Source organism: Lepidochelys olivacea, assembly GCF_965140295.1.
Source record: "Lepidochelys olivacea isolate rLepOli2 genome assembly, chromosome: 25".
Classification (NCBI taxonomy): Eukaryota; Metazoa; Chordata; order Testudines; family Cheloniidae; genus Lepidochelys; species Lepidochelys olivacea.
In genome coordinates, this window is record NC_140435.1 from 4,530,687 (window position 1) to 4,653,468 (window position 122,782).

General features: G+C 47.1%; 1 protein-coding gene across 2 annotated transcripts; it reads right to left on the reverse strand.

Annotated features, from left to right (window-relative positions):
• Window positions 1-7,197: 7,197 nt before the first annotated feature.
• Window positions 7,198-101,347, reverse strand: LOC311512911 (zinc finger RNA-binding protein-like). Of its 2 annotated transcripts, none has more exons than XM_084614340.1 (19): window positions 100,901-101,347; window positions 67,327-67,546; window positions 66,477-66,591; window positions 55,041-55,259; window positions 54,652-54,944; window positions 52,099-52,281; window positions 46,955-47,186; window positions 45,739-45,899; window positions 43,306-43,425; window positions 37,196-37,341; window positions 35,176-35,314; window positions 26,764-26,954; window positions 25,735-25,906; window positions 23,652-23,793; window positions 22,974-23,071; window positions 21,605-21,700; window positions 13,501-13,612; window positions 12,719-12,816; window positions 7,198-7,515 (listed from the first exon to the last, which is right to left on the reverse strand). In XM_084614340.1, exons 1-19 carry the CDS (start codon window positions 100,963-100,965, stop codon window positions 7,213-7,215), a joined length of 3,105 nt encoding a protein of 1,034 aa, XP_084470466.1. In that variant the 5' UTR covers window positions 100,966-101,347; the 3' UTR covers window positions 7,198-7,212. The 2 variants fall into 2 exon arrangements, with proteins under 2 accessions (XP_084470466.1, XP_084470467.1); XM_084614341.1 differs by lacking the exon at window positions 7,198-7,515 and adding an exon at window positions 7,523-10,960 and having other exon boundaries at window positions 100,901-101,342.
• Between the last annotated feature and the right edge of the window lie 21,435 nt (window positions 101,348-122,782).

Sequence of the window (122,782 nt, forward strand, 5' to 3'; positions counted from 1 at the left end):
CCACTGCGTGAGAAAGCGTAGGGCAGGTTTTTAGCAGCCTTTTCATTACAAGACAGTTGCAGTGAAGAAAAGGGGTAAGGAAGCAGTTTCCCAGATCTCAGAAGAAGCAAAACACTCCAGTTAATAGGCCAACGCCACATACATCCAAACCCTCGGATTTAGTTAGGGCTTGGACACCACCATGCCAATGCTCTTCAGACCCCTGCCACCCCACTCTCGTTCATCACGGGATTCATTACTCGGGAGCTTTAATGACTTTAGCACTTATCTGTGGTTGCAACAGCATCAGGAAATTGCAATTGAGCTCAGGGCTCCACTGCACCGGGCATTGTGTTAAGGCAGCAAGAGATAGTCCTTGCTCTGAGTAGACAAAAGGTGGGGGAGAAAGGCAGAGCTATTATCCTCCTTTCACGGGTGGGAAACTGAGGCAGAGAAAGACTAAGCAACTTGCCCAATGCTGCCCAGAAAGTCAGTCGAGGTGCTGGGAATGGAACCCAGAGCTCCTGTCCAGCATCTGAACCAGGAGCTTTGCCTGGTATGCCCTCATCAGTAGGTGAACAGCTGCTTCAAAGTCTGTGCAGGAGGGGATTTATGAGAAAGGTGACCAAGGTCATGGAGAAGAGAACCAGAGCATTCCCCAGTGCGTATTTTGTGGGAGTGAATTTTTAAAAATTCTCCAAGCCTCACAGAATGGAGAAAGCTTGAAAATGTTGACATGCCCAAGCCAGTCTGTACATGCAGTTATGGCCCAAAGGAGCCAATGAAAAGGACGTATCAGAGAAAGAGTTGTGCAGCCCTACTCTGTGACCTTACCTATCTCCCACTACAGCCAGTGAAAAGCCTCCCATTGGCTTCAATGAGATTTTGGCTCCTGAGTGACTAAATTACATTTGTAAATGAAATTTAATCTCCTAAATCAGTGAGGGTGAGCACTGCAATGTCTAACTATCTTTAAAAAGCTGGCCCTAAGGATTTATTTGCACACAAAAATTAATCTGGAATAAGGTAGGCTGTGAATTTAAAGTGGATTAGCTATGCCTGATTAACTCCATATGTGGTCACACTTATTCTGGAATAAGTGTGCCTTATTCTGAATTATTTTAATCCACTTTCAAAGGTGATAAGCAATTTAAACAGACACTAAAGATAGATACTTACAGAGTCAACATGAGGCCACAAGGAGTGGATGTCTGTATTAATCACTCTGCAATGCACTGATGAAGGTGTGGTTCAATGGGAGAAGTGGGAACAGTTATGTCTACACTACAAAGTTAAATTGACCTTCATCCACTGCTGCAATTAAACCTTGTGTCAGCAGAGCATGTCCACAGTAGGTGTTCTTGCATCAACAGAGAGACCAGTGAACTGTGGGTAGCAATCCCAATGTGCAACTCATGGCCATCTGCCACTGGGTGTTCTGGGAAGGATTTGCAATGCCTCCTATGGGCAGGCTGAGCATCCCATGATGCAGTTTTCTCTGTCCCATCATTCCATGGGCTTCCTAGTACATTTCGTGCTGCTTTTCAACGGACCCTGTAAACTGTGCACCTGCCATCTCTATCAGAAAGCATGGATCTGCCTGCTCTCCAGTCCTCTGATTAGCGCTCTGAACACAATATGCAGTATTTCATGAGTTGGGAATCTGACGATGACCCAGTGGTGTCTGCCCTGCTGTGTGCCATGGACAGAAACAATTCAAGGTTGATTTTTGCATTCACAGAGCAACTGCACCAGGACTGTTGGTTCTGGGTGCGAGAAACTAGCATTGAGTGATGACAGGTTTCAGAGGAGCAGCCGTGTTAGTCTGTATTCGCAAAAAGAAAAGGAGTACTTGTGGCACCTTAGAGACTAACCAATTTATTTGAGCATAAGCTTTCGTGAACTACAGCTCACTTCATCGGATGCATAAAGTGGAAAATACAGTGGGGAGATTTTATAAATACACACAGACCATGAAAAAATATACATTGTAAGGAGAGTGATCACTTAAGATGAGCTATTACCAGCAGGAGAGTGGGGTGGGGGGAGAGAAAACCTTTTGAAGTGATAATCAAGGTGGGCCATTTCCAGCACATTTCCAGGAGTTAACAAGAACGTCTGGGGGGGGGGGGGGAGGAATAAACAAGGGGAAATAGTTTCACTTAGTATAATGACTCAACCACTCCCAGTCTCTATTCAAGCCTAAGTTAATTGTATCCAATTTGCAAATTAATTCCAATTCAGCAGTCTCTCGTTGGTGTCTGTTTTCAAAGTTTTTTTGTTGAAGGATACTCACTTTGAGATCAGAAATCGAGTGACCAGAGAGATTGAAGTGTTCTCCGACTGGTTTATGAATGTTATAATTCTTGACGTCTGATTTGTGTCCATTTATTCTTTTACGTAGAGACTGTCCAGTTTGCCCAATGTAAATGGCAGAGGACATTGCTGGCACCTGGTGGCATGTATCACATTGGTAGATGTGCAGGTGAATGAGCCTCTGATAGTGTGGCTGATGTTATTAGGACCTGTGATGGTGTCCCCTGAATAGATATATGGGCACAGTTGGCAACGGGCTTTGTTGCAAGGATAAGTTCCTGGGTTAGTGGTTCTGCTGTGTGGTGTGTGGTTGCTGGTGAGTATTTGCTTCAGGTTGGGGGGCTGTCTGTAGGCAAGGACTGGCCTGTCTCCCAAGATTTGTAAGAGTGTTGGGTCATCCTTCAGGATAGGTTGTAGATCCTTGATGATGCGTTGGAGAGGTTTTAGTTGGGGGCTGAAGGTGACGGTTAGTGGCATTCTGTTATTTTCTTTGTTGGGTCTGTCCTGTAGTAGGTGACTTCTGGGAACTCTTCTGGCTCTATCAATCTGTTTCTTCACTTCAGCAGGTGGGTATTGTAGTTGTAAGAAAGCTTGACAGAGATCTTGTAGGTGTTTGTCTCTGTCTGAGGGGTTGGAGCAAATGCGGTTGTATCGCAGAGCTTGGCCGTAGACGATGGACCGTGTGGCGTGGTCAGGGTGAAAGCTGGAGGCATGCAGGTAGGAATAGCGGTCAGTAGGTTTCCGGTATTGAGTGGTGGGATCACATCGTGATGCAGGTCTGGGATGACGAGCAGTGACTGCAGAACTTTCGGATCTGCAAAGCCACCTTCCTGGAACTGTGTGTGGCGCTTGCCCCGCCCTCTGGTGCAAGGACGCTAAAATAAGAGCTGCCCTAGTTGTGGAGAAGCGAGTGGTGATCACTGGGTAGAAGTGGACAATGCCAGCCTGCTACCGATCAGTTGTGAATCAGTTTGGAGTGGGGATGTCCACCATGAGGGTTGCAGTTATGCAAGTGTGCAGGGGCATTAATCGCCTTCTGCTAGGAAGGCCTGTGACGGCAGGCAATGTGCTTGAAATAGTGGATGGTTTTGTGGCAGTGGGATTCCCTAACTGCAGCAGGGCGATAGATGGCACACATATCCCCATTTTGGCCCCAGACCATCTTGTGAAGGAGTACATCAGCAGAAAGGGCTACTTTTCCATGGTATTGCACACACTGGTAGATCACTGGGGTCATTTCATGGACATCAACACAGGCTGGTCAGAGAAGGTGCAGGACACTCTCATCTTGAGGAACACTGGCCTGTACAGAAAGCTGCAAACAGGGACTTTTTTTCCTGACCAGAAAATTTCCATGGGGATGTAGAAATGCAGTAGTGACCTTGGAAGACCCAGCCTATCCCTTGCTCCCTTGGCTCATGAAGTCATACACTGGCAACCTTGAATGCAGTAAGGAGCACGTCAACAACAGGCTCAACAGGTGCAGAATGACTGTTGAAGCTGCCTTTGGCTTCTTAAAGGGGACATTTGTGCTGCCTCTTTGGCAGATTAGACCTCAGTGAGGAAAATATTCCCATGGTCATAGCAGCCTGCTGTGCTCTGCATAACATTTGTGATGCTAAATGGGAGAAGTTTCCCAGGGGTGGAGCATTGAGGTGGATTGACTGGCTGCTGCTTTTGAACAGCTAGATACTAGGGCTGTTGGAGGAGCTCAACAGGAGCTATTCAGATCAGGGAGGCTTTAAAGGAGAATTTTGACAATGAGCCACAGTAATGTGTGTTTCTGTAATGTATTGAACCAGGCACTGTTTTCTTGCACCGTAGTATGGGGGAGGGGGGTGGGTCGGGTTCAGTGGGGTATCACTGCAAACATGTAGGGCTACTGTTCTGAATACTGGCACCGTTTTCACAGGTGGGGGGTAATAACAGCTGATATCTCACTCCTGAGGGTAACTGAGGATGCAAGGGTGTGGCTCCTGCAGGCGTATGGCTGCAGACTGGGTCCCCTATATGCTGCTATGGTGCCTGCAGAAGTAATTGCCAATTTGTGCAGGAAAGTTTCTTACCACGGTGGAAGAAACAGGGCAGCCCTCCCAAGAAACCTTGGGCAGAGGATTGCTGATTACCTCCAGGGAAGTTTCCTAGAGATCTCTATGGAGGATTCCCGGGATATCCCAGTGTGCATAAACAAACTTTTTCCACAGGGACTCCTCTGCGTCTAGATGCAGAGAGGAATGAGAAACATATAAACTGTACCGGTTTTTTCAATCCCTCTTCTACCCCAATTAAAAAGCAGAACATTGCCACGTCTCCCTGCAATATTGAAGCACGAGAAGTAATTTCTGGAGTTTCTCTCTCCTACATCAGGCATGTCAGAACTGGAGTGCTGGGACTGGCTAGACCCCTCTGGAGTTAAAAAAAAAAAAAAAAAAAGGCCCGACTTGCCACACTGCTGGATGTCCCTGTCCCCTATCTTCCTCTGACTCCACTCCTCATGCACTACGCTGTCCTTGAGGTTCACAGCACCGGCCACTGTCTCAAGCCCTCCAAAGTATCCACAGGGCTCTTGGCAGTGGAGGTGGGGCTGCCCCCACGGATGACACGCATCTCCTTGTAGAAACTGCATACGTTTGGTGCTGCATCAGAGCAACTATTGGCCTCCCTTGCCTTCTGGGATGCCTGCCTCAGCTCCTTGATTTTTTGCCCAGCACTACTGCGTGTCCCTATTTTATCCCTTCTCCTCCATGCCACTATCAAATTTCCCCATAGGCATCCAAGTTCCTGCGGCTAGAGCGGAGTGGTGACTGCACAGCCTCCTCTCCCCACAGACCAGCAGATCCACCCTGTCCTGTGTACTCCAGGCAGGGGAGTGTTTGCTGCGGGAAGCCAGCATGGTCAGTTTGACAGGTTCTATGTGAGCTCTCCATGCCGAGCAAACTGGAAGATCAATTTCAAAAACTTCCAGGGCTTTAAAAGGGAAGGGGCACATGCCTGTGTACGTGGCTGCAGGGCAGCAGAGTTCAAACCGGTGACCAGAGCAGTCATGCTGGGCATTGTGGGACACCTCCTGGAGACCACTTAGGACAACATAAGCAATGCCATGTTTACATCAACACTGCATTACTCTATGTCACCCTAACAGCTATGCCTCTCATTGAGGTGGTTTTCATATGTCGGTGTGGCAGGAGAGTTAAACTGGCGGGAGGAACATTGCAGCGTGTACACCTCTACTGGTAGGTCGACGTAAGCTGCCTTATGTCTACTTAACTCGTAGCGTAGACAAGCCCTTAGAGCAGAAGAGGAGATTCTGGCAGCAGCAGAGCATTCATGAATAAGGAATTCTCAGTGGGACCACAGAAGGAGAGCTACAATGGGAAGCAAAGACTCAGAGCCCTGCAAGGAACTGTGGAAGGAAAATGTGATGACGGGTGGAGTGCGGCAAGACATGCCCAAAGGATGTCTCAACCTGATTATATTGTTAAATACCCATAAGGTTTCTGTACCAAGGAGATGCTCTCGTTCCAAAACGGTGACTTGGCTCTCAGCCATTTGACTTTTGATCAACATCAGCCAAGTCCACACAGTCCCTCTGCCCACGCACCTGACTTAAACTGTACTCAAAACGTCAGAACTCCTGAAACCAGATAGGAATCCAAGCCCACAACTTGACAACAGTCACAAAGACTTTAAACATGGGGCACTTCCTCAGGAGACTCTGCAAGTTTGTGTGTTCTCAAGTAGCAACGGGGCCAGGTCAGTTAGGCAGGTGACTACGATCCCCCCTATCCCCTCTAGAGGAGCAGATTCCTTGTTTCACAAGCTGTAATCATTTCTCTTTTGGAACTAACTAGACCCAAACGTTGGACAAAAATCAAATTGAGGGACACAATGAAAAAACCCCAGGAAACTTAAAATAAGGTATCTAAACTTGAGGGGGGGGGGGTTTGTTTTGTTTTTTAAACTAAAAATTTCCTACCAATGTTGCCACCAATTCGGCTTCAGTGACGTTTGTAGCTACACAAACATTAGCATGGACAAGTCTCCAGGCAGCGGCTGGAGTTTTATGGACCACACTCCCTCAACTCTTCACTCAGAGCAGATCTGAGAGACACGGGGCTTAAAATGCTGGTATGCATCGGAGCTATGCGAGTGTCCCACACGTGTTAGCACTGGAGAAGTGAAATATCATCGCAACGGAAGGAAATTTTTGAGAGAAATAAGCCTATTGTAGATGTCTTAAAGCACATATTTTCAGGTGAATTTATACTCCAATGAAAAAGTGAGGCTTGCATGGGATCGCGGAAACCTCCCCACACTCAAGTGACAACTGCGAGAGAGGTTTGGAAGGCTGCCAGGCAGTTTATCATCTCCAGGAGCAGTTTGTTTGGCAGCTGTTAGCTTTAGGTACATATCTTGCCTTCACCACCATAATATTGAGTTTGCATGTGTTGTGATCGCTTCGCCTTACCCCCCGAATCCAAAAGCACTTTCACGAGGATGTGCTGGAACTGGTATTTGCCTTTTCAGGTTCTGCTGCTAGCTCCGTACTTGTTCCCCGCCTTCCTTGTCGCCATGTGAGCTCACTACCTCAAATTGTGATGGGATCACTGCAGTTATGCTCCTTTCTGCTTTATGGCTCCGGCAACTTGATTTTCAAGTTTGGGATCGCTGTATCCACACTCGTGGCTTTTACTTCCTATTCTCTTTTATTATTATTTCAAACTGGATGATAAACTGTCATGTCCTCTTTTAGGGGCTGATCCAGACAAGGGGTCATGCACACCCTCAACTCCCACTGATGGCAGTAGGAACAGACAGTGCTCACAACATGATGGAAGACAACACACGGCGGAATCAGGGTTTTACTGACAAGTTACGGAGATTCTGCAGTACAAATGAGCGAGTGCACATTAGTTGCTACCCACACTGCAAATCTGAGGCAAGCAGCACAGCTTTGGTTAAAAAAACAATGCATTTATTTAGCAACCTGCACAAAAAGTTCTTATCTGTCCTTTTAAATATATTTATTTTGAAAAGATCAAAAAGATAAAACTCAGAAAAGGACGTATCACTGTACCCAAAAATGGTTCTGTGCAGCACCCATTTACAGAACAGCATTACATTCTTATTTGAAACTTTGGAGAGTTTCAAGCTTTTATTTTTCCATTTTCCAAGGCAGGGGTGCACGGGAGAATCTTCAGAACACAGGATCAGCATCATCTATGGAAAAAACAACAGCCAATTTATGGGAAATAAGGAATAACTTAAAAACAAAACCCACATTATTGTACATTAATCATTCTGGAATATTCTGCTACCTGGCACAACTCTCAGGATTGTACATAGAACGCAAAGAAGTTCATTTAATGCAATCTAAATAATAACCTAATGTGGATTTCAACAGTGCCAGTGAAATCTTCTTCCGTAAACTGAGAAGGCCTTGAATCAAATATAAGCTAAAAATGGCATATATAAGCTCTAAATTAGCAAGGGCTAGTTTCTCAGGACACACTAGTTTTAGGGTGTGGTGCTGTCTCAGACGATGTGTCATACCTGCTGACCATCTTGGATCACATTGATCTGCTTTCAGTGTTTAGAATTTGAAGCTCTTCTCCTGCTTCTCCCTACACTCTTATCTTAAGCCAGCATATAAACACGAACTAATTTGCAAAATATCATTTCCTCACTAACACCATGCCCTGAGCTAGGAGGTTACCAAAGGAAACCTTCAGCTTTCATAGGATATGCCAATCCGCTAGCAAAACAACGCTGATGGGTCACAACTGCCTGAAGAGGAGAATGCAAATGTAACTCAAAGAGCCCCAACCAGGCCACAGAACGTCTATGCACAGAGAGAAATTTTTCTATATTCGTTACTGTTCCCTGAACTGCCTTATAACCTCCATAGAGCATTTCTGTAGCACCTTGGCATGCAATGCAATAATTCTAGTCCTCTCAAGACTCTCAGCTCACCATACTGTCTTGTTTGTGATTTCTTGGTGCTCAGGACCTGAGCTGAGAATTGCTGTCCTAAAGAATTCATCCTCAACTGCAGCCAATCCATCCATTTTCACAAATATAAACCTAAATCTTTGTTTACAGTTCCAATTGACCCCTTTTCTTGGGAAGAAATTCACTCCAATTTGAGATACAGATACAAAAGGGTTTTGGTCTTCTCCCCAGGGGTTCAAGGAGAAAAGCAATTTAATGTGCTCGGAACGGGAAGCACGGCTGAGTTCTATTTAATGGTGAATAGAACAAGTATTTTTCGTTAAAAAGATAATCCAAGAATTTGCTGTTGAGATTAAAAATGCTGAATAACGTTAGAAAACCCAAACCAAAGTATTAATGGAGTTTATAAAAAAAGGTTTAAATGAGGATCTGGGTGTGAAGTTGAAGTGCTGAGAGTTTAGGATAATCACCATCCATTCAATCAGCTACCTGACTTGTGATCACTTGCTAGTCCAGAGTCCCCCAAATTGTGGGGGGCGCTGGAACATTTTGGGAGGCTGCGGCGGGGCCTGGGCCAGCCTCCCTAGGGAGGGAGTGCGTGCCACCCGGCTCAACCCCACCCCCAGTTGCTGGCCCCCACCGCAGCTCTGCTCCCGACCCAGGGCCAAGTTTGGGGACAAGAGTGGAACTGCATGGGGCCGTGGGCTCAGCTGCAGGCCCCCACCATGGCCTAGGCTGTGGCTTCACCCCTGCCCTCAGCCTCGGCCCCTCGCCATGGCTCTGTTCCTGGCCCCACTCCCTGCCTAGATATACCCCTACCTGTGGCCCCTTTATCTGTCCTTCCCACCCCCACGCTGGGAGCTATGGAAGGTTGATGGGGTAAGGGGGGTGCCACCCTGAAAAGTTTGGGGACCACTGTGCTAGTGGGATTCATTGGTTAAATACTAGACATTAGATAGTAAATGGAAGCATAACTCCTTTATTTTATTTTTTTCATTTTTCTCCTTTTTTCCAGGTAGCACTACAAAGACATTCAAATATTAAAGCCACGTTACAGGCCGTCCTTTAAACACACATAAAATAACCAAATGAACTGTGTCAAGTGACCCTAGAACACAACGTTGTCAAAATAAAAGTTCTTTAAAAGAAAAAAAATGCCATTGGGCAACCAATTGAGAAACCCTCCACATAGAAACAGGTTGATCCAATCACTACTGGCTGCCCAATGCTAGGCTATCAGCTTTCCCAGATGGGCTTGCTGGCTATACACTAAGTGCTGAGATCAAGCCCTTCACCCCCGTTTCTGTCAGTGCAGCTAGGACACCCTTCCTTTGCTCAGCATCAGAAGATTTTACGGAATGGTAATCCAAACAAACAGGGCTATCAAAGCCTGAAATTTTCTATTTCCGAGAGGTGCTGCTGAGAAATGCCTGGCTTTAAAAATGGACTAAATGTTAAACTGTGCAGATTAAAAAAAAAAAAAAAGGCAGCAGCTTTTCCCTGTGTGGGTCCTGGCCACCTCTCTTTGGAAGGCACTCATTGGTATGCAGAGAATCTCTGTGGTTAGTGAGTATACTGTCATGTAACAGGTATTAGAAAGTTAGCACGCTGGCCCTATTCTTAGCACCACCACTTCAGACTGTTCAGAGTAGCACTTACCCCCTACTCATAGTGTCACCTCGACGGGCACATATTTTTTGCTTTCCCGGAAGAGAAAAACTATGCAAAGTTGCAAACTACAATACCAAACAGGAGAAACCGTTCCAGTTTTTCCCCCTCTTTTTTAGACAGCATGTTTTACAGGGGTGTTTTTAACTACACTGTGAGGTGTCTAATGGAGAACTATAAATCCAAGGGAATTAAACATTGCAGACTCTGTCATTTCTACTGCCAACTGTCATTTATAAGTTGGCTGATTTGCCAAAAATGGCTCTGAGCAAGCAGCTTATGTACCTCTTTACAATGCAGCACCCACTTCACTGCCCCAAAGTGGGAGCGCACAAAGTGCAAGATCCCCTTCCAAAAGAAAAAAAAAAAAAATCAAATCAAACTGGTCAATTTCAGACAGACACTCCAGATCCAGCTAGAAACTGCCTCCCATTTCAGGCTGGACAGCTAAAGTGAACACGGACACACTTTTTAAAGATACAAACCCAATAAATGTGTGTTTTCCTTTACATGTCATGGGACATATTTAAAGCTTAAGAGAAATACCAGAGTTTAAAAAAAGTGCCTGCCTCAATCTATCTATGTTGCTGTGGGGAGGGTTTCTTCTGGGGGGAGGACGGGGGGATGGGCGCACAGGAAGGGGACGTAATAGAGGGAGAGGGACTGTTGCCATAATCAACTTTACTCTTACGGAATGATGCAATTTATGTAATGATTTAAGCACAATTTAAAACAAATCTACAGTACGTTATTTCAAGGGAAAAAACACTAAAATTGCCAAATGTCAGACTAAACAGCAACTCATATTTATATATAAAAAATTAAAGTCATGTGAACATTATCTCAGCAAATGCTACAACAGTGGTTAGGCATCATCATCTTCCTCTTTTTTGTGCTTCTTCCCGTCGCCCTCGCCCTCAGCTGTCTCACTGGTGTCTCGTCTCCTTTTTCTGTTGCGTGCATTAAGTCTATTTTTAGGAGGTGGCAAAGGGTCCATTCCAAGTACTTTGTGTATCTGCCTGAAAGCTAGCATCCTTAAAGCATGCTAGAGGAGGAAGCAGAAGAAACATTAAGGATGGTACCATTGACAGGACAGTAGTAGGCATGACACAGCTGATACCACATAGCCTATGGTATCTTCTGCGTACAGCAGCCTTTATAGTCACACACTGCAGGCTGGAGTTTAAAGCTAACAACAACAACAACATGTTCTAAATACCAAGTACAGATACAAAGTACAAAGGACCTTACTGCACAGCTGCTGAGAGCTCATACGTTCAATTAAAATCCGGGAAAGCTGAGCTAGTCAGTTCCTCTGAAAAATCTGGCCTCACATTTTTTGTCCTGATCCAAAACCTGCTGAAGTCAATGGCAATCTTTACAATAGTTTCTAGCTCTTAAAAAGACTGTTCCCAAAGCCCCACAAAGAGCTAGAAACCACTGTTCTTTGTTTGGCAGAAGAAACAGAGTACAAATAGTAGCAGTCTTCTCACATCCCACATTGATCCATCCTAGAATGATCTCCTGCCTGCTATACCAACAGAAGTGATTCTAACTCCCTCGACCCTTTAGTCTAACTCCCTCCCTAGACATCTCTGTTAGGTACTCTCATTATTCACTGGGGTCTAAGTAGAAAATGCTATACAGAGGCCACATAGTAATATCTAATCTAAAGTCTTGAGTTTAATACAAGCCAGAAAGGTGAAAATTCAATATTTAACTGGTAAGCCTACCAGGGTTGTTCTACACACAGGCAATACTTAGCTCAGAAGCAGAGATCAGTGTGAATTCCTAAGCCAAATATCTGACTTCAGCCTACTGCTCTGGAGATGTCAGGCAAGATTACATACACTAAAAGCATTTTTAATTTTTTCTACCATGTAGTGGCTGGCTTGCAAGATGATTTTTTTAATTTTAAAATTGCATTACATTGCCTGCCAACATCCTAACAATTTTTGACTGATACTCATACCATTGCTGACGTGGCCAACAGGAGCAGATTTTAGATATTGAGAGCAGAAAATGCAGCCCACAGCTTGCCTCTTCACATAAAATCTGATTAAACTGGCAGCTTTTGAGGCTGGTGGATGTAAAGAACTATCACCACACTGTTCATTAAGAAAATTAATAGTATTATAAAGAAATATGGTTGTGCACATTTTTAAAGCATTAACTTAAGGAACACATGGACTTACATTTGATGTTTTTTTACTTCACCTGTTACCATTACACTAACCATAAAGATGGCTAACAAGATTAGAGAAAAATTGTAATTTTTTCATTACGTTTACTTTTTGACAATTCTGTATTTTCTAGTCCATTTCACTGGTTTTCCCTATAGTCAGTTTCCCCTTGTTTTTTTTATGTATTTACCCCTTAATCCCTCCAAGCCACACAGGAGAGAAAACCGTTTTGAAAATAGGAAAATACAACTAAAAAATGGGTAGGGAGACTTGGAGGCAAATGCAATACTGAAACTGACTTAACTCTCTTTAAAGGCAAGTTTACTCTTCAATATGAAGTATTTTTCACATTGATCTATTTCTTTATTTTTAAAGAAGCGTGTAAATTAGGTGCAGCTTTCAGAGTCACAGAGTTGTTAACATGGCTTTTGGGGTCACAAACACATAAAATTGCAAACCAGAGGTTGTCCCTTACCATGGGAGCTGTAGCTGTTTTCAAAACCTTAACTGGAAAGGATACAGTAACCTCAAATACCAATGTATACCAGATGCTTCTCTTTACAGAATGCTTCTACTGAAGTTTCCTTCTCAGTGCTATTAGAAATAACTGTCTTATCTACCTGTGCACTGGCTGTAATATCCTCTCGTTCCTGACTGGTCATAGTCTCTAGAGCATCCATTTCATCTTTCTCACAGGGATCTTGTAGCCCAGGTCCATCTGAATGCAAGGGGAAGAAGAAACCACAACTCTAAAACTCACTATGATCAGGGTTTAAGAAAAAGATGTTTTTAAAAAAATCACATGTAAATAATTTCCAAACGTACAGTGTTAGTTACAAAAAGAAAAGGAGTTCTTGTGGTACCTTAGAGACTAACAAATTTATTTGAGCATAAGCTTTCATGAGCTACAGCTCACTTCATCATAGTTACAGTATCACTGACATTGCTTTTCACTAGTTATGATGATGGGTTACTTTTTTTGCACTTCACTCAACTTGAACAAGGAAACCTCACTAGTCAGTTTCATTTCTGCATTCTCAGGGACTGACACAGAATGCTAAAGTGCTTGGGGTTTATATTTTGTAAAATCTTGCTTAAAAGTTTTAATGAGAGCAATATTATTAATGCACACACAAGTGTTCGGCCTAAACTATCCGAATCTCTTTAAGCACTTCAAAATAAAAAATAATCAACTCCTTCCCATCAATCAAAAAGGCACATACAACTGAGTCCCAGAATCAGTGCTGTGGACAGTTTATTCCAACAGTCATACTTTATCATCTGTTCAGTGGGAAACGATCACAAAATGCAGCATGTACTGCGGGATGACAATACAGATGGCCCAATCCACTGTTTCAAAGATTTTGTGGAGTGACATTACAGATATAAGTTTACAACTGACCCATCAAGAGTGTTCCCGTGGCTACACATTCAAGAACTCGGCGCATGGCATCTCCAGGACTTAGCGGACTTGTTGCACTACTTAAAGCCTTTTCTACAAGAAGTTCCATTGCCTGCAGGAAAGACAAAATCAGGGTTGACTTTTTAAATGAGGAAATGAAGCTAAAATACAATTTCTTAAAAATATAAGCAATGGTGTGTCCTCCACAAAAGGCTGGCAGCTTCTGCGAAGGAAAGAATCCTTTCCTTAGGACTGTGTCTTGCTTTTTAGCTCTTTAAAACGAGACTCAAGATACTGCTAAGGAAGCCTTGTAAAACCATCACGAACATCTAAGCTCCTGCAAAAAACCCTTCTTGTCTACTTGTGCTATGACAATAATAATGAAAACATTTTACTTGCTTGTCAACAAAAATTATTTGGGTGAGAGAATGGACAAATAGAACTTTGCAAGGCTGAGCTTAAGAGAATTCACAACTCAGTTCAGAGTTGGCTACTAACTTCTTTCTAAAAAAACTCTCTTTAGCAAGTCACATGATAGAATTCTGCACCTACAGGACTTACGGAAGTCTGGTCACTTTCTTAGCAAAATTAGGACTGACCAAAGGATTTGGACCACTGTATGCTACATGGGACCATTTAGACCAGCTCCTCTATGGTTTCTTTGGGCATTTATTAGTTGATAATAGCCCTGTTATTTATTGGCTCTTTTCTAAAAATGTTCAAGTTTATCATCACTTGTTTATTAAATTATTTTGTAAACCTACAGGCATCTACCAGTGAAACCCTTGTCACCTTTTATCCAGCTTTCCTATGATGTTTATATGATTCTATTACTACTGTATTAGAAAGTTTTGTCCAATCACCATCAGTAGCATTACAGTTGCACTATAAGTTCCCAATCAAGATCCCATTGTACTAGTGTGACGATGTGACTCAGCAGGGAGGGGGGAGTGTTGACCTGGGAATGTGCCCTGGGGATGGGAGACCTGAGAGCCTGTCACCTGAGCCAGGAGGGGGAGGGGGAGGGGGAGGTAACACCTCTGCCCAGGAATGTGGACGGAGACTGCAGCAGGGAACCTGCTGGGTGGGTTTAGTTTGCAGTTTGGGGCTGGGGAGAGGAACACAGAGAACCCCAGGGCTGGGGTCTAAGCTCCCTGCTCCCCCAGAAGGACATGATTGAGGGGTCCTGGTTGTACCCACAAGCTCTGTTGTGGACTGTGTTCCTGTTGTCCAATAAACCTTCTGTTTTACTGGCTGGCTGAGAGTCTCAGTGGATCCCAGGAAGAGGGGTGCAGGGCCTGGACTCCCCCACACTCCGTGACAACTGGTGGTAACGGTGGGATCTACTGCACCCCGTGAACGGCGCTTCCTGCAGTAAGTGACTGGGGAACAGTAAAACGAAGGGGAATTGACGGGGACCAGGCGTGCTGAAGATTCAGAGAGAGACGGTTTCGGGGGGCGGTTAACCCCTGGGAATGTGTGACCAGAGAGAAGGACTTTTGCAGTAACAGGGTCCCCCGGGGGATTGCAGCGAGCGGTCCCAGGGGCGGAGGAGTCCGCAGCTCGACCCTGGCAAAGAGGTGGTGACCTCAAGAAGGACTGGCACACTAAGGGTTTTTCCTGGAAACCGTGGGAAGCTGCCCGGCCTGCGAGTGGCCAGCAGGGAGATGTACGCTAAACGCCTTAAGAGCGACCTGGTGGAGCTGTGCAGGCAGAGGGGGCTGCGCATCGGGAGGTCCACCAAGGAACAGCTGATTGCCCAGTTGGAGGAGAGGGATCGCTTGGATGACCCGATCCCTGTCTCTGAGGGAAGCCGCCCGGCGGACGCAGCGTGGGCCCTGGGGCCTGACCGGGCTGGGAGGGGTCAGACTGCTGCCCAGTACATCCCGAGACCCTTCCTACCTATGTCTGGGGGAGGGGTTGGGGGAAGCCCAGCGAATACCGAGGGCACCCTGACCCCAGCAGCCAGCAGGGGATCCTCCCGGCGGAGCTCCCCATCCCTGGAGCGGAGGCGGCTGGAATGGGAGAGGGAGAATGAAAATGAGGGAGCTGGAGGATCATGAAAAACAACGTCAACATGAGGAGAAACAACGTCAACATGAGCAGGAGGAGAAGGAGAGGGAACGTCAGGAGAAGGAGAAACAAAGACAGCACGAACTGGAGCTGGCCAGGCTGAGGAGCAGTGGGGCCCCGGCTGTGGTGGGTGAGGGGGGACCCAAGACTGCAAGGAACTTTGATAAGTGCTTCCTGGCCCAGCGTAAGGAAGGGGAAGACATAGATAGCTTCCTGACGGCCTTTGAGAATGCCTGTGAGCTGCACAGGGTTGACCCTGCAGACAGGCTCCAGTTTCTCACCCCCTTACTGGACCCCAAAGCCGTGGAGGTGTACAGCCGGATGACAGGGCCGGAGGCAGGGGACTATGAACTGTTCAAACAGGCCCTGCTCCGTGAGTTTGGGCTGACCCCCGAGATGTACCGGAGAAGGTTCCGGAGTCAGCGTAAAACGCCTGAGGTCACCTACCTACAACTGGTCAACCGGATGCAGGGGTATGCCCGCAAGTGGACAGCTGGGGCCCAAGCTAAAGAGGACCTGCTTGACCTAATCGTACTGGAGCAACTGTATGATCAGTGCCCTTCCGACCTGAGGCTGTGGTTGGTGGACAAAAAGCTCGAGAACCCCCAGCACGCAGGGCAGCTGGCCGACGAGTTTGTGAACAGTCGGTCAGGGGGTAGCAGGGAGGAGTCCCAAAAGAACAGGCCCCCCCCCCGATGCAGAGAGAGAGTCACCAGGGGGCCTCCCAGCGGGGAAATAGGGAGAACCCCCTTGAAAGGGGAACGCCTGGCGTCGGGCCCCTCCGACCTGCTCGAGGGGACCAACGTGACCTGAGCTGCTATCACTGTGGCAAGAGAGGCCACGTACGGTCCCAGTGCCCCGGGCTCAGGGACAAACTGAGCAGACCCAACCTACCCAGGGTTAACTGGGTAGGGACCCAGCTGGACGAGGGGCAGACGACCCAGGAAAGGGGGCCTACCAGTTTACTACCTGCTCAGGAGGGAAGAGTACCCCAGGCCAGCTCCGCCAGAGGGCTGGAGGCTCTGGACTCAGGGTGCTCGGTTTACAGGGTGGGCGCGGGGCTGTCCCTCCGGAGAAAGTGCCTTGTTCCCCTGGAGGTGGATGGGAGGAAGGTCAATGGATACTGGGATACGGGCGCGGAGGTGACGCTGACCCGGCCTGAGGTGGTGGCCCCAGATCGGGTGGTGCCCAACACCTACCTGACCCTGACAGGGGTGGGCGGGACCCCATTTAAGGTGCCCGTGGCAAGGGTACACCTGAAATGGGGGGCCAAGGAGGGCCCCAAGGATGTGGGGGTACACCACCATTTGCCCACTGAAGTTTTGATGGGGGGAGACCTAGAGGACTGGCCAAGCAAGCCCCAGACCGCCCTGGTAGTGACCCGTAGCCAGAGCCGGCGAGGGGCACTGCGTCCTGACCTCGGGGAGGGTACCACACCAGAGGCGCAGGACCCTACCCTGGTGGGGAGGGAGCGCCGAGGGGCACGGCTCAGAGAGGCTGAGGCCTGAGACCTGACCACTGAGGGGGAACCGGGCCCCATCCCTTCCCCAGCCGCTGAGTTCCAGGCCGAGTTGAGGAAAGATCCCTCCTTGCGGAAGCTCAGGGACCTGGCCGACCTTGGTGTGGTACGGACCATGAGGAGAGGCTGCCAGGAGAGGTTCCTGTGGGAGAAGGGGTTCCTGTACCGAGAATGGGCTCCCCCAGGGGAAGTGGAGTCCTGTGGGATCAGGAGGCAGCTGGTGGTCCCCCAGAAGTATCGGCGCAAGCTCCTGTACCTGGCCCATGACATCCCCCTCGCAGGGCACCAGGGAATCTGGCGCACCCGGCAGAGGTTGCTACAGAACTTTTACTGGCCCGGGGTCTTTACCACGGTCCGGCAGTATTGCCGATCCTGTGACCCCTGTCAGAGGGTGGGGACGGCCTGGGACAAGGGGAAAGCGGCTTTGAGACCTTTGCCCATCATAGAGGAGCCTTTCCAGAAGGTGGCCATGGACATCGTGGGGCCTCTCAGCAAGACGACCCGGTCGGGGAAGAAATACATTCTGGTGGTGGTAGATTTTGCCACCCGCTACCCCGAGGCAGTGCCCTTAGCTTCCATTGAAGCCGACACCGTGGCCGATGCGCTCCTGACCATTTTCAGCCGAGTGGGGTTCCCCAAGGAAGTCTTGACAGACCAAGGCTCCAACTTCATGTCGGCCCTGCTCCAGTGCTTGTGGGAGAAATGTGGGGTCCGGCACAACTGGGCCTCAGCTTATCACCCCCAGTCCAATGGGCTGGTGGAGAGGTTTAACGGGACGCTAAAGATGATGCTGAAAACCTTTATGAATCAGCACCCGCAGGATTGGGACAAGTACTTACCTCACCTGCTGTTCGCGTACAGGGAGGTGCCCCAGGAGTCTACCGGATTTTCGCCTTTCGAACTGTTATATGGAAGGAGGGTGAGGGGCCCCCTGGACGTGATGAGAGACGAGTGGGAGGGGAAGGCCACTCCCGATGGAGAGTCAGTGGTGGAGTATGTCCTGATCTTCCGAGAGAGACTGGCTGAACTCATGGGCCTGGCCAGGGAGAATCTGGCCAGAGCCCAGAGGAAGCAGAAGGTCTGGTATGACCGCACAGCGCGGGCCCGTGCCTACGCCACCGGGGATCAGGTGATGGTTCTCATCCCAGTGAGAAAGAACAAACTACAGGCCGCCTGGGAGGGCCCTTTCAAGGTCGTCAAGCAGCTCAATGAGGTAAACTATGTGGTGGAGCTGTCGAACCGGGCGCACCACCGCCGGGTGTACCATGTGAATATGATGAAGCCATATTATGCCAGGGGGAAGGTGGTGTTGGCCGTGTGTGGACAGTGGGAAGAGCAGGGAGATGACCCTTTAGTAGATCTATTCCCTGGGACCAGAGCTGGTTCCCCCCCGGAAGCAATTCCCCTCTCGGATCAGCTAACCCCTGCCCAGCAAGCTGAGGTCAGGGGGGTGCTGCATCCGTACCGACAGCTGTTTTCCAACCAGCCTGGATGCACTAATCTGACTGTCCACCGGGTGCAGACCGGGTCGCACCCACCGATAAGATGCTTCCCCTTCCGAGTCACAGGGAAAACTGCTCAGGACCTGGAAAGAGAGGTCCGGGACATGCTGGCTTTGGGGGTGATCCAGCCATCTGCCAGCCCTTGGGCCTCGCCGGTGGTGCTGGTCCCCAAAAAGGACGGGTCGGTCCGGTTCTGTGTGGACTATCGGAAGCTCGATGCCATCACTGTATCTGATGCCTACCCCATGCCCAGGCCGGACGAGCTCCTAGACAAGCTGGGAGGAGCTCAGTACCTTACCACCATGGACCTTACAAAGGGCTACTGGCAAGTGCCACTGGATGCAGATGCCTGACTGAAATCGGCCTTTATCACCCCTCTGGGGCTCTATGAGTTCCTGACCCTGCCTTTCGGCCTCAAGGGAGCGCCGGCCACCTTCCAGCGCCTGGTGGACCAGCTCCTGAGGCGGATGGAGAGTTTTGCCGTGGCGTATATTGATGACATCTGTGTCTTTAGCCAGACCTGGGAGGACCACGTGTCCCAGGTTAGACAAGTGCTGGACCGACTCCAGGGGGCTGGGCTGACTGTAAAAGCGGAGAAGTGCAAGGTGGGGATGGCGGAAGTATCTTACCTGGGCCATCGGGTGGGGAGCGGCCGCCTAAAGCCGGAACCAGCCAAGGTGGAGGTGATCAGAGACTGGCCCGCTCCCCACACCAAAAAGCAGGTCCAAGCCTTTATTGGGATGGCAGGATACTACCGAAGATTTGTGCCCCACTTTAGCGCCATAGCCACCCCCATCACTGAGCTATGCAAGAAGGGGAAGCCAGACAAGGTGGTCTGGACCGAGCAGTGCCAGGAGGCTTTCCGGGCGCTGAAGGAGGCTCTGGTCAGTGGCCCAGTCCTGGCAAACCGAGACTTTGACAAGCCCTTTGTGGTGTTCACCGACGCCTCCGACACGGGACTGGGGGCAGTGTTAATGCAGGAGGATGAAAAGGGGGAGAGACACCCCATCGTGTACCTGAGCAAGAAGTTGCTACCCCGGGAGCAACACTACGCGGCCATCGAGAAGGAGTGCCTGGCCATGGTGTGGGCCCTCAAGAAACTAGAGCCCTATCTCTTCGGGCGACACTTCACCGTCTACATCGACCACTCTCCCCTGACCTGGCTGCACCAGATGAAAGGAGCCAATGCCAAGCTCCTGAGATGGAGCCTGCTCCTGCAGGATTACGACATGGACGTGGTCCACATGAAGGGAAGTGCCAACCTGATAGCGGATGCGCTGTCCCGGAGAGGGGGCCCCGAACTTCCCCAGGTCACTGGTCTCAGTGACCCCGCTCAGTTCAGTCTCGAAGGGGGGAGAGATGTGACTATGTGACTCAGCAGGGAGGGGGGAGTGTTGACCTGGGAATGTGCCCTGGGGATGGGAGACCTGAGAGCCTGTCACCTGAGCCAGGAGGGGGAGGGGGAGGTAACACCTCTGCCCAGGAATGTGGACGGAGACTGCAGCAGGGAACCTGCTGGGTGGGTTTAGTTTGCAGTTTGGGGCTGGGGAGAGGAACACAGGGAACCCCAGGGCTGGGGTCTAAGCTCCCTGCTCCCCCAGAAGGACGTGATTGAGGGGTCCTGGTTGTACCCACAAGCTCTGTTATGGACTGTGTTCCTGTTGTCCAATAAACCTTCTGTTTTACTGGCTGGCTGAGAGTCTCAGTGGATCCCAGGAAGAGGGGTGCAGGGCCTGGACTCCCCCACACTCCGTGACAACTAGACATTGAATACACACACAGTAAGACAGTTCTGGGCCCATGGTACTTACAATCCTCCAGCCGCGGTAAGAGCTGGAAAAGAAGGGGTAGCAATGTGAAGAAAGCAAATGTGCTTCCCTCTCAAGAAGCCAATTCATCCCCCTACCACAGGTTAACAGAACATGTGCAGAAAGAGGAGGGGGTAGAAAGAGGGGACTATTGTACAAGCAAGTACCAGTGGGGACTCTCTCCAAAGGTTAGGTTCATTTCTTCAGCCAAATATAATGAGAGCAAGTCCCTCAACTGCTCCTAAACCAGCAGCACAAAGGCAACAAAGACCGATGAACAAGACCAAAACAATAACTGACACCAGGGTTCAATTACACCGGAGGGATAAAATGTGTTCCTACATTATATTTTTAGTATTTATTGAGGCAATCCACAAGTTAGACTAATGCAGTAGCTAGTATGGCAGAAGGTTTCCTAAGTAGAACTGTATGGTTTACAATAAATAAAATCCAACTAGCTTCCCCAGTTGTTTAAGACTTTCTGAAATAGACATACTCTCTGCAGAGTCTTGATATGCGTAATATGAATAGGACTCCTGGAAGCCTTGTGAGAGAAGAGAGTTCCAGGTCTGCATGGAGCATGTAAACCCACGTAACAGCACAGTGGATTTAGAGCTCAGCTGTGTTAGGAGTTTGTATGTTATACACATATCTGACTCTGTATAGAGTGTCTACAGTCATGCTGATGTTGCTGTTCACATTCTGAGGAAAGGGACCTCTTCTCACAGTGCTCTAGCTAAATCATACTGCTTATGTGGCCTGCAGACATGGGCTGAGGCACCATACTTGTTATAGCCAAGTATGAAGTTGAAAATCTGAGATGACTGCAGATATGCACTAATTATTTTAAACTGTCACAGTCTCCACCCCCGTAAGAGGATCTGGAATTGAATAACTACATACATTTGCTTTGGTGAAGAGGCTATGGAGGATGGATTCCCTATTGCTGAGCAACAGTCTTCTTGTTAGTCTATAGAAAAGGGAGGGTAAATGTAGACCATATTCTGGGACCTACTGAGGTCAGCAGGCTTTACCACTGACGTCAACAGATTCAGCCCTATGTATCCACTGTACTTGTGTGCTTAGCTTATCTTTTACATCATTTCAATATCCCTGATAATCATCACTGTTGCTAAAAAGAAGCGTCTTACATGATAGCAATCAAAGGAAGGATGTCACAGAAAAGGCTTCGGTCTTCTTACCCAATCTGGAAGTGCCCCCCATGTTGGTACACGTTGGCAAAGATCTCGCAGAACCCTGATGATAATCACACATGACTGCAGACCGTTAGCTCTAGCCTTTATGGAAAGAAACAAGACTGCTAACAGAAAATACCTAAGACAATAAAAACCTAAGGTCATACAAGCAACAAAACAAAACTCATTAAAAATATCTTAGAGTCTGAGGAAAATATTCTCCTTATCTGAATATTAAACCATTTGACTTCACATGGAGCAAAGTGTGCACTGTGTAATACGCCATGTAAAAATGCAATGGGGCACTGGCATGCCAAAAAAAGGGTGAGGTAGAACAAAACCAAAAGAGATAAAGAAACTAACCTATCTAGTTAAGAGAAGGGTACACCAATTGTGTTCAAGATTTTGAGCACTCTCAGGGTAAGCAACATTATTTGTGGATTCAGGGCTAGCAAAAGATGTTAGATTGGCAGCTCTGAATACTCAAATCCTCTACTTATCCACAAAGCAGGTAAAGAATGATCAGGACAGGGCAGGCTTCAGTTCTCCACTAGCCAATGCATCGCAAGTGTCCTGGAGAGACCAATGGGGATGTTATCTCTCAGGAGCTATTCAGCTCCTGATTTTCTGTTGGGGTTGTGCACAGTGCTAATTATGGTGGTGGATTTTATAAGTATTTCTTAAACAACTAGAGAGACATGGTGGGGTAATATCTTTTATTGGACCAACTTCCACTGATGAAAGAGACAAGCTTGAAAGCTGACACAGAGCTCTTCTTCAGATCTGGGAAAGGTAGACAAGAGTGTCACAGCTAAAAACAAGGTTTGTTTAGCATAAGGAATTAATATGTTGTAAGAAACCACTCAAGATGAATTGGAAAGTTAACACCTCTGCCGTCAAAGGACAAAGGAAGGTCAGTGGCTCTTATACAATTGTCAGTTGTACTTGAAAGTTTAGGCTCTAAAAGGGCATTTCTAAGCTAGGTGGTGAAGGTGACATATAAAACGATCCTCTCAGATCCATTTACTGACAGGAGCTGACATACGCAGACTTCTTTAGCCTGCCAGAATAAAGATAAAATATTTTGCTTCAGCAGGATTTATTTTCACTAAAACCCTATGAAAAACATAACGGGCTCATTTATATTCTAGAAATATTCCTATTTTAAGTTACTGTACTGTGGAGAGGATGAGTTGGAATGCGTACACGAGAATGTTGGGGTCACTATACAGAAGATGCCCCCAATAGCATCAGTTACACTTTGAATAAACATGGTCAGCTCTGCAGCACAAAACTGTGCCTCCTTCCTTGTACTAGGTTAGTAAATCAATGGGAAATGGCACAACACATCTCAGTGCTTGGAAAAGCTCTTTACCTGGAACCATTTAGCATGACGAAGGGCAGCCAATGACTCTAGGCATTTCTGTTGACTCAAAATATCACAGGGGTCAGGCTGAGATTCTGCTGCTGCTTCTAAGAGGAAAGAAATATATGAATTTTTCTTTGCACCACTTACTTACAAAGCTTTTGCGACCAAGAGTTGTTGTAAAAGACCATAACAGAAGCATAACTTTTTGTTACTAATAGCTATCAAACTAGCATACTGTAGTTTCTAAATCATATCCACAGATAGAAGCCTGACTGCACTGCGATTAGAGATCATTGTCTCCTCCATGAAAAGCAAGCAGGCTTTTTCAAATGAGAATGTGTTTCTGAAAGCATTGAGAGCAGCACAAAAATCTCCATTAGCAGATTACAACAATTAAGTCTGCAGATTCATAAAGTTAAGTCTCGAACACAGCTATCTCCATCCATCTTCTGTTCCCCCCCATTCCGGAAGGTGAAGGGAAAAAGCAGCACAGGAGTTTGAGGAGGATTTCAGCCTCCTGATTTTGTCACTTTGGAAGTATTCCGACAGTAGTAACCAAATCAACAAGAGGTATCAAAATGTCTGCTCAGTCACCATGGTTATTTCATTTGGAAATTATTACGTATTTAGTACATCAAAACTTTCACACATGAAGTAATTTTAAACCATCAATGATTTACTCACCTTCGTCAGTGGAAGCATCCTCTCTCATGAGAGGAGATGTGACTGAAATTGTGACCTGCATTTTTGGTTCCTTGCATGAACAGATGAGTATATTTGCTTCCTCAGCATCAGATGAAACTTCATACTCATCTTCAGTTAATGTCTAGAAAGTTAAAAGAACAAAAACTCCACTTGTTTCACCTTCAAGTTCATGTGCCAGCATTACCTCTACACCCCACTATTAAAAAAAAACTTATTTGGTGAATTTTTTGTTCAAGAAAGAAATTGACTAATATAGTTTAAAAGCTAGGAATGATGTAGCATCAGTTTCAAGTACATTAGTAGAAAAAATGGGTGAGGGAATATCTTTTATTGGACCAACTCCTGGTGAAGGAAGGGACAAGCTTTTGAGCTATACAGAGCTCTTCCTCCGGTCTGGAGAAGGTAGACAGAGTGTCTGAGCTAAATACAAGGTGGGACAGGTTGTTAAGCATAAGAAGTTCACACATGCAGTATAAGACCACTTTAAATGAAGTGGGCAATTCAAGGTTAGGAGGCAATAGGGCGTGCTACAAATTGTTGTAATACACCATAAAACCAGTGTGTGTGTGTTAAGTCTATAATTTTTGGTGTCCAGTAGAGTTATGAATTTAAGTTCCCAAGCTTATCTTTTGAAGGTATTATGCAGGTTTCCTTTGAGGATGAGGACTGAGAGGTCAGACATGGAGACATCTGTATCCTGAAAGAAATCTTTCCCAAACTCCCTCTTCTGGCTTTCAAACAACACCCCAACCTCACCACGTGTGTCTTCAGAAGCAAGCTCCAACCAGACCAGGACACACCAACTCAAGCCAGAACAGGTGCAAAACATGCAGATCTATCTCCACTAATTTAATGATCAGTACCTCCCACATACAACTTTCAAGATCTATGGATCCTACACATGCCAATCACAACATGTGGTGTACCTCATCCAGTGCATCAAATGGTCCAACAACAACTATGTGGGTGAAACCAATCACTAAGCTCTTAAATGAAACCATGCAGAAAAATGATAGCGACAGACCACCACATCATCCATTGGCGAACGCTTTTCACAAAGTGATCATTCCATGTCTGACCTCTCAGTCCTTGTCCTCAAAGGAATCCCACAATACGCCTTCAAGCAACAAGCCCGGGAGCTTAAATTCATAACTCTGCTGGACACTAAAAACCATGATATTAACAAAGACACTGGTTTTATGGCTTATTATAGTAATTTGCAATACACTCTGCTGCCTGCTAACCTTTAATTGCCCAATTCCTTAAATTGCTGTCTCCTACAGCATATGTGAACCTCTTACACTTAATAATCTCTCTCATCTTGTATTTATTTCAGACACACTGTCTACCTTCTCCAGACCTGAGGAAGAGCTGTGTGTAGCTTGAAATCTAGCCCCTTCCACCAACAGAAGTCAGTCCAATAAAAAAAAATCACCTACCTTGTCTCTCTCATATTCTGGGACCAGGACCCCAGCTACAACAACACTACAAACATATAGAATAAGCAACATACTGTTTTGTTTTTTTTTTGCAGTAGGTCCTTACTGGCCGTGCTTTCTCACAGCTCTACCAGTGTACCTCAAGCTTGACATGCAACTCTGTCATTCTAGTCTTGAGACTTTCCTGAGCAGACTGTCCCATCATGCAAATTATGCCAAACTGTAGTAGCTTTGTGATATAAGAGCCTTAAAAGGACTGAACTAAGACACCCAAAAATCATTTCTTGTGTGCAAAGAGGGGGTGGGGGGGAGAGAAGAAAAAAAACAAAAAAACCCCAAGCAAACAAGTGCAGCAAGCCACTAAGCTACCTACTACTATAATGGAAATTGACATTTTGAGATGGAATGCAGAAAAAACCCAGTACATGTTCCCTTTTACAATGCCTATTTCTAAGGGCAGGAACTGTATTTTCCATTTTGTTTTGTACATAGCCTAGGATATTGTTAATCTTCAATAAGCAGTACTGGATTATTCTATGCTCTAGGTATCCTTTTTCCTGACAACAAGCAAAGGAGAAACAGTCATTAGAAATCAGAAACAAAGAAGGAGGATCCACTCTTACTGAAAGCTGCTTGGGCAGCTGCTCTGTGATATTCTTTAAGAGGGTGTGTGTAGGTTTCTGAGCAGAGAGTAGGATAAGACGAACATTCCTGTCTCCTTGGAGAAGAAGCCCTTTTGCCAGAATGCCAACTCGCATTACACCTTTCAGAATTCGGGATGCAGTTTCTGCTTTCCTGTTGAGGAGAGAAGTCACGGGAAAACATCAAACAGAGCTATCTACACTGAATCTGAGCCTTAAAAATCTATCACAGGAAGCCCCAAAATATCTAAAAAGCAGAACTAAAAGGCAATTAACAATATAATTAAGGCTACTGAAGTAAATTGCTGCACTGTATTTGTTAAAACAGAAAGACACTGAAATCTCCATGCAATTCTTTGGTTCTGCTGCAGCGCAAATTCATTGAAGCAACTTTAGTGGTAGGTCCACTATAAGTTACTTTGCAACACATTTGCCTTTTGATTGTAATTTTGAAACCTTTAATGTAAACCTAAATACAAGAACTCTCCAGAATATTTTATTTAAAATATTACGTTGAAATAGCATAAAAATTTCACTACCACCCCACGTATAACTGTTCAGAAGGGAGACTATTTTTGTTTTACTACTTTTGAAGTGACTATTAATTGCCAAGTGGTGTGTCAGCTATGGACAGCTGGAACATTTTCTGCAGGAATGGGACATTACTGTAACCCTTTTTAATCTAGCTTCAACCAGTGCTATGGGACAGAAAACCCAAATTAAAGCCACTAAGTAAGGAAGCCAATTCTGTATGTATCGCAAGCTCTGATCTCTACCCTAACTAATGTTTAGGCAAACAAAATACAGATGCACAAATGAGAGTGAGGGGAAGATTCCTTTTTGCCATTTTTAAACTCTCATTTTGCTGATGTGGTCTCTTTACCCATCCCCTTCAAAGGCTCTACAGCTATTCTGGGATGATGGCTTTCCCAGCACACCAAAAGTGTCAACCTCATCTTGCCACAATACTGCAGTAACTACTTATGGAAAGAGTCTATAAAAGTTTGTTACCCCCTCTCTTCATCATCATCTTCTCCTCTTTCAGAGTCTTGCTCTGTCAATGAATCAGAGACGAGCTTAAGAGCACGTTCAGAATGGGAGACGACCTTCTGGATGGCTTGCAGCTCCTCCTCTGTTGGGTAGATGCTGGAGTGCTTTGTCATGATGTGACGATCATCAGAAGAGTCCGGACGTCTAGTAGGCTGAGAGACAGAAAAGAACGAACTTTACTACCATCTGGGAGCTGAGAAGAAGAAAAAACGGTTACCTACCTTTCATAACTGTTGTTCTTCGAGATGTGTTGCTCATGTCCATTCCATTCTAGGTGTGCATGCCCCTACGTGCGCAGCCGTCAGACTTTTGGCCTTTAAGTACGCATCCTTTAAGTCAAGTGCGCGTATCAGTCCCCTGGATGCAGGGAAGGAATGATGGAGGCCAGGAAGACCATGCGGAACTTCTTGAGAGACTTGTTGAGGCCATGCAGGTCCAGGATAGGTCTGAAGCCCACTCTGGCCTTTGGGATTAGGAAGTAGTGGGAATAGAATCCTCTTCCTTCCATGTCTTGAGGAACCTCCTTCACAGCCCCCAAACCCACGAGCTTCTCGACCTCCTGAACAAGGAGATGCTCGTGAGAAGGCTCCCTGAAGAGGGATGGGGAAGAGGGGGGACGGAGGGCGAGAAGTGGGATACTGGGAGGAAGCACGAGCAGGAGCGCGCGAGAAGGCAGAGCTCCTGCCTCATACTGAGAAAGAGGGACTATCAGCGAGTTATCTCAAGTGGCTATACACAAATGCAAGAAGCCTGGGAAACAAGCAGGGAGACCTGGAAGTCCTGGCACAGTCAAGGAATTATGATGTGATTGGAATAACAGGGACTTGGTGGGATAACTCACATGACTCACATGAGTACTGTCATGGATGGATATAAACTGTTCAGGAAGGACAGGCACGGCAGAAAAGGTGGGGGAGTTGCATTGTATGCAAGGGAGCAGTATGACTGCTCAGAGCTCCAGTATGAAACTGCAGAAAAACCTGAATGTCTCTGGATTAAGTTTAGAAGTGTGAGCAACAAGGGTGATGTCGTGGTGGGAGTCTGCTAGAGACCACCAGACCAGGGGGATGAGGTGGACGAGGCTTTCTTCCGGCAACTCACGGAAGTTACTAGATCGCAGGCCATGGTTCTCATGGGAGACTTCAATCACCCTGATATCTGCTGGGAGAGCAATACAGCGGTGCACAGACAATCCAGGAAGTTTTTGGAAAGCGTAGGGGACAATTTCCTGGTGCGAGTGCTGGAGGAACCAACTAGGGGCAGAGCTCTTCTTGACCTGCTACTCACAAACCGGGAAGAATTAGTAGGGGAAGCTAAAGTGGATGGGAACCTGGGAGGCAGTGACCATGAGATGGTCAAGTTCAGGATCCTGACACAGGGAAGAAAGGAGAGCAGCAGAATACGGACCCTGGACTTCAGAAAAGCAGACTTTGACTCCCTCAGCGAACTGATGGGCAGGATCCCCTGGGAGAATAACATGAGGGGGAAAGGAGTCCAGGAGAGCTGGCTGTATTTTAAAGAAGCCTTATTGAGGTTACAGGGACAAACCATCCCGATGTGTAGAAAGAATAGTAAATATGGCAGGCAACCAGCTTGGCTTAACAGTAAAACAGTAAAATCCTTGCTGATCTTAAACACAAAAAAGAAGTTTAGAAGAAGTGGAAGATTGGACAAATGACCAGGGAAGAGTATAAAAATATTGCTTGGGCATGCAGGAGTGAAATCAGGAAGGCCAAATCGCACCTGGAGGTGCAGCTAGCAAGAGATGTCAAGAGTAACAAGAAGGGTTTTTCAGGTATGTTGGCAACAAGAAGAAAGCCAAGGGAAGTGTGGGCCCCTTACTGAATGAGGGAGGCAACCTCATGACAGAGGATGTGGAAAAAGCTAATGTACTCAATGCTTTTTTTGCCTCTGTCTTCACAAACAAGGTCAGCTCCCAGACTACTGCACTGGGCAGCACAGCATGGGAAGGAGGAGACCAGCCCTCTGTGGAGAAAGAAGTGGTTTGGGACTATTTAGAAAAGCTGGACGAGCACAAGTCCATGGGGCTGGATGTGCTGCATCCGACAGTGCTAAAGGAGTTGGTGGATGTGATTGCAGAGCCATTGGCCATTATCTTTGAAAACTCATGGCGATAGGGGGAAGTCCCGGACGACTGGAAAAAGGCTAATGTAGTGCCCATCTTTAAAAAAGGGAAGAAGGAGGATCCTGGGAACTACAGGCCAGTCAGCCTCACCTCAGTCCCTGGAAAAATCATGGAGTAGGTCCTCAAGGAATCTATTCTGAAGCACTTAGAGGAGAGGAAATTGATCAGAAACAGTCAGCATGGATTCACCAAGGGCAAGTCATGCCTGACTAATCTAATTGCCTTCTATGATGAGATAACTGGCTCTGTGGATGAGGGGAAAGCGGTGGACATGTTGTTCCTTGACTTTAGCAAAGCCTTTGACACAGTCTCCCACAGTATTCTTGCCAGCAAGTTAAAGAAGTATGGGCTGGATGAATGGACTATAAGGTGGACAGAAAGTTGGCTAGATTGTCGGGCTCAATGGGTAGTGATCAATGGCTCCATGTCTAGTTGGCAGCCGGTATCAAGTGGAGCGCCCCAAGGGTCGGTCCTCGGGCTGGTTTTGTTCAATATCTTCATTTATGATCTGGAGGATGGTGTGGATTGTACCCTCAGCAAGTTTGCAGATGACACTAAACTAGGAGGAGAGGTAGACATGCTGGAGGGTAGGGATAGGATACAGAGGGCCATAGACAACTAAGAGGACTGGGCCAAAAGAAATCTGATGAGGTTCAAGGACAAGTGCAGAGTCCTGCACTTAGGACGGAAGAATCCCATGCACCGCTACAAACTAGGGACAGAATGGCTCAACAGGAGTTCTGCAGAAAAGGACCTGGGGTTATAGTGGACGAGAAGCTGGATATGAGTCAACAGTGTGCCCTTGGTGCAAAGAAGGCCAATGGCATTTTGGAATGTATATGTAGGAGCATTGCCAGCAGATCGAGGGATGTGATCGTTCCCCTCTATTCGACATTGGTGAGGCCTCATCTGGACTACTGTGTCCAGTTTTGGGCCCCACACTACAAGAAGGATGTGGAAAAATTGGAAAATGTCCAGCGGAGGGCAACAAAAATGATTAGGGGACTGGAACACGTGACTTATGAGGAGAGGCTGAGGGAACTGGGATTGTTTAGTCTGCGGAAGAGAAGAATGAGGGGGTATTTGATAGCTGCTTTCAACTACCTGAAAGGTGGATCCAAAGAGGATGGATCTAGACTGTTCTCAGTGGGAGCTGATGAGAGAACAAGGAGTAATGGTCTCAAGTTGCAGTGGGGGAGGTCTAGGTTGGATATTAGGAAAAACTTTTTCACTAGGAGGGTGGTGAAACACTGGAATGTGTTACCTAGGGAGGTGGTGGAATCTCCTTCCTTAGCTATTTTTAAGGTCAGGCTTGACAAAGCCCTGGCTGGGATGATTCAGTTGCGGATTGGTCCTGCTTTGAGCAAGGGGTTGGACTAGATGACCTCCTGAGGTCCCTTCCAACTCTGATATTCTATGATTCTATGACCAAGAATTGCAGAGTATAGCCCCAAGCAATTACGTCCAGGACCCAGCGGTCCAATGTAACCCTGGACCATGCCAAACAATAAGGGGAGAGGCAGTCAAGAAAAGGGTGGGAAGGATCTGGACAGATGGCTGGTGCATTGCTCCCTGGCGCACCCTCAAAATGAGCGCTTCTGGACCCCTTGGTGCGTCACCGGGCCAGGCTGCACAGGGAAGTGGGACGACAAGCGGCGGCAGCGGCTAAACCTGGTGTCCCGCTTCCTTGTAGGCCCATGACAAGCTGCCACTGTTGTGGACGTGGTGGAGGTCGGAACTGTTGTCTTAACACCTGAGGAGTATGCATCCCCAGGGAGTGGAGAGTCACCCGCGTGTCCTTAAGGCCATACAGCTGTGTCTACACCTGGTCAGAGAACAGGCCGACACCATCAAATGGAAGGTCCTGAGAAGAGGCCTGCATTTCCTGGGACTGGCCCACAGTGTGGAGCCAGGAACTGTGCCTCATAACCACCGCTGAGGTGACAACCCAGACAGCCGAATCGGCCACATTCCAGGTCATTTGGAGGGAGCAAGAAGCTGCGTTGTGCCTTTCTCTACCAGAGCTGCAAACTCCTGGGTCACATCCTGGGGCATGGAGTCTTTGAACTTGAGGTGGGATTCCCCTAAGTTAAAATTGTAACAGCCGGGCCTGGTGGTACACCACCCGAAACCGGAGGCTGGCCATAGAATAAATCTTGTGACCAAACAAGTCCAAACTTTTAGCGTCTTTATTTTTAGGAGCGGAACTGGTGGGGTCCTGCTTATCTTTCTAGTTAGCCGCTGACATGACCAACGATTCTGGTGGCGGGTGGTTGTATAAGTACTCAAACCCTTTCACAGGGATGAAGTACTTCTTCTCCACTCTTTTAGACGTGGGGCGGAATAGAGGACGAGGTTTGCCAGATGGACTTGGCAATGTCCAGGAGCCCCTCATGTACCTGGAGTGTGACCCGGGCTGGGGTGGCTGCTGAGAGCACATTGAACAATGTGTTCGTCTTCTCCTCCATCTCCTCTGCCTTGAGGCCCAAGTTCAAAGCCACCCTACGGAGCTGCGCCTGATATTCCTTAAAATCGCCTGGTGGGCTAGCTCTGGAGGGCCCACCACCGCCTCACCCGGGGAGGAAGATGATGGGACCACCAGGGGAGGCCCGCCGGCATCTTCCCCCAAAGGGGAGTGTGGCCTTGGGGTGAGCACCAGCTCCACATCCATGGCAGTCACTGGAGCATCCTGCACCGAACCTGGTGCTGACAGTGCCATGGGTGCCAACTTCAGCCTGTCCAACATGGCAACTGAGGGTTGGCGAGAGTGGGGCAATGGCATAATGGGAACCCCCAGGCATTCCAATAAGGCCATTGGCCTTGCTGCCAGGCCGGCCCTGATGCCATAGACACACCCCCTGGAGCCCCTTCCCATTGCTGCCTGGGTGAGGGGCTGAAATGTGCCTCTGATCCGGAGAAGTTGTCGCCCTCTGGTGACCAGGGCGGGGCCATCGAGGCCCAGGTCTGGTGGCTAATGATGACTGGTGCCAGGAGTAGGGAGAATGGCCTCGTGTGAGGGAGTGGCGATGAGGTCTCAGCGTCAGTGACCAATGACGTGATGCGGACCGGTACCAGGGAGATTGTCTATGCCTGGGAGAGCTCCAGTGCGAAGATGGGGACCGGGTACATGGTACCGATGCCTGGTAACGATGGGCCAGAGACCTGGGCTGCAGAGACCAAGAGTGTGGCAACTTAGGGCTCTGCCTTGGCTCTGGAGACCAGTGGCACTCACTCGACTTGTACGAGGCCTTACCGGCAGGCTTGCCCTTGCAGGGAGCCTTAGCCAGTTCCATCACTGAACATGGTGCCAGCTGTGGTGGGAGCTCTCTTGACTCTGCAGGCACCAAGAGCTGAGCGGGCGTCGACTGCACCATCAGCTTGGACCCTGTACTCCTCCCCAGAGTCGGGTCTTTTTGAAGGGAGGAACTCCCTAAGGTGGAGCCCTTGTGCAGGTCAAGAGTGGGCATAAGGCCCGAACAGAGTCCTGTGCCCAGCTCACTTTTATCAGGTTTGCCTGGTGCTGGGAGGAGTCCAGTGCCGGAGGTGTGTTACACATTGAGGCCAAAGTGCTGGGTGCCATTTTGGGCCGAGCTGGCTCCAAAACTGGGTGCAGGGCTGCCTGCATCAGGAGGGCCCTGAGACATATGTCGTGTTCCCTCTGTGTCCGAGGACAAAAGTTCTTGCAGATGCAACAATGCTCCTTCACATGGGACTCCCCGAGGCACTGTAGACAACTACTGTGAAGGTCACTAACAGGCATAGGCCTGTTACACATGGAGCAGGGCTTAAAACCTGGAGAATGGGGCATGCCCTGCCTGGGGGCAAAGTCCCCAATGGGATCCACACTAACTGAACATTTAGCTACTTAACTACTAACTAAGAAACAATAGAATTATTTACAACAAGGCTAAAACAGGAAAGGAACTGCTGGCCACTTGCAAAGCAAGGGACAGAGGCACTCTGAATGACCACCATGGGCAGTACGAAAGAACTGGGAGGGCGGAGGGCCAGCGACACCTGATATACCTTGGCATGAGCGCAGCACTCCAGGGGTCGCCACAGCCGGCCCTATGGCTACTGCTAAGGCAAAAATCTCCAATGGCTGCGCACGTGGACATGCCCACACCTAGAATGGAATCCACATGAGCAAGCACTCGAAGAAAAACGAAAAAAATTCTTAGCGATGCCATCACTAGTAGACATTGTATACACATTCACAACTACATGAACAGATGCAGAAGACTATGTGAAAACAATTAAAGCAAAGGTTTCAGAGCAAGCAACTGGAATTTTGTCAAGTCTCAAAGGGTCAGGCTAGAAAAGCAGTAGGGAAAAACTTCGCTGCTGCAGAAAGTGAGGCTCAATAGGAGGTGTTCTTCCCTCTGAATTAGTACTGCACTAATGCTCCGTCACAGCATTAGGGGGTGCTGGATTCCAGGAGGTGAAGTTTTGTAAATCAGATTTTAAAACCTAATGTCCTGACCACATGTGATGAATCCACAGCACCATTTGTGCCCTGTGGCCAGATAAAATTCCAATTTAGGTAGTTATATTCTCCCTCCCTCAATTTCCTCTGTAATTTCAACAGGATAAGATATTTTTCACTTCCTATACTGAAGTGTTGTGCAGTGTTATTACGCACTAAACAGTTGTCATGTTCCAACCTAGAGGATGGAATGCTGCGCAAGATAATTAACATGAGTGCTACATCAGTGAATTTGTAAAAGTAGGGGATTTGAGGATTCATTTGGATGAAAGGTTCGATGTAGCTGCAGGATGATTAGTATATGGCACAGTAGCAGGACCAAGACATTAGTAGAGGGAGCTTCAAATTTATACTAACAAGTGATTTTCCAAGTTCTTCAGCTGCAGCGGTTAATGAGCAATCTCATGAGTTTTCCTAGCCAGCTTTCTCAAGTCATGGTGTATTCACATTGACTATAAAGACCTCCTAATCCCAGCAGTGATCACAGAACCAATCACTAATCAGATCCCCACATGTGGCCTCTCTTTTTAAAAATGTATCAGGTGGCTTGGGACAGAGTGACACCATACCTCATACCTAGAGGTTTGGCCCAGTCAGTATAGACAGATTCGTCTAAGAAGATTCAGTGAGAGCGGTAAATAAGCCTCCCAGTTTCCAGTGATTAAGATAAATAAGGTTCCATGAGAGGTGCCCTAATATAGACACAGCCTTAAAAAGTAAAGGAATAGTATGGTTAAATGGAAGTGGTCACTGAGGGCAGGAAAAAGAGCATCTATTGTGGTGAAAGGCAAGTCTAGAGCTATATGCTTATGATTACAACAAAAACCCCATTTACTAAAGCCTGCCTCAGAGAATCAAACAAAAAGAAATCTGACCTCCAGGTCAGACTGCCTGAAAAACACTTGTTAAATGGTTTGAAAAGGACTGGGAAAGTATAATAAGAAAATGCAGTTCACTGTACAGGGGTTTTGTATGTGACAACCATCACTTTAGTAACCTGCACATAAATGGAACATGTGTAAATGTACAGATTACATTACAAAGTATTTAGCAAAGCTGGCTAATAATTTTTCCAATTTAAAAAGTGAATTTTCACCAGTAAATATTTTATCTCCTGCTACTGTAATGCACCACCTACTCAAGTGCAGGTATGGCACGGCCATATGGAACCCTTGCAGCAGATCTCAAGTAGGTGTGTGCGCACGCATGTGCAATCACGTGGTGATCTCTTGCCCGAATGTAAAAGGAGGTTTTTAAAAGAAAGGGTGAGTGTCTGGGTGCAGGGCACAAATGAGTGGAGGGGAAGATATGCAGAATATAGGTGTGATAAAAATTGAAGAGGCTTATGAGTTTAGGCATAGGGGATTAAGAGGACATAGACAACTGTTTTCAAGTGGCATTTTGTTGCTGAACATAAGGACAGGGAAGGCAAATCGTACCCTTTGAGCTGCATAGTATAAACAACAAATTAGTGATCTGAAGTTTATATGTTTACCCTGCCAAGCAGTCCAACATTTCAAATATGCATTTGTCGAAAATGCTGCAACCAACTAAAAGAGTTAATCTGTGTCCATTACCAATTCCAAATTCTGGTGATGGGTTTTTAGGAGACACAAAAAATTAATCCTGCAATATTCAAAGAATACATAAGGGAACACACATTCTAGCCTTGAAACACAGTTTAAAGATGCCAGACTTCTTCACATTTCTCCTTCCAGGAATTGAATCAAGGGTTACCCACCAAGAGAGGAGGAACTGGCATGCCAGGTCTGCCCATAAGTGGGGGTGGATGCCAGTCTGCGGCCATCCGCCGCCGCTGCTCTTCCCAGTATAACTGCTCTTCCTCTACCCGCCGCCAGTACAGTTCCTCTTCATAGCGCCTGAATGAAAAGAGATTAAAAAAAAAAGCGGTACAGTTACACCAAGCAAAGATGAACTGTATTAAAGTACTTCTGGGCTCAATACAGTCACTGTCCTCTGACCATCTGATAAGGAAAAGCCTATGATGCTGTGTGTAAGTTAACAAATAATCATTATTCGTTATTTGTTATCAGGTTAGCAAGAGTGCATCAGGAGAATATGAAGAAAATTAACACATTGGATTAACTGTGTAAGCAGCCAGAATCAGAATCGGAGATTGCTGATCTTCTCATTTCCTGCCCTAGCTCTGCTGTGTATTGTTTAAACAGCTGTTGTATTTCACACCAGAGATGACTGCATATCAGTGCGTTAAATGAATTATTAACAGGTCAAGATTCTGCAAAGAATGGATGATAGAGAAAAGCTTAAGGAGCCTTTTCTACCCATTCCCCGCAAAATGCATTACACAGGAACTAATATCTAGCGGCATCCTCCAGCTGGGAGTGGCACTGTCAGTGCCATATGCCTACTATCTGCCCATATATAATGGGGCCTGGGTGTGGTGGGGAGAAAAAGATGGCACGGAGCACTATCCAGCATGTACTCTGAGGCATTACAAAAGCTATCCGTCGTCCCACTCCACTTGGTGCTCTACTGCAGGGGTTCTCAAACTGTGGGCCACAGCCCAAAGATGGTCTGCCCTCGGCGGAGTTGGGGGCCACCCAGCCAGCAGCTGCCATTTTCCAGCAGCCGCCATTTTCCAGCAGCCGTGGTCAAGAGGTAAGGACTGGAGCAGACCTAGTATGCAAGGACATGGAAGGGAGCTTAGGGCAACGGAGGCGGGGGTGCAGAAGGAGAGAGAAAAACAGTGGGGGTAAGGGGGGGGAAGCCCAGGGAGGCAGCGAAGGCCAAAGGTGCCAAAATACAAGTTTGCCCAGGGCACCATTTTCCCTGAGGCCAGCCCTGGGTGCCTGTGAGGCACGCTAGGTTGCTGGGTGGATGACTGGGGAAGGACTGCCAGGTGACGAGTTCAAGGCACTCAGCGGGCTGCTGAGGTGGAGGGAGTTGGTGGGAGCTGGCGGTGGCACTGCCTGGCCCCTCCGCCCTCTTGCTGGCCCTGGTCCCTGCTGAGGTAAGGGGGCCGTGCACGCCTCACAGGACCCCTCTCTCCCTGACAGACGCACGTTAATAGCGGGCTGTAGTGCCTATTGCAGCTGCACAGGTGGGCCTCAGGGAAAACAGTTTGGGAACCCTGCTCTAGAGAAGTGAGGGCAAAATACGAGTCACAGTCTAATTCATTCAACTTACATTGCTTTCACACTTTACTGCAAAAACAGGCCTACATCCTCCCCTTCAAATGCTGTTCAGTTACAGCAAGGATAAAGTACCAGCCAGCGAGAACAAGACAACACATCTGCTTTCACTTTCCCTATGTAGAGGCAATGGTCTTGGATGATACAGCTCTAAAGCATCTTTAGACTCCTGTCAGGTCATAAGCTTTTCTATTATGGAAGGGCTTTTCAACCTTTTACTTCCTATAACTCCATAAACAATTTGACTACTTTGCCTATCTCCCATCCATTAAGGCTTTCACAACCAGGGTTTTCCTCAAATATGCCCCAAATCCTTTGCATCAGTTCTTTTTTGTCACTACAGAAGTCAAGACATGGGTTTTTCTGGCATCTCAAGAAGACAATGTGCAAGTAGCTTAACAAGAAAGCATTTGCACAGACAGGGAAGAAGAACAGATCTGTGACCACCTTCAAGAGCCTGACCCACAGATTGAGAGCCCTTGCACTAACAAAACTCAATGGAAGGTGTGAATTAACACAAAAGTATGAATCTTGCAATATCCCTAAAATCGACATTTCTGTGAAAGTGATCTCCGAGGGAGGACTCGCCTCATTTCCATGTGCCAACGCTGCTCTTCCTCTCTGCGTCTCTTTACCATATCCTTCTGTTTCTGCTTTTTCATCTTCTCCTCGTGCATTTTCCGAGCTCGGTTACTGGGCTTGATCTCAACTGGTAGATCTGGGTTTACTTTCTTCTACAAGGAAGTTACAACACATTTTAGAAAATCTTAAAAACACTATCACAAAGCTAGTAGAATGTCAATATTAAAAAAAAGTCTACTACTGTAGTTCCATGATTCAAGTGTTAATTAATAAACCTGACATTACACTTGGGTTTTTAGATACTGTTTGATGACATGTTGTATAACAATAATTTGTACCATTTCTTAATCAAGAGCAGCTGTAACACATACTTAAACCCCTACCCCCAGAACAAGGAAGCCTTTGTAAACTATTCCAGTTCCCAGCATCAATTGCCAAAAAGACCTATCCAAAACAGATTTAGGACAAAGGGTAAAACTTAAATGCCTAAAATTAAACACCTAAATAAAAGTGGCCTGATTTTCAGAGATGAGCATCCGCAACTCCCAATGAAGTAAACTGGAGTTTATGGATACTCAGCACCTCTGAAATGAGGCCCAAGGTGTCTTAAATAGGGAGCCCAAAATGGAAATACCCAGGTTTGAAAATCTGGGACCAAGTCTCCAGCTTCACATAAACCCAAGCCTTGAACCTGACATGTTTCAAAAGCAATATTCAAAGGCCTAACCCAGGGATAATATTAAGCACATTTCAATGTTCTGGGAATAATTCTTCTAATCTGACTTTATATTAATGCAGCCTCATTTAAATGAGAAATATCTGCTTGAATATGGGACATGAGTTCTTAAAAGTTCTTTATTTTCTGCTGCTTCTTTTTCACCTTAAATCAATGTTTGCAACATTTCCACAGCAACCAAATGTTTGTGATGTTGCATTTGCTGGCAGTGGAAGAGATGCTACAAACAAGAGTGGTAATTTCAGTCGAAGAACAAGCAGCAGGACCAGATGAACACGTAGCAAACAGAGCTCATGTTCTCATGTAAAGGGCCGTGACTGATTAAAGCATGAGCAACTGAAAATAGAAAAAAAAAATGTGGACAGGCAACCAGAACGTTTTTTTATCTCAGAGCTTTTTAAAGTCCATCAGTCTTGCTAATAGTCAGTGTAAATGAGAAATCTGCTCGTTACTTCTGAACGAAAAGGCAGAATATTTTTACTCTGTGTAGGCTTCAAAATATTAGTAAGATAAGGATTGGCCAGTTCTGGACTTGACAATGGCATGACTTCAAAACAATGTGTATGATGGAATGGACAATTTGGGGGTAATAATGATCTAAAGAGCCTAAACTTGCTTCCAAGAAATGTTACTTCAACAGGAGTTGGAACAGGCCCAGATGACAAAATATATTCCATGTACCACTCGCTCAATAGCCAAATATGCTTTGCCATCCGAAGAGACCAACTGAAGATGGCCTAAAGAGGTTTTAACCTAAGAATTTTAAAATATGCTTTTTAGGTCCCTCTGTGCTCGATTTAAATGGTGTTTGCCACCCCCAACATATTGTAACATACAGCACTTGCAAAGCTTGTAAAATGCTTTGTGTTCACTAAAAATACTCCTAAAACGGAGCGTTGCCCACCAGTGCTTAAATGCAATGTTAAGGTCAACCAATGCAAGAAAGAAGTTAAAATGGTGAAGATGAATCCTTCTGATATAAGAAACTCAGACCCACCAAATGACTTAAGCCTACAAACAGTGACTGTATTCACTGACATTTGAATCGCCAAAGTCAAATTGAGTTTGATGGATTCAATTCTTTGTGGTATGTGCAACAACTTTGGCTTCACATTAATAATTCCAATAATTGTATTATCATTGAACACAATAAATCCATCCCAGGCATGTCCACTGGTTAGTGGTTAATTTGTACTATAACATCACTCCCTGGATTACAGTGCAGAATGGTTAAGTACAGGTGGGATAGTCTTCTACAGTTACTTCATTTCATGAAATACCAATCAAGGTCACCATCTACTGGCCACTTACTTACAACTTCAAGAACTTTAGTATAGCAATCCACTGTTGTCTTCAATTGTTAGGAAGTCAGCCTTACCAAAGGCTAATTTTTTTGTGACAACAAGTTTGGGCAGAGCTGCTACCAACAATGGACTGAGCATGTGGAAACTTGACTCAATGCCATAATATTCAGAATGGGACAAAAAAAAAAAACCACCACACTCAAAGAGACCATCCAAAGAGACCAACTGAAGATGGCTTAAAGAGGTTTTAACCTAAGAATTTTAAAATATGCTTTTTAGATCCCTCTGTGCTCGATTTAAATGGTGTTTGCCACCCCCAACATATTGTAACATATAGCACTTGCAAAGCTTGCAAAATGCTTTGTGTTCACTAAAAATACTCCTAAAACGGAGCTTTGCCCATAAGTGCTTAAATGCAATGTTTTTTTGTTTTTGGTACATTTTTTGATACATTCCTTTTGACATTAAATGGCTGTTTCTGAATAAAATTTGCTCCTTCCATGGAAACCAGATTCTGTTGTGTTTGTTTTAATGAATCAGAATAATGGGCGACTGGGCACTAACATCAAGCTTGCAAACTGACTGCCATTTCACTAAAGGAGGAGGAAACAGTTGGGAGCAACAGCCCATTTGCAATACCTCCTGCTGGGCACAGAGAGTGTAAGTATCCTTGTTGTCATTTAATATCGTGGGAGTAAATGGTGGATATGGAAATTCAGCATTTAGTCTCTGAATAAGTATCTTTAACTAGTTTCAGAGTAACAGCCGTGTTAGTCTGTATTCGCAAAAAGAAAAGGAGTACTTGTGGCACCTTAGAGACTAACCAATTTATTAGAGCATAAGCTTTCGTGAGCTACAGCTCACTTCCTCAGATCTTTAACTACTGATCTTAAAGTTGCCTCCAGTGATCACAAGATCTTTCCCTCTCCTCCCTGGAAGAAAGTATCACTAAGCACCTTCATATATGTCCAAATAGCTATGCAAGACTCATTTTGTTATTGACCAGTGCATTTTGAATTAGTGCTGGGAAGTTGCAAACTGTTGGCCACACTGTTTCAGGTGCCTGAACTGCAATACTCCTTGTAAAAGGATGTCTAATTGGTATACTGCTCCACTTAAAGGCAGAAAGAGGAGACAGTCATTCCGGACAATTGCTTTGGGGGAGAGAGATGGTATGGCTACTCTCTTCAAGAAACTATTAGCAATGGGGAAGGGAGAGAGATCAGGAATTAGCTCTATTGGATAATTCTCAGAAATTTTTGTACAACTATTTACTAATTGAAAAAAAATCATTGGGAATTGTCTTTTCTAGAGTTAACATATTCCAGCAGGATGTCTGAGAACAGGCTGAATTGGTAATTTAACCTCACTTCATACAATATTATTTTATTCTTTTAGAGAGCAAGAATTTCACCCAGATGAAATACAAAACAAATGGTCAAAGTTGTGTTTTGAAAATCTCCATTCAGACATGCAAGATCTGGTTTCATTTCACACTAGTTTTGAAACTTAGACTTACTATTTGTTAAGTTCTAACAAGATGCTGGAAAACATTTATTTCCTACAACAAAATCTACTCAAATCAATTACCACCTTAATTAAGATTTCAGAGTAGCAGCCGTGTTAGTCTGTATTCGCAAAAAGAAAAAGGAGTACTTGTGGCACCTTAGACACTAACAAATTTATTTGAGCATAAGCTTTCGTGAGCTACAGCTCACTTCATCGGATGCATACTGTGGAAAATACAGTGGGGAGATTTATATACCGAGAACATGAAACAATAGGTGTTACCATACACACTGTAACCACACTGTAACAGTGTCAAGTGGAGTGCCTCAGGGGTTGGTCCTGGGGCCAGTTTTGTTCAGTATCTTCATAAATGATCTGGAGGATGGTGTGGATTGCACTCTCAGCAAATTTGCGGATGATACTAAACTGGGAGGAGTGGTAGATACGCTGGAGGGCAGGGACAGGATACAGAGGGACCTAGACAAATTGGAGGATTGGCCCAAAAGAAATCTGATGAGGTTCAATAAGGATAAGTGCAGGGTCCTGCACTTAGGATGGAAGAACCCAATACACCGCTACAGACTAGGGACCGAATGGCTAGGCAGCAGTTCTGCGGAAAAGGACCTAGGGGTGACAGTGGACGAGAAGCTGGATATGAGTCAGCAGTGTGCCCTTGTTGCCAAGAAGGCCAATGGCATTTTGGGATGTATAAGTAGGAGCATAGCGAGCAGATCGAGTGACGGGATCGTCCCCCTCTATTCGACATTGGTGAGGCCTCATCTGGAGTGCTGTGTCCAGTTTTGGGCCCCACACTACAAGAAGGATGTGGATAAACTGGAAAGAGTCCAGCGAAGGGCAACAAAAATGATTAGGGGTCTGGAACACATGACTTATGAGGAGAAGCTGAGGGAACTGGGATTGTTTAGTCTGCGGAAGAGAAGAATGAGGGGGGATTTGATAGCTGCTTTCAACTACCTGAAAGTGGGTTCCAAAGAGGATGGATCTAGACTGTTCTCAGTGGTGGAAGAGGACAGGACAAGGAGTAATGGTCTCAAGTTGCAGTGGGGGAGGTTTAGATTGGATATTAGGAAAAACTTTTTCACTAGGAGGGTGGTGAAACACTGGAATGCGTTGCCTAGGGAGGTGGTGGAATCTCCTTCCTTAGAAGTTTTTAAGGTCAGGCTTGACAAAGCCCTGGCTGGGATGATTTAATGGGGAATGGGTCCTGCTTTTGAGCAGGGGGTTGGACTAGATGACCTCCTGAGGTCCCTTCCAACCTTGATATTCTATGATTCTATGATTCAGAGTGATCACTTAAGGAGAGCTATTACAGCAGGAGAGCCAGGGGTGGGTTGGGGTCACCTTTTGCAGTGATAATCAAGGTGGGCCATTTCCAGCAGTTGACAAGAACGTCTGACGAACAGTGTATGTGTGTGTGTGGGGGATAAACATGGAGAAATAGTTTTACTTTGTGTAATGACCCATCCACTCCCAGTCTCCTTCAAGCTTAAATTAATTGTATCCAGTTTGCAAATTAATTCCAATTCAGCAAACTGGATACAATTAATTTAAGCTTGAAGAGAGACTGGGAGTGGATGGGTCATTACACAAAGTAAAACTATTTCCCCATGTTTACCTCCCCCACTCCACTGTTCCTCAGACGTTCTTGTCAACTGCTGGAAATGGCCCACCTTGATTATCACTACAAAAGGTTCCCTCCACCCTCCCCCGCTCTCCTGCTGGTAATAGCTCACCTTAAGTGGTCACTCTGGTTACAGTGTGTATGGTAACACCCACTGTTTCATGTTCTCTATGTATATAAATCTCCCCACTGTATTTTCCACTGAATGCATCCGATGAAGTGAGCTGTAGCTCACGAAAGCTTATGCTCAAATAAATTTGTTAGTCTCTAAGGTGCCACAAGTGTTCCTTTTCTTTTCACCTTAATTGAGTTACCTGCACCGATCATCAATCTATGGTAGTTTTCCTTATATTTTTATGAAAAGGAGATTAAAGTGTTCAGTCAGAGATGCTAAATATAGTAAACGCTTGTCTACACAACCGTGAGGGGTTGATCTAAGACATGCATCTTCAGCAAAGTGAACAGTCTACGTATTTTAGATCTACTTACCGCGGCGTCTTCACTGCAGTAAGTTGACAGCTGACGCTCTCCCGTCAACTCTGCTTGCGCTTCTTGTTCTGGTAGAGTACCGGAGTCGACGGGAGAGCACTCAGCGGTCGATTTATCGAGTCTATACTAGATATGATAAATCGACCCCCGCTGGATCGATCGCTGCCCAACGATTCAGCGGGTAGTGTAGACAAGCCCTAAGAGCTGAGAATCTGGAAGTGGACAATTCTTGGTAGAAAAAATGTTTGCAAGAAATTTTTCTGGACTCACCCCATTTGCTTTTACATCTGATAGAATCCTTCTTCTATTTAGAAAAAACTTTTTACAAAATAAGCTACTGATTTCTCCCCCTTTTTCTATTTTAGGAGTTGAGAGTGAAGCTACTACCATCCAAGTCCCTTTGTTCAGCACCATAACAGGATGTCCCCATTCACACCTTGTACTGGAGCCGATGCCTACGCCCCTTCAGGTGCATGTCCTTGGCATTAGGATCGTTGAAACTGCACTCGCAGAGCTTACAGTGAAACCGGATCATTCTTCCTTCATCATTGCGTACCTGAGACAAAATATGTAATTTAATATTTATAGGCACTGTTTGTGGCAACAACAAAATTCTCTTGCATTTAAGAAGAGTCTTACATCCCAGTGGAGCCTAAGGCACTTTACAAACGTAAAAGTATGTGCATTTATCCATTACTAAAATTCAGTCAACTCTTGGGTGAGACACAGCATCTATTTAATAGCTCACAGTGACACTGCAGAGCTGTTTAGGACCGAAAGAGAAGATACAACATCCAATTTAAACTGTAGGAGAAATTTACGGAGGCCCAGAATAAGCACATGTATGAAGAAATGTAACCTGAACATTAGGATTAATACTTCTGAAAAGCAACATGACAACTTTCATGAACACATATGGTCAGGACCTCAGTTTTATGGCTCATCTGCAATGTGGGCTCTCCAAGCCACACAACAGACCTCAGCACCATGTTAGGGTTCTAGTACAGTCATGACTCAAGTAAAGAGCATCATCTACTGAATCATGACTACCAGCACTGCTTCTTGCAGCACCAACATGTTCCCAACCTTTCTTAGCTCGTGATTCTCAACCACGTAACAGCTCCAAGCCATAAATGATTCTTAAACTTTAAAAACTGTTTGCTGTTCATCCACTATTTGTTTATAATCTTACCAAGGATGGGAAACAGGACAACACTGAAGTAAATAAAATTTCACTGGAAGTCATACAGACAAAATTTAATCCTGATTTCCAATCTAATTCTACAGAACTGGGGATTCAAGAGCAAGGGAACTTTTTAAAGACTAATTAAAACATTAACAGTTTAATATAACCAAATAATTTTGATACTTGGCACATCCTCATGAACTGTATGTAGGCAGAGCAGAGACAAAGTTCTCAAACAAGGGCTCCTTAATAGGCTGTCTAAACCCTGCATTTGGGTGCCCAAATGTAGATGTGAAAATTGGGCCACAGTAATTCAACAGCAAATGAAATGGAGGGCACAGAATGAAGCCAGCAGCTAGATCAGGGGTCAGCAGCCTCTGGCATGCTGCCCAACAAGGAACAGCTGCATGGAACAGCGAATTGTGGCCACTGGGAGCTGCGGGAGGGCCATGCCTGCGGACAGTCAACGTAAACAAAATGTCTTGTGGCCCACCAGCAGATTATTCTGATAGGCCACGTGCTGAGGGTTGCCAACCACTGAGCTAGATGATTTTTCTCAGGGTGCTCAATGTTGAAAATACATAAATATGGCCCTACCAAATTCATGGCCCATTTTGGTCAATTTCAGTCATAGGGTTTTAAAAATCAGAAATGTCATGATTTCAGCCATTTAAATCTGAAATTTCACAGTGTTGTCATTGTAGGGGGTCCTGACCCCAAAAGGGGTTGTGTGCGCCGGGGGGCGGGGGCGGGGCACAGTAAGGCTATTGTAGAAGGGGGTTGCGGTGCTGGTACACTTACCGTTGCACTGCTGCTCCCGGCAGATCTGGGCCTCAGCCGCCACTGTCCGACCGCCCAGCTCTGCGGGCAGCAGCACAGAAGGAAGAGTGGCAATACCACACCATGCCATCCTGACTTCCGCGCTGCTGCTGGTGGCGACTCTGCCTTCAGAGCTGGCTCCCGGCCTGCAGCCGCTGCTCTCTGGTTGCCCAGCTCTGAAGGCAGCTTACAAGTAAAGGTGGCAATACTGCAACCCCCCTAAAATAACCTTATGATCACCCTGCAACTCCCTTTTGGGTCAGGACCCCCAATTTAAAAAACGCAGGTCTCCCCTGTGAAATCTGTACAGTATAGGGCAGCATTTCTCAAACAGGGGTCCGCGGACCGCATGGCATCCACATGGGCACTCCAGGGGGTCCGTGGGCCCTGCTGATCAACTCCTCCCACTCCCAGCGCCTCCTGCATGTCACAGAACAGTCTTCCCCGACGTGCAGGAGGAGCTGGGAGGGAGAGGAAGGAGCAAGGATGGGCACACTTGGGGGAGGGGTGGAAAGAGGAGGTGCAGGGGTGGACCGGGGGTGGGAAGAGGAAGGGCAGAGGTGAGGCCTTGGAGGAAGGGGTGGAGGAGCCTGGGGCAGTAAGCTTGTAAGCTTGAGCAGTAAGCTTGGGGGTCCGTGAAAAATTTAAAATCAAAATGAGGGTCCTCGGGTCGCTAAAGTTTGAGAACTGCTGGTATAGGGTAAAAGCACACAAAAGATCAGATTTCATGGTCCGTGACGCATTTTTCATGGCCATGAATTTGGTAGGGCCTTGTACATGCTTTAAGTATATTTGAACTTCAAAGCCTGACATTATACAGCTGTAAATGTGAGTGATTTGTGAAAAAAAGCAGTCAAGCATTACCTCTTCCACATAGTCATGTCCCACAGGTTGTACATCAAGTAAACCCCCTGGGCCATCCCCAGAGCCATCATGCGTGGGCTGTTCATTTTGTAGCTCTAATTTTGGTTGCATCACCTTCACTTCCTCCAATTTGATGCTTGTTGCCTGAAGCTTATTAGTCCCTGTATAAAGAGGTGGATTAATAAGCAACCTGATTTCTTACAATCTGTGAAAGTACCCTTATCAGAACCTGTATTACAAATCCATCATGTCATTGTTAATTTCTCTTTATAATGCCAAATGACAATATCCCAAAGCTTGTCCTGTAGGGCTTTTTTGTCATTATGGCAGCTGCCAAAAATATAACTAGATAAGATGTATGGCTCCACTATACAATTTCTATGACACCAAGAAACCACATATCTATAGTAATAATTAAAAGTTACAAATTGATAGTCAAGTGGAAGTTTCTCTTATCAGCCTTCCATTTAGACTACAAGTCTTCACTATTTTATGACCAATAGTTAAGTTTAAAACAAACAACATCTACTATGAATGAGCAGACTAGACTACTATAAAGATAAGGAAGTTCTTTTAATAGTAGCAATTCTTTTGAAAGAGAACAAGTGACAAACCTGAACTTCAATAACTACAGTTCTTAAAGATGAACTTAAATACAAAACAATTTAACGAGGTAAAGGCTCAATGGTGAGAGATTTAAAAAAATCAGTTTAATATCAAGAGTAAGAAGGATTTCTACAGACTTCAACAACATATAATTCCCAGTGTTTGATATTCTGCTAAAATACTACAGCCAAGCGATGCAACTTTCAGACAGAAGCCCTCCCTCTATTTCCTCACAGCAGGTTTCAAAAGAAAAAAATAAGCAAATATGGAAGCCATCAGATTTGTAAAGAAACACACAAAAATCCCTGTTCTGTTTCTGGAACACTTTTGGAGGCAGAGGGGGAAGATGAACGCTACAGTTTTAGATTTTAGAAGCCAAATGGTTAAAAATTAAAAAAAAAATTTTCAGAGTCATTTAAGGAGCTTGATGTACAATTACTTTTCCTTGGTCGGTTTTCCTGGATAATGATGGGAATGTGAAAAGGCCCCACCTGCAAGCATTTGGAAGAATCATACATTTTAAACAAATTGTCATTTCTATATGAGATGACGAATTTTAGACAATACATCGAAAACAAGACAGTTAAAAATGGATTTTAATGAGACATACCTGAAAATGTTATCTTGGATGCAACTGGTTTCTTCACTGGCACTGGCTTGCTTATGTTGCTTGCACTGTTAGTTGCTACAGCTGCTGGTTTTGTTGGTGTAACAGATGCAGCTGTAGGGGCATGGGCAGCTGGCTTACTTGCTCCAGCGATGGTAGGACCTGAACCAGAGTTCACTACTACAGGCTCTACTGAAGGGATGGGCTTCCCCAATTTAGTATGCAATTTAACAACCTGAAATTACATGCAGTGGTCATATGAAAGGGCAGGACTAAAAAGGGACAGAAGTTAACAGCAATACTATAAAACTTTTCCTTGGAAAGTGTACACATTCACCGAAAGACCGGGGTAATCTCCACACCCAATAAAAACATATAATAAAACTAAGTGATACTACAAACACACAAAAAGAAAAGGAGGACTTGTGGCACCTTAGAGACTAACCAATTTATTGGAGCATAAGCTTTCGTGAGCTACAGCTCACTTCATCGGATGCAAACACACATAAGATGAATTGCTCCACTGTAATATTATATTTATAACAGATCTACAGTTTTGTATGCAGTCCTGAAAGACAGAGCAGTACTCTGTAACAAAATATTCAAAAAGTATTGAACTATTTTCCCACCAGGTGGCATGCACGCCCATAGAATGGCAGAGCATAACAGACATTAGTGCCTCAACTGCCAGGTCTTTTCTGAACAGATTACAGAACTTGCAATTGATCAGGGAGAACTGCTGCTGGGAAATGTCTCAACGCAGAGACTTTAACAAGAAACTTTCAAAGAATGAAAAACAATCTCTCCCCCTCTTCCCAGCTGAATTAGAACTAGAAAACAGATATCTTCAAAAGAGATCATTTCACCGAGAGGAAAAACAAATTGCATTACGCATGAGTTGCACGAAAAAGCCTGTCACCATTCATAGGGAGGGGAGAGAAAGAAGAGATAGGATGAAATACATTTGGGTTCTCAGAACAAAAATTTTGGTGGCCTCAGAGGGTGGCCACCAACTCTTGCTGGTGGCCTCTCTCATTTTTTCCTAAAATACTTACTTAAGCTTTAGGAAAAAAAATAAATATGCACATAGACACTTCCAAATCATTGTAATTTATTTATTGTAGCTAGTAAGTCCATTGTGAAAAGTGATATTAACAAACATACAAGTATCACTTTTCACAGCAGACTTACTCAAGCCGGGGGACAAATTAAGCCCTGGATGGGAGGCCAGGGGAGGCAGTGGGGGGCTACAGCCTGAAGCCCTGCTGCCGGAGCCTGCGGCCTGCTGCCACGCAGCTGGAGCCCAAAACCACCCCACCACCCCAGGGCTGAGGCCCAAAGCCTGAGCCCCACCACCGCTGGGAGGGTGGGGAACTCACTGGGTGCCTGATCTTCCAGTGTTGTGCCCAAGTGTCTCCAGAGTGGGGCAGGGCCCAACCCCTGCTGGCAGCTCCAATGATCAACACCAAGGTGGGGCATCCAGAAGCAAAAGGGAGGGGGCGCTACTTTGTCCCCCATACCCAGCCAAGGAGGCTGTGGAGATTCCAGAGGACTGGAAAAGAGCAAATACAGAGCCAACCTATAAAAAGGGAAAATAAGGTAAACAGTGAGGTGGGAATATTTGCAGATGATACAAAACTACTCAAGATAGTTAAGTCCCAGGCAGACTGTGAAGAGCTACAAAAGGATCTCTCAAAACTGGGTGACTAGGCAACAAAATGGCAGATGAAATTCAATGTTGATAAATGCAAAGTAATGCCCATTGGAAAACATAATCCCAACTATACATACAAAATGGTGGGGTCTAAATTAGCTGTTACCACTCAAGAAAGATCTTGGAGTCACTGTAGGGTAGTTCTCTAAAAACATTCACTCAATGTGCAGCAGCAGTCAAAAAAGCAAACAGAATGTTGGGAATCATTAAGAAAGGGATAGATAATAAGGTAAAAAATATCATATTGCCTCTATATAAACCCATGGTACGCTCACATCTTGAATACTGTGTGCTGATGTGGTTGCCACATCTCAAAAAAGATATATTGGAATTGGAAAAGGTTCAGAATGGGGCAACAAAAATTATTGGGATGTATGGAACGGCTACCATATGAGGAGAGATTAATAAGACGGGACTTTTCAACTTGGAAAAGAGATGACTAAGGGGGGCGTGACAAAGTTCCTGCTCTACCTTGGTATGTCTTGCACTTATTGGTGGATTTGCTCGCCTTAGAGCTTCACGGCAGCCCTCAGCTTGGCCATTTTTCTGAACCCACAGTCCAGGTCAACTCCTCCTGTGTTTGACCAGGAGTTTGGAGGATTTGGGGGGAACCCAGGCCCGCCCTCTACTCCGGGTTCCAGCCTAGGGCCCTGTGGAATACAGCTGTCTAGACTGCCTCCTGGAACAGCTATGCGACAGCTACAACTCCCTGGGCTACTTCCCCATGGCCTCCTCCCAACAACTTCTTTATCCTCACCATAGGACCTTCCTCCTCGTGTCTGATAATGCTTGTACACCTCAGTCCTCCAACAGTCCGCGTTCTCACTCTCAGCTCCTAGTGCCTCTTGCTCCTCACACGCACACCACAAACTGAAGTGAGCTCCTTTTTAAAACCCAGGTGCCCTGATTAGCCTTCCTTAATTGATTCTAGCAGCTTCTTGATTGGCTGCAGGTGTTCTAATCAGCCTGTCTTAATTGTCTCCAGAAGGTTCCTGATTGTTCTGGAATCTTCCCTGTTCCCTTACCCAGGGAAAAGGGACCTACTTAGCCTGGGGCTAATATATCTGCCTTCTATTACTCTCCTATAGCCATCTGGCCTGACCTGTCACAGGGGATATGATAGAGAGCTATAAAATCATGACTGGTGTGGAGAAAGTAAATAAGGAAGTGTCATTTACTCCCTCTCATAACACAGGAACTAGGGGCCACCAAATGAAATTAATAGGTAGCAGGTTTACAATAAACAAAAGGAAGTATTTCTTCACACAACGCACAGTCAACCCATGGAGCTCTTTGCCAGAGGATGTTATGAAGGTCAAGACTATAACAGGGCTCAAAAAAGAACTAGATCAATTCATGGAGGACAGGTCCATCAATGGCTATTAGCCAGAATGGACAGGGATGGTGTCCCTAGCCTCTGTTTGGCAGAGGCAGGGAATGAGCAACAGGGAATGGATCACTTGATCATTTATTCTGTTCATTCCCTCTGGGGCACCTGGCATTGGCCACTGTCTGAAGACAAGATACTGGGCTAGATGGACCTTTGGTCTGACCCAGTATGGTCGTTCTTAAGGACAACACAGGGAATTACAGACCAGTCAGTTTAACTTCAATACCAAGGAATGGTTTCAGATTAGCAGCTGTGTTAGTCTGTATCCATAAAAAGAAAAGGAATACTTGTGGCACCTTAGAGACTAACAAATTTATTAGAGTGTAAGATTTTGTGAGCTAGAGCTCACTTTATCGGATGCAGGAAAGATACCCAGGAAAGATAATGGAGTAAATAATTAAGCAAACAATTTGAAAACACCTAGAAAATAAGGTAATAAACTACATTCAACATGGATTTGCCAAGAACAAATCGTGCCAAAACAACCTAACAGCTTTCTTTGACAAGGTAACTAGCCTTGTGGATGGGGGGCAAGCAGTAGATGTGGTAATATCTTGATTTTAGTAAGGCTTTTGATAATGTCTTGCATGAGTTTCTCTCAAACAAACTAGGGAAATACAACCTAGATAGAGCTACAATAAGGTGGGTGCATAACTGGTTGGATAACCGTTCCCAGAGAGTAGTTATCAGTGGTTCGCAGGCAAGCTGGAAGGGCATATCAAGTGGGTTCCTGCAGGGATCAGTTGTGGTCTGGTTCTGTTCAATATCTTCATCAATGATTTAGATAATGGGATGGAGACTACACTTATAAGTTTTGAACGATACAAATCTGGAAGGGGCTGCACGTGTTTTTTAGGATAGGATTAAAATTCAAAACGATCTGGACAAACTGGAGAAATGGTCTGAAGAAAAGAGGATGAAATTCAATAAGGACAAATGCAAAGTACTCCACTCAGGAAGGAACAATCCGTTGCACACATACAAAATAGGAAATGACTGCCTAGGAAGGAGTACTGCAGAAAAAGATCTGGTGGTCATAGTGGACCACAAGCTAATTATGAGTCAACAGTGTAACACTGTTGCAAAAAAAAGCGAACATCATTCTGGGATGTATTAGCAGGAGTGTTGTAAGCAAGACTTGAGAAGTAATTCTTTCGCTCTGCTCTGCGCTGATTAGGTCTTAACTGGAGCAGCGTGTCCAGTTCTGGGCACTACATTTCAGGAAAGATGTGGGCAAACTGGAGAAAGTTCAGAGAAGAGCAACCAAAATGATTAAAGGCCTAGAAAACATCACCTGTGAGGGAAGATTGAAAAAAATTGGGTTTGTTTAGCCTGGGGAAGAGAAGACAGAGGGAACATCATAACAGTTTTCAAGTACAGAAAAGGTTGTTACAAGGAAGAGGGAGAAAAATTATTCTCCTTAACCTCTCAGGATAGGCCAAGAAGTAATCAGCTTAAACTGCATGCAGCAAGGGTGGTTTAGAATCATAGAAGATTAGGGTTGGAAGGGACCTCAGGAGGTCATCTAGTCCAACCCCCTGTTTAGGTTGGACATTAGGAAAAACTTCCTGTCGGGGTGGTTAATCGAAAATATTGCCAAAGAAGGCTGTGAAATCTCCATCATTGTCTAACCTGCTCTTAAAAACCTCCAAACATCTGTCAGAGATGGTCTAGATAAAACTTAGTCCTGCCATGAGTGCAGGGGACTGGACTAGATGACCTCGCAAGATCCTTTCCAGTCCCATGGTTTTATGATAGCTGAGTTTCTGGTATTACAGTACCCAAGTACACTGCTTAGTGTTGAAGCAACCTGGTGCTGTAGTCTTTTGTGCTCCAGCCATTTCTGGATAGCCAGTCATCTACTGCAATCAAATCTTGAAGTGTAGGATATATTTCTACTTCAATGTTTTTTTAATCAGAAATGTTCCCTGGATATCCGTGAGCTACTGTGAACATTTTTAGAAAACCAGCATCCTCTGTAAATCAGATATTCCACAGTATATTTCTGCATGAAACGTCCATGGTCCTGTTAAGCTCTCATACCTTCTGATGCTTTGCTCCCCGGATATGTGCTGCATATGCATCTGCTCCTGTGCAGGAGACATCACAGAGCTCGCATCGAAGCTGAGTCTGCACCCCACGAGGGCCACAGTTTGCCAGGTTACCTGTCTTCTGAGCTGCCTCTTTCTTTTTGTGCTTTTGTCCTTCCAAGTGCTCCCGGTAAGTCTGCAGTCAAACAGGGAAATACATTCTAAGCAGCTATGTGAAACACTGATATCACCCCAGCATTTCCTTGGAACCATTCATCTGCAAAGACAGGTCATAATCTGTCTAGTTTTAAGGGTACAAATGTGTGCAACTCAAAGCCTTTTTGTGGAGTGTCCCATTCATTAACACCACTCACAGCAGGAGCATCTAGAGGCATTCTGAAGCAAACAGATTCTTTTATATATAATGCTTTACTTCCGCCAGAAGACAATGTCCAACTACAAAACCCACTTAGGCTTAGATAACCACAATATTTACAGGACAATAGGAAGAATGGTTTAAGTATTTTAGACAGTTTTTAGAAGTGTCTGGCACATTTCATTATCACTATACAATGGATAAACTGGTCTCTCTCAGAGGGCATTATTTTACTGATATTTGATTGGTCTTCTTGGTAGGAAGCAGACAGAGAATACATGTCACCATCAGAATTAAGGGACAACTGAGCTTATTATAATTATTATAAAGGTAACTAATATTCTTTTTTAAAAAAAATTATGAGTTTAACAATGATTTAAAGCATTCCTACAAGATGGTCAAGAAATGTTACCAGGCCAGGAACAAATCTACTCACCTGCTCTTTATCATCATCATGATACTGGGAGGTAGGGAAGTGGAACCCCAATATTTTACTTACCCACTAAAAAAAGAATTACAGTTTGACCGTGGTGAATGGACAAACAGAATTTTTGTACTAAATGCTATATTAGCCAATCTAAAAGAATTAGTTTCCGAAACAAAACTCTAAAAAGCTCAGATTTTCTCATTCATTCCAATAGCAAGATGCATTTCCCATGGCTTGATTATAATAATTATTTATAATAATAATTATTATAATCATGTTAAAATGGCAGCTCCCTTTACTGGATTTAATAAGCTTTCAGGCTAAACATTTTGGAACAGGGACCACTTCCTTTGTATTTATACAGCACCTGAAACATTGGGGCTCAATCCTGATTTAGGCAACGTTAGATAGAAATATTTAATAATTAGCTTCAGTTTTATTCAATTAGAAGCAGTGGACAGAATATTACTACTACACTGCAGAGTCTCTAAGCTGTGTAAGAATTTTCCACGCTTTCAGAGCTGGACCGTCTGATTATTTATATGCTACGTTTTACTGTCACCATGAGAGAAGGATCCCACCGCAGAAGTCTATATGGTATTTCTTAGTATTGCTCTTGTTAAAACCTTGTAGGACAGTTTATAAGAGACAATAATTTCTCTCCCAAAGGACCCTGTCTGCTTCTTCAGTTAAATGTTATATGCTCTAGCTAAGCAGAGAATTCCAAGAACAAAGGCAGACAAACACCACTTCACATTTATATTCAAGCCTATTCTTCTTCTTTTTTAAATAGCACCCCAAGAATGCACTAGTGTCTGACAGTAAAAACACAAAAATAAGACCCCTGCCTCAAGTAGCTAAATCTAAATTTGAGACAAGCCACAATGAGTGAGAACAACAAACAGAGCAGAGGGAAGTTACGGCTTTAAAAAAGGTCAGGCATTTACACAGGCATATCTAATAAACACATGTCCAATAAAATCAGTGTTTATAAAAACTTAAAACAGTGTCTTGGTCAATAGCTTGTTCCAAATTTTCTTTCCACTATATTGGTTTAAGTCTTAGAGAACCTGCTGGCTCATTAAGTATCTTTCCTCACACCTTGACTGAGTTGCGGGGAAAGGGGCTAACCAACGGAGGGCAATATGTTATCCAGTCCAGAATTCAGCCACTAGAAAGCTCCATAATGCCAAACAAACTGGAAAAGTACAAACTAAGGTCAGGGAGACTAGGCTGATGAAAGAGACATATAGGCTGCCTATGAGCAGAGATGCAGCAGGCTGGAGGCAGCAGCCTGGGAAATGGCTGTGGAAAGGTGGCCAGGCAGCCTAGGGCACAGGGTTAGGGAATGTTTTGATCTTTATTGGAACTGTCAATAGTAGTTGGGCCTAGGATATTTTCACTCTTTATTTCTGGCAGTTGTAGCAAAATAATCCTGCATTAACTACTTAAAATCTGAGCGCTAATGAAAATCCACAGAAAGGTAGAGTCTGTACAGTCTAGTGCCTGGAGAGCCTACGGCGTTTGCCTCCAAGCTCACAGTACATCCAGCAAACCACCAAGCTTAGATAAAGCTTGCATACCACAACACTAGATCTTGCAATAGTGGGGGATTTGTTCCATCTATTTTCTGAGATGTTTCACCGTTAAGTTACTGAAGAGGACATACTGCAGATCAATAGGACATCATCTGCTAAACTATATGACTGGGGAGGAAGTGCAGGTTATATAGAGTGGACACATGGGTAAAGGGGATTGCTAACCTGTGGACCAGCACAGCTGATCTTGCAGATGTCACAGTAATGAAGCTGAGGCTGTTTAGGGGGCCCTTTGGGTTTCAGCTGTTTGTTTTGAAAAGGTGGTTTTTTGCTGAAGCTGTTGCTAGAGTTGGTGGTGGTGCTGTTCCCTGTGCTGCTCCATGAAGAAGAGCTCGTGGATTTCGGTTGCTGTGGGAGGGGTGGCGGCTGCTGATGCTGGGCCTGGGGCTGCTGAGGTGGTTGATAGTAAGTGCTAGCTGCTGTGTATGCGGTGGCATCATAATTGGAGTAATTTGACCCTAGCAGGCAGAAAGAAAAGGGAGCAATTTTATGAGGGTTATAGTCTAAACAAAGAGAATTACAGTGCAACACCTGCTTGACAGCTATCTCCTTACCAGAGTATGATGCAGAAGTGGAGTTGTATGAAGAAGAGGGGGTGTACGAGGAGATGGAGGAGGCAGATGCATTCTGCTGAACAGTTGTTACTGTTGGGTAGGCACTGTAGCTTGAAGATGTGGCGCTCACAGTTTGAACTGGCTTAATTGTAGTCACCTGTCTCTGGGGCTGGCTCTGACTATAAATACCACTAGATTGACTGTAGCCACCTTTGGAGCCTAGAAAGCAAACACACAAGCTCATCCTCTTGCAAACCTGAAGACAGATACATGTGCTTCTAAACTATTACAGTCATCTCTCTTCAATAATAATATATAATTGCTAAACAAGACACTGGAGATGTTTAGCAATTTGGGTACAATTTATATGATGAAAGACTGCAAAACATATTAGGCTGAAAAGAAGTGAAAGATACGGATGAATAATTGATCAGTCCTTCCCTTTTCCATTCTTTCATAATAAAAAAGCATGAGGTCACTCAGATTAATAGCAGGCAAGTTTAAAAACTACAGTAAATGAGGGGAGATTTTTTTTTTCCTTACCTGTAAGTTTGGTTTCTCATAGTGGAACTCACAGCTGGGTAGGTTCCACCCACTCATTCCTGGACGTAGATGCTCTGATTTCAGGTGTAAAAGGGAGACTCCAATAACCAGTTGCAGGACATGAGACACCCCTGAAGATCTATTCTCAAGCTTTCATACAAATTGGTTAAAACTGGAAAGAGATATTTTTAAATGCACCAAATAAGACACACTCTCTTCTTAAAACAATAGATGATTATAAAAAGAATTCATACTTTAAAAACTAGACCTAGGAAGGGTTCCTCTGGATTGATGGATGTCCCCACTATGAGAAACCAAAAATTTTCTTCTCTCATTCACAAGGACCATCCAGCTATCCAGAAGACTCACTGCTGGGATCTAGCAGGCAGTAAGGTAATGAATGTTGTCAGAAATAAGATATTGGCCAAAAGGAAGGCAGGGAACATTACATGCACTAGAATTTTTTAATTAAGCTATTAAATATCAGACGCAGCTTGTTGAACCCTATTGCTGAAGGTTGCATCAGTGTTGGATGAAACAACACACAGAGACCATGTAGTTGCCTTGCAAGTTTCCTGCTTCAAAGCACCATTGCTTTCTGTCCAGGAAGAGCTCAGCCTTGTTGTGTGCATCATGAATCCTTTGAAAAAATCTTTACTAGGTGTGAGGTACCCTTGGCTTCATTGCCAGTCTGATCCATATGGAAATTGTAGCCTTTGAGGTTTTCTTGCCTATCTTGTAGGTGCCTTGTATGGCAAACAATGCATCTGACTTCTATGATTTGGCTCTACCCAAGTAGTATTTTAGAGTGCTCCAAACATGTAGGGTATATGCAGGAATTTCAATTGGTCTGGGACAAAAATGAATGAAAGGCAATCTCTGAGATAGAAAGATAAATTACCTATGGGCACAACATTTGCAGCAGGTCTGAGGACCATTTTGTTTGGAAAAATATGCAGATACTGCTCAGATAGATAATGCTCCCAAACAGTAAAATTTGATCTGCTGAGACATAAATAAGGCTGTTTTAAGGAAATGTATATAAAAGAATATTTGGATAAGGGTTTACAGATGGCTTTGTTGTAGCTTGTAGAACTAAAATTATATTCCAAATTTAAAATATATGAAATATTCTTGGGAATAGATACAGCTTTTAAGGAATATGTCACATAACAATGGGGAGCATTACTGTTAACTTCCTTCCTGAAGTCAGACATCTTAGTGCTGAAAGTGGAATACACAGGAAAATAGGGCTTAAGCCTTACTTGAATCTGGCCAGAAGGAACAGTGATATGGCTGAACTGGAAGGTGCCAGAGGCGGTCTGTGTAACCCATACCCACTTGGCATGGTGCTCTGTGCCCTTCTAGTGGTGGCTAAGTTACATAGAGGTGGATAAGCCTAATACAGCCTTGGACATTAGCAGAGTCTTTTTTTAGCTCAAGCAGTAAAGTCTTGTGCAACAAGACCCAGAAGTCCAGGTTCGACCCCTGCTTCCAATAACCCACACAGGAGAGTGGTGTTACATCTATAGCGTACAGTCTACACTAAAGGAAAAAATATGTTCAATATACCTTAATAAGACCAGAAGGTAAAGTTCTTCCTAGATAACTAACCTCAGATTCCAAGCATTCCAGCCTCAAAAGATCTGGACGGAGGAGAGAGGTTGGAAAGTTGGGGTGCTTCTCTGCATCCAGTAAAAAAAACAAAACCATCAGGGCCAAAAAATGACTAAGAACCATTCTTGCTTTGTCTAATTGACTTTTCCTGGCACCTTTGGTTAGAAGGTATATAGGAGTTAGCCAGTCCACGAGATGAAGGTGGTGTCCATGTGGCAAGAGCCTCTCTGGTGCTTTGAGAAGATCTTAATGGTCCTGTTTGTCTGAGAGACAGAAAGATCCAAGTGTGGAGCATCCCAGGCTGATATACATTTCAGAACACAGTCTGGTCTAGCTCCCAGTACTCTAGGGACAGTCGATGGGTTAGCCAGATGGCTTGATGGTTTAACTTTTTTGATGGAAATTGCTTTGATTGCTAGCTACAATAAGTTTCATTGTTTGTGTCCTTTAACAACAACTTTTGGTATCTCCCTGTTGGTGTACATAACCATGGCTCTCCCTATTATCATCCGTTTTAGAGTACCAGCCTTGTTAGTCTGTATCCGTAAAAAGAAAAGGAGGACTTGTGGCACCTTAGAGACTAACAAATTTATTAGAGCATAAGCTTTCGTGAGCTACAGCTTATGCTCTAATAAATGTGTTAGTCTCTAAGGTGCCACAAGTACTCCTTTCCTATCATCATCATCATCACTCTACTAGAACTGGGCATTATTTTCAAATAACTGAAACTGCTTTGAAGTTTAGACAGTTATGTTTAGGGTAGTCTCTCTTTTTGAACATTTGCAGTACGAGGGTTCACATCTCTCTTGGGCACGCCAGCTTGACAAGCATTTTCATCATCTTGAGCTGGTGTGGTTCTGAATGAGGTTTGCCTGCCAGGAGCTTTCCCAACACCAGAACTACCATTTTCATGGGAGTGTCAACACATGATCCAGTTATGTAGCTGGAAGTTCCAGGTCTGCCAGAGGAGAGTTTACAGAGGTCAGAGGTAAATAATTTCCCGTTAAACAGTTTCTACAAAATGACTAAGATTCTAGTCAGTTATAGTCCATACCATCATTTTTGATGATCTGTGATAAAGCTGAATTAGACAATACTACTACTCAAATTTGTCCATGGATAAGACTACAGTGCTGAAGGATGAGAGATACTTTGTCCTGAGATGGAAGTCATTCTGTGAGGGAATTCCATGAGCTTTTGGGATAGATAGTAAAACCATGTTGCTATAGAAGTTAAATTGAACGTGGTGATTCTTACAAGCCTTTCTGCATTTTGAACTGTTTTTTTTATTGAGTGCGTCAAGATAATGATAAATTTGTATCTCATAATTTGGACATTACAAATACTATGACGTTTGAGAAAATTGTTTGGATGGGAAAATGGAGATAGGCAACGATTGGCATCTTGTTTCTGAATTTAAAAAAGTTCCGTTCAGTCTTCTTTTCCTAGTTCAGAGGAGAGAGAGATCCAGCAAAAGCCTCTAGTTTGTTTTGACATCACAACTCTGGAACAGTTTCCTGAACGTTGTTCTTGGAGAGGGACTGGAGCTACTGCTTTTAGTTTTTCTAAGTTCTGAATGGATTGTTGCACTGCTAATTTTTTAGTTCAATTTGAGGGGAAGAAAAGGAGGGGAAAAAAGGAGGAATTTGCTGAAACTCTATCAGATATCCTTCACTTATCACCTCTAGTCCCTATTTGTCTTGAGTTGTATCAACCCAGGCACCAAAACATCTTTAGGAATCCTCCAAAACAATGAGAGGCCACGAGCTGGCACAGATTAAAGAGATTCTGAGAAGCCCTGTTCCTGAAAGGATCCCAGGACATCCTCATTGAGAGACTGCGTATATACTTCCCATGTATGAAGGCATGAAGAAAATTAAGAGCTGGTTATAAATACTGTAATGTCCATCCAAGTCAGTGGTCACAGTTCATGCAAGAGGTCCAATAGCCAGGAGATCCAATCCAAGGGAAATGTACGGTGTAGTAGCTGGTGGAGTCAGACAAGACAGGATGAGATGGGGGCAACAAGACAGAATCAAACGGGTCCATGTAGCAACTAATGGGCAACGGCTTGATGCTCAGACAAGCCCTGAAAGTAAGCAGGAAGTTTGTTTGTTTATTCAGAGAGAGAGAGAGAGAGAGAGAGAGAGAGAGTGTCTGTGTCTGTGTGTGTGTGTGTGTCTGTGTGTTAGTCACTAACCAGGGTCAAGATCGTGTGGCCAAACAGGAAGCAGAACGCTGGAAGCTGGCCCACCCAAGTCTATGAATTCCCTGTTAACTGGATGAGTTGGTGTGGTGCGTTGGCCACGGTTGTTTTCCAAGAACCCAGTGGGCCTGGCTTCAAGACCAGGACTCGAGATCAGGCCCTAACAAATACAAATGTTGATATCAGGATTGACATCAGTATTTTTAAAAAAATGACTCCCAATGATCTTGCTGTTATGAAGAGACTGCTCAATGTTGAAGAGTTATTAAAGCTTTTTCTTGGGAACCTCCAAATAAAGATCAAATGAAGCTGGGTGAGATTTCAGCTAGCAGTCAAATCAATGGCCAACGTTCTAAACTACAATTTTTTTCTTGCTATAGCACTGCAGAAAAGTGATCTGTCAGAAAAATAAAACTTATGTCACAGCAAGCATTATAACTCAATGAAAGCTCTTCGTTATTTTGGACAGAGCTCTCAAAATGAAGGTAGCTTTTTATCCATGACAGAGAATTCTTGACAATACTACGCCAAGTCATTGAAGCTTGAGGCAACTCTTACTCCTCACTTTAGCATTTTTTTAAATTTAGAGGCCTTAATACCAGCAGTATGGATAGACACTCTTTCTGAAGCTGTAATTTGAAAATGTATCTGTATATATGTCTTCCTAGAGCTTGCAGAGTTTAAAATAAGCCTTACAGAGGAACCTTTTGGCAGGTGAAGTCCTGAATCATGATTTTCTGAAGACACTAGTGAATATTGCATTACCCTTGGATTTCCTCATCTTGAATGTATTTTTGAGAGACAAGAATGCTTCGTCAGCATTATCTGCACAGTGCAAGTTGTCTTCTTAAATGCAGTTCTATTCTGAAAAGCGGGTAAAAAATGTCATCATGCAGTTCCATATTTATTGTGTCTCCATATCAAATTTATGCAGTTTAGAAATATTATTTCGTAACAGTCCTCCCTGCAAATTTCACACAGGCTAATAAAGTTCACAGGTCTGAGGGCAGAATATGGCCTAATATATATATATATATATTACTGTCAGTGATGCACAAAGGGAAAAAATAACCCAGCTAGACTCCCAAGAGCCCAGGCTGAGTTTGCAGAGCGGACAGTCACACAGTATTTTTTTTCCTTTGTAAACTGAGCAAATATGATAATCAATGAGAGACAAACATGGAATCCAACAAAGTGTACGTAACACAGAGACTCAATTTCAGAGCAGAATTGCACTTTAGAAGCTGTCTAAATCATCCCGTTCAAAAGTCATCTGGCGTCCAAGTCAAGGAGTTCATGTTTGCTTAAAAAGGAAGGAATTCTATACTACTAAGATTTTCTGGATTTTGCCTTCATTCCATCTTTCCTCTTTAGCAATGGTGGAAAAGAGGAAAGATGGCTATTCCTTTTGGATGAAAGGGATTAAGAGCTCTCAACTTTTCAACTTCATTTAACAAGTTGTTTTTGATGGAATTAAAATTTGGCCTTGAAGGGAAAACTTTAGTGTACTAAGATGGCAGAAGGATGGAAGTAGATGGCCAGACACTGCTGAGTTGACTTGCAGGCATATTTATGGTCTTTGGCAGCAATACTTTTAACAGACAGTTTGCTATCATTTGGAGAGGCCCTTGTCATCACAGCCCCACATACTCACTCCCAGGAAGGTGGAAATGGCATTTTCTCTACTGGATCTGCTCTTCTCCTAACCTTGAAGTTGAGGGACAAGAAATCACAAAATGGAGAACTTGCCCAGTGGTGCTGATACTAAGGTAGAGGAAGACCATTGCTGGGAATCTTCCCTGAAGCAGGGTAGAGGAGAAAAACAGTCAGTGAAGAGCTGTTGCTGCGGCCAAACTGTTTCTTTGGTGCAGAAGCAGGGCCAGCTCAGCCAAGAAGCTCCTTTGAAGCACCACGTCAGAGGCCCAACCACCACTTCGGCAAAGCAGAGGAAAAACAGAATGCAGGAGACAGAAGTGTTCAAGAGATGGGGATGGCTTCCCAGCAGCGGGAGTAAATCTGGAAGAGCCAGCCAAGAAGGTAAGAAGAGCAAGGTGCTTCAGAATACAGCTAACACTGAGCACAGTGGCAGCTCAATTGCATTTGGTTATCAGAATCTCCTCTTGCCACCAAAAAGTCGAGCCAGCTGCCTCTGTGGACGAGTGGGAGAGACCTACCCAGCAGTGAGTCTTCTGGATTGACCGACGGACCCACATATGAGAAACACTTCTTCACAGAACATGTAGTTAACCTGTAAAATTCATTACCCCAAGAAGCCAGAGAACTAAATATTGCAGCTGGATTTAAACAGGATCTGGATAAATTTATGACCAATAATAATTTGTAGTTACATATGTTAAGATGTGGACTGTCAAATTTCATCCTTCAATGATCACTGCAGAGGCCTAGAATAAATCCTCCCACCGCGACCATGAATACAAGCAATTAGCTGGTGTTTTATGATTTTTTTTGCCTTCTTCTAAAGCTTCAAATAATCATTGCTACAAGCAAGATACTAGACTTGAAGGACAAATGTTCTCATACATTATGGCTAATCCTATGTTCTTAAAATGCCTGATTTAACCATCATCCTACATGTATTCATTTTCACTCTACTTCACGACCTTAAGGATTCCAGAAAAATGAGGCAAAATTCTCAACAACTTCAAAAGAAATTTTGTCTGAGAAAGGACTTCAGGACTTAAAGTGAATAGTTTCCTATGTCCATTTACCTACAGCAATTGGTTCTAAAACCTTAAGTGTGTTATGGATTTGTAGAGCCCTTGAAATGCCTCTAGTCAAAAAGTACCCTTGAGCAAAACTTCATGACAAAATGCTTATTATTGTATGTTTGATTTGCTTTTTAAATAGAATTATTTAACTAGCTTAGTTAAATATGAAAAAATTCTGAATCAGAAAGATAATCTAGCTGAAAATATAGTGACCCAATTTGATCCTGAAGGGAAAAGCAGCAAGAAAACATGAAGAATTTTTAATATTAAATATACCCTCAACATGAGATGAACTCAATACCTTTGAACTATAATAACAAAAAATGAACAGAATCATACAGATTTATTCCAGTGGGCTAAAGAGACTTTGCAAAAAGAAAAGGAGTACTTGTGGCACCTTAGAGACTAACAAATTTATTAGAGCATAAGCTTTCGTCAGTTATCCATGGGAATTTAAAGCTATTATTTTGGCCACTAGAGGGAACCTATACAGTCACAAAAATGAAACAAACATTTAGAATTCACAGGTTTTAAAGTGAATCCTAATACGTTACCAGGACCAGATGATATTCACCCAAGAGTTCTGAAGAAACTCAAATATGAAATTGCAGAACTACAAACTGTGGTATGTAACCTATCATTTAAATCAGCTTCTGTACCAGATGACTACTCCTGAGGGCATTCTGTGCAAATAAATAAATAAATAAATAAATAAAAAAAATTCTGCAAAATTCTGCAATTTTTATTTGTCAAATAAATCTGGAGGCTCCAGCATGGCACTGGGAAACACAGGCCACTGGCTGCACAGGGTGGGAGATCACTGTGCTGCTCCGCCCCCGAGACATGGATTCAGTGGTGAGGCTGCATCCAACCCTGACATAGCGCAAGGACTGGGCCTGCCCCAGAAACACCCCAGGGCCCTGCCCCTCCATGCCAGATGTACCAGGTGTGAGCTGGCAGGCTCAACAAGGCAGGATCCAAGTGTGTGTGTGTGTGTGGGGGGAGTTAGTGCAGGGGGATACAGGTGTCAGTTGAGAGGGTGCTGTGTGAGGCAATCTGGGTGCAGTGGGATCTGCATGGACGGGGGTTGTTGGGGAGTTCTGTGTGCAATGATAATGGGACTCTGCATGGGGATCCAGGTGAAGGTGGTTGGGGCTCAGCAGCGGGGGGTCTGGGTGTGGGAGGGATAGAGCTTGGCGGGGGTCCAGATGCTGGGGGAATGTGGTTCAGTGGGGTGGGGATCCAGGTGCAGCTGGTTGGGGCTTGGTAGGGTGGGGATCTGGGTGCAAGTAGTTCCGCGGATTGGTCCAGGGGGCAGGGAGGTTGAGGCTCGGAGGGAGAGTCTGGGCGTGAGGGGGTCTGGATGCATGGGGGTGGGCAGATGGAGGAGCAGCACCTTGTAAAGTGATCCCTCCCCCTGCAGCTGATGGGTGCAGGAAGCGTGGAAGGGAGAGTTTCCAGAGCTTCCTACAGACAGGGGAGAAATCTGGGGTGGGTCTGCCATAGCCCCGGATGCCGTACAGGGGAAGAGGAAGTCCCACCCTCCCCAGCCCAACTGACTAGAAGCTGAGCCCAGCACAGCATAGGAGCCACCAGCTGGGTCTTCCCCAGTCCCGCCCCCTGCCCCACAGTGATTTACCTCTTTGCTGGCTGCCCTGGGCACCCGAAACATGCTGCTGGGGAGGGTCTCATGACCGCTCTTGTGGCTTCCTTTTGGTTCCCCGTCAAAGTCATTTTTCTGCGGGGAAGCAAAGAAATCTGCAGGGGACAAATTCTGTGCATGCGCAGTGGTACAGAATTCGGCCTGGAGTAAGATAACTGAAGGATAACGAATGTGATGCCAATTTTTTAAAAAGACTCTAAAGGCGAACCCATCAATTGTAGGCCGGTAAGCATAACTTCAGTACCAGCAAACTGGTTGAAACTATAGTAAAGAACAGAATTATCAGACACACAGATGAACACAATTTGTTGGGGAAGAGTCAACATGGCTTTTGTAAATGGAAATCATACGTCACCAATCCACAGAATTCTTTGCGGGGGTCAAAAAACATGTGGACAAGGCTGATCCAATGGATATAGTGTACTTAGATTTTCAGATAGCCTTTGACAAGGTCCCTCTCCAAAGACTCTTAAGCGAAGTAAATTGTCATGGGATAAGAGGGAAGGTCCTCTCATGGATCAGTAACTGCTTAACTGATAGGAAATAAAGGGTAGGAATAAAAGGTCAGTTTTCAGAATAGGGAGAGGTAAACAGTGATATCCCCCAAGGGTCTGTACTGGGACCAGTACTGTTCAACATATTCATAAATTATCCGGAAAAAGAGATAAAGAGTGAGGTGGCAAAATTTGCAAATGATACAAAACTATTCAAGGTAGGTAAATCCAAAGCTGACTGCGAATAGTTACAAAAGGATCTCACAAAACTGGGTGACTGGGCAACAAAATGGCAGATGAAATTCAATACTGATAAATGCAAAGTAATGCCCATTGGAAAACATCATTCCAACTATACATATAAAACGATGAGGTCTAAATTAGCTGTTACCACTCAAGAAAGATCTTGGCATCATTGTGGCTAGTTCTCTGAAAACATTAACTCAACGTGCAGCAGCAGTCAAAAAAGCTAAAAATGTTAGAAACCATTAGGAAAGGGATAGATAAGAAGACAGAATATATTATATTACCTCTATATAAATCCATGGTACATCCACATCTTGAATACTGTGTGCAGATGTGATCGCCCCATCTCAAAAAAGATAAATTTGAATTGGAAAAGATAAAGAAAAGGGTAACAAAAGTGATTAGGGGTATGGAACAGCTTCCATATGAGGAGAGATTAATAAGAGTGGGACTTTTCAGCTTGGAAAAGAGATGTCTAAGGGGGGATATGATTGAGGTCTATAAAATTATGACCAATGTGGAGAAAGTAAATAAGGAAGTGTTATTTACTCCTTCTCATAACACAAGAACGAAGAGTCACCAAATGAAATTAATAGGCAGCAGGTTTAAAACAAACAAAAGGAAGTATTTCTTGGGGGGAGGGATAGCTCAGTGGTGGGGGGAGGGATAGCTCAGTGGTTTGAGCTTTGGCCTGCTAAACTCAGGGTTGTGAGTTCAATCCTTGAGGGGGCCATTTAGGGATATGGGGCAAAAATTGGATATTGGTCCTGCTTTGAGCAGGGGGTTGGACTAGATGACCTTCTGAGGTCCCTTCCAACCCTGAGATTCTATGATTCTATGATGACACAACGTAAAGTCAACCTGTGGAACTCTTTGCCAGAGTATGTTGTGAAGGCCAAGACTGCAACAGGGTTTAAAAAAGAACTTGAAAAGTTCATGGAGGATAAGTCCATTAATGGCTATTAGTCAGGATGGGCAGGGATGCAAAACCATGCTCTGAAGTGTCCCTAGCCTCTGTTTGTCAGATGCTGGGAATGGGCAACAGGGAATGATCACTTGATGATTACCTGTTCTGTTCATTCCCTCTGAAGCACCTGGCATTGGTCACTGTCAGAAGACAGGATACTGGGCTAGATGGACCATTGGTCTGACCCAGTATGGCTGTTCTTATGTTTATAGCGAAGTCTGTGCAAGCAAAAATGCACGGGAGTCAGTTTTGTGCTTTTTGCCTCCTCAACAAAAATGTGACATGCACTGTCCCTATATTTTTTACTATAATTTTCTCTACAAATAGGGCATGCTGTATATTTTTTTATATTTAATTATATTTCAATATGTAAATACAGCCAGAGGCTTGAGGAATGGGCCTGATTTTTTCTAACTACTCATGGGCACTTAGTAAATTATTTTTCACCTGAAATTTGAGTAATGTACATTAACCCATAAAAGGACTGATCTTCCAAAGTTATAAGTTACTTTCACATTCTTATAAAATCCAATCCTCTATAAGCAACAGTATGTCCAGCTTGGTTTCAAGTCACCACTGTGATTTGTATTTATACTCTATCAGTTCATGTCATATGTAGATAGCTCTCTTTCTCTTACATGTATGAGGATAAATATTTGTGCATTCAGTTTCTTACAAATCTTTTTCTGAAACATTAGTATGAAGTAACATTTGTGTTCAAGTTATGACATTTAATGAACTGGAAAAAATTAAACCACCACCACAATTTCACAAAAATTTTCACACCCTTAAGAGAAGATTTAAGGCATTTTCCAAAGTTGCTAAAAAGTCTAATTAAGCTACTTTTGACACTTTACCTGCAACTGATACTCTGCTGCCAATAAACCTTTAACATTTTCAACCTCCCAGTACCGTACATATTTTGAAATAACACACTAAAGTTGAGAACACTGGGTTCCTGTAGCACTCACTTGACTGGTAGTAAGAGTCTGTGGCAGTGTGTTGAGGCTGGGTAGCAACTGGCTGGTAGTACTGTTTGCTCTCATAGCTGCTTGCAGATGTAGATCGTCCATAACTATAACCATCCTGTATATGAAATTCCAACAGAACAAAAAAGAAGCCAAATTATGAACACACAGCCCAATGCTACAAAAATAAATAGATAAATTAAGCATTCTTTAGAAAATTGATTGCAATTAGTTGGACTCTACCAAAATGGCTAAAAGCTTTTTTTATGCATTCGTTCATGTCAACTGGGAAGAACAAGTTAGTTTATAGTAGGAAAAAATCAAAAAGCCTCCCAGATTTCATTCTACATCTATTGATTCAAAGTTTATAGTCCTTAGACTTTAGGAAATTAAAACTATGCATGTTCTTAGATTTGCACTTGTTTTGGCTCTCTAGTAATTTGGTCTGATCCCTCAGCATTTACTGATATAAATGTAGCACTTATGTATATTCAAAAAGGTAGCAAATATACTAGAGCCCGCAAGTCCAATATCTTGAAGAATTTAACAGAAAAATCCTTTAATACCAATATATTAATTTTATAATTAATAGCTGTATTATCTCGGTGCCTGGAAACCCCAATTAAGGATTGGAATCCATTGAGCCTGTACAAATGTAGCATAAAAGACAGTCCTTGTCCCCTTTTCAATTAAAGATTGGAAATATATGAAGTGAAAAAACAAAACAAAACAAAAAAAATCAGCCTTATTCTGCTTCCCAGGCAAAAATTTATACCATGCAATTAATGTGGACAAATGTTGCTCAGATAAGTTACCAATTAAAGTGTCACCAAAAGGTTTTGTGGATAGATACCTGGTAGTTTGGTGTTGTGGTAGGCTGGGGGGTAGGTTCCTGCTGCCGAGTTCCATAACCATAGTCCTGTCCTGAATGTGACTGGTATGCTCCATAGGCAGCAGTTGCAACTGGCCTGGCAGCCTGCACTGGGGGTGCATAAGATGGAGTCACAGGAGTTTGCTGGACAGTGTAGCTTGCCGCAGTGGTTGGATGGGAATAAGCTGTAGCAGGCTGAGTGCTGAAAGACAAGATGAACAATTTAAAGTCTACAGCAGCACAAGGTTTTTAAACTGGGCATAGGTTTCATACACAAAATCTGACACTACATTTTCATCTCATCAATCAAGCCAGTACACATTATTTCAGTATTAATCAAAGGATACATACGTAAAGTCAATGTTGAAACTTAATACTATGATCAAAACTGGAATTCATATAAAGAAAGGAAGGATGTGAAGAGGTAGGGTACTAACAATATATTTGTGTACAATCTGACACCATCAATTATCAACTAGCAGCTTTATTGGGGTAAAGGGGAGACTTTTAACTTCCCTGATTTTAGAATATTAATTTCCATGGTCTGATCCAGGAACAAGCCATTTTGAATCCTTTCCTCTAATTCAACATATATCTTGCTCTGTGGCCAATTACATTTCCGTACCACAACCGTCGTACTAGAGTACGAGTGTAAACAACATTGCGGAAAAATGTCTCGCCTCTAACACACTTAGAGTGTACACAGAACTTCATCCAGCAGTAGGGCTAAGAACAAAAGGCCGTATCATTAGTCATGCCTGACTAATCTAATTGCCTTCTATGATGAGATAACTGGCTCTGTGGATGAGGGGAAAGCAGTGGACGTGTTATTCCTTGACTTTAGCAAAGCTTTTGACACGGTCTCCCACAGTATTCTTGCCAGCAAGTTAAAGAAGTATGGGCTGGATGAATGGACTACAAGGTGGATAGAATGCTGGCTAGATGGTCGGACTCAATGGGTCGTGATCAGTGACTCCACATCTAGTTGGCAGCCGGTATCTAGTGGAGTGCCCCAAGGGTCGGTCCTGGGGCCAGCTTTGTTCAATATCATCATTAATGATCTGGAGGATGGCGTGGACTGCACCCTCAGCAAGTTTGCAAATGACACTAAACTGGGAGAAGTGAGAGATATGCTGGAGGGTAGGGATAGGGTCCAACGTGACCTAGACAAATTGGACGACTGGGCCAAAAGAAATCTGATGAGGTTCAACAAGGACAAGTGCAGAGTCCTGCACTTAGGACGGAAGAACCCCATGCACCGCTATAGACTAGGGACCGAATGGCTCGGCAGCAGTTCCGCAGAAAAGGATCTAGGGGTTACAGTGGACGAGAAGCTGGATATGAGTCAACAGTGTGCCCTTGTTGAGAAGAAGGCTAACAGCATTTTGGGCTGGAGAAGTAGGGGCATTGCCAGCAGATCAAGGGAAGTGATTACTCCCCTTTATTCGGCCCTGGTGAGGCCACATCTGGAGTATTGCGTCCAGTTTTGGGCCCCCCACTACAGAAAGGATGTGGACAAATTTGAGAGTGTCCAGCAGAGGGCAACAAAAATGATTAGGGGACTGGAACACATGACTTATGAGGAGAGGCTGAGGGAACTGGGATTGTTTAGTCTGCAGAAGAGAAGAATGAGGGGGGATTTGATAGCTGCTTTCAACTACCTGAAAGGGGGTTCTAAAGAGGATGAATCTAGACTGTTCTCAGTGGTAGCAGATGACAGAACGAGGAGTAATGGTCTCAAGTTGCAGTGGGGGAGGTTTAGGTTGGATACTAGGAAAAACTTTTTCACTAGGAGGGTGGTGAAACACAGGGATGCTTTACCTAGGGAGGTGGTGGAATCTCCTTCGAGGTTTTTAAGGTCAGGCTTGACAAAGCCCTGGCTGGGATGATTTAGTTGGGGATTGGTCCTGCTTTGAGTAGGGGGTTGGACTATATGACCTCCTGAGGTCCCTTCCAACCCCAATATTCTATGATTCTATATCCTTAATTAATGTAAACCAGTGAGCATCTGGCCCAAGGATGATAGGATCTGGGTTTCCTCAGTTTACCTTTCATCATTGGTTACTTCTCCAATGAATCTCATTTTTCTGCACATATTAAATACTGTCATTTTATATTTATAGAGCATTTTTTAAATATACATGCTCTCATCAACATGTTAACATGACACCACGCAGGTTTAGAACAGATAATACTAACCAATCTCTAAAGACCAAGACATTGCAGCCAACAGCATTTAAGCCAGGAGACCCCAGTAATTTAAGTTTAGTGTCCATTAAGACAGACAATAACAGAACCAGCAATTCTCTGAAGCACTCAATTCCAAGTGTAATTTATTTAAAATTCCCCACTTAATTTTAAGCAGTACTACTTGTTCTTAATCTAGTCATTGATAAACCACACATTCAGGCAACATTATTTTCCACGACACTCGCTCTCTGTTTTTGGAGAAAGATTCTCCATTTGCAACATCACCACATCTCTCTCTCTCTCTCTCTGACAAAAGTGAACTAGACATGGCTCTTTCTGAAGAAGCCACTCCAAGCTTCTGCCAGAGAAAGGTGCTCAAGAGAAATACTATAGATGCAATATGCTATCTTAAGTACTCATATGTCCTCCATCACCTCACAATCTTTAACACACATTTATCCTCACAACACCCTTGAAGGCATGGAAGTACTATTAAACCCATTTTACAGATAGGGAATTGAGGCACAGGAAGACCAAGGGTATGTCTACACTATGAAATCAGATCGATATAGAAGTGGATTTTTAGAAATCGATTTTATACAGTCGATTCCATATGTCCACACAAAGCTCATTAGGTCGGCGGAGTGTGTCCTCACTACTGTGGCTAGCATCAACTTACGGAGCGGTGCACTGTGGGTAGCTATCCCAGAGTTCCCCCAGTCTCTGCCGCTCATTGGAATTCTGGGTTAAGCTCCCAATGCCTGATGGGGCAAAAACATTGTTGCAGGTGGTTTTGGGTAATGCTGTCAGTTGCCTCTCCTTCTGTGAAAACAATGGCAGACAATTGTTTTGTGCCTTTTTTCCGCGCAGACGCCATACCATGGCATACATGCAGCCCGCTCAGCTCAGCGACTCCGTCACTGTTGTGTCCTGGGTGCTGCTGGCAGCAGATGGTGCAGTAGGACTGCTAACTGTCGTCATACACCGCTTCCCCTGCAACTCTGCTCTGCTGCTATTGTCTCAATAGCGAATTTCTCCATGTTGTCTGTCATGGGCTCCAGGGTATATGTGTTCTTTCTCTGAAAATGTGCGCAGTGCTAACCGTCGTCCTCCACCACTTCCGCTGCAACTCTGCTCTCCTGCAGACGCCATACCACGGCAAGCATGGAGCCCCCTCAGATCACCGCGGCAGTTATGAGCATTGTAAACACCTCGCGCATTATCCTGCAGTATGTGCAGAACCAGAACCTGCAAAAGCAGGTGAGGAGGCAATGGTAGCAGAGTGACGAGAGTGATGAGGACATGGACACAGACTTCTCTCAAAGCACGGGCCCCAGCAAATTGGACAACCTGGTGGCAGTGGGGCAGGCTCATGCCATGGAATGCCGATTCTGGGCCCGGGAAACAAGCACAGACTGGTGGGACCGCATAGTATTGCGGGTCTGGGATGATTCCCAGTGGTTGCGAAACTTTTGCATGCGTAAGGGCACTTTCATGGAACTTTATGACTTGCTTTCCCCTGCTATGAAGTGCAAGAATACCAAGATGAGAGCAGCCCTCACAGTTCACAAGCAAGTGGCGATAGCCCTCTGGAAGCTTGCAACGCCAGACAGCTACCGGTCAGTCGGGAATCAATTTGGAGTGGGAAAATCTACTGTAGGGGCTGCTGTGATCCAAGTAGCCAATGCGATCACTGAGCTGCTGCTATGAAGGGTAGTGATTCTGGGAAATGTGTACATCATAATGGATGGCTTTGCTGCAATGGGATTCCCTAACTGTGGTGGGGCGACAGACGGAACGCATATCCCTATCTTGGGACCGGACCACCAAGGCAGCCAGTATATAAACTGAAAGGGGTACTTTTCAATGGTGCTGCAAGCACTGGTGGATCACAAGGGACATTTCACCGACATCAACATGAGATGGCCGTGATAGGTACATGCCACTTTCATCTTCAGGAACTCTGGTCTGTTTGAACAGCTGCAGGAAGGGACTTACTTCCCAGACCAGAAAATAACCGCTGGGGATGTTGAAATGCCTATAGTTATCCTTGGGGACCCAGCCTACCCCTTAATGACATGGCTCAGGAAGCCATACACAGGCACCCTGGACAGTAGTCAGGAGCTGTTCAACTATAGGTTGAGCAAGTGCATAACGGTGGTAGAATGTGCATCTGGACGTTTAAAAGCGTGCTGGCGCAGTTGACTGACTCAGTTAGACCTCAGCGAAACCAATAATCCCATTGTTATTGCTGCTTGCTCCACAATATCTGTGAGAGTAAGGGTGAGATGTTTATGGTGGTGTGGCAGGTTGAGGCAAATCGCCTGGCCACTGATTACATGCAGCCAGACACCAGGGTGATTAGAAGAGCACAGCAGGGCGCTCCGCGCATCAAAGAAGCTTTGAAAACCAGACTGGCCAGGCTATGGTGTGACAGTTCTGTTTGTTTCTCCTTGATGAAAACCTGCCCCCTTGGTTCACTCTACTTCCCGGTAAGCCAACCGCCCTCCCCCTTCGATCACCGCTTGCAGAGGTAATAAAGTTATTGTTGTTTCAGAATCATGCATTCTTTATTAATTCATCACACAAATAGGGGGATAACTGCCAAGGTAGCCCGAGAGGGGTGGGGGAGGAGGGAAGCACTGGGTGAGGTGGTGGATGAGGGAAGGACAACGCTACACTGCACTTCAAAACTTATTGAATGCCAGCTTTTTGTTGCTTGGGCAGTCCCCTGGGTTGAAGTCGTTGGGTGCTTGGAGCCCCTCTCCCCCCGCGTTCTTGGGTGTCTGAGTGAGGCGGCTATGGAACTTGTGGAGGAGGGCGGGCGGTTACACAGGGGCTGCAGTGGCGGTCTGTGCTCCTGCTGCCTTTCCTGCAGCTCCACCAGATGCTGGAGCATATCAGTTTGATCCCCCAGTAGCCTCAGCATTGCATCCTGCCTCCTCTCATCACGCCTCCCGCACCTCTCCTCTTGCTCCCGCAACCTCTCATACTGCTCATCCCTCCTGTCCTCGCGTTCATTTTCTGCTTTCCTGGACTCTGACACTGTTTGCCTCCAAGCATTCTGCTGAGCTCTTTCAGTGCGGGAGGACTGCATGAGCTCAGAAAACATTTAATCGCGAGTGCGTTTTTTCCGCTTTATCATCTGCGCTAGCCTCTAGGACAGAGATGATCAGGGGAGCATTGAAACATCTGCAACTGTGGGAGGAAAAAAAGGGAGAGTAGTATTTTAAAAGACACATTTTAGAGAACAATGGATAGACTCTTTCACAGTGAACCAAGCTGTTAATATTACATAGCACATGTGCTTTTGGTACAAGGTCGCATTTTGCCTCTTATATTGAGCGCCTGCCGGTTTGGTGTGAGAGATCACACACACAGGGCCGGGCAACAGAATTCGGCTTGCAGGCAGCCATGGTAAGCCACAGTGTTTCGGCTTCTTCAACCTTCAAAACATGTGGGAATGGTTTCTCACAGCAGCGCCCTCCTTTCCCATACCAAGCACCTATTGGGTTAGCCATTTAAAAGGAGGGGCTGTGGTTTTCCAGTTAACCTGCAGCACAAACCCAACTAACCACACCCCCCCTCCACACCCACCCAATTCTCTGGGATGATCACTCTCCCGAGGATAACACAGAGAGATAAAGAACGGATGTTGCTTGAATGCCAGCAAACACCGGGACCATACGCTGCCATGCTTTGTTATGCAATGATTCCAGACTACGTGCTACTGGCCTGGCATGGTAAAGTGTCCTACCATGGAGGACGGAATAAGGCTGCCCTCCCCAGAAACCTTTTGCAAAGGCTTTGGGAGTACCTCCAGGAGCGCTTCATGCAGATGTCCCTGGAGGATTTCCGCTCCATCCCCAGACACGTTAACAGACTTTTCCAGTACTGGCCGCAAATGCATCCCAAGTCTTCAGGGCAAATTAATCATTAAACACGCGTGCTTTTAAACTATGTATTATATTTACAAAGGTACACTCACCAGAGGTGCCTTCTCCAGCTTCATGGTCCGGAAGCCCGCCTTGGGAGGGTATTGGCTTCAGGATGATAAACAGTTCCTGGCTGTCGGGGAGAATAGTTTCTCCACTTGTCTGCTGTGCACTATCATCCTCTTCCTCCTCATCGCCAAAATCCTCATCCCTGTTGCACGAGACTCCCCCCTTGCAGGAGTCCACAGACAGGGGTGGGGTAGTGGTGGGGCCTCCCTAGAAGTGCATGAGCTCATCACAGAAGTGGCATGTCTGGGGCTCTGACCCAGAGCGGCTGTTTGCCTCCGGTTTTTTGGAAGGCTTGCCTGAGCTCCTTAATTTTCAGGCGGCACTGTTGCGGGTCCCTGTTGTAGCCTCTGTCCATCCTGCCCTTGGAGATTTTTGCAAATATTTTGGCATTTCGTCTTTTAGAACGGAGTTCTGATAGCACAAATTCGTCTCCCCATACAGCAATCAGATCTAGTACCTCCCGTTTGGTCCATGCTGGAACTCTTTTGTGATTCTGGGACTGCATGGTCACCTGTGTTGATGAGCTTGCCATGCTGGCCAAACAGGAAATGAAATTCAAAAGTTCCGGGGGCTTTTCCTGTGTACCTGGCTAGTTCATTTGAGTTGAAAGTGCTGTCCAGAGTGGTCACAATGGAGCATTCTGGGATAGCTCCCAGAGGCCAATACCATCAAATTGCGTCCACACTACCCCAAATTCGACCCAGCGATGTCCATTTCAGCACTAATCCCCTCAGCAGGGAGGAGTACAGAAATTGATTTTAAGAGCTCTTTAAGTCGATAAAAATGGCTTCGTCATGTGGACAGGTGCAGGGTTAAATTGATCTAACACTGCTCAATTCAACCTAAACTCGTAGTATAGACCAGGGCCAAGTGATTTGCCCAGGGTCACACAGGATGTCTGAGGTGAAGGAATTGAAATTGGTTATTCCATAGCACAGGCTAGCACTTCAGCCATTGGCCCATCTTTCCTCTCACTGCACTTCCAGTCCAAGGAATTCTGGGTACTATAATGCCTCAAGATCACACTTGTCCATTAAAACTAAAATTAATGGGAACTACATATGTATATTCAGAATATTCTTCACACTGAATTTAGAATTCAATATTACTGTTTTATTTTAAATAGCCTGGATGGCCACTTACTCCCCCAGACACAGTCCAAACTGTGCATACTATACTGTTGTCTGTTTGGTACATTTGAAAGAGTTATATAGTGTGAGAAAAAAATTATGTATTTTGCAGTTACATTCATCCTTCTTCACTAAAAGTACCAATTAAGGCAAAAATTGTATCACTGGTGATAGCTAATTTTTTTAACATTTATATTTGTGTGGGTATGTGAAAGAAAGAGATAATGTAAATGGAAACCAAGATAAAGCATGCTTGTGACCAAACACCTTCTCAATGGTTGGTTATTTATCAAGCATCCATAGACACACACATAAATAAGGGGTGTTTATTGAACATAAGGAGAGCAAATTAAAATATAATTAAAAGCCATCCTCCCAAAATTCAAACAGCCAATGCAAATGAATTGTTCCAGTACAAACAAGGAAAGGTCATCAATATGCAACCAAGATTGGTCATTGTAGAATCCATCTTTGTGATGAAGTTTAAAATGTTTATTAAAATAGGAGAGCACTACATAACACAGTTTTTGTAAGTATGTATTACTTTGCTGTAAAGCCCCTTGGTAAAGACAAATAAGCAGAGACATAGTTTATTTGCAGCTTCTATTAGTAGTGGTGTACAATCCATTGGAGCAATGATGTGGGGCAATCTCATTTTCCACATTAGTACATCAAAGAAGTAGGATCTCCCAAAGAGTACGTTGACCAATCACAAACATTAGAGCGGGACATTTCTGATGAAACTAGGTATGACTAGGAGGAAGACCATGAAGAAAAACAGGTTCTAGTAACACACAAATATCCTGGAAGTCAACAGTGAAGGAGAATATATATTATAGTGTAAATACCTGAGATTTCAATTTTTTTTTATTTTGGATCAAAAGCCTGAATGGATCGGGGCTTTGCAAAGCAGGATTAGTATTTACTCCACCGTAGTAACATCTATCACTATACAAACAAGCAGATTCCTTCCACTCACCAATAAACTCTGAAGGGATGTACTAGAAACAACCTGAACACTAAAAGAGTTATTTTAAAAGCATCTTCAACATGAACTCAGAAAGGCAGTGTAAATAAAATAAAATCAGAACAGAACTGTAGAAAAATAAAAGTTGTTTTCCCAGTTTCCAGAATTTTTCCCGATAAGCAAAAATATATCTGCACCAGCTATGAAACTGGCAGCAATACCATAAGTCCAACAATACATTGTTAATACGTGGATTACCCAGGTAATTCCTGCCAGCTCCTAAAAGAATTTTTGCGTAATTTACTACACAAATTAGTCCCTTAAAATACACAGTTATCCTATCCCAATTTCAACTCAGCTCATTATATTCGACTTAGCAAAATTCTCCTTGCAATTTCAGTTAAACAGTTTTCTTCAGGCAGTGTTGCCACACCCAGGTACACAACCCAAGATGTTGGCGCACTTTTTCCTGGAAATGGATGTATAATCATTTGGCAAAGTGCCTTGGGATCCTTCTGGATGAAAAGTTCCACATTGTATAAATGCAAGTTATTGACACACATCAAGAATTCAAAATGGACTTCTGCAACCAGCTACACTATAACTGACTTATGACAACATACATGCAAGCATATTAAGCCCTTCATTCCTATCACCAGACTGGTCAACTGTGATGACAAACTCAAGGAATTTTTATCACCACTCCAAGAACAGAAGAAGAAATTCTTCCTCAAACTGAATATGTCCTTTCTGGAAGTGAGAGAATGGGAGACTAGTGAACTGGGGACTGATCAGGGAGAGAGGAGAAAAAGGGAGAAAGGCTGGACAAGGGTTTCTACCAGAAACTTTGGTGGGAGAAGGTATCTCAAACTCATTCTCTAACCTTCCTTGACGGGACAACATCAACAGGGATTGCTGTTTTTCCTTAATATCGGTCTCCTGCATGGGAAAGTATCGTGAGTATGACCTATGATTATTTGTCAAAATGCTAAGTGGTCACTTGGTTATATGTATATTTTAAAATGTGTTAACTAACATTAAACAAAGAAATGAAGCTGGCATGACTGGTTGCACTAAATCACATGACGACATCTAATATTCAACTAATAAAAATTAGGGAAGTCTTATAGTAAGCTTAATTATCCATTCACAATTAACACAAGAAGGAAGGAGGTGTGGGTGTGTGCGTGTGCAAGCATTCTGCCCCCTTTTTAAAACAATATAAGCTCTTTGCCAGGAAAGTTTACACTTTATAAATTGGGATTTTCTTACAGTGAACTACCACCAGAGGCACTCCTTTTGGCATTCTGAGATATTAAGCCCAAAGGTATAATTCTGCAACTATATTCAGTCCCACTGAAGTCAGTGGGACTGCTTTTATGAATAAAGGTTTTGTCACAGTGGGCCCTGAAGCAGGAACTTCAGAGCCTGGCTATCGTAACCTGGGATACAGGTTTTGTAAACCTCTTTGCACGAAAGAGGTTTGCTCTATGAAAGACTGTATTAAGTACACTGAATTTTTCTCCCAAAAGGATACAAATTGCAGAGGGGAAACATCCCTCTAGGATTAGAACAGGTCTTCAGCTCTTAAGGGGTGGAGTATTTTTTTTTGTTTTGTTTTGTTTTTGCGGACATAGAAGTTGCACAGGTGAAAGACTGATTTCCAATCACAGACCAGTAACTAAATCTCCAACTATTTCACCAAGAATAGGTTTATATGTATTCTACTTCCCGAGTATCAAATAGTCAATGCACAGAACTGGAGTAAGGAGCTCTAGGTTCTAAATCATAGCTCCAATATTGACACACAACCCTATCCACGTCACTTCATATCGGTTTCCCTTCAATCTACAAACTGAAGTTAGTATTGCTCACCTATTTGACAAGAGTCTTGTAAAGCTTAATTCATTGCTTAAAAAGCCACTCAGAATTCTCAAATGGAAGGTACTACTATAGAACTCCAAACTATTACACCACCCATAGGTAATTTTAAAATTACCAGAGTGGGTGGGTAAGAATGTGATCTAAAGGAGCAAAGAGGAATTGTCAACTAACTCTACATCAGTGATGTGAGAAAATCATATTACAAGCTGTACTTCATGAGATTCATTTTACAGTTTAGTCATTTGCAGCAATCAACCCTCCACCCCTTTTATTAAAATACTTTCTTCCATTTTTTAACTAAGAAAATCTTTTTCCTGCTGTAAACAACACAATGCTCTTCTCACTGAGGGCTGATCTCCAGTACAATTTTCAAAAAAATAACGGTAGCATAAGTGAGGAAAAAATAGGTTTTGCCCATGAACAGTATGAAGTTTCCATTAAAATTCAGAGTTACAGGATTATACAAATATAGCAATGTTAATGACATCCACGTGGTTTTCAACTACTTTTTCCATATGGAATTCCAAAGTTGCACTAGTTTCTAGTTATTCAACTGCACAAGTACTTAGTGAAGTCTGAGATTAGTGTTTTCATTCTTGTTAAAAGCCAAGAAAATTAAATACAAAGATTTGTGAAAATAAAAATCTATGCCCTAATATTCAATTGGCACCCTCAGATACGCACACCTAAAATCAAACATTTTTTGTGAGAATTACAAGGACGTATCCAGGGGTAAAACAGAGGGTTTTTTGTGAATTACAGACAACTAGAAATCTGGTCAATTTAAAAAAGTTACAAATAGTTTCATGTACTATCCCAACCCCAAAATACCTCCAACCAATTTTAAAAATCTCCCTCTCTTCTCCACAGTTACTCAAAAAACCTAACAGAGGAAACTGACAATACACAACACTGTCAAATGCACAAGAACTAAAAACCATTCAGTATACTTAGGTATAAATACACATCTTGAATACTGGGTGCAGATGTGGTCATCCCATCTCAAAAAAGATGTACTGAAATTGGAAAAGGTTCAGAAAAGGGCAACAAAAATTATTACGAACAGCTTCCGTACGAGGAGAGATTAATAAGACTGGGACTTTTCAGCTTGGAAAAGAGATGACTAAAGGGGGATATGATTGAGGTCTATAAAATCATGACCGGTGTGGAGAAAGTAAATAAGGAAGTCTTATTTACTCCTTCTCATAACACAAGAACAAGAAGTCACCATATGAAATTAATAGGCAGCAGGTTTAAAACAAACCAAAGGAAGCATTTCTTCAGACAACGCAGAGTCAACCTGTGGAACTCTTTGCCAGAGGATTTTGTGAAGGCCAAGATTATAACAGGGCTCAAAAAAGAACTAGGTAAATTCACGGAGAATAGGTTCATCAATGGCTATTAGCCAGGATGGGCAGGGATGGTGTCCATAGCCTCCGTTTGCCAGAAGCTGGGAATGAGCGACAGCGAATGGATCACTTGATGATTACCTGTTCTGTTCATTCCCTCTGGGGTAACTGGCGTTGGCCACTGTTGGAAGACAGGATACTGGGCTAGATGGACCTTTGGTCTCACCCAGTATGGCTGTTCTTATGTCAAATCACAATAGTAGATAAAATAATTTCAGAAGTGTTGTTTTTAAATTCATGGTGCCCTTTTATCTTTTGCATTACTGATTGGAGTGCATTTTAAAATTTAGCTTTAACATTACAGAACAGAATTTAATAGCTTTCAAGTTTTTATATATTGTATTACTGATAAAGGGGCGGGGACTTTTTAATCAATGTTAAAGTTTAAAATATATGAAGAATCATAACAAACATTCTACTTGTTTCAAACAATACATTCTGGTCCTTGCTAGATCAGAACGAGTGGCAAAACTATATTTTGCTAGTTTCAATCGCGTGCTTTGACAAAGTTCTTCCTTCCAACAAATACAGCAGAGTGTAAGTTTCCTATGTGATAGCACCAAAGGCAAGGACTGAGCTCTACACAAAGTCTGGTAGACCACTGGATAGATAATCAGAATTCAAGCATGAAAACAGTTTCTCTGCCTCATCTTTTATTGTTACGTCACAGAAAAAAACAACTTTTGCTAAAGCTGCGCCAACTCAATCAAATACTCTCCTGTCTAAATTAGTTAGTTGATGTAAAGTGATAAAGGTAACCCGCAATCAACATTCAGATTAGTTCAATGCTTTGTAATGAAGCTTTCACCTTATTATATTAAATCACAGCCCTTGTAAGTTTATTCTCCAAGCCAGTATCCCAAGGTACTGAAGGAAACATGATTAATACAGTTTCTAAAACTGCTAGCAGGAAGTGGCAAACCTGAAGAAATTATAATTTCCCCTTTGTTTCAAAGTTACTCCCTGCATTAATTTTGTAAAAAATAGTTCTGTTATCTTACAGCATCTATCCTTTTTTTAGCTAATTCATACATATGCAAAAAGATATGGTCCATGCCCTGAAGACCTAACATTTGAGGGCCTAGACCTGTTCTGAGTGGCCAGATGCCACCTCACTGACACCTTGAGCACAGGGCCTAAATAAAGACAGGTAACAGAAAATGAGGGGAGGGAAGAGAAATAAAATAAATAAAATCCCATGCCCAACTCCCTCTTTTCACTTTATCCTAACCCTACATCCAACTATCATTTTTATTGTTTCTAGTTTCTAATTCTTGCCTTCTTTGGTTTTCAAGAAGCAGATACTCTGAAGACAGAATGAAAAAGGCACCATAGGGTTCCATCATATTTGTTGTCTCAATGATTTTTATGTAAAATATTTAGGTTGCAAGTACAATGAATTTTTCTAACTTCAAACTCAAAACAGAATGTGTGAGGCAAGCTAGGTTCTTTCCATTTCATATATCGTCACCACCAATCGGTATTGCCAGCTCTTGCAATTTTATCGTATCATGGTATTTTGCTTAAAACTCCAGCTCCTGGAATGTGAACACATTCGAATATTAGCTATCATTAAAAACAAAAATTTAGCCCTCATTCTTACAGAGAAAATCTTGAAAACCTGAACCCTAAAGGCTCAAAAACCAGAATGCAAATAAAAAGGCACCCAAGTATATTTTTTAAACTCACAATTTTGTGGGACCCCACTTTGATGTTTGAATGTTTGGGGTTTACGAAACTGAGCCTTGCCTCTTCTTTTTTAATGAACATTAGGTCCTTGTTTATTTAACTTCCCATTTTAATTATCTCTTTTGGCAAATCATCAGTGTGCATGTGATTATATATTTTTCCTGAATTTGACATTGTAAAAGGGTCATCATTCATGCTTCTCATGAGAGGATTCTCAGGGTTCCAATCAAGATCGGAACTGAGGATTAGATCATCCCTCCAGTTGTAAACAAGAAAGAACACTTAGTGAAAACCACTTTAGTGTGCTGAGGGATAACAATACAAACACAAGAAAGCCCCAAGAAATGTGATATAGAGCAATATACCTACATGTATCAGCTTCTCTAATACACCGGCCATTTCTTTAGCATATCAGCCCTATTCAGCCAGTCACCAAGGTCACACTCTGATAACCTTAGTTCTGCCCTCTGTTTGATACCAGTGTTCTTGTAGGATTTATTTCCCACTATTTGTAGTTTTGAATCCGATATTAATCCTCTTTAGGGACTTTTACCAGTTACAACAAATTTGTTCATTTGTTTGGAATTTTAGACATATTAATATTTTTTAAATATACACTTGTGTATTTATCCCAGAACAGTTTAAGATGAAAAAGCTGCGTATGGTAAGGTTGTACACTGAAGTGGGTTAATTGTGAGTTATATTTTATATATATATATATTTTGGAGATGAGACTCTTCTATTAGGCTACTGAGCTATGGGAATTCAGCATGCAGAAGTATGCTACAAGTTATTTTGATGTTAACATAACTTATTTTCGAAGTTTTAAACTTTCTGCCTACTGGGTGAGTCCTGCACTTCTGTTATGTAGTACTTACACAAATAGTAATGCTTGCATACGGTGCTTGTTTCTAAATGACAGGTAGCAGATGCAGTGCATTGTGAACTTCATCTGAATGCATCCGATGAAGTGAGCTGTAGCTCACGAAAGCTTATGCTCAAATAAATGTTAATCTCTAAGGTGCCACAAGTACTCCTTTTCTTTTTGCAAATACAGACTAACACAGCTGCTACTCTGAAATCTGTTTTTATGTAGACTCTCTTTGGTGTATGAATATCTTTAAACATACATTATTGCAAGTGCATTGCTAGAGGTCTCCAAAGGTGCTTTCCTCCCCCAAAGCACCTGTTCTATTTCCTGCCTCTCTGCTGTGAATGTTCGCAGCAGGAAACAAACTGGAGTAAAAACTAAGCTCATCAGCCAATCAAGATACTTCCAACCTTTTAGTAACTGCCAAACAGAATATTTAGTGAAATAAGGCTACTATATGTTGAGGAATTGTGGCTGTCAACTCCCTAATGATTAAATAATGATTTGCAATACTGCTAAAAATATACTATCAAGAATGGCAGACCCCACAATTGTCTTTTGAATATTATATAGAGGACTATTTTCTTGCAAAGACAATATAATTTTTTGTGGCGCTCCCCTTTACCACCACCAAAGATGATGCTCTACCTGCACATACAACTATGGCAGTAACCCAATCCTTATGAGCCACCCTAAAATAATAAAAGAAAAGGAGTACTTGTGGCACCTTAGAGACTAGCAAATTTATCTGAGCATAAGCTTTTGTGAGCTACAGCTCACTTCATCGGATGCATTCAGTGGAAAATACAGTGGGGAGATTTATATACACAGAGAACATGAAACAATGCGTGTTACCATGCATACTGTAACCAGAGTGATCACTTAAGGTGAGCTATTACCAGCAGGAGAGTGGAAGGGCTGGGGGGATGGGACGACCTCTTGTAGTGATAATCAAGGTGGGCCATTTCCGGCAGTTCCTCAGACAAGAACGTCTGAGGAACAGTGTGTGTGTGTCGGGGGGGAAATAAACGTGGGGATATAGTTTTACTTTGTGTAATGACCCATCCACTCCCAGTCTCTATTCAAGCCTAAGTTAATTGTATCCAGTTTGCAAATGAATTCCAATTCAGCAGTCTCTCGTTGGAGTCTGTTTTTTGAAGATTTTTTGTTAAAGTATTGCCACTTTTAGGTCTGTAATCGAGTGACCAGAGAGATTGAAGTGTTCTCTGACTGGTTTTTGAATGTTATAATTCTTGACATCTGATTTGTGTCCATTTATTCTTTTACGTAGAGACAAGCCCGTTGCCAACTGTGTCCACATATCTATTCAGGGGACACCATCATAGAGCCTAATCACATCAGCCACACTATCAGAGGCTCGTTCACCTGCACATCTACCAATGTGATATATGCCATCATGTGCCAGCAATGCCCCTCTGCCATGTACATTGGTCAAACTGGACAGTCTCTACGTGAAAGAATAAATGGATACAAATCAGACATCAAGAATTATAACATTCAAAAACCAGTCTGAGAACACTTCAATCTCTTTGGTCACTCGATTACAGACCTAAAAGTGGTAATACTTCAACAAAAAATCTTCAAAAAACAGACTCCAACAAGAGACTGCTGAATTGGAATTCATTTGCAAACTGGATACAATTAACTTAGGCTTGAATAGAGACTGGGAGTGGATGGGTCATTACACAAAGTAAAACTATTTCCCCATGTTTATCCTCCCCCCCACCACTGTTCCTCAGACGTTCTTGTCAACTACCGGAAATGGCCCACCTTGATTATCACTATGAAAGGTTTCCCCCCACACCCCGGCTCTCCTGCTGGTAATAGCTCACCTTAAGTGATCACTCTGGTTACAGTGTATATGGTAACACCCACTGTTTCATGTTCTCTATGTATATAAATCTCCCCACTGTATTTTCCATTGAATGCATGCGATGAAGCTGTAGCTCATGAAAGCTTATGCTCAAATAAATTGGTTAGTATCTAAGGTGCCACAAGTACTCCTTTTCTTTTTGCGAATACAGACTAACATGGCTGCTACTCTGAAACCTAAAATAATAAGTGAATGCATGCCTTCAAGAAACATACACCTGAAAAAAAGCTTTCAGTTTTTAGTTTGCAATATTTGGTTACACTTGAGATTTTTAAAATATGAAAAATATGTTCATGTGCCTGTAAGAGAGTCTCTCTCTCATTACTCACTGATTTACATTAAGGAAGTTGCAACAGTGCACCTCCTATGATTTTTAATTAACTAATTAGGTTTCAGGTATGGCACAGAGCACCTTAGGTTCTCTAGGATGTTTTGGATATTATGTGCTACCATGTACCAACAGTATCCCACAGAGTTTATGATCAGGATGCCATGACATTCGTTATTTATATGCTACTCCAAATCTTAATTTGTAGTTAATGTATGTGTAACAACATTATGGAGTGCCATACACTGATAGATTAAAACCATCTGTTTTTAGGCCAAAGGCTCTCAGACTTTCAAACTAGATTACAACTAGTTAGACTACAAATTTATTCATATACAATATCATGAGTTAGACTTAGCTTTGGGGATAGGAGAGAGTGCTGAATTGCTACCAGGATGTCACCCCTAACCCTGTTTAGTGATTCCATATCTTTCAGTCACCCTCTGGCTACTAGGGGGTCACAGATTTGAAGTTCGGATATAAAACTTTTATTTAAGCTAATGTTAAAAAAAATTATATAATACACAGGTTAAGAAAAGAGTGCCTGTACATCTGGGTATAATGCTAGGATTACATACAAACACAAAGTTTGTTTAAAAACTCATAAGATAATATGGTACATATCTGCAATAACCCAAATTTAGAGAAATTTAATGATAGAGTTTAGATATCAGAATCCAAATACTCAAGTACATCACTCATGAAAATTTATACAAAGAGTTGGTTGCGGAAAACAAATATATGAATGAGTGTACATTGTCTCTCAGTATTTGAGCATTTAGGATGGGTTCAACCTTAGTAGATAGAATCCATCAGAGAAGTATTTCAGTGACTTTCCGATTTTGCTTCTCATCACTCCAGCTCATCTCTCCTGGTATTGTCAATGTCTGGTGATGTGTTCTAGGTAGATGTCCCTCTATCACCCGATGGCATCCAACACCATGAGCTGCTGCATCAGCTGAGCGTAGCATTGATTCCACATTCCCGAAACACTCACTCGTTACTCCGACGATCAGTGTGTGTGTCTGAACCTGGTAACCCTCAGCTCTTAAGGTTTCAGCCAGACGGGTGCATTTCTCCACCTTTTGAGCTCAGGAGTTGCGGAAGGCCAGGGTCCTGTTCTCGAAGGGCACTGTGAGGTCCACCATCATGACAGTCTCCTGTTCTTCGTTGGTGATGACTATGTCCGGTCGCAGTTGACTGTTGGTTCCAAGGATTGCAGAGTTCACGGCCACCTTCCACACAGGTGGCAGTATGGCTCTGACTAGGCGATCTTGGATGATGTTATGTCGCAGCTGCCAGGCTCTGGAATGAGACTTGCAACTACACAGGATGTGCGTCTCATTGGCACAGCCACATTTCCTACATCACTTGTCCCAGTTTCCACAACAGTCTGTTCCGTTCGGTGGAACACAGTTGAACTGGGTCCTGTGGATGAACCTCCAGTCGGCAAATTGGGGAAAGCTACTCCCGGGGAGGAAGTGATTGCTGGCGTCCCACTTGCATGTCTCCTCAAACACCTTGCCCTGGTCCGGCTTCCGTTTCAGGTTTTCCAGATATTGGCAGCGGATGGCATCCTTCAAGGTCCTCTCCAGCATGGTTCTAGCTCTCGGAGTGATGCACGCAAGAAGCCTGGGAAACAAGCAGGAAGAACTGGAAGTCTTGTCACAGTCAAGGAACTATGATATGATAAACAACAGAGTTGGAGCAACTCACATGATTGGAGCACTCTCATGGATGGGTATAAACTGTTCAGGAAGGACAGGCGGAGGAGAAAAGGTGGAGGAGTTGCACTGTATGTCAGAGAGCAGTATGATTGCGCAGAGCTCCAGTCCAAGGTTAAGTTTATAGGCGAGAGCAACAAGGGTGATGTCATGGTGGGCATCTGCTATAGACCACCAGACTAATAGGATGAGGTAGGTGAGGCTTTCTTCGGACAACTAACAGAAGTTTCCAGATCATAGGCCCTGGTTCTCATGGGGGACTTCAATCACCCTGACATCTGGTGGGACAGCAATACAGCAGTGCACAAACTTCCTGGTGCAACTATTGGAGGAACCAACTAGGGGCCATGCTCCTCTTGACCTGCTGCTCGCAAACCGGGAAGAATTGGTAAGGGAAGTAGAAGTGGGTGGCAACCTGTGCAGCAGTGACCATGAGATGGTTGAGTTCAGGACCCTGACAAAAGGAAGAAAGGAGAGCAGCAGAATACAGACCCTGGACTTCAGAAAAGCAGACTTTGACTCCCACAGGGAACTGATGGGCAGGATTCCCTGGGAGGCTAATGTAAGGGAGAAAGGAGTCCAGGACAGCTAGCTGTATTTTAAAGAAGCCTTATTGAGGGCGCAGGAACAAACCATACTGATGTGCCGAAAGATTAGCAAATATGGCAGGTGACCAGCTTGGCTTAACAGAGAAATTTTTGGTGAGCTTAAACACCAAAAGGAAGCTTACAAGAAGGGGAAACATTGACAGATGACTTTGGAGGAGTATAAAAATATTACTCAAGCATGCAAGGCACAATTGGAATTGCAGCTAGCTAGGGATGTGAAGGGTAATGAGAAGGGTTTCTACAGGTATGTTACCAACAAGGAGGTGGTCAGGGAAAGTGTGGGACCCTTACTGAATGGAGGAGGCAATCTACTGAGATGACTGGAAAAAGCTGAAATACTCTATGCTTTTTTGCCTCCGTCTTCACAGACAAGGTCAGCTCCCAGACTGCTGCACTGGGTAGCACAGTACGGGGAGGAGATGAGCAGCCATCAGTGGTGGGGCAGCCATCGAAGATTAAGGACTATTTAGAAAAGCTGGACATGCACAAGTCCATGGGGCCGGATGCAATGCATCTGAGGGTGCTGAGGGAGTTGGGTGATGTGATTGCAGCGCCATTGGCTATTATCTTTGAAAACTCGTGGCGACTGAGGGAGGCCCTGGACGACTGGAAAAAGGCAAATATAGTGCCCATCTTTAAAAAAGGGAAGAAGGAGAATGCAGGGAACTACAAACTGGTCAACCACACCTCAGTCCCTGGAAAAATCATGACTCCAATGAGAAACTGCTGAACTGAAATAAATTTGCAAACTGGACACCATTACATTAGGCTTGAATAAAGACTGGGAGTGGATGTGTCATTACACAAAGTAAAACTATTTCCCCATGTTTATTCCCCCCCCCGGCCACTGTTCCTCGCATGTTCTTGTCAACTGCTGGAAATGGCCCACCTTGATTATCACTACAAAAGGTTTTTTCCCCCTCTCCTGCTGGTAATAGGTCACCTTAACTGATCACTCTCGTTATAGTGTATATGGTAACACCCACTGTTTCATGTTTTGTGTGTATAAAAAATCTCCCCACTGTATTTTCCACTGCATGCATCCGATGAAGTGAGCTGTAGCTCACAAAAGCTTATGCTCAAATAATTTGGTTAGTCTCTAAGGTGCCACAAGTACTCCTTTTCTTTTTGCGGATACAGACTAACACAGCTGCTACTCTGAAACCTGGAAATATCATGCAGAAGGTCCTCAGGGAATCCATTTTGTAGCACTGGGAGGAATGGAAGGTGATCAGGAAAAGTCAACATGGATTCACCAAGGGCAAGTCATGCCTGACCAACCTGATTGCCTTCTATGATGAGATAACTGGCTCTGTGGATATGGGGAAAGCGGTGGACATGATATATCTTGACTTTAGCAAAGCTTCTGATATGGTCTCCCATGGTATTCTTGCCACCAAGTTAAAGAAGTATGGATTGGATTAATGGACTATAAGGTGGACTGAAAGCTTGCTAGATTGTCAGGTTCAATGGGTAGTGATCAACGGCTCGATGTCTACTTGCCAGCCGGTAGCAAGCGGAGTGGGACTGGTTTTGTTCAACATCTTCATTAATGATCAGGATGATAGGATGGATTGCACCCTCAGCAAGTTCGTGGATGACATGAAGCTTGGGGGAGAGGCATATAGGCTGGAGCGTAGGGATAGGGTCCAGAGAGACCTAGACAAATGAGAGGATTGGGCCAAAATAAATCTGATGAGGTCAACAAGAACAAGTGCAGAGTCCTGCACTTAGAATGGAAGAATCCCATGCACTGCTACAGGCTTGGGACGGACTGGCTAAGCAGCAGTTCTGCAGAGAAGGACCTGGGAATTACAGTGGACAAAAAGCTGGATATGTGTCAACAGTGTGCCCTTGTTGCCAAGAAGGTTAATGGCATATTGGGCTGTATTAGCAGGAGCATTGCCAGCAGATCGAGGGAAGTGATTATTCCCCTCTCTTTGGCACTGGTGAGGCCACATCTGGTGTATTGCGTCCAGTTTTGGCCCCTCCCCCCCCACTACAGAAAGGATGTGGACAAATTGGAGAGTGTCCAACGGAGGGCAACAAAAATGATTAGGGGGTTGTGGAACATGACTTATGAGGAGAGGCTGAAGGAACTGGGCTTGTTTAGTCTGCAGAAAAGAAGAGTGAGTGGGGATGTGATAGAAGCTTTCAACTACCTGAAGAGGGGTTTCAAAGAGGATGGAGCTTGGCTGTTCTCAGTGGTGGCAGATGACAGAACAAGGAGCAATGGTCTCAAGTTGCAGTGGGGGAGGTCTAGGTTGGATACTAGGAAAAACTATTTCACTAGGAGGATGGTAAAGCACTGGAATGGGTTCCCTAGGGAGGTGGTGGAATCTGCATCCTTAGAGGTTTTTAAGGCCCGGCTTGACAAAGCCCTGGCTGGGATGATTTAGTTGGGGCTGGTCTTGCTTTAAGCAGGGGGCTGGGACTGATGACCTCCTGAGGTTTCTTCCAACCCTAATCTATGATTGTGTGCTCTGCATTCTTCACCTGTGGCACCAGGACTACCAGCACCTGACGTTCCTTGCAGCACATCCACCAGCAGCTGATATGCTTCTCCAGTCATTGCACTGCGGGCACAAGTCTCTCCCACCCTTCCAAATTCACCTTCCAGGGAGCCACTCAGGTAGGTTGCAACGTCTTGATGGGAGAGGGTCCTGGCAATTCGCTTCTTGATGACATCCTGCATAGCACTTTCTGCTATGTTCCTCACCATGGCACCCGGGCACGTCAGAAGGCGTGAGGGATCACCACAACGTCGCACAGATCACCCATTTGAGAGACATTAGCTTCGCCCTGTCTGTGCAACATATACACCAATTCATTGCTGGCCCTCTGGGGAAGAAATATCCGCTTCTTCACTAGCTGCCTGATGGTGTTGTCTGCATTAAGAGGTACCTTCGCCATGGCAGAACCCCTCAGGACAAATGAGATACAGGGGATCAGGAAGGTGTTCAAGGCGTTGATCTTCTGCCACAGTGCTAGTAGAGAGGAGTCGATCCTGGCCGCGTCTTATAGGATCTCCATGATGGTGTCCTTAGGTGTCTGCTGGACAAGGAAACTCGAGGGTGTGCCAAGATGTTGGTAAGCTTGCCTGTCCTCGAGGAACATCATGGTTCACCCTGGATCTGAAAGGGTGTCGCCGGGACCGGGTTCCTTCTACTGCCATCGATATGCAGGGATGCACACTTCCTAGCATTGAAGTGGAGTCCCATCCAGTTGGCAGCCTGGCTGGTGACATCGAGCATTTGTTGGAGACCGTCATGATTGTCTGCAATCAGGACCAGATCTGCGTAGGCCAGGATATTCACTCTACTACTGTACAGATCAAAACAATCTAAACTGCTGGAGATGGCTCAAATGAGCAGCTCCATGGCTAAGTTGAAAACGATGGGGCTGAGCGGACAGCCTTGCTTCACACTGCTACAGATAGGAATTTTAGGCGTCTCTCCTTCCATGGAGCGGATGGTGGTGGTGCAACCTTCATAAAGCTCATGGACCAGTTGGAGACAGTTTTCAGGCATTCCGAATTCTCGATCTAAATCCTGTTTCTAACATAAGGAAGATGGAGTTCTCTCTTCTCTCCTGGCTGCTGCAAAGAGTTAACTCAAAATACCAGGGGTTTCCATTACTCCACCTCTTACACAAGACTCCCATTTTTGAGCCCTTTTCTCCTATGAGTAACTCAAGTGTCTGCTAGTAATATCTTTCCAAGCAGGAGTATGAACATCAGTTTCATTGCTGTTGACAGTTTTTTGCATTAACACCCATGTAATCTTGTTAATTTCACTCTGCTGCAGCAATGAACACCCCTTGAAAAATCAATTCCCACATTAACGCCAGGACAGTTTCTGAAACTTGAGGGTACCTTAACAAAATACATTTCTGTAGAATTTAAGCTTTTTTTTTTTTTTTTTTTATAAAAAACATGATTAACTTACCATGGGCAAATGCATTTTTCAAAGAAACACATTTTCTATTGCAAGATCATGCATCTTTCTACTCCCACTCAAGAGTTTAGGGAGAAAGATAAAAACTGTTGTGACAATCCTCTTGGATGCACCTGTGATATTTATGCATGTAGGTTTGAAGCCACAGGTTTTTATCATCAAAACCAATGGACAAGTAATCTGTTTTTAAAACATCAAAATTAGAGAGTCATTGAATAATCTATGGCTTCAAATCAACTTTTTCAGGTTCAGATGTGACACTGCACTATCCTAACTTTATCCCACAATGAGATATTTGGAACATCAGAAACCAGTAAAAAATAAAAACCACACTACATAATAATCAAAGATGTTAATTTGGAGATGTTCTTGTACTCCATCTTAATTTTGTTTCTATACGCTGATGAAAAGAATTAGCCCCAAAATACACTAATCAACAAATGATTTGGAGTTCAAAGAGAAGCAAGAATCTTGAGAACAAATACAAAGAGCCACTGTTTGTGAAGAGACTTCAAAACAGGCATCTTAGATTAAAGAAAAAAAAATTGAGTTACATGTAAACATTTTAAAGAATTAAAAATATTACCAGTTCTTTAAAAAAAATGAATCTACTATATTCAGTAACTTATCAAGAATAAATTACCCAACTACCTTGAAATTTGATTGTAACAGTCACCCTACAATATTCTCTTATAATAAATTCTTATAATATTCTCTTGTGCCTTCATTATTCAAGATTGCTCAGTCAATTCCCTTTAAAATATCCTGTAAAAGTGGGAGAAACACACCTGGTGACCATTTACTAATGTAATTTGAGATATCCTAAAAACTCCAAATAAGGAACACTTTTTTCTAGAAACCATGTTCTGCATTCAGGTCAAATTATAATGGATAGTGTCCTGGGATCTTATAGTCAGATGAGGTAACATCCGTCTGAAGTTCTTAATTAAAACATTTTAAATCACAGATGCAATACTGTCTTCTGTAGTATGTATTGTTTGGTGCAGCAGACACAGCAATTAGATAAAGAAATAACTTTTCCTAAAATACACACCAAGCTAGCCCTGGTCAACATAGGTTGTAAGGGATCTCACCAGGAGAGGCCTTTCATTACTGGTGATATGGGATCTGCAGCATTTGCTACTGTGGAACACTATGTTACTGCATCACCTGAAGGCCAGGCTGGGTATGACCAGGACCGTTTTGAACTGGTTTTAGTCATACCTGACAGAGTGCTCCCAGTCGGTGGCGATGGGTGATCTTCCGTCTGCCTGTACTGGGATTGCATGTGAAGTTCCCCATTGGTCGGTTTTGACTCCGGTGCTTTTCAATGTCTATATATTGCCTTTGGGAGAGATTTTTGAAAGATAGGGCTTGGGTTATCATTACTATGCTGATGATACCCCACTGTATATTTCTCTTATCTCTTGACTATGGTGGTATCTGACATGTTTGGGACTGAATGACAAACTGGCCAACACTGAACCCTTGCAAGATTTAAATTATGCAGATTGGTTCAAGTAGGTGATGTGTACAGAATAGTATTTCCCTATGCCTTCCACTTTCACACAAGGAGGTGCTTCAGTAGGATGATGGATCTAGCCTTGATATGGGCTAACAGTAGAAGATCAGACGTCAAGCATCTGTGTGTGGGAATTTCCCATCTCAGTAATATTGCTAGAATGCAACTCTTCTGCTTGCATTCTGACCTGGTAACTGTGGGACAGTCCTTTTAACCTCACAATAGAATTAGTGTAATGTGCTACTTTTATAGGGCTATCTAAGAAGCTGATCTGTCAGCTATGGACTGCAACAGAGCAACTGGTTGTGATAAGAGTGGAGCAAGTCTACCTGATGGCTAACTACACACTGGCTGCCTGTTGGTAGGTATTCAGCACTTAAGGTTTCCATTTCAGTTTTTAAGGCCCTAATAAGTCTGGATGGCCAAGCATCCTGCAAAGTTTCTCATACCCTCTATTTCATTTCACTCCAAAACTGGATTCAACAGGGCTTTGAACTTCTACAGACTTACACTGGTAGAAATAGTTACAGCCAAGGCTTTAGAGGTAAAGATATGAGATCTGTGCAGTATCCTCACTTTAGAGTTAAGAGCCAGTTTGTTGCAAGTGTGAAACCCTGTTATTTCAAAGTATTAGAATGCAGCAATTTTAATTGTGAGAGTTTATCTTTCATGGTATTGTCAGAGATGTGTTAGATGGTAAATAGGTGCCATAAAAGTTAAGTCATCTAATAAGTTATCTTCATGATGTTCATACCGCCACATTCCTTATACTTAAGATAACGAGAAATATATACTTGGAAGTCCAGTACCTATGTAAACTAATTTAATGGGCTAATTGTGAGAGCGTCAACCATCATCAACCAAGCAGAAATACATAATATGGAAACATTTGAATTATTTAAATGTCACACAACATCCATTTTCTATAGGATTCTACTTATTGAGGTTGTGTTGCTGTGATACACAAGAATTTATTAATATTCAATCCTTCCAAGACTGACAAGCTACTATCTCAAACTGCTCTTAAAGCAGTTAATAAAGACATTCAGAACTGCATACTAACGGTGGTGTCACACACATGCAGCTGTGGTACATTTTACCAACCAAACCAGAATACTGAGAATGCAGCTGCATTCAAATTTTTACAAGTGAATTAATTCAGACATATGCTTGTTTTTCATGTTTATTACTGCTCAGTATAGTATCTTCAAATGCTTTAAGTAACTTAGTTTCTATCAGTGGAGAAGTGACAAGAAATAGTTTGAATTTTCTCACTGACAAATTGGCAAATTCACAGTATTTTCCACATCAGGTTGAAAACACAGATGCAGTCCTTAAATATGTTTAAGAGCAGACTATGCCAGGTTAATAGTATGCAACTAGGTCTCTTTGTATATACAAGCTAGAACTGGCAAGCAACATGCCAAGAATGGTATTGAGAATGCAAATACAATTGAAATAGTCAAACACGCTGCTCCAAACACACCAGTGGCACGTGCATTTTCCATTACTGAAAATGTGCTGCTAGCAGTAGTAGCAAAATATTACTCTTCAGGAAGGCATCCAAAGTACTGAAACTGTCAAGTTGACTGGTGTTTCTCACAATCCCACATGCTTAACAAACAGCCAAACCCTTTTTATACCAACTCTGGGACATATCTTAGAACCACAGAATATCAGGGTTGGAAGGGACCTCAGGTCATTGAGTCCAGCCCCTGGCTCAAAGCAGGACCAATCCCCAACTAAATCATCTTAAAATTCCATGACCAAGAAAGTGGTCACCAACTCTGCTGGAGAAGTTGACAAATTTACAGTATTTTAATTGCACTGGTGAATCATTTCCAACTCACTGGACAGGTTAAAAGCTACACTGCAGTCTTATACTAAGTGCTATAACTGCATGAACACCTGTCAAAAATGCATTAGAAACCAACATTTAGTCAGACATTTCATAGACGGTAAGCTGGACTGGGAAAAGGACAAATGCAAACCTCCTTGGAAATATTGGGGTGGAGAGGAGTTTCCAACTGTATGGTTTGCTTCCTCCCTACAGCTCCAGTTGGGAACTGTTTTGGCAGGGAGAGAGAAGAAAGGACTGCTAGAGTCCGGCAAAATGTTTTCAAAACTCAAGGACAATAAACAGCAGTAGTTGCATAGCAACTGGGAGGGGGAATCCTGGAAAGATGGAAAACAAGGAAATCCTGGGAGAAAGCAGCAATCACTAAGGTTTGTCTTTACTGCAAAGTTACCTCAAGTGTTGCCCTTAATTTGAGATCATCCACACACAAAACCCTTACCTTCATGGGGTACTGCTTTAGAGTTGGCTGGCAGAGTTGGCAGATGACAAGTTGTGCTAACACAATCCCTCTGCACTGTGAATCCAGGCTAGCTCTACTTGAGTGCCACTAGTACTCCAATGCCTTCTCACAATTCCCCAAATGTGCTCAGACAGAACTGACAAACTCTCCCACACTTCACTGGGAAAGAATTCCTGAAGCAGCTCAGCTTACTGCATGCAAAGAAACATGAGATATGCCCCGAAAGGTCTTAGTCCCACACACAAATGAGCACTGCTTCAGTGTGGACACAAGCAGCTTGAGTGTTATTCAGCAGTGTGCCAATTCTCAACTGAGGTAGGCTAAAAGTAACTTGAGTTAACTCCGCAGCGAAGACATACCCTATGGACAAGAAACTCTGAGGCAATGCAACCCCACCCCAGCCATGAGACAAAGCACCCTGAGGAAAGGGAGATGGTCAGAATAGATCTCTGCAGAGGGAAGAGCCCTCCAGGAGGGGGATGAAACGATAGACGGGGACCCATAGGATACAGAGAACATGAAGGAAAGAAGAATTGTTGGACGAGAGCATGGGGTGGGGCTTAGGAGAAACAGGCAAAGACATCATTGGACAGAGCATCTCAGGGGAGAATAGCTACAGAGGGTTATTAGAGGCAGCAAGCCCCAAGGAGAGAAGTTGGGAAATTAGGCAGGTGGAATCTTGGAGCATGCCGGGGGAACTGGCAGGAAAGAATGTAAAGGTGGGTGGGCAGATGGAGCCTTTAAGGAGGCAGAGAAACCTATGAGGGTGGGAGTGAGGGGAAAATAAAGGGAATCCTCTGAGAAGACTGAGTGCCCAAGCTGGAAGAGGAAAGCAGGGAGAGGATTAGCACCACAAGGGAGTGAGGTGGATATGGGGTGAGGCAGAGCATTCCTGGGAGGAGAAAGAGGAAAGGAGCCCTGGAGAAGAAAGACAGGGAAGAAGGGACATTTTTGGGAAGGTAGTATACTGAACAAAGGGAGGACAAAAACATGGAGAATGGAGATTTCTGGAGGAGGTACAGCACCCTGCGACATGTGGGAATAGAGGGAATCCCTGAAGGCAGAGCACCCCCTAAAGATGAGAAGAGAGGTGACAGAATGCATCCTAAGGATTGATGGGAGAACAGAAAGGATTCTTGGAAGCATCAGTTAAGATAAGGGGATCCCTAGGAAGGACTAAGCACTTGGGGGAAGATACAGGAGCAAAGCAAGCAAAGCCCTGGGGAAGCAACAGACTAAACACCCTGGGGCATGATGGATTAGTAAGGAAATCCCTGGAAAAGGCAGAGTCCTCTGGAGATAACAAGGAATAGCAGGACTCCTGTGGAGTTAGAGCCCCCATTTCAAGAATAACAAGGAGTCCTTGTGGCACCTTACAGACTAACACATTTATTTGGGCATAAGCTTTCGTGGGCTAAAACCCACTTCATCAGATGCATAGAGTGGAAATACAGTAGCAGGTATATATACACAGTACATGAAAAGATGGGAGTTGCCTTACCAAGTGGGGGGTCAGTGCTAACGAGACAAGTCAATTAAAGTGGAAGTAGGCTATTCTCAACAGTAGAACACCAAGGGAGGGAAAAAAATTACTGCTGTAGTGGCAATGAGGGCGGCCCATTTCAAACAGTTGACAAGAAGGTGTGCGTAACAGTAGGGGGAAATTAGCATGGGGAAATTAGGTTTTGTAATGACCCATCCACTCCCAGTCTTTATTCAGGCCTAATTTGATGGTGTCCAGTTTGCAAATTAATTCCAGTTCTGCAGTTTCTCGTTGGACTCTGTTTTTGACTTTTTTTGTTGAACAATTGCCACTTAAGTCTCTTATTGAGTGACCAGGGAGATTGAAGTGTTCTACTGGTTTTTGAACGTTATAATTCCTGATGTCAGATTTGTGTCCATTTATTCTTTTGCGTTGAGACTGTCCTGTTTGGCCAATGTACATGGCAGAGGGGCATTGCTGGCACATATCACATTGGTAGATGTGCAGGTGAATGAGCCCCTGATGGTGTGGCTGATGAGGTTAGGTTCTGTGACGATACCCATGCTATGCATCTATGCAGATGACACTAAACTAAACTGGGAGGAGTGGTAGATACGCTGGAGGGTAGGGATAGGATACAGAGGGACCTAGACAAATTGGAGGATTGGACCAAAACAAATGTGATGAGGTTCAACAAGGACAAGTGCAGAGTCCTGCACTTAGGACAGAAGAATCCAATGCACAGCTACAGACTAGGGACGGAATGGCTCGGCAGCAGTTCTGCAGAAAAGGACCTAGGGGTTACAGTGGATGAGAAGCTGGATATGAGTCAACAGCGTGCCCTTGTTGCCAAGAAGGCCAATGGCATTTTGGGATGTATAAGTAGGGGCATTGCCAGCAGATCGAGGGATGTGATCGTTCCCCTCTATTTGACATTGGTGAGGCCTCATCTGGAGTACTGTGTCCAGTTTTGGGCCCCACACTACAAGAAGGATGTGGAAAAATTGGAAAGAGTCCAGCGGAGGGCAACAAAAATGATTAAGGGACTGGAACACATGACTTATGAGGAGAAGCTGAGGGAACTGAGGATGTTTAGTCTTCAGAAGAGAAGAATGAGGGGGGATTTGATAGCTGCTTTCAACTACCTGAAAGCGGGTTCCAAAGAGGATGGATCTAGACTGTTCTCAGTGGGAACTGATGACAGAACAAGGAGTAATGGTCTCAAGTTGCAGTGGGGAAGATTTAGGTTGGATATCGGGAAAAACTTTTTCACTAGGAGGGTGGTGAAACACTGGAATGCGTTACCTAGGGAGGTGGTGGAATCTCCTTCCTTAGAAGTTTTTACGGTCAGGCTTGACAAAGCCCTGACTGGGATGATTTAATTGGGGATCGGTCCTGCTTTGAGCAGGGGGTTGGACTAGATGACCTCCTGAGGTCCCTTCCAACCTTGATATTCTAGGATTCTATGGCCCCATAGTATGCCAACATTTTTATGGTTGACTTAGAACAACACTTCCTCAGCTCTCGTCCCCTAACGCCCCTCCTCTACTTGCACTACATTGATAACATCTTCATCATCTGGACCCATGGGAAGGAGGCCCCTGAGGAATTCCACCAGGATTTCAACAATTTCCACCCCACCATCAACCTCAGCCTGGACCAGTCCACACAAGAGATCCACTGCCTAGACACTATAGTGCTAACAAGCGATGGTCACATAAACACCACCCTATACTGGAAACCTACTGATCGTTATATTTACCTAAACGTCTCCAGCTTTCATCCAGACCACACCACATGATCCATTGTCTACAGCCAAGCTCGAAGATACAATCACATTTGCTCCAATTCCTCAGAGAGAGACAAACATCTACAGGATCTCTATCAAGTGTTCTTAAACCTACAATACCCACCTGGTGAAGTGAAGAAACAGACTGACAGAGTCAGAAGGGTACCCAGAAGTCACCCACTACAAGACAAGCCCAACAAAGAAAGTAACAGAATGCCAATAGCTGTCACCTACAGCCCCCAACTAAAACCTCTCCAACGCATCATCAAGGATTTACAACCTATCCTGAAAGACGATCCCTCGCTCTCACAGACCTTGGGAGACAGGCCAGTCCTTGCTTACAGACAGCCCCCCAACCTGAAGCAAAACACCCGCCAGCAACTACACACCACACAACAAAAACACTAACCCAGGAACCAAACCCTGCAACAAACCCCGGTGACAACTCTGTCCGCATATCTATTCAAGGGACACCATCATAGGACTTAACTACATCAGCCACACCATCAGAGGCTCGTTCACCTGCACATCTACCAATGTGATATATGCCATCATGTCCCTCTGCCATGTATATTTGCCAAACTGGACAGTCTCGACACAAAAGAATAAATGGACACAAATCTGACATCAGGAATTATAACATTCAAAAACCAGTAGAACACTTCAATCTCCCTGGTCACTCAATAACAGATTTAAAAGTGGCAATTCTTCAACAAAAAAAAGTCGAAAACAAACCCCAAGAAACTGCAGAACTGGAATTAATTTGCAAACTGGACATCATCAAATTAGGCCTGAATAAAGACTGGGAGCGGATGGGTCATTACAAAACTTAATTTCCCCCTACTGTTACGCACACCTTTTTGTCAACCGTTTGAAATAGGCCACCCTCATTACCACTACAAAAGTGATTTTTCCTTCCTTGGTATTCTACTGTTGAGAATAAACTACTTCCACTTTAATTGAACTGTCTCATTAGCACTGACCCCCATCACCACTTGGTAAGGCAACTGCCATCTTTTCATGTACTGTGTATATATACCTGCTACTGTATTTTCCACTCTATGCATCTGATGAAGTGGGTTTTAGCCCATGAAAGTGTATGTCCAAATAAATGTGTTAGTCTCTAAGGTGCCACAAGGACTCCTCATTGTTTTTGCTGATACAGGCTAACATGGCTACCACTCTGAAACCTGTCACCATGTGAAGAATGAAGAGCAGACAAAGATCAGCAGACACGCCCCAGTGGATGTGAGAACAGAGGGATGAATACTGTGGTGGGGATTAATGAGAGGACAAGGCTGATCACGTGGGAGAGCCCCACTGGTAGTAGATGTGGGAAGAGAGCAAGGCAAGCGGATCTGAAGAAAGGGCAAAGCCACTTATGTGCGCGCAAATGGTGGGATCCTCTGAAGGCAGGGAAAGAAAAGCAAAGGAAGGGTTGAGGTCGTGGAGGCACCACAGTGTGTCTGAAGAGAGGAGCTAGGAAATGAGCCTCCAGTGTGTGAAAGCACTGAGACAGATGAGGGTGGAGCAGCCAGGGTAATTATAAGGGATAGGGGTACAGTTCCCAGTCAAGTAGGAAACAAGGATGGGGGGGGTGAGGGAGGAGGAGGGTAAGGATTGAGGAAGGGGAGCAGACCCTTGCATGTGGGGTCAGAAGATGAGGAAGATGACAATGAAGAAAAGGGGAGAGAGGTGAGGGCAGATCCAGTGGCAGAACTCCACCTGTGTGGGGCAGAGGATGAGGCACGATGCAGAGGGCAGACCCCCATAATGTACAGGGTAGGGGATTAGGAGGGTGGCAATGGAGAAAGGGGAGCACACCCCTACGTGGGGGACAGGCAGAGCAGGAGGGTGGCAATGGAGGAATGGGGAGGGTAAGGGGACGAGGAGGGTGATGATGGAGGTGGGCGGGGAGACCAGAAGGGTGGTGATGGAGGAGGGGGATGAGGAGAGTGGCGAGGGAGGAAGGGCAGGGAGACCAGCAGGGCAGGGATGAAGGAAGGGGAAGCAGGAGAATGAGGAGGGTGGCAATGGAGGAACTGAGGGGTAGTGGGATGAGAAGGGTGGCAATGGAGGGGGCCAGGAGAGCAAGAGGGTGGTGATGGAGGAATGGGGGGCAGATGCTCATGTGGGGACAGGGGGATGAGGAGAGTGGCAACGGAGGAGGGGAGTCAGGGGGACGAGGGGGGGTGACGGAGGAACGGGAGGGCCAGGGGGACGAAGAGGGGGGCGACGGAGGAGGGGAGCAGACCCCTGTGGGGGGGCAGGAGGACGAGGAGGGTGGCAGACCCCAGTGGGGGGGCAGGGGGACAAGGAGGGTGGCGATGGAGGAGGGGGGCAGACCCCCGTGGGGGGGGGGGGGAAAGAGGGTAGCGGCAATGGAGGAGAGAGGCAGACCCCCGTGGGGGGACGGGGAGAGCAGGAGCGATGGAGGAGGGGGGCAGACCCCAGTGGGAGGGGCAGGGGGAAGAGAAGGGTGGCGATGGAGGACGGGGCAGACCCCCGTAGGGGGGTAGGGAGAGCATGAGGGTAGCGATGGAGGGGGGGCAGACCCCCAGGGGGGCGCGGAGAGAAGGAGGGTAGCGATGGGGGGAGGCAGACCCCCAGGAGGAGCGGGTAGAGCAAGAGGGTAGCAATGGAGGGGGAGCAGACCCCCGGGGGGGCGCGGAGAGAAGGAGGGTGGCGATGGAGAGGGGGGCAGACCCCCGGGGGGGGCGGGGAGAGCAGGAGGGTAGCGATGGAGGGGGGCAGACCCCCGGGGGGGGCGGGGAGAGCAGGAGGGTAGCGATGGGGGGGGCAGACCCCCGGGGGGGTGCGGGGAGAGCAGGAGTGTAGCGATGGAGGGGGGCAGACCCCCGGGGGGGAAGGGGAGAGCAGGAGGGTAGCGACGGGGGGGGCAGACCCCCGGGGGGGAAGGGGAGAGCAGGAGGGTAGCGATGGAGGGGGGCAGACCCCCGGGGGGGAAGGGGAGAGCAGGAGGGTAGCGACGGGGGGGGCAGACCCCCGGGGGGGCGGGGAGAGCAGGAGTGTAGCGACGGGGGGGCAGACCCCCGGGGGGGGCGGGGAGAGCAGGAGGGTAGCGATGGAGGGGGGCAGACCCCCGGGGGGGGGCGGGGAGAGCAGGAGGGTAGCGATGGAGGGGGGCAGACCCCCGGGGGGGGCGGGGAGAGCAGGAGGGTAGCGATGGAGGGGGGCAGACCCCCGGGGGGGGCGGGGAGAGCAGGAGGATAGCGACGGGGGGGGCAGACCCCCGGGGGGGAAGGGGAGAGCAGGAGGGTAGCGACGGGGGGGGGGGCAGACCCCCGGGGGGGAAGGGGAGAGCAGGAGGGTAGCGACGGGGGGGGGGCAGACCCCCGGGGGGGAAGGGGAGAGCAGGAGGGTAGCGACGGGGGGGCAGACCCCCGGGGCGGGCGGGGAGAGCAGGAGGGTAGCGACGGGGGGGCAGACCCCCGGGGGGGGGCGGGGAGAGCAGGAGGGTAGCGACGGGGGGGCAGACCCCCGGGGGGGGGCGGGGAGAGCAGGAGGGTAGCGACGGGGGGGCAGACCCCCGGGGGGGGGGCGGGGAGAGCAGGAGGGTAGCGATGGAGGGGGGCAGACCCCCTGACTCCCCACGCCGCCATTTTAGCCGTCTGAAGTGGAGGAAGGGGGCCGGAGGATCCGGCAGCGCCCCGAGCCTTCCCGTGCCGGTTCCCTGCTTCGCCCCGCACCTGCCGCCACGCCCCGGGCAGAGGCGCTGCCTGAGCGCGGCGGCCCCACCCGGCCCGCGCGCGGCGGGAGCGCCCCGTACCTGTACTGGGGCCCGGCGGCCGCGGCCGCCCCGTGCGCGAAGCCGTAGTAGTTACTGGCCGCCATCTTGCCGTCTGCACAAAGCGGCGGGCCGCGGCGGCGGCACAGGAGGCGACCGGCCGGCGGGGGGGGGGGGGCGGCAGGGAGCACGGGAACACGTGACGGCCGCGCGCGCTCCCTTCGCCCCCTCGCGGGGGCGCGCTCCCGTGAAACCCCCTCGCTCTTTCGCGGGGTGGCTCGTGCCACCTCTGAGGGGCGCGTGCACAGAGCGACCGTTACTGGGCGGGAGGCCGCTGGAGCCCGGCTGCCTGGCCGGGAGTTGGTGCAGCAGGGCACTGCGGGCTGCCCCGCCTGGCTGCTGCCAGATGGGGGGGGCTAGCAGAGCGGGGCACCCCGGGGTGACCTTGCAGGAGGGTGCTGCCAGGAGAGGGTGCTGGTGACGGGGCAGCTCACAGCCCCGCCCTGCCACCTGGCATCCGTCGCCGCAGGCTTCCCCACAGGGCCATGCTGAGATCCCCGTGCAGCGCCCCCACGGCACCGCAGGGTGTGATGTCCCCGCGCGTGATCAAATGCCTCAGGCAACACCCTTGCCCCACGTCAGACACCATCACCGGAAAGGCCTTAGGGTGCCACTCTGTCAACCACCATCACTGCATGCGTGACATCACCGCACCGCGCTGCAACGTCATGATGACAGGTACAGATGCTGCCGCGCTGTCTCTGAAGCCATCATTGCTGCATGTCGTTGAAATGTCACCATCATAGACTCAGAAGATCAGGGTTGGAAGGGACCTCAGGAGGTCATCAAGTCCAACCCCCTGCTCAAAACAGGACCGATCCCTGACTAAATCATGCCAGCCAGGGCTTTGTCAAGCCTGACCTTAAAAACCTCTAAGGAAGGAGATTCCACCACCTCCCTAGGGAACCCATTCCAGTGCTTCACCACCCTCCTAGTGAAAAAGTTTTTCCTAATATCCAACCTGGACCTTCCCACTGCAACTTGAGACCATTACTCCTCGTTCTGTCATCAGCTCCCACTGAGAACAACTGAGCTCCATCCTCTTTGGAACCCCCTTTCAGGTAGTTGAAAGTAGCTATCAAATCACCCCTCATTCTTCTCTTCCTCAGACTAAATAATCCCAGTTCCCTCGGCCTCTCCTCATAAATCATGTGCTCCAGCCCCCTAATCATTTTCATTGCCCTCTGCTGGACTCTCTCCAATTTGTCCACATTCTTTCTGTAGTGGGGAGCCCAAAACTGGACACAATACTCCAGATATGGCCTCACCAGTGCCGAATAGAGGGGAATAATCACTTACCTTGATCTGCTGGCAATGTTCCTACCAGTGCAGCCCAATATGCTGTTAGCCTTCTTGGCTGTTGACTCATATCCAGCTTCTCATCCACTGTAACCCCTAGGTCCTTTTCTGCAGAACTGCCGCTTAGCCAATCGGTCCCAAACCTGTAGCAGTGCATGGGATTCTCCTGTCCTAAGTGCAGGACTCTGCACTTGTCCTTGTTGAACCTCATCAGATTTCTTTTGGCCCAGTCCTCCAATTTGTCTAGGTCACTCTGGACCCTATCCCTACCCTCCAGCGTATCTACCTCTTCCTCCAGCTTACTTACTTACCAAGGGTGTAATCCATTCCATCATCCAGATCATTAATGAAGATGTTGAACAAAACCAGTCCCAGGACCGCCCTCTGGGGCACTCCACTTGCTACTGGCTGCCAACAAGACATCAAGCCATTGATCACTACTGTGACAGGGTTGGGCCAGATGGCTATAGAAGAGTAATTTTTTTTTTTTTTTGCCTAACCCCGTAGTGTTGAGCAGAGGGGGGGATATGTGACAGGGTCAGGCCAGATGGCTATAGGAGAGTAATCCTATTGGGATCCGGGAAGAGGGCGGGTGAAGCCTGTCCACTGCTAAAGGATCCCCCCCAGCCTAAGAGGGGGATCCACAGGACCTGGACACCAAATAAATCCGGGGACAACTAATGAAATAACAGGGACAGGAGTGTGGTCAAAGGGTCAAACGAAGGGAACCGGACGGGGACACCAACCAGAGAACCCCAAACAGCGACCACTGCTCCTCAAAGGCGTCAAGGGAGTCAGTGGATGCCGCCCAGAGGAACTCTGCCTGGATGCATGAACGGACCGAGGATCGGAAATAGGCCCCACAGTCACAGGAGACTCCATTGGCCAACCTCCTCACTCTGGTTTTATAGATGGCCATTTTAGCTAGGGCCAAGAGGAGGTTCACCAGGAGATCCCGTGACCTTGTGGGGCCATGGATAGGGAGTGCATAAATAAGAAGGTGAAGGGAAAAGTGCAGCCAAAAACAGAATAAAATATTGGTGAGGAGCCGGAATAGGGGCTGCAGCCTGGCACACTCCAGATATATATGTGCCAGGGTTTCCCTCACGCCGCAAAAGGGGGAGGTGTCTGGGATAAGGTGAACCGCGCCAAGAACACGCCCGTGCTCACGGCTCCGTGAAGGAGCTGCCAACTGATATCCCCGGCGGGCCTCAGGACCAAGGTGGAATAGAGGCTGGCCCACCGGGGCTTCCCACCCTCCAAAGGTGGCAGGAGGTCCCACCATTTTGTATCAGGGTGGGACACAAGGGTGACGGCGTGAAGGGTGTGGAGCATGACCGTGTATAGATGTTTCCTTGGCGCAGTCTGGAAGCAGACCTGCTGCAGCTCGTGCAGCCGGCTCACAGTGAAGGGATGAGGGGGGTCGGTTGGGTCCACGGGGCAAGGGCCCAATTAAAAGGTCCGGCGGGCCTGGGGTGGAGGGTGGGCGGGGCATGCCCTCGTGCAGGACCCGATCGAGATAAACCCGAGCAGCGGGCTGCAAAGCGGCCTTCATCTCCTGAAGTACGCGCTGGGGAGTACGAGGTCTGGAGAGGCCCATGCGCTGAGCAAGCGTTAAGGGATCCAGCCAGTCTCCCCGGTCATAGTCCAGGAGGTCTCCGACTCTTGTGACTTCTGCCAGAACCAACCTCTGGTGCACCGAGTGGGACTCCGCCACCTGCACGCGGAGCTGGGGGTTGTGTAGCAGGGGCTCCGCAAGGAGATCTGCCCCCTCGGTGGCCGCCATGGACCTGGTCGTTGAAAAGTTTCCAGGTCCAGAGGAGGTCTTGGTAGGAGACCAGCAGCCCGGAGAGGTGTGGTGGAAGACCTCTTAGATGGAGATAAAGGAGCTGCCGGTTGTATCAGAGCCCTCGGAAGCGGCGCAGGAAGGCCTACGCCAGTATGCTCCACGCCGGACTACCTGCACCGTAAAGGAGCCTCTGCAGGGCCTGGAGGCAGAAGACATGGACCTGAGTGTGCAGACATTTCAGGCCCTGCCCTCCCTCCTCCAGGGGTAGATGGAGAACCCCTGCAGGGACCCAGTGCAGTCCTGACCAAAAGAACTCCAGAATCGATGTCTGGAGGTTGGCCAGGAAACCTGGGGCCGGGACCAGGGTGTTGAGCCAGTACCAGAGCATGGACAGGACCAGTTGATTAAGCACCAGCTCTCTCCCTTGAAGGGAGAGGCACCGGAGTAGTCCTGTCCATTTCCAGAGCCGCTCTATCACCCCGCCCTCTAAATTTTGCCAGTTCTCCAGCGGAGAGGGATGCGTGGCAGAAAGGTAAACGCCAAGATAGAGGAGCGGATCTGCACTCCACCGGATGGCCAGAAGCGCGGGTGGGAGGGAGCTCACCTGCCAGCTGTCCCCGACCACTAGGCCAGAGCTCTAAACCCAGTTGACCCGGGCGGAGGAGGCTGCTGAATAGATGGCCTGGCAAGCCTCCACCTGCGCCAAGTTGCCCGGGTCTTGGACCACGAGGAGCACGTCATCAGCGTATGCCGACAGGACCAGCCGCAGCTCCGGCTTCCGCAACACCAACCCTGTCAACCTCTTTCAGAGGAGACAGAGGAAGGGCTCGATTGCCAGAGCGTACAGCTGGCCCGAGAGAGGGCACCCCTGCCGTACTCCTCACCCGAAGCTGACCGGTTTGGTCAGGGTCCAGTTGAGCCTGACCAGACACTCTGAGGAGGCGTACAGGCCCGAAGAAAATCCACAAACGGGTCCAAAACCAAATGCTTGCAGAGTGTTCAGGAGATACCTGTGATCCACCCTGTCAAATGCCTTCTCCTGATCCAAGGACAGGAGGGCGAACGACAGACCATCCCTACACCCGAGTTCCAAAAGGTCCAGGACCAGATATAGGTTGTCAAAGATGCTGCGGTCCGGGATGGTGTAGGTCTGGTCTGGGTGGACCACGTCTGCCAGCACGGACCCTAGCCGCAGCAAGATTGCTTTTGCCATGACTTTGTAGTCCGTGCTGAGGAGCGAAATGGGACGCCAATTTCGTAAATCGCGGAGTTCCCCTTCCTTGGCAATATGGCGAGCATGGCTCGCCTGCACAAAAGAGGGAGGACCCCGCTCTGCAAAGACTCGGCCCAGACGGTGACTAGGTCTGGGCCAAGGATGTCCCAGAACACGCGGTAGAACTCCATGGTCAGCCCGTCCATGCCCGGAGATTTATTGGTGGGCATGCGACGGAGGGCTTCCAAGAACTCGGCAAGAGTGAGAGGCAGCTCGAGCCGTCTCGGTCACCCGCGCTGACTGTAGGTAGCTCCTCCCAGAGCACTCTGCAAGCGCTAGGGTCGGTCAGATCCGGGGAGAAAAGGCTTGTGTAGAAGGCTCAGGACCTCCCGCACATCTCCACCGGTTCCATGAGGGGGGTGCCGTATTCTGCCAGGAGGCAGGTGACGTGTTTCTTGGCCCCCCCTCCTTTTCTCCAGGGCATAGAAGAAGCGGGAATCATAGAATCATAGAATATCAGGGTTGGAAGGGACCTCAGAAGGTCATCTAGTCCAACCCCCTGCTCAAAAGTAGGACCCATACCCAATTAAATCATCCCAGCCAGGGCTTTGTCAAGCCTGATCTTAAAAACTTCTAAGGAAGGAGATTCCAGCATCTCCCTAGGCAAGGCATTCCAGTGTTTCACCACCCTCCTAATGAAAAAGTTTTTCCTAATATCCAACCTAAACCTCCCCCACTGCAACTTGAGACCATTACTCCTTGTCCTGTCCTCTTCCACCACTGAGAATAGTCTAGAACCATCCTCTCTGGAACTACCTCTCAGGTAGTTGAAAGCAGCTATCAAATCCCCCCTCATTCTTCTCTTCTGCAGACTAAACAATCCCAGTTCCCTCAGCCTCTCCTCATAACTCATGTGATCCAGACCCCTAATCATTTTTGTTGCCCTTCGCTGGACTCTCTCCAATTTATCCACATCCTTCTTGTAGTGTGGGGCCCAAAACTGGACACAGTACTCCAGATGAGGCTTCACCAATGTCGAATAGAGGGGGACAATCATGTCCCTCGATCTGCTCGCTATGCCCCTACTTATACATCCCAAAATGCCACTGGCCTTCTTGGCAACAAGGGCACACTGCTGGCTCATATCCAGCTTCTCGTCCACTGTCACCCCTAGGTCCTTTTCCGCAGAACTGCTGCCTAGCCATTCGGTCCCTAGTCTGTAGCTGTGCATTGGGTTCTTCCGTCCTAAGTGCAGGACCCTGCACTTATCCTTATTGAACCTCATCAGATTTCTTTTGGCCCAATCCTCCAATTTGTCTAGGTCCCTCTGTATCCTATCCCTGCCCTCAAGCATATCTACCACTCCTCCCAGTTTAGTATCATCCGCAAATTTGCTGAGAGTGCAATCCACACCATCCTCCAGATCATTTATGAAGATATTGAACAAAATCGGCCCCAGGACCGACCCCTGGGGCACTCCACTTGACACCGGCTGCCAACTAGACATGGAGCCATTGATCACTACCCGTTGAGCCCGACAATCTAGCCAACTTTCTACCCACCTTATAGTGCATTCATCCAGCCCATACTTCCTTAACTTGCTGACAAGAATACTGTGGGAGACCGTGTCAAAGGCTTTGCTAAAGTCAAGATACATACATCCACTGCTTTCCCTTCATCCACAGAACCAGTAATCTCATCATAGAAGGCGATTAGATTAGTCAGGCATGACCTTCCCTTCGTGAATCCGTGCTGACTGTTCCTGATCACTTTCCTCTCATGTAAGTGCTTCAGGATTGATTCTTTGAGGACCTGCTCCATGATTTTTCCGGGGACTGAAGTGAGGCTTACTGGCCTGTAGTTCCCAGGAGCCTCCTTCTTCCCTTTTTTAAAGATTGGCACTACATTAGCTTTTTTCCAGTCATCCGAGACTTCCCCCGTTCGCCACGAGTTTTCAAAGATAATGGCCAATGGCTCTGCAATCACAGCCGCCAGTTCCTTTAGCACTCTCGGATTCAACTCATCTGCGATCCATCTCCCAAAGGAGGCGGATACCGGGATCGAACAAAGGCACCCTGGGCCTGATGGTCCTTGAGGGACCAGAGCTCCTCCCGCTTCTCCCGGCACGCTCCGCAGAGGGGTGGATCCTCGGGGCTGGTGGCCAGATGCCTCTCCAGCTCTAAGACCTCCCGTTCCAACTGCTCTATCGCCGCATCCCTCCGTTGGCTGGTGCCCCAGGTGTAGTCGCGGCAGAAGAGCCGGGCATGCACCTTCCCCAGGTCCCACCACCACCGTGCCAAGGGAAAAGGATGCCACTGCCCTCGCTAGGCTAGCCAGAAATCCCGGAAGGACGTCACGAAGCCCACATCCTCCAACAAGCTGTTGTTGAAATGCCAATAGGCTGGACCCGGCCTCTCCGCGCAGAGGGAGGCTGTCACGGTGGCTAAATGATGGTCAGAAAATGAGGCCGGCTGGATGCTGGAGGAGTGGGCTTGTGAAAGGTAGAAGCGTGATAAATAAATGCGGTCCAACTAGGAGTGGCGCAACTGATGTGCCTCCACCCGGACAAAGGTGAACGTGGAAATGTCATCCAGGTGATGATCGTGCCAGACGTCCACCAGGGAGTGGTGTTTGACTATCTCCCGGAGGACGTCCGCTGCGGCCGGGCACTGCTCGGTCCCCAAGCGGTCCCACTCCTCGAGGGTGGTGCTGAAGTCTTCACCCAGGACCAAGCACTCATGAGGATCCAAGGTGCCGAGGAAGGCGGACTCCTGCTGGTAGAATTGCAGTCGCTCCGGGCCTGATGTCAGGGCACAGACGTTAACGAGGTTGACCATGAGCCCCTCCATACGGACCTGGAGGTGTAGCAGGCAGTCCGGCACAGCCTCAGTGACCCCCAGCACCTCGGGCCGTAGGTTGGGGGAGAACAGGGTCGCCACTCCAGCTGTACGAACTGTGAGATGGCTAAAGTAGACCCTGTCCCCCCAATCCAGCTGCCAGCTGTCTTCAGCGGTCGGGTTCGTATGGGTCTCCTGCAGGAAAACCACAGAGTACCCCCCCTCCCAAAGGAAAGAGAGCACCTGGGACCTGCGGAGACCCATCCTACAACCCCGGGTGTTCAATGTTGCGATGGTAAGAGGTGCCATGAGGAGGGCTGTGGGGGATCCTCGCTGGCAGGGACGCTCACTGCTCCCTACGGGCCGCACAACACCCCGTAGGTGAGTAAAGAATCACGGAAGAGGCGGATCTGCTGGTAGGCCACGGCAGCCTGCTTCTTGGTCCTTTTACCCTCCCCCATGAGGGCCCTCGCAGCCCGGAGGATTTGATGAAAGTCCCCCCCATCGCTGGAGAGCAAGCTGTACCTTGTTGCGGGAGCCACGGACATCTTCTAAAAACTCCCGCAACTCCTCTTGCAGCACATGTGGGGGTGGGGTTACGGTCTCCTGGTTATTCTCCGACGGGGCCCTTGGTACAGCCCCGTGGCCCACTGAGACGGGCAGACAGGGTGCGGACCCCCAACGGGGCACCTGATGAGCTGACATTACTAGGCCCGCCTCGAATCCTGGGGCAATAGAGGGCGGCGGAGGGAAGATAGCAGCCCCTGGTGGGTCGGGACAGGGGAAAGCAAAGGCCACTCCCTGGGGGTCATCTATTGGAATAGGGAAGAAGACAGCCCCAGGGGTGGCAATAATATCACGGGAGGTGGATGGGATAGGGTCAGGGTCAGGGGCAGAGGCGAGATTCTGGGCTTCAAAAGCCAAGGAGCTAGATGGTAGCACCTCCCAATCAGGTTCAAGGGTTGAGGGGGTGGGGACGGGGCACTCAGCGAAGCCAGGTATAGGCTCTATGGTGGATTTGGCAGCCATGGCATCAGGAGGTGGACTATCTTCTGTAGGGCCCCCGCCCGGGAAGGAAGTCAATTGCTCCACACCAACGAGGGGTGCCCCTGGTGGCTCAGGTCCCGGCCGCGTGGCATTGGCCGTTGCCTCAACAGGCTCGGTGGCCATCAGCAGGGTGCCTTCTGTGGCTGGGTTGATGGAGGAGTCCAGAGGCTCCTCTGAGGTGGGAGTGGAAACGACGGTTAGGGGGAGGGAGCATGGGAAAAGGGGGGCTGGAGTGAGGTCGGCCAGATCGAGGCCCGCTGGCATAGGGTCGTCCTCCCCCTGGATGACCGGGGTCAGACCCAGGGCCTCGATTTCCTCGTATATGGAGGGGAGATCGCTTTCTGTCACCCCGGGGTTCTCCCCGCTGGCACCCGACGCGACGGTCACCTCGGGGCTCATAGAGGCTTCAGATGGTACCAGGGCAGAAGGGGCTCCCTCGGGGGTCTCGGAGGAGAGGGACTCCCGTGGAGGGGAGATACTGCCTTCCAGTGCTGCCACGTCTTCCCCAGCTGGCATCGGTGGAGGAATACACCCATGGGCAAAGCAGAAGGCTCCTCATTGGTGCCCCCCTTCCTGGTCTTCCGGGGGGCCTCCGCATTGGTTGGGAGGATCGGAGCTCGAGCCTTCCACTTGCCCCGCTTCCCCTGGACCAGGGCCCAGCCCTCCATGGCATCATCCGGGGGCTGGCTAGCAGCGGTCATGTCAGGGGGCAGAGGCGATGGCTCAGGGACTTGGGGGGGTAACGGTGGGGCTGCAGGAGGGAGGGAGGATTCCCCCGGGGCGGGCCCTCTCCCATGCCCAGCGGTGTCCCTGCTGCACCCTCCTCCACAGGCCCCGTCATATTGCAAGCAGCGGGGGCGGGGCTCTCCCGCTCGTCTGGGCATAGTGGGGGACCTGCCCCTTGGGCCCGAGCGGGAGCAGTGGTAGACTGGGAAGGAGGAGGGGTGGCTTCGGGGGCCAGGCAGCGATGGGCGCCGGTGATGACGGGGCCGGTGCCCTGCCAGGGCTCGGGGGTCCCGGATGCCTCTCCTTGCTGGGCCAAGGGGCAGTCCCTCCGGACGTGCCCCATCGCCCGGCAGAGGTAGTACCGGGCCTCCCCCATGGAGTAGTGCACCCGGTAATGGGCCCCCTGGTAAGGGACCAGGAAGGACCTCTCAAGCGCCTCTCCATCACACGCCACCAGCGGCAGTTGAAGCTGCACTTGCCGGCGGAACGAGAGGACGTGACGGAGCGCAGGGTCTTTGCAGCCCAACGGGAGAGGGCTGATGACAGAGATGGGTTTCCCCAGGGTGGAGAGGGCGGGTAACAGGGCGGCATTGGGAAGAAAGGGAGGGACGGAGGTCAGGACCAGGTGGACGCCCAGGTCCTCTAGCAGCTCCAGGGGGACGAACACCCACCCCCCACCACCAGGCCCTCCTCCACCGCCTCCTGGGCGGCGGCCTCCAATGCTAAGAAGAAGATGACCTTGCCATACATTTTAGAGACCACCACAATGGCTGTGGGCCCCACCAACCTCGCCAACACCCGCATGTAGGTCTCCACGTGGGGCGAGGTGGGCACCAAGAGGCAATGGATGCCGTGCTTCCTGGTCATGGTGGGAAAGGGGCCCCAGCCACTATAGCTGGTAGCAGAGGTGGTGGGTGAGAGAAATGATGTAGCGGCAGGTGGGGGGGCTGCCGCCACCTGGGCATACGCCCTGGGGGCCGGGGGAGGGACACCCGCAGAGCTGGTGGAGGGAACAGTGGGGAGGGACACCATGGCCGGTGGCGGGGCTGGGGCAGTGGGGGCAGCCCCTGCCATGGAGGGCCTGGTCTTTTTAGCGGGGCCCTTCCCCTTCTTCTTACCCTGGCCTTTCCTGCCGGCTGGGGGGGCTCCCCAGAACCTGAGGGAGGGAGGGATGTGGCAGCAGTGGAGGTCACCCTGGTGCCTGCCGTTGCTGGTGCCCCAGCGGGAGCGGTGGCAGGTGGTTCAGCAGTGGCAGCAGAGGTAGAGGCTTGGGGGGGGTGACAGAGGGGCAGGTGGGGGAGGGGTAGCTGGGGCTGATGGAGGGGCCCCACCCGTCTTGTCCCCCGCCATCGTGAGCAGGGAGGGAAGGGGAGACACCAGAAAGAAGAGGGGAAGGGGGAAGCAGGTCGACCACTCCTCCCCGCTAGGTTGCAGGCAGGGGAGGAGGACGCCAAGAAGGGTGGGCTGGACGGGGGGACAAAACAGGGGTTAGGGGTCAGTCGCTGACACAGGGTGGAATGCCGGCTCCTCTAGCTGCACTAGGGGAGTGGGGGATACAACAGCATTGGGGGTGCAGCGAACAGGTTTGAAACTAAAGTGGGGAGTTGCACAAGCGCGTGGGAGGGGGCATGGGTGCACGGAGCAAGGGGCTGAGCGGGCTGGAGTTAGAGCAGGGAAACCAAGGGGCTAGTTTCAGAGGCTGGGGCAGGGTAAACAAACAAAGGCTGTAGAGGGAAATGGGTGGGGCAGGCAAACAAACTGAAGCTAGTAAGGGGGGGCTGGGGCAAAAATGAGGGGGCAAAAGCTGCAAAGGGCAAAGGGGGCAGGTAACAAGAGGCAAAGCTATGAGGTGGGCAGTCCGGTGGGGGGGCATGTGCGCGCATGTGTACTTGCACAAAGTCAATTTGGGCTGGCTGCTGCTTCTGGCCCAAATGGTGGAATCAGGGCGTGGCAAGCTAAGCAAGCAGCTGAGTCCAGAGGCAGGAGCTGAGGCTGATGGTAAACAGCCAGTGTGGGAAGTGGAGGGGGCAGCGGTGGTGGCAGTGGTGGGGGTTTGAGGGGGACACAGATGGATCAGGGGGCAGCTCCACGCCACACCCCCTATGTCCCTACAAACACAGTCAAGACCCCCACCACAAGAGCACAGTTTGAAAGATCCTCAGTTCCAAAGGCCCCCTCCACAGTGGTCTGCAGAGTCTCTAGGTGCTCCCCCACTGGTAGATCATAGAATCATAGAATATCAGGGTTGGAAGGGACCCCAGAAGGTCATCTAGTCCAACCCCCTGCTCGAAGCAGGACCAATTCCCAGTTAAATCATCCCAGCCAGGGCTTTGTCAAGCCTGACCTTAAAAACCTCTAAGGAAGGAGATTCTACCACCTCCCTAGGTAACGCATTCCAGTGTTTCACCACCCTCTTAGTGAAAAAGTTTTTCCTAATATCCAATCTAAACCTCCCCCACTGCAACTTGAGACCATTACTCCTCGTTCTGTCATCTGCTACCATTGAGAACAGTCTAGAGCCATCCTCTTTGGAACCCCCTTTCAGGTAGTTGAAAGCAGCTATCAAATCCCCCCTCATTCTTCTCTTCTGCAGGCTAAACAATCCCAGCTCCCTCAGCCTCTCCTCATAACTCATGTGTTCCAGTCCCCTAATCATTTTTGTTGCCCTTCGCTGGACTCTCTCCAATTTATCCACATCCTTCTTGAAGTGTGGGGCCCAAAACTGGACACAGTACTCCAGATGAGGCCTCACCAATGTCGAATAGAGGGGAACGATCACGTCCCTCGATCTGCTCGCTATGCCCCTACTTATACATCCCAAAATGCCATTGGCCTTCTTGGCAACAAGGGCACACTGCTGACTCATATCCAGCTTCTCGTCCACTGTCACCCCTAGGTCCTTTTCCGCAGAACTGCTGCCTAGCCATTCGGTCCCTAGTCTGTAGCTGTGCATTGGGTTCTTCCGTCCTAAGTGCAGGACCCTGCACTTATCCTTATTGAACCTCATCAGATTTCTTTTGGCCCAATCCTCCAATTTGTCTAGGTCCTTCTGTATCCTATGGTCCTCTTCTTCTCCTCCTCGGGGCTTCAGCAGCTCCAGGCAGTAACCTGTGCAGCAGCAGCTCCAGGAACTCCAGGTGGTGGTCCAGGCAGGCAGAAAGGACCCCTCTCAGGTGGTGGTGGTGGTGTCCACAACAGCTGGGGCTGGGATCCCTCACTCCTCCCTTCTGGGGAGCAGGCCAGCAGGTCCCCCCCACAAGGGGCTGCAATTGGAGCAGTAGCAGCACCCGAGGGTGGGGTGGGGTGGGGGGGGTCCAGCAGCCAGCCAGCAACTAGGTAGCAGCAGAGAAGGGGGGTGGTGTCTGGCCTAGCCAGGGGAGCAGCTGGAGCAGGAATGGCAGCAGAGAGAGCCCAGGGCCTAGCAGCAGCAGTACGAGCAGCAGAAGGAGCAACAGCCCTCTCCCTCCTTCTTCCTCCAGGCCAGAGGCCTACAGGAGAGTAATTTTTTTTTTAAGCAAAAGATGTTTTTATTTGCATAACACACTTACAAAGTAAAAACAGCAGCATATACAATGTGTAACACAGCAACCAATCACAATTGTTTTCTCATTAGCTTCAGAGGAGGAAAGTGTTCAAGCTTGCCTGGGCCCAGAGTGGAGGGCTTCCTCGACTCTCGTGGTCTTCCACCCCCTCGAGTTACCTGGCGCCACGCCCGAGTGTCACCAACAATTCCCTTCTCTGAAAGCACCCAACAAGACGGGCAGGATGTGGGGTGGACAATGCGGGGGGGGGGGCACGTGCACCCACGTGTGAAAGGACCCCTCTAAGGTGCTGGTGTCCACAGCAGCGATGGCTGGGGCTGGGGTCTCTTACTCTCTCCCCCAATCAAAGAGTCAGACAAAGGGACCCGAACGGGGACACCGAGCAGAGAACCTTGGACAGCGCCCACTGCTCCTCAAAAGCATCAAGGGAGTTGGTGGACGCCGCCCAGAGGAACTCCGCCCGGATACGTGAACGGACTGAGAACTGGAAAACGGCCCCACAGTCACAGGAAACTCCATTGGCCAACCTCCTCTCTCTAGTTTTATAGATGGCCGTTTTAGCCAGGGCCAGGAGGAGGTTAACTAGGAGATCCCGTGACTTTGTGAGGCCACGGATGGGGAGTGCATAAATAAAAAGGTGAGGGGAAAAATGCAACCAAAAATGTAATAGGAGATTTGTGAGGAGCTGGAACAGGGGCTGCAGCCTGGCACACTCCAAATATACGTGCACCAGGATTTCTCTCACACCACAAAAGGGACAAGTATCTGGGATGGGGGTGAAACGTGCCAAGTACGTGCCCGTGCTCACAGCTCCGTGAAGGAGCCACCAATTGATGTCTCCGACGGGCCTCGGAACCAAGGTGGAATATAGGCTGGCCCGCCGGGGCTGCTCACCCCCCAAAGGTGGCAGAAGGTCTCGCCACTTTGTGTCGGGGCAGGACACTAGGGTGAGAGCATGAAGGGTGTGGAGCACGAGAGTGTATAGATGATTCCTTGGCGCGGTTTGGAAGCATACTGGCTGCAGTTCATGCAGCCAGCTCGCAGTGAAGAGGTGAGGGGGTCGATTGGATCTGCGGGGTAGGGGTCCAATTAAAAAGTCCGGCAGGCCTGGGGTAGAGGGTGGGCGGGGCGTGCCCTTGAGCAGGACCCGGTTGAGGAAAGCTCGAGCAGCGGGCGGCAAAGCGGCCTTCACCTCCTGAAGTATGCTCCGGGAAGTAGGAGGTCTGGAGAGCCCCATGCGCCAGGCGAGCATCAGGGGATCCAGCCAATCTCCCCAGTCGTAGTCCAGGAGGTCTCCGACTCTTGTGACTTCTGCCAGGATCAAGCTCTCGCGCACCGAGCGGGACTCCACCACCTGCACACGGAGCTGGGGGTTGTGTAGCAGGGGCTCCGTGAGGAGATGTATCCCCTTGGTGGCCGCCAAGGATCTGGTCATTAAAAACAGTTTCCAAGTCCGGAGGAGGTCCTGGTAGAAGACCGGCAGCCCGGAGAGGTCTCGCGGAAGACCTCCTGGACGGAGATAAAAGAGCTGCCGGTCATATCGGAGCCCTTGGATGCGGTGCCAGCGTGCGCCATGCTGAACTGCCTGCACCATAGAGGAGCCTCTGTAGGGCCTGGAAGTGGAAGACACGGACATGAGTGTGTGGACACTTCAGGCCTTGTCCTCCTTCCTTCAGGGGTAGATGAAGAACCCCTACAGGGGCCCAGTGCGTTCCTGACCAAAAGAACCCCAGAATCGATGTCTGGAGGTTGGTCAGGAAACCCGGGGCCAGGGCCGGGGCCAGGAGCAGGGTGTTGAGCCGGTACCAGACCATGGACAGGACTAGTTGATTAAGCACCAGCGCTCTCCCTCGGAGGGAGAGACATCGGAGTAGTCCCGTCCATTTCCAGAGCCGCTCTATCACCCCACCCTCTAAATTTTGCCAGTTCTCCGGCGGAGAGGGATGCGTGGCAGAAAGGTAAACGCCCAGGGAGAGCAGCGGACCTGTGCTCCACCGGATGGTCTGAAGCGCGGGTGGGAGGGAGCTCGCCTGCCGCCAGTTTCCTACCGCCAAGCCAGAGCTCTAAACCCAGTTGACTCGGGCGGAGGGGGCTGCCGAATAGATGGCCTGGCAAGCCTCCACCCACACCAAGTCGCCGGGGTCCTGGATCACGAGGAGCATGTCATCAGCGTATGCCAACAGGACCAGCCGCAGCTCCAGCTCCCGCAGCACCAACCATGTCAACCTCCTGCGGAGGAGACAGAGGAAGGGCTCAATCGCCAGAGCGAACAGCTGGCCCAAGAGGCGGCACCCCTGCTGTACTCCTCGCCCGAAGCTGACCGATTCGGTCAGGGTCCAGTTGAGCTTAACCAGACACTCTTCGGAAGCATACAGCGCCCAGAGAAAACCCACAAACTGGGGTCCGAAGCCAAACGCCTGCAGAGTGCTTAGGAGGTACCCGTGGTCCACCCTATCGAACGCCTTCTCTTGATTTAGGGACAGGAGGGCGAACGACAGACCGTCTCTGCGCCCGAGTTCCAAAAGGTCCCGAACCAGAAATAGGTTATCAAAGATACTGCGGTCCGGGACGGTGTAGGTCTGATCTGGATGGAACACATCCGCCAGCACAGACCCTAGCCGCAGCGAGATTGCTTTCACTACGATTTTGTAGTCCGTGCTGAGGAGCGAGACGGGACGCCAATTTCGTAAATCGCGGAGGTCCCCCTTCTTCGGCAATAAGGCGAGCACGGCTCGCCTGCACAAAAGAGGGAGGACCCCGCTCTGCAGAGACTCAGCCCAGACGGTGACTAGGTCTGGGCCGAGGACATCCCAAAACACACGGTAGAACTCCATGGTCAGCCCGTCCATACCTGGAGACTTATTAGTGGGCATATGATGGAGGGCTTCCGAGCACTCGGCCAGAGTGAGAGGCAACTCTAGCCGGCCTCAGTCGCTCACACTGACTGTAGGGAGCTCCTCCCAAAGCAGTCTGCAAGCGCTAGGGTCGGTCAGATCCGGGGAGAAAAGACTTGCGTAGAAGGCTCGGGACCTCCCGCACATCTCCACCAGTTCCATGAGGGGGGTGCCATCTTCTGCCAGGAGGCAGGTGGCGTTTCTTGGCCCCCCCTCCTTTTCTCCAGGGCATAGAAGAAGCGGGAGCTGCGATCCATCTCCCAAAGGAGGCGGATGCGGGATCGAACAAAGGCACCCTGGGCCTGATGGTCCTCGAGGGCCCGGAGCTCCTCCAGCTTCTCCCGGCACACTCCGCAGAGGAGCGGGTCTTCGGGGCTGGCGGCCAGACGCCTCTCCAGCTCTAAGACCTCCTGTTCCAACTGTTCTATTGCCGTATTTCTCCGTCGGCTGGTGCCCCGGGTGTAGTCGTGGCAGAAAAGCCGGGCGCGCACCTTCCCCAGGTCCCACCATTGCCGCGCCGAGGGAAAGGCACGCTGCTGCCCTCGCCAGGCCAGCCAGAATTCCTGGAAGGACATCACGAAGCCCTCATCCTCCAACAGGCTGTTCTTAAAATGCCAATAGGCTGGCCCTGGCTTCTCCACACAGAGGGAGGCTGTCACGGTGGCTAGGTGATGGTCAGAAAATGGGGCCAGCCGAATGCTGGAGGAGTGGGCTCGTGAGAGACGGAAGCGTGATAAATAAATGCAGTCCAACCAGGAGTGGCTCGACCGATGGGCTTCCACCTGGACAAAGGTGAACGTGGAAGTGTCATCCGGGTGGTTGTCACGCCAGATGTCCACTAGGGAGTGGTGTTCAACTATCTCCTGGAGGGTGTCCGCGGTGGCCGGGCACTGCTCAGTCCCCGAGCGGTCTCGCTCTTCAAGGGTGGTATTAAAATCCCCTCCCAGGACCAGGCACTTTTTAGAATCTAAGGTGCTGAGGAAGGCGGACGCCTGCTGATAGAATTGTAGCCGCTCCGGGCCCGATGTCGGGGCATAGACGTTAACGAGGTTAACCACGAGCCCCTCTATACGGACCTGGAGATGCAGCAGGCAACCCTGCACAGCCTCGGCGACCCCTAGCACCTCGGGCCGTAGGTCGGCGGAGAACAGGGTCACCACTCCAGCCTGCCGAATCGTGGAATGGCTAAAGTAGACCCTGTTCCAGTTGCCAACTATCTTCGGCGGTCGGATCCATATGGGTCTCCTGCAGGAAAATCACAGAGTACCCTCCCTCCCGAAGGAAGGAGAGCACCTGGGACCTGCGGAGAGCCATCCTACAACCCCAGGTGTTCAACGTTGCGATGGTGAGAGGTGTCATGGGGAGGGCCGGGGGGGTGGTCCTCACTGGCAGGGATGCTCGCATCCCCCAGCGGGCCGTGCAACAGTCTTTGACCCATCCCGTAGGTGAATAATTGGTCACGGAAGATGCAGACCTGCCAGTAGGCCGCGGCATCCTGCTTCCCTGTCCCTTTACCGTCCCCCATGAGGGCCCTTGTGGCCCGGAGGATTTGAAATAAATCCCCCCATCGCTAGAGAGCAAGCTATAACCTTGCTGCGGGAGCCACGGACATCCTCTAAAAATTTCCACAGCTCTCCTCGCAGCTCATGGGGGGTGGGGTTATGGTTTCTCGGTTGTTCCCCGGCGGGGCCCTTGGTGCAGCCCCGTGTCCCACTAAAACGGACAAGCAGGGTGTGGACCCCCGACGGGGTGACTGATGGGCTGGAGCTTTTAGGCCCGCCTCAAGCCCTGGGGCGATAGGGGGCGGTGGAGGGAAAAAAGGAGCCCCTAATGGGTCAGGGCAGAACGCAAAGGCCACTCCCTGGGGATCATCGGTTGGGAAAGGGAAGGAGACAGCCCCGGGGGCGGCGATAACATCGCAGGAGGTAGACTGGATAGGGGTAGGGGCTGGGGCATGGGCAGGGGCAAGGTTCTGGGTTTCGGGAGGCAAGCAGCTGGATGGTGGCACCTCCCGATCAGGCTCGAAGGTTAAGGGGGTGGGGAGGGAGCTCTCAGTGATACCAGGCGCGGGCTCTATGGTGCTGGGAAGAATCAGTGGGGGAAGCAAAAGTGGATGGGAATTTGGGAGGCAGTGACCATGAGTTGGTTGAGTTCAGGATCCTGACACAGGGAAGAAAGGTAAGCAGCAGGATACGGACCCTGGACTTCAGGAAAGCAGACTTCGACTCCCTCAGGGAACGGATGGGTAGGATCCCCTGGGGGACTAACATGAAGGGGAAAGAAGTCCAGGAGAGCTGGCTGTATTTCAAGGAATCCCTGTTGAGGTTACAGGGACAAACCATCCCGATGTGTTGAAATAATAGTAAATATGGCAGGCGACCAGCTTGGCTTAACGGTGAAATCCTAGCGGATCTTAAACATAAAAAAGAAGCTTACAAGAAGTGGAAGATGGACACATGACCAGGGAAGAGTATAAAAATATTGCTCGGGCATGTAGGAATGAAATCAGGAGGGCCAAATCGCACCTGGAGCTGCAGCTAGCAAGAGATGTCAAGAGTAACAAGAAGGGTTTTTCAGGTATGTTGGCAACAAGAAGAAAGCCAAGGAAAGTGTGGGCTCCTTACTGAACGAGGGAGGCAACCTAGTGATAGAGGATGTGGAAAAAGCTAATGTACTCAATGCTTTTTTTGCCTCTGTCTTCACTAACAAGGTCAGCTCCCAGACTGCTGCGCTGCGCATCACAGCATGGGGAGTAGATGGCCAGCCCTCTGTGGAGAAAGAGGTGGTTAGGGACTATTTAGAAAAGCTGGACGTGCACAAGTCCATGGGGCCAGACCAGTTGCATCCGAGCGTGCTAAAGGAATTGGCGGCTGTGATTGCAGAGCCATTGGCCATTATCTTTGAAAACTCGTGGCGAACGGGGGAAGTCCCAGATGACTGGAAAAAGGCTAATGTAGTGCCAATCTTTAAAAAAGGGAAGAAGGAGGATCCTGGGAACTACAGGACAGTCAGCCTCACCTCAGTCCCTGGAAAAATCATGAAGGAGGTCCTCAAAGAATTAATCCTGAAGCACTTACATGAGAGGAAAGTGATCAGGAACAGTCAGCATGGATTCACGAAGGGAAGGTCATGCCTGACTAATCTAATCGCCTTCTGTGATGAGATAACTGGTTCTGTGGATGAAGGGAAAGCAGTGGATGTATTGTTTCTTGACTTCAGTAAAGCTTTTGACACGGTCTCCCACAGTATTCTTGTCAGCAAGTTAAAGACGTATGGGCTGGATGAATGCACTATAAGGTGGGTAGAAAGTTGGCTAGATTGTCGGGCTCAACGGGTAGTGATCAATGGCTCCATGTCTAGTTGGCAGCTGGTGTCAAGTGGAGTGCCCCAGGGGTCGGTCCTGGGGCCGATTTTGTTCAATATCTTCATAAATGATCTGGAGGATGGTGTGGATTGCACTCTCAGCAAATTTGTGGATGATACTAAACTAGGAGGAGTGGTAGATACGCTGGAGGGCAGGGATAGGATACAGAGGAACTAGACAAATTGGAGGATTGGGCCAAAAGAAATCTGATGAGGTTCAATAAGGATAAGTGCAGGGTCCTGCACTTAGGACGGAAGAACCCAATGCACTGCTACAGACTAGGGACCGAATGGCTAGGCAGCAGTTCTGCGGAAAAGGACCTAGGGGTGACAGTGGACGAGAAGCTGGATATGAGTCAGCAGTGTGCCCTTGTTGCCAAGAAGGCCAATGGCATTTTGGGATGTATAAGTAGGGGCATAGCGAGCAGATCGAGGGACGTGATCGTCCCCCTCTATTCCACATTGGTGAGGCCTCATCTGGAGTACTGTGTCCAGTTTTGGGCCCCACACTACAAGAAAGATGTGGATAAATTGGAAAGAGTCCAGCGAAGGGCAACAAAAATGATTAGGGGTCTGGAACACATGACTTATGAGGAGAGGCTGAGGGAACTGGGATTGTTTAGTCTGCAGAAGAGAAGAATGAGGGGGGATTTGATAGCTGCTTTCAACTACCTGAGAGGTGGTTCCAGAGAGGATGCTTCTAGACTATTCTCAGTGGTAGAAGAGGACAGGACAAGGAGTAATGGTCTCAAGTTGCAGTGGGGGAGTTTTAGTTTGGATATTAGGAAAAACTTTTTCACTAGGAGGGTGGTGAAACACTGGAATGCGTTACCTAGGGAGGTGGTAGAATCTCCTTCCTTAGAAGTTTTTAAGGTCAGGCTTGACAAAGCCCTGGCTGGGATGATTTAATTGGGGATTGGTCCTGCTTTGAGCAGGGGGTTGAACTAGATGACCTCCTGAGGTCCCTTCCAACCCTGATATTCTATGATTCTATGATTCTATGGTGGATTTAGCAGTCACAGCATCAGGAGGTGGATTATCTTCTGTTGGGCCCCTGCCCGGGAAGGAAATCGATTGCTCTGCACCAACGGGGGGTGCCCCTGGCGGCTTGTGTCCCGGCCGCGTGGTGCCGGCTGTCACCTGAGCAGACTCGGTGGTCGTCAGCGGGGTGCCATCAGTGGCCGGGTCGGTGGAGGAGTCCAGGGGCTCCTCAGAGGTGGGAGCAGAAGCAGCAGTTAGGGGGAGGGAGCATGGGGAAAAGAGGGGTGGAGTGAGGTTGCCCAAATTGAGGTTTGCTGGTAAAAGGTCGTCCTCCCCCTGGGCGACTGGGGTCAGATCTAGGGCCTTGATCTCCTCAAACATGGAGGAGAGGACACTTTCCGTTGCCCTGGGGTTCTCCCCGCTGGCACCCGCCAAGATGGTTGCCTCGGGGTTCACGGAGACTTCGGGTAGTGTCAGGACAGAAAGGGCTTCCTCGAGGGTCTCAGAGGGGAGGGTCTCCCGTGGAGGGGAGACACTACCTTCCGGTGCTATCACATCTTTCCTGGCTGACACCGGTGGATGGGACGCACTCGTGGGCAAAGCGGAAGGTTCGGCATCGGTGCCCCCCTTCGTGGTCTTCCGGTGGGCCTCTGCCTCGGGTAGATGAGGCGGAGCTCGAGCCTTCCGGTTGCCTGGCTTCCCCTGGACTAGGGCCCAGCCCTCCATGGCATCATCTGGGGGCTGGTTATCAGGGGTCGTATCAGGAGGTAAAGGCGATGGCTCAGAGACTTGGGGGAGGGATGGTGGGGTGGCATAAGGGAGGGAGGATTCTCCCTGGGGCAGGCTTTCTCCCATGCCTGATGGTATCTCTGCCACACCCTCCTCCATAGGCCCCGCCAGATTGTCAGCAGCAAGGGCGCGGCTCTCCCGCTCGTCTGGGCATTGTAGAGGAGGTGCCCCTTGGGCCTGAGCGGGAGAAGTGGTGGTCGAAAGAGGAGGGGGGGCGGGTTCGGGTATCGGGCGGCCAGGGGCATCGGCAATGACGGGGCCGATGTCCTGCCGAGTCTCGGGGATACCAGGTGCCCCTCCTTGCCGGGCTAAGGGGCAGTCCCTCCAGACATGCCCTGATGCCTGGTAGAGGTAGCACCAGGCTTCCCCCGTGGAAATACACCCGGTAACAGGCCCCCTGGTGGGGGACTAGGAAGGACCCCTCGAGTGCCTCTCCGTCACGTGCCGCTGATGGCAGTAGAAGCTGCACTTGCCGGCGGAAGGAAAAGATGTGACGGAGGGTGGGGTCCTTGCAGCCTAACGGGAGAGGGCTGATGACAGAAACAGGTTTCCCCAGGGTGGAAAGGGCGGGTAACAGGGCAGCATTGGGGAGAAAAGGAAGGACAGAGGTCAGGACCAGGCGGATGCCCAGGTCCTCTAGTGGCTCTAGGGGGACAAACACCCCCCCACCGCCAGGCCCCTCTCCACCGCCTCCTGGGCGGCAGCCTCCAATGCTAAGAAGACAACGACCTTCCCATAGATTTTGGAGGCCGCTACAATGGCTGAGGGCCCCACCACCCTCGCCAACGCCCACACGTAGGTCTCCACGTGGGGTGAGGTGGGCACCAGGAGGCATCAGACACCATGCTTCCTTGTCATGGTGGGGAAGGGGCCCCGGCCGCTGTTGATGGTGGCGGAGGCGGTGGGTGGGAGAGATGATGAGGCGGCAGGTGGGGGGGCTGCCGCCACCCAGGCATACGTCCTGGGGGGTGAGGGAGGGACACCCGCAGAGCTGGTGAAGCAGGCAGCGGGGAGGGACACCGTGGTCAGTGGCGGGGCCGCAGCAGTGGGGGTGGCCCCTACCATAGAGGGCCTGGTGGTTTTAGCGGGGCCCTTCCCCTTCTTCTTGCCCTGGCCTTTCCCACCAGCTGGGGGGGCTCCCCTAGAGTCTGGGGAGGCGGTGGGCATGGCAGCGGCGGAGGTCATCCCGGTGCCCTCCATTGCCGATGCCCCAGTGGGGGCGGTGGCAGGTGGTTAACAGGAGTTGGGGTCATGTGAAAAGGGACAGGCTGAGGGATGGGCAGTTCGGGGGGGGGGGCACATGAACCACCGTACGCTTGTCCAGAGAGTCCTGTTTGGTTGGCTGGTGCTTCTGGCCCACACGGTGAAATCAGGGTGAGCAGCT

Coding starts and splice junctions, on each gene's coding strand:
- LOC311512911 (XM_084614340.1), bottom strand. CDS start 100,965: ATGGCGGCCAGTAACTACTACGGCTTCGCGCACGGGGCGGCCGCGGCC. Junction 66,592..67,326: donor CCACAACACCAAACTACCAG/GTATCTATCCAC, acceptor TTTCATATACAG/GATGGTTATAGTTATGGACG. Junction 35,315..37,195: donor CGTTGGCACATGGAAATGAG/GCGAGTCCTCCC, acceptor CTTTTCATTCAG/GCGCTATGAAGAGGAACTGT.